Source organism: Lactuca serriola, chromosome 8 (assembly GCF_051521515.1).
Source record: "Lactuca serriola cultivar US96UC23 chromosome 8, Lser_US96UC23_V15, whole genome shotgun sequence".
Taxonomy (NCBI): Eukaryota; Viridiplantae; Streptophyta; class Magnoliopsida; order Asterales; family Asteraceae; genus Lactuca; species Lactuca serriola.
The window spans coordinates 221,427,191-221,571,369 of NC_136415.1; the positions used below are offsets into that span (position 1 = coordinate 221,427,191).

At 38.2% G+C, this 144,179-nt stretch overlaps 1 long non-coding RNA gene across 1 annotated transcript; it reads right to left on the reverse strand.

Moving 5' to 3' along the window:
- Positions 1-57,909: 57,909 nt before the first annotated feature.
- LOC145070335 (uncharacterized) lies at positions 57,910-60,833 on the reverse strand. The gene is made up of 2 exons (XR_013689901.1): positions 60,010-60,833; positions 57,910-58,789 (listed from the first exon to the last, which is right to left on the reverse strand). It is a non-coding gene; the product is annotated as an uncharacterized LOC145070335 (long non-coding RNA).
- Between the last annotated feature and the right edge of the window lie 83,346 nt (positions 60,834-144,179).

Sequence of the window (144,179 nt, forward strand, 5' to 3'; positions counted from 1 at the left end):
CATCGTCTGATCTCTGATGTCCATGATTTGCTGAATCAAGACTGGGAGGGCTCTTTCAGCCGGTCCCCTATGGCGAAGGTTTTAAAAACCTTGATCCATGCGGAAAGGAGGGCGCTGGTGTTGGTGCCGGCTCCATCTCTCCAGATACTCCGCCCAGCAGGTAGGTCCGTTGTAGCCTAAACGATATGCAGGGACTCTTGCGACATAAGGAGGGTTTATGAATTCGGACTCCGTATCAGATTCCTCCTCTTCTTCTTCCTTTTCCTCTTCCTCTTGCTCTTCCTTAAATTCCTCTTCTTCGGGATCCTCTTCCATCATCTCCTCGGGATCTTCTTTAGGATCCTTTTCTATCCAACCTCCATTTTCATGGTTAGGGAAATAGGGGTCTCCTGGTGCATGGAATCTTTCCATGATGTCTGTACAAGATGGTGAGAAATGCATGAAAAGTCTAAGTGTATGTATTCTAAAATACTCCTATAGTATTTTAATTGTTTATGTTTGATCCTATAGCTTCTTGGTATATATATATATATATATATATATATATATATATACATATATATATATATATATATATATATATATATATATATGGATGTATGTATAGGGTTGGTAAGTTTTAGATTTGTTGTCCACCACAACTACCCCTAAACACATGTTGGTCATATCTTGAATAAATATAGTTGATCAGACTATATTTATCCCATATATGATGGGAAATCTGCGAAAAAGTCCCAAAATTTTGCCCAAGTTTATGATTTAGTACTAAATTAAATTTTACTTATGAAAAAGGACAGATTACCGGCTAATACACTCAGTTTGGCCCTAACAACCGGTAATCCTTATACGAGCCGGTTACACCAGCTCATTGACCTTATCGCCCTCCATTAAACACCCCGTCATCAACTCCTCTGTAAAAAAACCCCTTCTTACCCTCCATCAAAGCAAGACGTTACCTGAGAAGAATCAAAGGAAAGAAAATCCACGTGGTCCTCCAATATCGTGTTTCCCTTAAAATATTTGATTAATTTTAGTTTTGTAGTGATAATGGAGACAGTAGATGACTTCGATACCATTGACGTGAAATTGGATGAGTTTTTCAAACACAAACAAAGAAGTCGATGCAAAGATGAGTTCCTAAATACTCTCACAGACGAAGCGCTTGACGAATGCACCATACCTGAGATAAACCTAAATGATTTTGAAGGAATGTCGGAAGATGAAGCACCGCAGGAAAAGCAGAGTGATAGTGAGGGTGACGATGAAGACAAATTTCAGTTTCAATACTCAACCCATGATCCAAAGGTGAAATGGAATAATATGAAGCCAGTTCTTGGAGAGAGGTATGAATCACCACACCAACTAAAGCTTTGTTTGACAAATTACTCTATAAGTAGGGGTTATCCAATTAGGTTCAAGAAATGTGATAGTGTAAGGCTCGTGGCTGTATGTGCAAGTGACCCTGAGAAATTACAATGTCCCTTTGTTGTAAGGGCCTCATGGATGAGCACTGAAAGAACATTCCAAATCAAAAAATGGTTGAGCAACATACATGTGTTAGGAATTTCCGTAATGCTAATCTTATGGATCCCACATGGATAGCTAGCCAGTTTCTGAAGGAGATGATTAGGAAACCAAATCTGAAATGTAAGGAAATGCAAGCTATTATTCAAAGCAGGTTCCATTACAAGGTTTCATGGTCAAAATGTTATAGAGCAAAGTGTAGGGCAATTTCTTTAGTAGATGGAAAGTTGAGTGATCACTATGTAAAGGTTTGGGATTATGGACATGAATTGATGACGTCCAATCCAGGGAGCACAATTCCAATATCTGTCACTATAAACCCTGATAACACTACTACATTCCATAGAATGTATACATGTTTTAAGGCTATCAAAGAAGGATGGAAAGTTGGTTGTCGAAGAGTTATAGGGCTTGATGGGAGTTTTTTGAAAGGACAATGTAAAGGTGAGCTGCTAACTACCATAGGGAGGGATGCAAATAACCATGTGTATCCCATTGCTTGGGCAGTAGTTGAAATTGAGAACAAGCCCAACTGGCAATGGTTCTTGGAACTATTACATGATGACCTGGAATTACAAGGAGGCTTGGATTTGTGTGTTATTTCTGATCAACACATGGTAATGTTTTCAATTATCTCCTTTTTTTCATTTCATTTATACATGGATTAAGCAGTTAGTAATGATATTTTTTAATGTAATTGATAGGGTCTTTTGGAAGCTGTAAAGGTTGTATTGCCACGTGTGGAGCACAGACAATGTGCAAGACATGTGTATGCAAATTTCAGAAAGGTCTTAAGTGGTATAGAGTTCAAGAATATGTTTTGGACAGTTGCCAAGTCAACAGTTGAAGGAGACTTCAAATTGAATATGAAGAAGATCAAAGAAGTCAATCATGTTGCTTATGATCATTTGATGGCAAGGGAGCCTAAATCTTGGTGTCGGGCATTTTTTAAAGGTGGAATGGCATGTGAGGCTGTTGAAAATGGAATGGCAGAGTGTTTTAATGCCATCATACTTGATGCCAGAAAGAAGCCTTTATTGGCCATGCTTGAGGAGATTAGACTGTATATGATGGAAAGGTTATTTAACTTGAAGCAAGAAGCACATAAATGGGTGAATAATGTGTGTCCAGGAGCTATTAAGAAAATGGATGAGTTTGCTTTTGATATCAAGTAAGTATTATGTTCATCCTAGTGGTTTGAAACTGTTAATGTGTACACTAATTAAAACTGTTAATGTGTTTGCAGGACTTGGTATGTTCATCCTAGTGGTTTGAATGCTTTTGAAGTGAGAAATGGCTTCCACTCATATGGAGTGAACTTAGAGGGGATGTACTGTACATGCAGACTTTGGGAGTTATCTGGGATCCCCTGTGTCCATGCACAAGCAACCATAATTTACACACAACAGGATCCAGCTATATTCATCAGCACATGGTTTGGTAAGGACAAGTTCTTAAGTGCTTATGAGTCTAACATCCTTCCTATTAATGGCAGTAATATGTGGGAACCAACACCTTACACCAAACCACTACCACCTATTGAAAGAAGGAAGCCAGGAAGGCCTTGTATGAAAAGGAAAAGGCATGTCTTTGAGCATCAAGACAGGTTTTCCCAAGTCTCCTCTAAGGGTAGAACTGTCCAATGTCAGAATTGTATGCAAATAGGGCACAATAAAGTGTCTTGCAAGAATCCCTCAATCCAACCAACACCAAAGCCTAAGAAGAAAATACGAAGGCCAAGGTTGAATCCAGAATTGACCAATTGCACTAGACTTGGGAGAGGTGGTGGAAGAGGTGGAAGAGGTGGTAGAAGAGGGGGTGGAAGTGGTGGAAGAGGGTCTACCAGTGTTTATGAAGAAGGTGAAAGTTCTGGGAAAAAAGAACCTGGGATTGAGACTCAAATTTTCACCCAAACAACACCTAATGTTGAGAGTCAATTTGTCACCCAAACAGCACCTACTGTTGACAGTGAACATGTATCAGAAACACAGGAAGCTGATGTTAACATTGATGATGAAGGCGATGGTATTGATATGGCTGACCTGGATCAAATACTGAGTGATTTGAGTTACCTTAGAGAGTCAAAATACAGTGAAGCAGAGATCCTTATGTGTCTTAATATCACCTAATCACAACTGAAAGGATTTGATGCTTTGATTCACCAATCCAAACAAGCTGCAAAGGTATGTATTATAACATTGACAGTGAATTTTATTTTTCAATAACATAACTAACTTGTATTCTTTTTAATGCAAGGAAACACATGAGGACAACGGTGAAGATGTACCAGAAACACAGGAGGACAATGGTGAAGATGGAGCTGAAGAATCACAGGAGGACAATGATGAAGATGGAGCTGAAGAATCACAGGAGGAGGGTGTTGATGATACTCAAGTTAGGGTTAGAACTCAAGTCAGGGTTAGAACAAGAAAAACTTCTGAAAGGATCACTAAAAACATGTTGAAGAAAATTGTGATTGACAAGAAAGGAAAGGGAATGGCTCCAGAAAAAACCACTTAATTTGGATTAGATTGGTTAGGATTTAAGCAGTTATATGGGCTACTTGGGCAACTTTGTTAGGAAGCCATTTTTGGTAAATTTGTTAATATGCCCTTTCTTTTGTAAATAACATACAATATGGCTGCATTGTTAACACTTTGGGACTTTAGATTGGGCAAATTTGTTAGGAAGCCCTTTTTGGTAAATTTGTTAATAGGGATATGCCCTTTCTTTTGTAAACACTTTGGCTGATTTTGATATGTTTTGTTGATGTATAACTTACATCCATTTTGTTCATTTGTTCATTATGTTATATTGAAAAACATCCTTCATTTTGTTCATTTTGTTGATGTATAAATTATGTTATATTGAAAAAGATCCTTCATTGTACATTGCTCAAACAGTAGGTATCCAATAAACCATTTTTCATTCAACAAAATACAACTTACATCCAACTGTCATTTAACAGTTTTACAACAACTTAAAACTACTTCAACATAATCCACACAATCACCAACAAACACAAAAAACCCAATCTTCCATTTTTCACCTTTACCTTGTACAGGAACCTCTTGAATGCCATTGTTGTGAAAATCCACAGCTTCTTCCACAAATTCTTCCACAAACTCATTGTGTACGTGAATGTCATTATTGTCAAACTCCATCAACAAGTTTCTGTACCAGTTGTTTGGTAATAGGGGATCGACCCATGCAAAATACTTGCAATCTTTTTCCTCATCCTGTTATATAGGAAATAAAACCTAATTGGAAGACATTTGAGATGTAATTAAAGAGGTTTAAGGGATACTTACCCGGAAATTAGGGCAGCCAATGAACCTCCTACCAGGGTTTGTTGGCCTCCATGATGCCCACTTACCAACGGGGTCTTCACAAAAGCATGTTGCCCTTAATGCTTGCCTTCGTGATCGTATATTGCTCCTACTTCCCACTGAGCTTGAAGATGCCATTTTGCTTTGATGGAGGGTAAGAAGGGGTTTTTTACAGAGGAGTTGATGACGGGGTGTTTAATGGAGGGTGATAAGGTCAATGAGCTGGGGTAACTGGCTCTTATAAGGATTACCGGTTGTTAGGGCCAAACTGAGTGTATTAGCCGGTAATCTGTCCTTTTTCATAAGTAAAATTTAATTTAGGACTAAATCATAAACTTGGGCAAAATTTTGGGACTTTTTCACAGATTTCCCGCATATATGATTACATAACTGTCTAAGTTTAATCACGATATCCAACTCTTCTAAATACTTCTTATTATATCACTATTTCTAATATGCATGTATGTATGTACACTTTTATAAAATACTTTTATTTTTGAAGTATACTTTTAGTTCGAGTGTTTTAGCCCTATTGTATTTACAGTTGTATATCTTGTATGGTTTGATATACTAGTTTACTATAAACAATGCTCTGATACCAATATGTCACACCCCCTTACCCGAACGGTGGAAACGTCTGGGGCCGATGGAGTGACTTCATGTGCAATATCTTAACAATTGAATATACATGAATCATAGCAACACAAACATCCATACATTAAGAATACGAGGTTACATTGTTTATAAACTTTGTTTGTTCCAAAAGTTAAGTACAAATATTTGAAAATGTAGAAATCATGATGTAGAGACTCTAATCCTCAAAACATTTTCATAATACCTGTTCACTAGTTTCCTGAAAATACAAGTAGTTTTGAAAAGTCTCAACATTAAAGTTGGTGAGTTCATAAGCGATTTTGTATGAATAAGATTTGTAATGTATCCTAGTAAATGATAGCGTAAAACTTTCCAGAAAATCCAATATTTTCATAAATGTAAACTATAGTCTTAAAACCCTAAAACCAAAAATGTAAGTAGTGCTGTATCGTAAAGTAGTATTATATATATATATATATATATATATATATATATATATATATATATATATATATATATATATATAATCGATTTAGCCCTATATTTTTTTATTCAATTAAGTCCCAAATGCCGGTAATCATGTTTATTTTAACCCTTTGACCCGGTCAACAGGTCATCCAACTTTCAAAAATTACATTTTCGGCCCAGATTTCAAAATTTATTACAAATTTGGTCCAAAACTTACATTTTTGGCCCATATTTTAAATTTTTTTACAAATTTGGTCCAAAAGTTAACCTTTTTGCTCAAATTTTAGAATTTTATTATGAGTTCATCCTAACTTTAGTTTTTTTTACAACTTTTTTTTCAAAAGTTTGTTTCTAATATGTTTTTTCTTTAAAACTCATATTTATACAAAAAAACATATTTTCACATAAAAATCTTATTTTTTCTATATAAAAACTTTTCTTAAAAACTTTTTTGAATATGAAATATCTAATTATAAAAATAGGTTTGGATTATTTGTTTGATTTCTCTTAAAAAATCAATTAAGAAATAAAAAGTAACCCTAAATTATACTATTAAAGTATACTTTGTCAAAAACTAGTTACACTAGTTACCCTAAATTAAAATGTGACAACCCGACACTTTTACACTATGCAATCGATCCATGTATCTATAATTCACTTGAAATTAGCATCTTTTAATAGAATGTTGGGTCCGCATGAGTGCTTTTGGCTTAATATATCATAGATATGGACCTTAGGAAGGGTTAGGAAGGGTGTTGCATCATAAAATCCAGCCAAACACATCAAGAGAGGTGTGTGCGGCCAGCCAGCCGCACACCCAGCAACAAACCCCTCCAGGCTCACACTCAACCCTATATAAAGTGGAGGACCCCCCTCCATTCACTTTTGGCTGCATCCTTTCTCTCTCTATACTTTCTCTCTTTAGAAAACCACCCAAGAACACTTATAAGGCCTCCAAAACATGAAGAACATCATCATTCAGCTTGTCATAGAGGTAAAACACTTGAATCCAAGCCTCAAACTCATAATGTTCTTCATGTTTTTCAACCCATGAAGGAGTGCGGCCGCACACCTTCATCAGGTGGCCGCACACACTCAAAACACCGTTCAGAGTGAGAGTAAAGCCACACAATCGACACATAGGAATCAAACAAGGAGTGTACGGCCGCACACCCGTGTGTACGGCCGCACACACACCCTGTACGGCCACACACTCTAGTGTGCAGCCTCACACACCAGTCTAGCCGCATTCCCCAGCCGCACACTTACCTTTATGGCCATACACACACCCTAGTACCCATATTTGGCCTTAAACTTGCATAGATCATTGGGTATAGAACATGGGACACTTAGTCTTAGTTATTCCAAGTCCTTATGAGGGATTTCCCATCATGTTTAGGCATGAAACACTTTAGCTCTAACTTATATATGTGTCACCATATGATTAATAGGGGCTACTTGCATTCCGAGCATCCGTTAACACTCGACACTCATACAAATCGCACACTCGAACCCTACGTTAAACTGTGAGTTCATACCCCTTAATTAACCTTTCAAAAGTTTTAAATGCTTTTATGGTGGCGGGGGGGGGATACAAGTTGAATTCAATACATTACAGTATCAATCACACGTGATTTAAAACTTGCTAACAAAAGGATTTTCTACATTTTCAAAGTACCTGGGCAGTAAAGTTATTTCAAATGTTTATCAACCTCATTTTCGCAAATCAAATCGTCTTAAAACTATTTTTCAATATTTTCAAACCTTAAATTATTTTCAAATCATTTCTACACCAATACATTTATATAAGTAAGTATTGAAGGATTTAGAATTGATAACTAACCTTATTTCCTGTTCTTGTTTGATTGTGGACTTAGGGTGTTAGGTTATCTGTCCGACTGTCGTTGAATACCTAGTTATACATCTTGTATATTTGTGTTAGACATAAAAGTTTTCACTCTAGTTCGATAATTCTACATATCAAAGACACTCCATCAAGTACTTAATTTAACTATAATAGGTATAGTTAAGGATTCCCACTCATTTCTGATATTACTATGATACACACTATGGTCAGTACAATTACAAGACTATATGTACAATACACGATGCGAAGAGAACACTATACACTATACTAAGGAAACACTACCCACTATAAGAAGAAATACTATAAACTACATCAAGAGAACAGTACATAGTATACTAAGAGAACACTATATACCATACGAAAGAAAATACTACAACAGAATGTGATGCACTATCTCTCTATACGACCTATTACTATGCGATCGTCGGATAGCCATCGTCTCCTGGAGGGAGAGCGACCACTACGTGTATAGATCTATACGGGATGGATATTTCCCCTATCCCGACTGCTAGCTACAGTCCGAGCCTCTTAGGCCCAGGGATGACAAAACACTACTACACTATTGGTGATCTGGAGGGTTAGGCACTACACTACTATCACTCAGTATAGTTATATACGAGCTCACATTCAAACCTTAATTAAACACACATTCCGAGGTGTGCACACAAAATTAATACTATCCAGAGCTTGCATTCACTAATACACTTAACCGGCAGTGATGATGCTGTGGTGAAACTCTGTTATTTCTCTATAATGAACTAGTTTAAAACTATATTTTTCATTTCTGATACTTTCATAAGAAAACTATTACATTTCAAAGAAACAAATTTACAAATAACTAAGTGTTGGTAAAAGACTACTTTTTTTGGAAAATATGGGATTTTTCTAGGAATCAAACCATCTTCAAACTTTGTTAATAAATTTCATACCATGCGATTTGCAAACACTTTTATACAAACAATGACACTAAATACTTATGAACTCACCAGCTTTATGTTGATACTCGTTTTCAAAATAACTTGTATTCTCAGGTCAACAATAAACAGGTACTGATGCAGCTTTTGGAAGATGGAGCACATATAAGACTCATCATTTATTTTGTTTATACTTTTGGTGTCTACATAAATGTACAAAACACGATTGTATTACAATTATTATATTAATGCAATGGATGTGGTTGCTTGTTTTTACTATTATGCATTGTTATGATATTGAACATGACGTTCTCCACCCCAGAACGTATTCCACCGTTCTCGGTTTTGGGGTGTGACAGATTGGTATCATAGCATTGTTTATAGTGAATCAAGTATATCAACCCATAAAAGATATACGAACTATAAACACTTCGGGACTAAAACACTCTGACCAAGAATATATACTTTTAAATACTAAAATATTTAACTAAGTATATATATATACACATCCATTAATACAAAGGATCAGTATCATACTAGAATAGAATAAAAGTATTAAGATTGTTGAACAACACAGTTGGGCTTAGAGACATATAGTCACATTCGGGGTGGATGTAGCCTGATCAACTACATTTCCTTAGGAGTGACTAGCATATGCCTAAAAGTGATTGTGATGTTGAAACAAGTCTAAAAACTTACCAACACTACCACAAGAACGTTAGGGAAAAGAATACTATAGGAGTATTCTGCATTCTATTAACTACATATGTAACAACTAAAAGGGTCGTTATTAGTAGGACATTAGTTGCTAAGTGGATACACCACAGTTACATGTGACTAAGGCGCTATAGAATTAGAATCTGTGACCTTTGCTTCATTTCCTATTCTTGTTTGATTGTGGATTTAGAGTTAGGGTCACTTATTCGAAGGTCTATCCTGCTTCGTTTACATGTAATTGGTATGCACTATGCAAGTATTCAGTCGGCTAATAATGATCATCTTATAAGTATCCTAGATTAGTGTGTCTATTAACCTTCCTTTCCCCATTCTCGCATAGATAGCATGGCTGGCTCGAGGAACAGTTAGAAGATGATCACCCGATCCCTTTGGATGATCACAGTGCAGAAGTCTTTCCGGATAGCTCCGATTCTGAACCAGAAGTCAACAACCTGCTCCCAGTAGCTCCGAACCCTAACGCCCGCCCAACATTTCGAGGTCCCACTCCCATGTGGGCAATAACCTTGAACCGATGGAGCGATGAGCAGGATCAGCCTTTACCTTTCAACGGAGACCGAAGCTTCTAGAGCATAAGAGAAGGAGGTTTGGCGGACCGAGTCTTGCCCATCATTGTCCGTAGGATTGCCAGGAACGTTGAGCAAGGTTAAGCAACCATTGGCAGAGTTGTAGAAGTTGATGCCAACTCCAACCTTAACACTGTTCGTATCCGCCAACTGGAAGATGCTATGGATAGGACAAGGAGAACCAATGAGGCTCTGCAGCAACAACTAGCGGCATCCCGAGCCGAAGTTAGGGAACTCCGAGCGCGTCAGAGGGCTCATGAACGACATCTTCAGGAAGTTGTGCGCCAACTAGCTGACCTGAGGGTTCGCCCAATGGGTACCCATCGCCAATAGAAGATGTCAAATCATCTCACTCTTTTGTTCAAGGACTAGCTTTTCCTTTTCTATGCTCGATAGAGCACTTGTTGGTAAACATTCCTAACTTTGAAAGTACTTTACCTAGGCTCCTAAACTGCCAACATTTTCCTTTATGGTTTGATGTAAGACCTACTGTTAGGTCACTTTTCCCGAACTCATAATACATAATTAATACCAATAATATTGGCAGTGACCTACTCTGTTGCTATGACTCTCTCTGATTTTTGGGTTATGTTGATTTGGTTCATGAAATGCTCTTATCATACTTGCAATAGGCTCTTACTATTGTCGTCATCTCTATGAACTTTCAGTAAAAGATGCCTCCTCGCAAGCGCCTGAATAGAGGCAGACTCGCGATTCAAACCCCACCTCCACCACCTCCTCCTCCGCAGTTCGATCCGGTGCTGTTTCAGACAGCTGTGACCGTAGCTGTGACGGCAACCATGACCCAAATGAATTCTGGCGGTGCTAGTGGAGCCGGAATGGGCACCAACTCCAGACATGGAGAAATCCATTCACGTACACAGGGGTATACTTATAAGGATTTCATGAACTGCAAACCAACATTTTTCAATGGGACCGAAGGAATTCTTACTCTGTCCCAATGGATCGAAAGAACTGAAGCCGTCTTCGAAATGTGCTCATTCCCCGAAGAAAGCAACATCAAGTTCGCTGCTGCCACTTTCACTGAAAGGCCCTGACGTGGTGGAATGGCCATGTCAATTCACTCTCTTTAGTAACAGCCAACGCCATGGGCAGGGACACGCTAAAGGACCTACTGAGAAGGGAGTATTGCCCTAGAGATGAGGTTCAGAAGCTCGAGGAGGAACTCTGGAACCTCAAGATGAGGGGGACAGACATAGTGGCTTGTACAGCTAGGTTCTGCGACCTGGTAGCTATGTGCCCTAACACGATCCCTTCTGAAAGCAAGAAAATCGAACGATACATCTGGGATTTAGTTCCCCCATACCGAGGAAACGTTCTATCTTCACATCCTGCAACCTTTGACAGCGCCAAGGAATTAGACCACAGGTTGATTGATCATGAAACTCCTTTAACTCCATCAACAGCAACAACAACTGCCACTGCACCGCCCAAGACATCCGACAACAAGAGGAAGCAGTAGGACAAAAAGAAGGACAAGAAAGCTCCATCCTCTTCCAAAAACCAACAGATGGTGGCTATCGATGCTGCCACCACTCCTGCTACCCTTGTACTAGCAAAAACCTACGTTGGAAACCTGCCCAAGTGCCCAAAGTGCCCTTTTCATCATAACGGCCCCTGCTGTGAAATGCACTGCACTAATTGCGACCGGAAGGGCCATACCGCCCGGTTTTTGCAGATCTCAATCCAAACTCATTTCTCAAGTCTCCGGTTCGGGAGTCAGCCAAGCCTGTTATGGCTGTGGCGAAGTGGGGCATTTCAAGAAAAACTGCCCAAAAGCTGGAAATGCGGGAGGAACGGGGAAACTACTTGCTATTGGCCACAATGAAGTAGTAGCAGACCCCACAATAGTCACGGGTACGTTCCTTCTCAACAACTCTTATGCTTGTATCTTATTCGATAGTGGAGCAGAAAGAAGCTTCATAAAACAAAACTTTAAACACTTACTTGAGCAATCCCCACAACAACTAAAAGAAACATTCGTCGTAGAAATGGCTAACGGAAAGACAGAGAGTTCTAACGAGATCTACATAGGCTGTACCCTCACGCTAGATGATCATTCGTTCCCAATCGACCTCATACCAGTATCGATCAAGAGCTTCGATGTCATTGTGGGCATGGACTGGTTGAGTCTCCATCGTGCTGATATCCTGTGCTTCGACAAAGCAATCCGTCTAAACCTACCGAGTAACAAAACCGTGTTAATCTACAGGGACAAACCCAGTACGAGCCTTCGCATCATCTCGAGTATTCAAGCCCATAAGTACTTGCGCAAGGAATATCGCGCATTCCTTGCACACGTTATCGACACGAGCTAGAAAACGAAAGATCTAAAAGACTTCCCCGACATCTTTCCAGAGCAGCTACTAGGTTTACCTCCCAAACGTCAGGTTGAGTTCAAAATCGATCTAATTCCAGGAGCTACCCCCGTAGCCAATTCGCCCTATCGTCTAGTGCTTGCTGAGATGCAAGAACTGTCTAGTCAACTTAACGAGCTGCTCAGCAAGGGCTTTATAAGATCGAGCTTCTCACCCTGGGGAGCACCGGTCTTGTTCGTAAAGAAGAAGGACGGATCGTTCCGTATGTGCATCGATTATAAGGAACACAACAAACTCACAGTCAAGAATCATTACCCTCTTCCCCGTATAGACGATTTATTTGACCAACTGCAAGGGGCGAGTTACTTCTCCAAGATTGATCTAAGGTCCAGGTATCATCAATTGCGAGTTGTTGAGGAGGATGTCCCGAAAACAACTTTCCTAACTCGTTACGGATACTACGAGTTCGTAGTGATACCCTTCGGACTGACTAATGCACCCACAGTATTCATGGACTTAATGAATAGGGTGTGTCGTCCTTACTTAGATCAGTTCGTCATCGTCTTCATTGATGACATACTTGTCTACTCTCGGAGTAAGGAGGAGCATAGCGATCATCTACGACGACTTCTAGAAACCCTACGATCGGAGAAGTTATATGTGAAGTTCTCTAAGTGCGAATTCTGGATCCGAAGAGTCGAATTCTTAGGACACGTTGTTAGCGAGGAAGGAATCCACGTGGACCCATCTAAGATTAAAGCTATCGAGAACTGGTCAGCACCGAAGACGCCTTCAGAAATTCATCAATTTCTAGGCCTCGCTGGCTACTACCGCAGATTCATTCATAACTTCTCTTGGATCGCAAAACCTCTTACAACATTAACCCAGAAGGGCATGGTCTTTGACTGGAGAGAGAAACAGGAGAAGGCATTCTAAACCATGAAACGAGCCCTATGCACCGCGCCGATACTATCCCTTCCCGAGGGGACAGATAATTTCGTGGTCTACTGTGATGCGTCCAATCAGGGGCTCGGTTGTGTTCTGATGCAACAAGGTAAGGTCATCGCCTACGCTTCGAGACAGCTGAAGACACACGAGGTCAACTACACCACACATGACCTCGAGTTAGGAGCGGTTGTGTTCGCCTTAAAGATCTGCAGGCACTACCTGTACGGTACGAAGAGCACGATATACACCGATCAAAAAAGTCTCCAACACATACTCAACCAGAAGGAGCTTAATATGAGACAACGACGATGGGTCGAGCTACTCAATGATTACAAATGCGAAATTCGTTATCACCCAGGTAAAGCCAATGTAGTAGCAGACGCCTTAAGTCGGAAAGAATATTCTGGTTGATGGGTCAAATCACTGACAATGACCATCCATTCCCACTTATCTGCCCGAATCCGAGAAGCCCAGATGGAAGCCCTAAAACCAGAAAACGTGTTGAATGAAGCTTTAAGGGGAACAGATAAAAACTTTCAGATAAGAGGAGACGGAGTTTATTGTTTCATGGACCAGATCTAGACCCCAAAGTTCGGTGGTTACCGAGAGGTGGTCATGAACAAAGCTCACAAGACCAAGTACTCCGTTCACCCAGCTTCGGACAAGATGTACCTTGATCTCAAAAAGTTATATTGGTGGCCAAACATGAAAGCCGAGATCACTACCTTCGTGGGCAAGTGTTTGACTTGTGCCAAGGTGAAGGTCGAATACCAGAAACCCTCAGGTCTACTACAACAACCCGAGATACCTGAGTGGAAATGGGAGATGATTTCTATGGATTTCATTACCAAATTACCTAAATCTTCGAGTGGGTACGATAACATTTGGTTAATTGTCAATCGATTGACGAAATCCGCCCGTTTCCTGCCGATCAAAGAAAATTTCAAGATGGAAAGACTCACATGAATCTACATCCAAGAAATTGTTCGATTACATGGTGTTCCTGTATCTATTATCTCCGATAGGGATAGTAGGTTCACTTCGAGATTCTGGCAATCACTGTAGAGTGCCTTAGGAACGAGGTTGGACATGAGTACAACCTACCATCTGCAGACCGACGGACAAAGTGAGAGGACTATCCAAACTCTGGAAGATATGGTACGATCCTGTGTGATCGACTTTGGTAAGGCGTGGGATACCCAGTTACCCCTTGTCGAGTTTTCCAATAACAACAGTTACCACACGAGCATCAAGGCAGCTCCATTCGAAGCCCACTATGGCCAAAAGTGCAGATTCCCTCTGTGTTGGGCTGAGGTGGGTGACACTCAGTTAGCTAAAGGACAAATTCCTGACAGCACTCTCACAAGTCCCGAGATCATTCGAGAAACGACCGAGAAGATCGTTCTGATTCGTGAAAGGTTGAAAGCCCCTAGACACCGACAGAAAAGTTACGCAGATAAACGAAGAAAACCCTTGGAATTCCAGGTAGGAGACCGTGTCCTTCTAAAAGTCTCACCCTGGAAAGGCATGATACGCTTTGGAAATCCTGGAAAGCTGAGTCCAAGATACATAGGGCCTTTCGAGATTCTTGCTAGAATCGGCCCTGTGGCTTACAAACTCAATCTACCTTGCGAGCTTAGTAACATACATCCTACATTCCACTTCTCAAACCTGAAAAAGTGTCTATCCGATGAGACTCTTGTAATCCCACTCGACGAGATCGAAATCAACGAGAGCCTCAACTTCATGGAAGAACTAGTGGAAATCATGGATCGAGAGGTAAAACGAACGAAGCAAAGTCGCATCCCTATAGTGAAGGTTCGCTGGAACGCCAAACGAGGACCGGAATTCACTTAGGAGCGAGAGGATCAAATGAAACTTAAATATCCCCATCTTTTTACTTAGTTATTTGTAATAACTTACTTGCTTGAACTATAATTTCGGGACGAAATTCCCCTATCGGAGGGAGGATGTGATAACCTGACACTTTTACACTACGCAATCGATCCATGTATCTATAATTCACTTGAAATTAGCATCTTCTAATAGAATGTTGGGTCTGCATGAGTGCTTTAGGCTTAATATATCATAGATATGGACCTTAGGAAGAGTTAGGAAGGGTGTTGCATCACAAAATCCAGCCAAACACACCAAGAGAGGTATGTGCGGCTACACACTAGTGTGTGCAGCCAGCCAGCCGCACACCTAGCAGCAAACCCCTCCAGCCTCACACTAAACCCTATATAAAGTGGAGGACCCCCCTCCATTCACTTTTTTCTGCATCCTTTCTCTCTCTCTTTATACTTTATCTCTCTAGAAAACCACCCAAGAACACTTATAAGGCCTCCAAAATGTGAAGAACATCATCATTCAGCTTGTCATAGAGGTAAAACACTTGAATCCAAGCCTCAAACTCATAATGTTCTTCGTGTTTTTCAACCCATGAAGGAGTGCGGCCGCACACCTTCATCAGATGCCTACACACACTCAAAACACCCTCCAAAGTGAGAGTAAAGCCACACAATCGACACACAGGACTCAAACAAGGAGTGTACGGCCGCACACACACCCTGTACGGCCGCACACTCTAGTGTGCAGCCTCATATACCAGTCTGGTTGCATTCCCCAACCGCACACTCACCTTTATGGCCATACACACACCCTAATACCGATATTTGGCCTTAAACTTGCATAGATAATTGGGTAGAGAACATGGGACACTTAGTCTTAGTGATTCCAAGTCCTTAGGAGGGATTTCCCATCATGTTTAGTCATGAAAAACTTTAGCTCTAACTTATATATGTGTCACCATATGATTAATAGGGGCTACTTGCGTTAAGATCATCCGTTGACACTGGACACTCATACAAATCGCACACTCGAACCCTACGTTAAACAGTGAGTTCATACCCCTTAATTAACCTTTCAAATGTTTTAAATGCTTTTATGGGGGGGGGGGAATACAAGTTGAATTCAGTATATTACAATATCAATCACACGTGATTTAAAACTTGCTAACAAAAGGATTTTCTACATTTTCAAAGTACCTCGGCAGTAAAGTTATTTCAAATGTTTATCAACCTCATTTTCACAAATCAAATTGTCTTAAAACAATTTTTCAATATTTTCACACCTTAAATTATTTTCAAATCATGTCTACACCAATACATTTATATAAGTAAGTATTGAAGGATTTAGAATTGATAACTGACCTTATTTCCTGTTCTTGTTTGATTGTGGACTTAGGGTGTTAGGTTATCTATCCGACTATCGTTGAATACTTAGTTATATATCTTGTATATTTGTGTTAGACATAAAAGTTTTCACTCTAGTTCGATACTTCTACATATCAAAGACACTCAATCAAGTACTCAATTTAACTATAATAGGTATAGTTAAGGATTACCACTCATTTATGATATTACTATGATACACACAATGGTCAGTACAATTACTAGACTATATGTACAATACACGCTGCGAAGAGAACACTATACACTATACTAAGGAAACACTACCCACTATAAGAAGAAATACTATAAAATACATCAAGAGAACAATACATAGTATACTAAGAGAACGCTATATACCATACGAATGAGAATACTACAACAGAATGTGATGCACTATCTCTCTATACGACCTATCGCTATGCGATCGTCAGATAGCCATCGTCTCCTGGAGGGAGAGCGAACACTACATGTATAGATCTATACGGGACAAATATTTTCCCTATCCCGACTGGTAGCTACAGTCCGAGCCTCTTAGGCCCAGGGATGACAAAACACTACTACACTATTGGTGACCTGGAGGGTCAGCCACTACACTACTATCACTTAGTATACTAAGGAAACACTACCCACTATAAGAAGAAATACTAGAAACTACATCAAGAGAACAGTACATAGTATACTAAGAGAACACCATATACCATACGAAAGAGAATATTACAACAGAATGTGATGCACTATCTCTCTATACGTCCTATAGCTATGCGATCGTCGGATAGCCATCGTCTCCTGGAGGGAGAGCGAACACTACGTGTATAGATCTATACAGGACGGATATTTCCCTATCTCCACTGCTAGCTATAGTTCGAGCCTCTTAGGCCCAGGGATGACACAACACTACTACACTATTGGTGACCTGGAGGGTCAGCCACTACACTACTATCACTTAGTATGGTTATATACGAGCTCACATTCAAACCTTAATTAAACACACATTCCGAGATGTGCACACAAAATTCATACTATCCAGAGTTTGCATTCACTAATAAACTTAACCGACAGTGATGCTGCTGGGGTGAAACTCTGTTATTTCTCTATAATGAACAAGTTTAAAACTATATTTTTCATTTCTGATACTTTCATAAGAAAACTATTACATTTTCAAAGAAACAAATTTACAAATAACTAAGTCTTGGTAAAAGACTACTTTTGCTGGAAAATATGGGGTTTTCTAGGGATTAAACCATCTTCAAACTTTGTTAATAAATGTCATACCATGCGGTTTGCAAACACTTTTATACAAACAATGACACTAAATACTTATGAACTCACCAACTTTATGCTGATACTCGTTTTCAAAATAACTTGTATTTTCAGGTCAACAATAAACAGGTACTGGTGCAGCTTTTGGAAGATGGAGCACATATAAGACTCATCTTTTATTTTGTTTATACTTTTGGTGTCTACATAAATGTTTATACTTTTACATTTGTTAAATGCCCTTTTCTGCCAAAAACCTCCTTATCGACAAATGACAATTGCTCCATTCTATATAGTTATTTTTTGTTATTACAACAAACAAAATTGACACATGAATCCGATTTTACATAGTTGTTTAAATAAAGAAATCCAAAGTGATGATGAACTATATGTATGAAAATATATTCAACGAGAAACAAAATTATTTAAACTTTTCCTATAAATGTGATTAAAGAACAAATAAATAATATCAAAATGAGTGTAACTAGTTTTTGACAAACTATAATTTAATAGTATAATTTAGGGTTACTTTTAATTTATTAATTGAATTTTTAAGAGAAATCACACAAATAATCCAAGCCTATTTTTATAATTAGATATTTCATATACAAAAAAGTTTTTATATAGAAAAAATAAGATTTTTATGTGACAATATGTTTTTTTTTTTTGTATAAATATGAGTTTTAAAGAAAAAACATATTAGAAACAAACTATTGAGAAAACAAAGTTGTAAAGAAAACTAAAGTTAGGATGAATTCATAACAAAATTCTAAAATTTGGGCAAAAAGGGTAAATTTTGGACCAAATTTGTAAAAAATTTAAAATTTGGGCTAAAAGTGTAAATTTTGGACCAAATTTGTAATAAATTTTGAAATCTGGGCCGAAAATGTAATCTTTGAAAGTCAGATGACCTGTTGATCGGGTCAAAGGGTTAAATTGAATAGGATTACCTGTATTTGGGACTTAATTGAATAATATATATATATATATATATATATATATATATATATATATAGATATATATATATATATATATATATATATATATATATATATATATATATATATATATATAAGGGCTAAATCGGTTATGAGGCCAATATATAGGGACTTTATTGCAGTTTTCTTTATATATATATAATATATATATATATATATATATATATATATATATATATATATAATAAAACCAAATGAAGAACCATTAGCCCTGTAAACCATCAATTTGTTAATACCCTATGTGAGTTTATATAACCATACTTAATATGACTAGTGGCCTGTACGACGTTCTTCAGGCATTGAAGCCGGTAGACATTTGTCACCCCAGACTTCCGGGCTAACTGTAGTGAACAACTTAGGTGCAGGGTTGTCAATCTCGTATAGATCTATACACAACGGTCTCACTCTCCCTCCAGGAGACTTTGGTTATAATGCAGGACTTAAGGTGCACTTTAGGTAAAGTACGTGAAGTTAGTGTGTTTTACAAACTGTACCAACGGTTTACGTGTAATGTAGTGATAATCCTTTTTGTATGTAAATGTATTTTCCTTCGATAGAGTTTTTATAGAGTGACATAATTACAGATTGAAATAATCATCTATGATAGGCCCGAGAACTAATAACTAGTTGAAATGAACCACAAACTATACCCGTTATAGTTTAACCGAAAAAGTTGTAGAGTTAGTGAAAAGTAAACCCATTTATACATTTTATCATACAAAATCCTAGGTTTAGGATATTCATAATTTGGTTAAAACCCAAGAGAATATTGTCTTAGAATAGTTATGAAAACTCATTCTTGATAGAAAATTTCCTTTTATCACAAAAGTCATAACTTTCACATTTGTTCATGTAATATATTTAAACTTGTTTTTGTATAGTTATATATATATATATATATATATATATATATATATATATATATCAAAACTGAACCATATTGTGCATGAAAGCTAGAAATAATTAGTAAAATTCCATAGCATGCACATAAAACCTTATACACAACATATTGATGGACACATATAACAACATTTTGCCAAAATATGGTTTTGCTTGTACCCCCCTCAAAAACTTGAAATTTTTTGAAAAAGGTGGGGTATGAACTCACCTTAAGTGGGTTATTGTGGGTGATTTAAAGGATTGAGTTGAGGATTTCGAGCTTGGCACTTGAGTGGAGTGGATGAACTTCTAGGAAAGCTTATTCTCCTAAGAATGTCAACACACAAAAATGTGTGTAAAAATGGTGGAACTAACATAAAATCGTATATAAACACTAGGGTATTATGAAAATACTTACCAAAGAAATGTAAGGATGAACTTTGGGCTTAATTCTTTTGAAACATGGAAATGGACTCTTGAGAGGAGGAAGAATTTAACAGGAAATGTGATGAAGAAATGGTGAGATTTTGTGAAGATAATCTCATTTAAATAAAAGGAGTAGTTGTAACATCCATAAATTTTACACCAGATTTAAACTTTTTCGATCATAATAAAAATTAAATAGTATTGTTTACAAAATGTTTTCAAATCAGTATCCATCAGAGTGTCCCAAAAATCATAGCGTAAGGATGAGGAGTGGTACGGTCACGCCTTCGCGTTGCCATGATATCTTGAAGTACCTGAAACAATAAACTGAAACTGTATGCCCGAGGGCTTAGTGAGCTACCCCCAAAATACCAATACCACACTGACAAAGCCATATCAGCAACAATCTATCAATCAATCAACATGCATACTAGCCATCGACCTGACTGGACCGCCCTACTGGGCCTACAGTCTATCTGAATCTATCCTTAGCCTTCAGAATGACTGGTCCGCTTTGTGGGCCTGCAGTTTCCCCGGACCGCTCATAGGGTATGTTGGCCTTCAGCACAAAACAGGACCGCCTCAACCCAACCAACAAGAAAATAACCATGTGCTCATAAATATCATATACTGGCATATAAAAACATCAAACATATCTATCACACTGATCATCAATCATAGAATTCTCTCGTAACTAGAGTACCGACCTAGCAGGTCACTAACATACTAATCCTTGCGGATCATAGAACATAACATACTGTCTACCCTGATTCCGATCTAACAGATCGTAACCACATGTAGCATATCATAATATCAACAATTAAAGGGCTAGCCTTGGTGCCGTAGACCCTATCGATATAGTGAGGATAACTCACCATGCAAATGTCGACTCGGAAGATACACTCCAACTCTCGGATCACTTGACATAGGCTCCACCACCTATGACCATAACACAATATACTCATCAGTCCTTAGCCTTATAAGGTACTCCATAACCCACCAGTCAACCCCTGGTCAAAGTCAAAATCCTCGGTCAAGGTCAATAGTGCATGTTGACCACTACTCGCTGAGTACCCTTGGCTACTCGCCGAGTTCCTTGAAGCACAATCCAACTCGCCGAGTCATCGGGTTGACTCGTCGAGTTCCTTCGATTCTCATTAACTTTAAGGCCACCCTTCGAGTTCCATCCTTGCAACTCAACGCATACACACGCATACATATTCTAGAGAAAACTCATCCGACTTGCCGAGTTGTTCTTCAACTCATCGAGTCTTATGGTAATCTTTATCGGACTCGCCAAGTGGTTCATCCAACTCGTCGAGTTCACGGCCATCTTCATGTGACTCGCCGAGTCAACTTTGCGACTCACCGAGTCCATTCAGTCCTCTTTCCATATAGACTTGTTTTGAGCCATGCAGCGGCTCCAAATCACAAATCCAAGCTTCTAAGGCATGCTTATCACATAAAGTTGCAAACTTTACGTGCATGCATGGCTTTAAAGGATCTAAATGCCAAATATAAGCTCTTAATGGGGCTTCATGCCCAAGAGGGACCTCAATCACGACCAAAATCTATAACTTTATGCTTCTAGGATCCAAGGAGGGTCCAGATCTGAAGTTACAACTTCAGATCTAGCCCATAGCTCATCATACCAACTTGAAAATCCATAAAAAGCCCTAGAAACTCAACAAAGGGGAAAAAAGGAAGTAGGGATGGCACTTTGATACCTCCAAAGGATACTAGCTGAGGTAAATCCTGCTTCCCACGCCTTCCTTGCTTCAATTCCTTTGCACTCCTAGCTTTCTTCCTCCAAGATTCTCTTTCTAAGCTTCAAACACCACACAAAGGCACTCACACACGTATAAGGACTCTCAGGACTCTCTAGATCTGTAAAGATACCCAATGGAGGCTGAGGTCCCTTTAAATACGGGTGCAAACCCCGGGATTTAGGGTTTCCTCTGCCAGCTCCTACTCACCGAGTCCCAATATGGACTCGTCGAGTAGGTCACTTAACACGCGATCCACTCCCGCTGCTAGTCGACGAGTAGGTTAACCAACTCCTCGAGTAGAGCTTAACCCAATAAATCTTATTTAAGCAATACCTGTGAATCGGGGCGTTACAGTAGTATTGATGTGAAGTTTACTTGGATAACTGGAGGTTACAGTATGGATATTTGGTAGGTAATACGTGGGATACTGTGACAACTAGGACATCTTGGGTTAGACCAATCCTAAGGGGTCTTGTGTCTAAGTATATCCACACTATATACCTATGTAACTTGATGCAATAATGTTATATGAAAGCCAAGAGGGCATCCATTTATATGATTAACGATAATATGCACTTGGAAATCTATGTTGAAATAAACACTGAAAGATCAATTCAAATCAAACAAGAATCAAATAGTTTTAACATCCCAACATGTATTTAAGTAAGGATATTGAGTTCTCGAGTTGTAAGGCCATCATCCTTGTGATCTATATCATTCAAAACTGAAATCACAAGGCCTAGGAAACATTAAAACTGAAAACACACCTTAAGGACCCACTAATGCCGAAAACACACCCTAAGGATCCACTAAGGCCGAAATCACCATGGGAAAAGGCCTAGGACCGAAATCTCAAAGTAAAGTTAAGCCTAGGACCGAAATTACATGTGATTTCGTTCATACTTGGGTGAATTAAAGAGGTTTGCAATCTTGTATGAGGATAAGACAATAAAAGTTTACTTTAGGAATTGATTTCACATCCATTTCCTATAAAAATCACAGTAACCCACGTATTACCCACCAAAAATCCATACATTACCCTCTAGTTATCCAAGTAAACTTCACACCAAAACCACTCCTTTTATTTAAACGAGATTAACATCACAAAACCTTCCCATTACTTCATTCAATTTCCTATTAAATTCCTCATTCTCTCAAGAACCCTTTTCCAAGTTTCAAAGGATTTAAGCCCCAAGTTCATCCTTAGATTTCTTTGGTAAGTATTTTCATAATACCGTAGTGTTTATATACCATTGAATGTTAAGTTTCATCATTTTTACACACATTTTTGTGTGTTGACATTCTTAGGATAATAACCTTTCCTTGAAGTTCATCCACTCCCTTTCAAGTGTCAAGTTTGAAATCCTCATCTCAATCCTTTAAGTCATCCACAAAAACCTACTCAAGGCAAGTTCATACCCCCCACATTTTGAAGCTTTTTCATATTGGGGGGGGGGGATACAAGCTAAAATCTATTTACTACATGAATACTTGTTGTTACTTCTTGATGTTGAAGTATAACCCATTATTTTCTCAAGATAGGATTGTCACTACTTTTATACTACATTTGTGATAAAATAGTTTTGTTATGCAAAGTTAACCAAAAACATAACCTCTATTATGTTACAAATATCATCAAGAAAATATGATTGTAAAACTACAAGGTATTGGAAACTTTTCACTAAAAGATTGTTTTTCTAGCAAAAATAGTTACATTGTAGTCATTTACTATTTTGGTGGGTTTCAACCCAAAGATATCACTTTTTACCCTCATATTTTGATAATAGACAAGATAACATCTTTATATTTATATGAAAGATTTATATAAATAGTCTCAACAAGCATACAAGATAAACTATGATTGGTATAGTTTGGAGAGTCACAAAACTACACTTTCATTTCAAAGGAACCATTTAATCTTCAAAGGTATAATTATTTTGAAAGAAAAAGGTGTCATACTTCATGTAAATCTCTTCATGCTCTTGTGAGACGTTCCTTCACCATACCTACCTAGTGTATGCTTTAAGTCCTACATTACAACCAGAGTCTCCTTGAGGGGGAGTGAGATAATTGTGTATAGATCTATATGGGATTGAAAACCCCACACCTCAGCTGTTCTCTATAGTTAGACCGACATCGTTCAGGCATATCAGTCATATTAAGTATGGTTATAATAACTAACATAGCAATTAACAAAACGACTTGGTTTACGAAGTAACTTACACTTCATTTGTTTTATATAAAGATAAAACTACATACTATTTCCCAGTACAGTATAACATACATTTTTGGTGTTAGGGTTCAAGACTACATCTTACACTTAAGAAAATATCGGATTTTCTGGAAAAATTTATGCTATCAATTACCAGGAAAACTTATAGATTTTATTCATACAAAAACGCTTATGAACTCACCAACTTTAATGTTGACGCGTTTCAAAACTACTTGTATTCTCAGGAAACCAGTGAACAGGTATAACGAAAACATTTTCGAGGACAAGCATTACTACATCATGATTTCTACTTTTCAATTATTGGTACTTAAGTTTTGGAAAAACAAAGTTTGTAAACAATGTAACCCTTTATTCTCAATATAAGAATTTTTGTGACGCTATCATTTATTTGTATTCAATTGTTGTGATACTATACATGAAGTCACTCCATCTACGCCAGACGTTTCCGCCGTTCTGGTTTGGGGGTGTGATAGATACTGTGAGTTTATTAGAAATGGGTGAGATTTTGAAATCCTAAAGTCAGATTTCCTTACTTTTTCCTTATCCTAGACCGCAAACCCCTTTAAAATACCCTAGTATGACCAAAATCACATGTGATTTCAGTCCTAGGTTTGTCTTTAATTAGTTGAGTTCGGTCCTAAGCCCTTCCCATGGTGTTTTCGGCCTTAGTGGATCTTCAATGTGTGTTTTTGGCCGTAGTGGAGTTGTATGGTATTGATTTCAGTCTTAATGTTTTCTAGGCATGGTGTTTCGGTTTTAAGTAATTGAGATTACAAAGATGATGGTCTTAAAACTCGAGAATTCAAGGTCCTTGCATAAATAGATGTTGTTGTGTTAAAACTATTTGATTCTTGTTTGATTTGCATTGATCTTTCAACGTTTATTTCAACATGAATTTCCAAGTGTATATTATCTTTAATCATACAAATGGTGCCCTCTTAGCTTTCAAATAATATTATTGCATCACGTTACATAGATATATATTGTGGATACACTTATAGACAAGACCCCTTAGGCTTGGTCTGACCCAAAATTTCCTAGTTGTCACAACGTTATATACCCAATCCATTCAAACTTTGGTCCATAATGACACTCTTAGCCCCTCCTTCTCCCTTTTCTTTCAAATTAAATCCAAAAGTTACCAAATGGCCCCTCCTCTACAAAACCTTCTCAACTTGGTCCAAAATTTACTTTTTAACCCCTGATTCCATGAATCCTTTCACATTAAGTCCAAATGATACCAAATACCCCCTGACTTCTAAAAATCTTTACAAAATAAGTCCCAAAATTACACTTTAACCCCCCCGAAGATTCGAATCTTATAATTTGGCTCCCCGAAACCAATACCCCGCTAATTATTATATTATTTTGACTATATTAATATAAAATAATAATTAAAAATTACATCTCGGGGTTCTATATTTATTATTTTATTAATCTATTTTTAACAAAATGTTACAACTCTCCTCCACTTAAATTGGATTTGTCCTCGAAATCATTCCTTACCATTCCTTACACGTTAGACAACTTGAACGACATGGCCACAATCCCGAGCATAACCCCAACCTTCCCAAGGCAATCAAAACCAACCCTCATAGGGTTCTAAAACCCGAAGATGGAAAAATTCCCCACATTATGATCACATTACTCAATCTGAAATCTGTATTCTCAAGATGGTCTGACTGCCTGACAGACCGTCCCTACTGAATCATTATTGTTGAATCTATTTCGCTTATCTCTTAACTAACTATTCATCTTCGGATAACTGGGGGTTCCAACATCCAGGTACTTCTCATACACATGAAAAACCAATTTTTAATACTACCCTAAACACAGATACTGTCCCAAAGAGTAGGCTGCCTTCTGGTTGCTTCTGAAATCTATTAAGACCTCCCTGGTCCCAACTTACCTGGAATATTGAAGTCCTATTCGGGTGCTGATCCAAGAGCATTCTCACAGTCACCTCACGTGACTCCTGAAGGAAACTTCGACTAGCAATAACTGCCCTAGCTATATCGCCACTCATGGCTCGATCAATCCTTCTGGTCCATCCAATCATAATAACATGACAACCTTTCGCGATCGCATCACATAAGGAAAATGAACGCTACCAAAATACTGTAGTCTTACATCATGCCTGGTCCCCAACGACCTACCGTTTCCTGATTCCCATCATGTTGTTGTCTATCCACAATCTTACGATGTCACACCCCAAAACCAAGAACGGCGGAAACATTCTGGGGCGGAGGACGTCATGTACAGTATCATAACAATGCAAAGTAGTAAATAAGAAACAACATCGTCCATTGCATTAATAGTATAATTTCGTACAAGTGTGTTCTTTAATAGTAATAAGACACCAAAAATGAATAATCAAAATAAAAGACGAGTCTTGAAGATGCTCCGTCTTCTTAAAACCTGATCATCTGTACCTGTCTACTGGTGACCTGAGAATACAAGTTATTTTGAAAGTGTAGATCAACTTTTAAGTTGGTGAGTTCATAAGTATTTAGTGTCAATGTTTGTATAAGTTTGACGAAAATGTTTGTAATTGATCAATGTAAATGTTTGTATATGTTTGAAAACTCCTAGAAAATCCTATATTTTCTACTAGTATTAAAAGTAGTCTTCTACCAAGACCGACTATATTGTATGTTTGTTCCTTTGTAAAAGTGAATGCTTTTCCCAAGTATGACTATCATTACCAAAATATAGTTTTATATTACCCTTTATGTGAGAAGATCACAATTTGAATATAATGGGAAAATGTATATGTGTACTGTAGTATTATTTGTATTAATCACTGAAGTAATAACTACCTTAAAACCAATGGTTTACTTAAGGAAAAATGTGATATGATTGTTACCATACTAATCTGACTATAACACGACGATGAAAGACGTCGGAAGAAATGACATTTGACACCCGTAGACTTGCAAGTCCCACTGTACCGAACAACAAAGGTGTAGGATAGTCAATCCAGTATAGATCTATACACAAACTCACGCTCTCCCTGCAGGAGATTCTGGTTACAAACCGCTACATAATGAAATGGTCGATGTGTCATGAAGTGGTATCTCACATTATGATATCTGAATATTGTTATAGTATACTTCTTATAGTAATAATATTCTATGTATAGTATTCTCTGTTATACTATTCTCTGTCTAGTATTCTCTGTTATAGTATTCTCTGCTATAGTATTTGTATATGATAGTATTCTCCTAAACTATACCTATTATAGTTTACTAGTAAGTTATGTATATGAATAGATGAATGTATACCTTTGCTACCCAAAGGTACTGAACTGATTGAATAAAACTTTTATGTCTACATATGTATACATAATATATATCTACTATTTAGACGACCTTTGGACAACCGGCCGATACCCTAAGTCCACATCCAAACAAGGAAAAGGAAATAAAGGAGCTAGCAGTCCTAAGTCCTTTAAACATTAAGTATATAACTATACATATATAGACATGTTTTTGACAATATATATATATATATATATATATATATATATATAAGTTAAAAAGAGGTTTTGTAATACATTTAAAGAGTTTTGAACAATAAATAAATAACGACTTGATGTCAGATTATAAAATGATTTAAAAGTAGTTTGTTTTGAAACACAGTTTGAAGTATATGAAATCCTTGTTTGAAACACAGTTATAAATCACATGTGATTGATTATATAACTAGCATGTTTTCTACTTGTATTCCCCCACATGAAAGCATTTAAAATCATTTAAAAGATAAGTTAAGGGGTATGAACTCACCTAAAGTGAGTGATGCGAATGTAAGATCGGTAAAGGATGCTAAGTGTCAAGTGAGGACTTGAGCACCCACAAATCCTATTTAACATATAATGGCACATATATGCTTACAATTAGTGTTTATAACAACTAATAATGTAATGGAACAACCTTAGGGCTAGGAAACACTTGTACTGAAGTGTTAAACCACATAGGGTTGCATATAAGGGGTGTAGGGCCTCTTATTAGGGTTTATGGACCATATGGTAATAACCACATGAGTTTACGGCCAAGGGGTAATTTCCCCATGAATTTACGGCTGTAAACTCATGGTATTAGGTACCAAGTTGTGTTATAAGGTCTTATATGTCAATATGAAGTGTTCTATGATCAAGTCTAAGCCTTAGGAAGGAATGGTCGCACCATTGCACCACTAACTAGAGTTTACGGCCTAAGGACCATTTCTCCATGAGTTTACGACCGTAAACTCATGGTATGTTGCACCAATTCAAAGTTTAAGGTCCTTAGCTCATGATGGAAGTGTTCTGGACTTGGTCCCAAGGCTTTGGAAGGGATTAGGGCTCATTTGCACCCTTAATTAGGGTTTACTGACCAAGGAGGTTCCTTGGCCGTAAACACCCTTTTGATCTTGATTTCATGATGTTTTCTAGGTGTAAATTAGTTGATTTAAGTATAGAACAGGCTAAGACAAGAGTAATTACAATATAGAAGCTTGTAAGGGTGCTTACGGCTCAAGAACACTAGTGTGTGTTCTTGGTGCTCTTGGTGAAATGAAGAACACCTGAAGATCTATCAAATGAAGAGATTTAATGGATGAAATCATGTACAAACATTAGATATTGAAGTATATCAACTAATCAAGGAAGGAAACACTTACCAAGTTGAAGATCTAGTGAAGAACTCGGATGATACTTGAGAGAGAATGAGTTCCAGGCTTGAAAATGGTAAAAATGACATAAAATGACTAAGTGTCATATTTATACCTTAGATTTTATGGCCGTAAACTACATGTTATGGCCGTAAACTACAAACTCTTGGTGTTTCAAGACTTAAGTGTTGTACAATTAACTCTAGAGTATACTTCCTATAATTACCTCTGATGTATTTAAAATCAAAACACCCAAACTGACTCCAAAAATGCTAATAATTAGCAGCAGTAGGTTTGTATTTGATTGAATGCAGGGTTTGTTATAAGATAGAAATTTTGAGTTGTCACATACGAACTGGCCCACCCTGACCTAATCATCTAAAAGCATTCGTGAATGCTACGGGTCCTCCCGCATTCTCACAACACTTCCCTCAATATCTGACTGCTAGATCTAACGGATTACATACATAGTCTTCAGCATGACTGGAACCCCAAACTGATTCCCCAATACGAACTGGCCCACCTTGACCTAATCATCTAAAAGCATTCGTGAATGCTACGGGTCCTCCCGCATTCTCACAACACTTCCCTCAATATCTGACTGCTAGATCTAACGGATTACATACATAGTCTTCAGCATGACTGGAACCCCAAACTGATTCCCCAATTTCTTCTATCAAGCACCAAGAAAATACGATTCACACTCTGTGGAGTTTTTGATGGGTTTCAAGCAATACATCAATCCTATGGTGTATATGCAACCTAATAGCTTTGGATCTAGTTTGTCTAATGAACATGCAACTGATAATCCATAGCCATAAACCCTAGATCTAATAAACTATAACCGAAATTAGGGTTTTGATTTTAGATTTGATTGTTATATAGCAATAACGATAAATCTTTGGCTTCAGAAAGCTTAGTGCTTTAAGTGTTGCACCTCTAATGGAGTGACAAACACCACTAAGCAATTTGATGAAGAGGGGGGAGAGAGGAGGCACCAAAAATGGCTGGAAAACCTAATTCAAGTGTTAGCCACGTTTTTGGGTCTCAAGGGTTTATTAAATAGGTAGGCAATTAGGGTTATCTAAGAAGGAAACCCAAATTTGACTGCTTAAGCCCTATGCAGCCCATGGACTCCCGTTTTAGAAGCCATGGACGAATTCTTATGGCCTTCCCCATAGAATTCATCCACTCCACCTTCTATGGAGTCCATTAGCCCATCTTTATAACTATCTTATAATTACAGAATCAGTCCCCTAAGTTGAATTAATCTCTTTTAGCCAAAAAATTAATTCTTAATTAATTCTTGACTAATATTAATAAAACATTATAATTTTTCCTTTAATATATTATTCTTATAATATATTAATAAATCATAATTAATCCTTTCTCTCCTTAATTCATCCTACAAGTTGCTATGGTGAAGCCAATCCAAAGGACCATGCTCATAATCGGGTCAACTACATACCAAAATAGTTATCGACTTAGATACTAATCCAACAGTCTCCCACTTGGATAAGTCTAATAACTATTTTGCATCACTTCAGAACCTGATCAGCAGTCGTAGCTTTCAAAAGCCGCTGTCTACTCTGATCTTATCAGATACGCGTGTCCTTTAGATAAGGGATCATATATTCCTCCATTCTCAAGATATCGCATAGACACAAGACATGAATTTCGATCATTCTCTCTATACTGTTTCCCAACTTCCGATTTATGACGACTGACACCTGACTATAATTGAACACATCTACTTAGTCCCAGCTTGGCCAAGCACTTAGGGTGTCATTACTAAATCATCGAGGGGCCCACCGATATCGCTTTTATCCCACTTTCGGTAAAAGGAATGGATAAACTTTGACCCAAATGCTCGCTTGCACATGCTAATCGAATCACACACAACAATAAGTTTTATAACACTAAGTTACTGGTGCGTTTACTTATCATCAATGCGCAACTGCCCAGCAAATAACAACTCACACGTCTCGGTTTCAAGAATATACTATATTATCGTCTCACAATCACTCGTGATAAAATCCATGAAGTGATTCAGGTGAGCGTGGGTTTAATCGAATACTCTAATCTTATCAAAGTACTCATGAACTCTGCAGCAAACTTGTACCATGTCTACACACTTTAGACAATCTATAGACATATTCATGACAATATTCCTTCATACCTACTTCCAACGTATGACCGACTGTAGAGGTTTGAATAACCCAGTTATTCTGGAAGTCAAAACATGCAAAATTGAAACACAATAATAATACTTAATCCTATATGGCCCCAAAACTTTTGAGTGTAAATAAAACACTTTTATTTAAACACCATATTGATTACTCATTATTAATTGTTTAATGTTTCAGCTAATCAACTTATTACTTGAACTACAACAATAGTTGTCCCATGCTCCGAGCATGCACACTATGTTTACCTATGGTCCATACTTTGTGAAATAGATCAATTGAAAACTTTTCCAATGATGCTCATTTCACAATTCCTTATCCTTATCATTAGTGTAATAATAAAAATTTCTTACCACTATTAGAATATGTTAGATTCTAACATTTTACACAACGATCCTTTCGTAAAGTCATAGCACAAAAGTCACCAAGACTTGGCCAATGAAATTACTAAGTACTCTATCAGAAATTGTTACAAAAAAATTCTATAGATGTGATTCATTAAATTTTCTAATCTAGACATAAAATTCTTAATATCCAACTTCTAATATGGATACATTTCCATATTTTCCATATAATAACTCATTCTAAATAGAATCTTATCTATTCATAATAATGTCGATATGGTCCATCTAATACTATACTTCCAACTACTCACAAGCGACCAATCCTCAACGAACTTTGGATCATCCTTTGATAGTTGTTTATTTATTTTAGTCAAAACCGAGTCTAATCCCTTTTCCCTCTTAATGCACTGGGCATTTGGAAAAATTTAGAATGGTCAAATATTATAGCATATGCAATCAATCATGTACCTGAAGCGTGTGGGACACGATGCATAATGTTTTACATAAAGGCATGATAGTTTATTATCCGTCTGACATAATATTTTATGTGCCATGTTCTCACAATTCGAACTATGAAGAGGGATACCATAATCGTAATCGAATTTTGAGAATGCACTGTGTATCCTTGACTAAGTTTATTAAAATTTCTCAATCTAAGCTTTAGATATTGAAACGAAGTATAATATTCTCTCCCTTAATTATAGCAAAACAAATTTTCAACCCTTGCGACTTTGAAAATTGAATCTTTGTTTTTCTATAATTAATATTGCTAACTTGGAATACTTATCATAATAATCATGCTCCCACTAACATGATGATTATTTCCTTACATGCATAACACTTATGCTCCCACTAACTTTGACATGTATTTAGAAAACAACTGTACTTCTAGGAAACAATGCTAACTGAATTCTCTAAGTTCATATTTCTAATACTTGATGCTTTGATAAGCCTTTATGTAAGCTTCTTAACCTCGTACACCTTTGCCTTAGAAAGCTCACATGTATGTCTAAAGAAATTCAGAACTTATGTTACTAAGTCCCAAATGTTCAGACTAATTTCCAAATCTCACGACTCAAACTATGAAGAGGGATGCCGTAATAATAATCGAATTTGAGAATACAATTTTCACAATTGCAATCTTCTTAAAATCTCTCTTAGTGAAAGGATTTCCTTACAATCATTTTCATGAAGGAGGGAAACCTTACGACACTTAGATTTTAAAGTGTATGTGTTCCCATCCATGTGAATTTGTCATAACAACAATCATAAGACAACGTTTGTGACAAATCCAACTCATACGAATTGAACTTGTTCAATCTTAATTTCCCGCCTTTTGGCAGCATGAATGCCCGCCATTGCTTCCAGGTTGTTAACAAGCTCACCCTTACCTTATCAATGTACTTTCCATTTATCAAGGTGCCTTGCCTTTATGCAATCCAATTAAGAACTCATAGAACTCATATTACATAGTTGACTTAATCTGGAATGGCACAGAAACAAAATTATGTCAACATGATAGGTCGCCAACCTCAAGTCGTGTGCTAGTGTTGATGACCAAGGTTTTATTCTTGATTTGTTCTTGAAACTTTTTAAAGACCATTAAGACTCCCACTGACTCCTTGACATATAAGGTTCTCTTGTCAAGAAACATTTCTTGACAAACAAATATTCAAGAGTTAGTGTAGTTATTTTCAAGACAAAACACTTCACAAAATTGGCCCTAGTTCGTCTTTGTCTTATCCAAGACATCACAACTTACCAATTTCAAATGTGCAAGAATAAGAAAACTTTTCCAAATTCAAAATTTGATGAAATTTGATTAGTGTTATAAACCTACTAAAGACGTGTCACTCAATTCGCAATCTTGGAGTATGACTCTAAGACTCGATATTGGAACGAAGTATAATTGACTTCTTGATTTAACCATTTCCACAATTCCCGATTCCTCTTCTTAGACATACAAATGTACTAAGACTCACTTAGAGGATCAATTGAGATATGGTTCTTAATCATTAAGACTTATCATAAAACACAATAAACGGTACTCTCCCTTCTTCTTAGAATAGAGAAACTTTTATCTTTCTGCCTGCTTGATTCTTCTTATTCATTCTGCTATTTATTGAAACCTTTTCAATCAACTCATAATTACACTTAATCTTATATGTTTAATCATATTTACTAAACTTTAGCAAATCATGAAGAATACTCTCTCTCTTTGTGGTGGACTTGATCAGCGCACAACCAAGTGTACTCGATCTCCTTGTCCTTCACTTGACACTTTGTCAAGGAATTAGTCTAATTCTCCAAATATAAAGTTTCTCATTCATCACGCAACCATGTTGTATGATTCCAAGTTTATGTCCACTTGAAACTTGAGCGATGAGAATCTTTTCTTATTTGGAAAATTCTCGACATTTCCCCAAATAACATAATTAAGAATCAAATCCAATTTAACTTTTCTAAATTTAGAAATACAAAAATATCCATTTTCACACATGTCATTGTAAGGATAAATAAATAAATAAAAATCAAAATTTATTTCATTGTGGAAAAACTTGTCCTTACAATGAAATTCAACTGAAAACTATGCTATTACATATTTCTTAGCAATCTATCTTAACTCCAAAGCAGCAGCTCAAAAATCTGATCTTTACGCAATGTGATCGAAATCCATTTCTTCACGATCATATTCAGCTCACTTCTTCCCTTAAGCTTCCTCCCTTTTCTTCGATCCTTCAAAACATCAAAATGTAATCTTATCACATCATGTATTAAGAATCTAGAATAGGAAGTTAAAAGTGTTAGATGATGGATTTCACCTGAAGTAGAGCCATACATCTTGACTCTCCATCTCTTAGATCTCTTAGGTAGTTGGACAGCTTCGTCTCCAATTCTCCTTCTCTTGGCAATAAAAGCAAATGGACTCCTTTAGCACAACACATGGGACAATCTCATACTTAGTCCTTTCTGGACTTCCAATGTTGCCAGTGTCGATTGAAGTTTGGGAGTTTGATTCACCAGACAAATTTGCTTGATCAACACGCCAAATCATTGATGATTCAACAGTTATAAGCAAATAGGTCAAATCAATTAGGGTCACGTCGTGGTCAATCATATATTACTCTATAATGAGCTCACTATATGATTCAGGAAGTGACTGAAGAACCCGGTCAATAGCCAACGTCTCTGAGATATCGACACCCATCATCCGTAACCTATCAATGTGTGACTTCATCTCTAAGATGTGTGCACACACATGTTTTCCATCTTCGTGTTTACTTGCCAAAAGGGCTTGAGTGAACTTCAACTTTTCATGCCTTTGAACTTGTGGGTCAGGGAGAATAATTGGAGGAGGTGGAGGAAGTGAAGCATGATCTCTGGTTCCTCGATCATATCGTGGAATATCATCTACATTTGGAAAACTTGTTCCATGGGATTTGCGAAGACCATTGTTAGATTCAGACATCTACAAAACGGGAGAAATTCAAATCAAGTTGATTAGAATCCTTGATGTAACACCCAAATGAAACATCAAGGCTAGGATCCAACACAATATTGTACAACCTAGAAGAGGGATGCCGTAATCTAGTTGCAAAATATTTGAAGGTAGGTAAATGACGATTTACCAATTTCCACCATGAAAAACGAAAAAGAAATTTAAGTTTTAAATGAATTGAAGCTCCTAGATCTTTTGAGATTCATTGAACTTTTGAATGTCATGTTTAATCTTGATTATGCCCTTCAAGTTTGTGACTGGGATGCCGAGGATCATAAACTAGGTATGAATAACCATGCGAATCACGTGGTGCACTCAATGCTACTATCACCTAATCAATGTGCCGGTTAGCCACACACGCTCCATTGATCTATGATAAACATCGAGTCACACTTCGCTACCAATGCGAAACCCAAATTAGTGTGCCGATTAACCACAAACACTCCTCTAACATCTCGGCAAGGGTACAAAGTGTCATTCCATGGATTAGCATACAATTTCACATTTTGCCTAAAGTAACTATGATTTGGGAATTTGTAAAAGCATGTAGTTACTTTGTACTTCATTATACTTATAATGGAAGGTTTCTGTCCTATCCTACCCGTTCAGCTAACGACCCTCCACTAGTCAAGAGTATGGTGGGTAAGAGTGGATACCCATTCAATCGCCATTTCATAGGTAATTTCCTTAAAAACCCCTTATAGACCAGCTTCGTGAATGAGGCCTACTAACGGTAAGAATGACTGTTTACTTATACATATATAATATTAGACTTTTAATGTCATATATATATATATATATATATATATATATATATATATATATATATATATATATATATATATACACATATATATAGTATAATATAGGTGGTCTAATTTAATTAATTATACTTTTAATTTAATTAAATGTAACCCAAAAATTTAAGGATTTATTAACTCTCTTTTAATTATACACTTTAATTAATTAACAAAACCACAAGGGTGTAATTTGAACCTTTCAAAATACTAGGGTTTTAGAGTTTAACATTTCAAAATTACACTTTTAATCAACTTTTAAATTACAAAACTTGAGGGCAAGTTTTGAAACTTTTTAAAATATATTTTAGATTAAGTTAAAAAAAAAATAATTAATTATCATTTAAATAATATTTATCCCAAAATTCAACCTAATTTATTTTCTTAGAAGATAAATCAAATCAATTCACAAATAATTAATATTTATCTAATAAATCAAATAATTATCTTAAATTGACAATTATCCATTTATTTGATTGGGATAACAATTACCATAACAGAGAAATCTGATTTTAATTTGAAAAAACAATTTATTGCAATTAACCTAAACAAAATAAAGCAGAAAATTCGAAGTCCAGCAAACAGCTGTGCTCACGTCGTGAGCCTGGTCAGAGTCCAAAAAACGAATTTTTTCCAGCTTCGAAAAGTTAACCTTTGCATCAAATACATTCGAAAAACACCCTAGGCTCTGATACCACTGATGGGTTTCGAGCAGTACATCAATCCTATGGTGTACATGCAAACCCTAATAGCTTTGGATCTAGTTTGTCTAATGAACATGCAATTGATAATCCAAAGCCATAAACCCTAGATCTAATAAACTATAACTGAAATTAGGGTTTAGATCTTACCTTTGATTGTTATATAGAAATAACGATCAATCCTTGGCTTCAGAAAGCTTAGTACCTCAAGTGTTGCACCTCTAATGGAGTCACAAACACCACTAAGTAACTTGGATGAAGAGGGGGGAGAGAGGAGGCACCAAAAACGGCTGGAAAACCTTATCCAAGTGTTTGCCACGTTTTTGGGTCTGAAGGGTTCTTTAAATAGGTAGGAAATTAGGGTTATCTAACAAGGAAACCCTAATTTGACTGCTTAAGCCCTAAGCAGCCCATGGACTCCCTTTTTAGAAGCCTTGGACGAATTCTTATAGGCTTCCCCATAAAATTCGTCCACTCCACCTTCTATGGAGTCCATTAGCCCATCTATGTAACTATCTTATAATTACACAGTCAGTCCCCTAAGTTTAATTAATCTCTTTTAGCCACAAAATTAATTCTGAATTAATTCTTGACTAATATTTATTAAACATTATGATTTCTCCTTTAATATATTATTCTTATAATATATTAATAAATCATAATTAATCCTTTCTCTCCTTAATTCATCCTACAAGTTGCTATGGTGAAGGCAACCCAAAAGAATCATGCTCATAATCGGGTCAAGTACATACCCAAATAGTTATCGACTTAGACACTAATCCAACAGTTTTACCGAACTTCCAACTTACACGACCATCAAACCAAATACCCACTTGGGCCGCCTTCCTCCCTGACAATGTGAAACTTATCCAAGTTTCAAAACCGCTCCTGATTTTGAATCTGGGGATGATTCTCACCCACTTTGATTTGAATAAATCTTCATAATCCTTTAAATTTGGAGAATTCCCAATCCTTCTCACTTTCCAACGATCGATTCGATTTTAACCAAATCTTTCCAACTAGTGCTCCATTACTAGCCAATCCCAAATGATCACACACTTCTATGAACTAGATGACCACTTCCTGAATCTCAGTGAAACCGACAGCCCCTAATGCTTGAATGATCCCACACTCAAATCTTGAAGGCCAAAAGATAGATGCTCCAACTAATACCTCAGCAACGAGCTACTTCCCTTGGCGCTTTCATCCGCCAATCAATAACGGTTACTAAAACCACCAAATCCTTCCAATGTTGAATAACCATCCTATGAGACCCTATCCCCAGACCTCCCATATAATACCTCTCTTCCTAATATACTCCAAACAAGTCTCCCGCTCTCAGGATCTAGAAGTCTTATCATTCAGAGTCTCGCACACTGACTCACTCACTAACTCAGTCGTCCACAACTGAACTGCAGTAACTGAAGCAACCTTTTCCCTAAACTGCGCTACAAACTACTCCCAAGATATAGTCTCCAAACCCAAAATTGCAATAAATCGCACAATCAATCCTTTCCGACCGATACAAGAGATCCAAGGAGAACCGGACCTTAGCTCCTATAGGTAGGGACGACAATTGCGTACGTATCACAAGATACTCATGCCACATCTACCCACCCACGGTCACCATCGCTGAAATACTATCGCCAACCCCTGCGACCAACTGACCCTGAGCTGGGAATATAACCTGACCTAGGGGTCACAAGCCTGCTCTCTCCTTTAAACTCGGAAAACTAAAAGGGCACAACCCTTTCCCTTAAAAACAACATTCCAATATATCAATCAACCCTTCTACTTTCATCTACACAACTCGATCTGATCATAAACATCACTCCCATTCTGATCCCTGCGACATGCACCCCGGCCTCGAGTAAAATCCCCGAAGCCTCAAATCCAGAAACTCCTGTGCTAGCCTCTACCGCTTAACCCATATAATGTAACAAGTACGAAACATCTCCCTGATGCCAAGTAACTACAGCCGTCTACTCATCAGAATATGTCCCAGTAACAAGTCTCGGTATTGGAATGCTCGACCAGCTTTGCCTCCAGCTGTCATTACAGCTGTTGTAGCTGCCGCGACAGCCGTTTCAGCAAGCGCTGCATAGCGCTCGTCGAAATACTCAACCATGGCGGTCTTGATAGACCCAAACATCTTCGAAAACTATGTCCGAAAAAGAGCGGCAACCTCATCATGCATAATCTCTCGAATCCTAGGCTCCAAATCCTCTGGTCTCATCTAACCAGTAGTCCTTGTCACTGCTGCTAGCCCGCCTGGGCTGCCAGCTCCTGATCCTAATATGGATCCAGTCTGAAAGCGTCTCATAACCACCATTCTGATAATACAACAGAGTGGTCTCTAATTATCCGTATAATAATAGGGAACCTATTTCCGAACTATACCCTAGGGGTTGTGACTTCCTTACTACGTGTATCGGTTATATGCTCTTAGTAGTACGGGCCCATTCTACCTTCCACACCTACCCATATTTTTCTCAATTATCATCATAGTTCCCTAATAATGTACATAAGAATGGCGAGCGCTCAATCCCTACTCCTACAGGAATGCTAAATATCTCATACTGGCCTACCAACCTCACACAACCCACCCATGAAACTTCCACCAACCCTACAACACTCATGTATGCTAGCCATACATAACGCTAGACCCTATAGAATTTCGAATACTTGATCCTACCCTAAGCCCTTCATTAAACAAGAGCAGGAAATAAGGCCAAACCAAACATTCTTAGGCTAAAAGATCTTAATTATGTGTGACTGTGATGCATACACTAAACAACTATAGTAATGATGTCAATTTCCTATAAGGAAAAACCCTAAGCTACCAGGCATCATATAATCTGGAAATTCTATCATGCAATTCCTGAAGATCCCTAGCCTAGTACTAGCATGTTGTTCTAACATATCACACATTCAAGTAATCCGTAAGGTATTTTGGGGTCTACTTACTGGCTCCGGCTAATCATGCACTTGCATTCTCCTTTATTATTTTGAAAACCATTTGAAAAATCATTTTAAAATCTTGTCCTTAGTTTGAGACTAGAGACACACGAGTTTTTCCTCCAATTCACTTAAACCAAGGCTCTGATACCAACTTGTAACATCCATAAAATTCAAAAAAAATTTAAACTTTTTAAACAATCCAAAACCATTATTTCTTATAAAATGTTTTCAAATGAATCCATATCAGAGTTTTCCCAAAAATCAAAATCACAAAACATGAGGAAGTGTATGGTCATGCCTTCTACTTCCCGCAATCATCAGAAGTACCTAAAACAATAATCTATAAATGTAAGCTCGAAGGCTTAGTTAGTTACCCCCAAAATACCAACGCCATACAGATATAACCATAACATAACAAACAAACAACATACATAATGATCCATTAGCCTAAATGGACCGCCTCGTAGGCCTTCAGTCTATCTGGACCGCCTCTCAGGGCCTTTAGCCTATCCAAACTACTCGCTAGGACTTCAACTTGATTAATATGCCCTCCCGGGTCAGCAATATATCCGGTCCTCCCAGGGTATGTTGGGCTTCAGCACATAGTAGGTCCGCCTCAACCAAAACATACACATACATATGTTGACATACTGATAACACCTAATCAATCAAAAAACAAGCACCTATCATACAGATCATAACAACATAACAACATTCTATAACCAAGATAACAATCGAAAGGGTCGGCCTTGGTGCCTTAGACCCTGTCGATATAGTGAGGAGAACTCCTACAGACCTAGCTGTTGGATGATAGGTTCCTGAACTGTCAACATTAAATAAGACCCAATTAATAATTGGGTTGCCAGCCCAAGGTCCAACTCACACTCCAAAGCCTCAATAGCTAATCAATGGACGAAAGCCCAACATATGGCCCAATATTCCAAATTGGGCCCAACCCTTCACATGGGCCTTACCTTAAGGCCAAACCACCTTTTCTGGTCTAAAGACTTAGCATTCTAATGGTCCAATATCTCATAATCATAAAGGCCCAATTATGTCCCATCTATGGCCTAATTTTCCAAATTAGGCCCAAGTCCATCACATGGGCCTTACCCTAAAGCCCATCCAAATATTTTAGTACATTTACTTGTTCTTGGATAGCCCCTCAATAGCCTAATCTAAAAAATCTTAATAGAAAGGCCCAACTCAAGGCCCAATAAAATTAGGGTTTTCACATAAAATGGCGATTAGGGTTATGTGTTTCTTACTTAACCCATTAAGGACTTAATCTATTAACTCCATCAATCTACTAGATAAATCATACGGATTGATCAGGTGTAATTCATAATTCAATTCCATTGGCCCAAAACGTAGGTCCCAATAAGTCCAAACCAACAAATCTAAAATTAGGATTTTCTAAACCCTGATTGGGGCTTCCAACCCAATCACATTCCAATTAGTCCATTTGTTAATTTTTTAAGCTAACTAATTATTAGTTAAGTCGGGCACCACCCACTACCATCTCGGGTAGTGGTGGTCAATGGCAGCTCATGCCGGCGGCCACCACGTCACGGTGGTGGTGAGAGATTCCCTTAATCAATCTGATCACAATACAATAAAAAAATGAACACACACATACACAAATAACACATACACACACACACCTAACCACCCCTGTGGCGGCAGGCAGTGTTCGGAGGTGGTAGCCACCACCTCACGGTGGTGGTGGTGGTGGCTCTCTTGTGATTTCCGGTCAAGTAACCACACACACACACACGCCGTTCCATTCGTAAATGAGTCCACCCACCCACCTAGTGTCACACCCTGAACCGTAAGACAAACGGTAGAATTGTCCGGGGGTGGATGACGTCATGCGTAGTATCACAACAATTGCATCATAGTAATCAAAGTAAACACAACCATTACATTACATATGAATATTTACATTTTTTTGAAGAACATAGTTTGTACACATTAGTATATGACAAAAGTAAAAGACATGACTCCAAAATGCTCCGTCTTCTCCAAAAGCTGACAAGGGTACCTGTCTATTGTTGTCCTGAGAACACAAGTGATTTTGAAAACATATCAGCATAAAGTTGGTGAGTTCATAAGTATATTTTTGTAATGATAACTAATCACTGAATTTGTATAAATGATTTATTTTCGTTATATGTAAAACATGGTTTCTATCAAAACCCTGGTTAGCACCAGTAGGTAAAATATTATGTTTAAAAACCCTGGCTACCACCAGTATGTAACGTATGTTTTTTTTTGACTGGGAAAATCCCTTATTTTCCTTGGTATGTGTGTGTTTGTTGCTTTAATGGTTCCAAATTCGTAAGGCATATGTATCACAATTATGTTAGTAAAGCAATTATTTATGAGAGGTATATTATTACGTAAAAGAGTCATACGATTGGCAAGTTTTATGACCATACTTAAACTTGATACGACATGAAACGGACACTGGTATCCTTTATGACATTTGTCACCCGTAGACCTGCCTGTCCGACTGTAGCTAGCATCCAGGTGCGGGATAATCAGTCCCGTATAGATCTATACACAAAAGCCACACTTTCCCTCCAGGAAATTCTGGTTCATAAGGGTAGTCCATCACTTAGTTAAAGTTGTAAGCGCCCAAGGACTTGTCTCCCAATTAAGTTAATGACTTTGCATGTAATAATATGAAAGTGTGTTGTGCTTTCGCATGTAAAACTGATGTATGTTTTGTAGAGTAAAAATAATTATACCAAAATAATTATTTACTATTGTACTTCTATAGTAAAGAGTGTGTTATAAACTAAATCTGTCATGGTTTACATATTCAACCATGTAAGTAGTTTGCATTTGTAACACTGGTAATGAAATCCCCAAACTATACCCTTTATAGCTTGATTGTAATGATAAGTTTGTGAAATGTTTGGAAAACTATGCAATTAAATTTAGAAAAACATCCCTTATGCTCCGCATACTACAAAAGGGATTAAGTATCAAAATGTTTGATGAAAATCGAAGATTTGTATGAATTGCATAAGTTTGAATTGTTGAAAAGCTTTTATGTTTGGCTTGTATTCCCCGTGAAAACATTTAAAAATCATAAAAGTGTAGGGGTATGAACTTACAGTTTTGACGTGGGATTCAAGTGTAAGTCAATAGGAGTTGTTGAGTGTCAATTGGAGCCTTGGATATAAACGGATCCTATTTAATATATAGAAGCACATATATGTATTAGGTGAGGGCATAAAATTATTTTTAATGAAGGAAACCACCTTAGGAACTAGGAAACACTTGAAACTAAGCGTTAGAATCACAAGTGATTGAAGAGGGGGAGTTTGCGGTCACAACAAAGGGTGGACGGTCATGGGTTTGCGGCCCAATGAGGTTTTCGGCCCAAGAGTTTGCGGCCTAAGTGTTTGCTGTCCATGGGTTTACGACCCATGGTTTACGGGCCAATGGGTAGACGGCGGCGGTGCTGGCATGAAATGGCGGACAACAGCGGCAATCAGTGGCAGCTAATGGTGTCAGATGGGGTCAGGACGCAGAAATAGGAGAGACGGGAGAGAGGGACTCAACCACAACGGTCGCCGATGTCGTCAGCCTTCGATCTCTAAGGATGAAATGATGACGGGTGGCGGACCAAGACGACATCAACTATGAGTAGGAAAGGAAATAAGGGTAGTCGGACCGGCACCACAACGAAAAATATCAAGCTAACCGCCGACGTTAGCGGCGTCTTCATCTTCATCGTCTGGGACACATCGTCGACAGTAACAACCGTAACCTCGCTTTCCGGCGGTAGGATGATCGTGAGGTGGTCGCTTCGGTGGTTTGGTATGTCCACAATGATGGTTTGCAACATGACAGCAGGGGGTAGCGGTGTTCGTCGGTTGTCTTGCCGGTAGGAGAACGAGAGTGAAGGGGTGGTGGCGGAAACTGGAGGGAGGTGAGGTGAGGGTGGTGGCTAAACAGTGTCCAGGGTTAGGGTTATGGAGGGTTGATGTTATTTACCCGATCCATTCAAACTTTTGTCCATAATGACACTCTTAGTCCCTCTTTCTCCCTTTTCTTTCAAATTAAATCAAAAAGTAACCAAATGGCCCCTCCTCTTCAAAACCTTCTCAAATTAGGTCCATAATTTACATTTTAACCCTTGCTTCCATAAATCCTTTCACATTAAGTCTAAATGATAAATACACCTGTAACACCCGTAGATCCGGGCTAGTCAATTTAGAGGCAATAAGTGTCGAAAACGACTTTTTGGCAAAAGATTATTTATAATAAATAGTCTTAACCAAGTTGTAGGATATGTCACAAGGTTTCCATACATGTAAAGAACGCCGAAATCCGAGTTATAACGAAGAAGTTATGACCCGTCGAAGTTTCGCGATGGAATCGGCACGGCACCGGGAAACGTAAATAGTGAATTTACAATAGAGCGAGATTTAGCCTTAGCAATCTAACCGAAAGTTGTAGAATAGGCTAAACTAAGAACATCGATAAAAAGAACGCCCAAATCTGACTTCGTATGAAGAAGTTATGATTTTTCGAAGTTTCGGATTAGCAGTGCACAACCCGAAATTCGAATATTACATCAAGTGATTTTTAGCCGACACGACCTAAATGAGAATCGAAGATCTTGTTAAGAGTAGCGTAACGAGAAAAAGATGGGCGAAAATGGATGTCGGATGAAGGAGTTATGAGGATTTAACGGACCAATCCTGTCCCGACCTTTTAATAATATAAAATTTAAAATCGAGACAAAATTAGCTGACGGAGTCTAAACGAAAGTTGCGGAGTACGTTCCCGCCTTCGCGTGGATATAAAGAACGTCGAAAACGGAGCTCGTACGCGAAAGTTACGAAATTTTAAAGATTGTACTCGATTTTACGAGATCTGATACGAAGTCGCTGACGTGGCGCTTTCCCAGCCGTCTGATGATGGTCTCAAAAGTCGCTTCGGATTGCGACACGCCACCCTCGCATTACGCCCAGTGTCCAAGCTCAGGTACACGCCGCATACGCCTTGCACTCCTCGGTCCAGCTTGAGCCACGTCTCCCCACCGAAGCTTCGACATCTGGCAGTCTTATCCGATGAACGCGCATCGTACAACCTTAGGTACGCCCAACGTAGACCGAAGTCTCACACTATAAAAGGCAACGAAGGCTGCCTACTTTCTTGCACATTTTCCTTTCTCTCTCTAGATTTCTTTCTCTCTCTAGGGTTTCTAACCCCCCCCTAAGCCCTAGTTAAACCCCTTAGCACCCGAGGGAAGCCCCGAGGCTCCCGGAGTCCCGAGAAAAAGAGCCTTTCGGTTTCGAAACGCTGCTCCAATTAAGTTCTGGTTTTCGATAAAATTCGCTGTAAGTGTGCTACGCTTACACAATTTTTAATATAGCTTTCAAATAATTATAGGAATGTTATTAGGTCCTTAAAATAATTATTTGGGCTATTATTATGAGTTATATTGAGTGTTATTAACGCTTAATAATAGTCAGACTAATTAATTTGTCGCGGTTATCGTTAGACTAAACCCTAGTGGTATTGGTAATAGGTTTTATCGAAGGAAAATCGTTTTGAGAGTATCGAAGCTTTGTCCGAGTGCTGAGTCATCACCATTCAGGTGAGTGCATAGTCCTTTTCATCTTACACATAGATATGAAGTATTTTATATAAACTACGTGCTATGTGTGCATATTATCTGAATACTTGCTGTCTATGCTGGATGAACGTTTTATACATGTTTTAAATGATTTAAACTGTATACGTATTTTATACGAATATGTTGGGTATGACATGGGTAGATGAATGATGAGAGATATAAGATGATGAGAGTATATGTTGGCATCTATAGACTTAGTGACTATTGGACAAACACCGGTAGCTAAGGACTTAGTACCTGTTAGACGCTGGTAGCCATGGATTTAGTACTTGTTAGGAATTGGTAGCTATGGACTTAGTACCTATTAGTTGGATGTTGGTAGCTATGGATTTAGTACCTGTTAGGAATTGGTAGCTATGGACTTACTACCTATTAGTTGGATGCTAGTAGCTATGGATTTAGTACCTGTTAGGAATTGGTAGCTATGGACTTAGTACCTATTAGATGAACACTAGTAGCTATGGATTTAGTACCCGATGAGTAAACTATAGCAGCTATGGAATTAGTGCTTTACGAATGAACATTGGCAGCTATGGATTTAGTGCCAGTCCTATAACCCTGGAAGTAAGGGACTTCGGAATAAACGAATGCAGGATAGATGACTCTTAAGAGTAAAGAAGATAATGGGGATGGGTAATTGGGTTGATTGTTTGAATGTTTAACATAATAATTGTATTATTGTGGGTTGAAAACCCTATGTACTCACCAGGTTTCCCAACCTGACCCACTCAGTTTATTTATATCACAGGTGTTGATATGAAGTCACATTACACTGAGAGATTTAAAGAGATGTAGATCACTAGTGTAAACAAATGTAAGTTCTGTTTATGCTTATGTTTCTGTATTAATGATGACATCCCAAACATTTTAAGATGAATAAAATACGTTTCATCGAAAATGTTTTAATAACGTATTTATCGTGTTTTTCTGGGAACAAATTCCGCAACATTTTTATTAAAAGAAGAACTCTGATTTTTATAAAGCATAAACAAAATCGGTCTTTTCTGGCCGTGAAAATGGGGATGTCACAACACCCCCCCCCCCCCCAAGATTCGAATCTTATCATTTGGCTCCCCAAATCTAATACCCTGCTAATTATTATTTGATTTTGACTATAATAATATAAACTAATAATTAAAAATTACATCTCGGGGTTCCAAATTTATTATTTAATTATTCTAGTTTAAATGGAATGTTACACATATGTACTGCAAATATGTTGAAAAATCAGGTTTTGATGCAATTCTTAATGGAGAAAAAAAAAGATGGAATTATTACATTCAAGTACATGAAATGCTGCAAGCAATGTTCAACTGAAAAGTGTCAAGTTAACACTCATGATGGGAAAAAGAAAAGATCTTCAACTTCAAATAAAAACTGATTGCAAATTTTTTGTTTGCTTAAAACATATAAATGATTCAAAAGAGTATGAGATATTCAAATATGAAGAAGTTCATAATCATCGATTATTTACAAGACAAAGCATGCAACTGTAAAAAAATAAGCAATAGTTAGATTACTTTCAACAAAGTTTCATACGCAATATGAGTGGTTGCAATATAGAGGCAACAAATGCTCATGCATTGTATAACAGGTTAACAGGAGGATATCAGAAATTCTATCCAATAGTTTTAGATTTCAATAATTTTCTAAGAGATATGAATGTTATTATTAGTGAAAGCGATGCTTTTCTTGTGGCGAATAAATTGAAATTGAGGAAGGAAAATGTTGATAATTTCTCATTTGATTACATGTGCAGAAAGCTAAACTAACAGGGCTATTTTGGGCAGACAATACATCAAGAGTCAATTATAAATAATTTGGCGATGTTGTATCTTTTGATGCAATTTTCAATAGCAACAAGAAATTGAAATTATTACCTTTATAGTAGTAAACATGCATATCAAAATATATTTATATTCATATATATTTCTGTCACACCTCCAAACCAGAATGGCGGAATAGTTCGAGGGCGGATGACTTCATGTAGTATCGTAATAGTTGAATACATAGTAAAGAAAGTAAAATAACCATCATATATATAATTTAAAAGTTACATTGCTGAATGATACTTGTTTCAAAACAAATTACAATATGAAGACAAAAAGAGTTTTAAACTGATACCTTAGCGTCACTTATCCAAAAGTTGAAGTTTACATGTATTAATGAATCCCTGAGAAATACAAGTAGATTTGAAAGAGTAGATCAACATTTAAGCTGGTGAGTTCATAAGTATTTAATGTCAATGTTTGTATAAAGTTGAATGAAATTGTTTGTAGATGTTCGAAAACTCCTAGAAAATCTCATCTTTCCTACTAGTATAAAAGTAGTCTTCTACCAAGACCCGACTATTTTTGAATGTTTGCTTCTAAAAATCTAATATTTTTCCATAAGTGTGTAGTAGTTTAAAAGTTCCAAAACTATAATGCAAAAGTGTTTGTCATGCCTATGATATTAGATATATGTATGTATAAAATCACTAAGGCATTTGATAACCCCGTAAATCAACGTGTTTTTAATACTCCATGTGAGTTTTATAACCATGCTATTGACCCAGAATGCCTGTAACAACGTTCTTCAGGTGTTAGAATGTTATGACGTTTATCACCCTAGACTTGCCGGTCTAACTGTAGCTAACAGTTTAAGTGCGGGATTGTCAATCCCGTGTAGATCTATACACAAGTATCACGCTCTCCCTGCAAGAGATTATTGTATATAATACAGGACTTTAACTGCATACTTGAAAGTACGTGAAGTTAAATGTCTCACAAAACTTAGTATCAAATAGATTTACGTATGAAATGTCCATTTATGCTTGTATATGAAAGTATTTCCTTGATATAGTACTTATAGTAAGTAAAATCTCATGATTTCCTTGTAAACTATACCTATTATAGTTTTTCCAAAAGTATGATTCGTTTGCATGGTAAACCCTAGCGTAGTGTCGACTTTGTATGTACAATATAACATTATTGAACATTTATACTCAAATATAATTATAGTGTTTGATAATCATATAACAACATGTTTTTATTCTGAAAAGACAAGGTGTTATTGGAATATGTGTTGCATGCAAACGTTTTCATATGATAGTTAAAATAACAGTATAAAATGCATAGCAAAGGATAGATATTTTAACACGATAATAATCGGGTGTTTACTTGTATTCCCCCCCCCCCCTTAAAAGTATTTAAAAAGCATTTAAAATGTATTTAAAGTGTATTTGTAGGGGTATGAACTCACTTGATAGAGTGAAGATGGTGAAATGAAAACCGAGCACAACTTTGACAGGAGAAAGCGGATTTCTCGGCATTCTCTGGAGCGTAAAACTTCCTTCGGGACTTGGGTATGAAGACTGGGGCTTCGGGATATTACTTTCATGCAAAACGGAGTAAAAACGCAATAGAAGGAGAGAAAATGAGCAATTAGCACCCAAGTACGCTGGGCGTAAATCGTCTCGGTTTGTGCACCTCGAGGTTGTAAATTCTGTAACTTTCGTATACGAGCTGCAATTTTGACGTTCTTTATATGTACGCGTAGGTGAAAATATACTCTACAACTCTCATTTAGAATTCGTCGGTGAATTTTGACTTTATTTTTAATTATATATTTTTAATAGGCCAGGACACGAAAAGTCCGTTAAAAATCCATAACTTTTTCATCCGATGCCCGTTTTCGTCAGACTTTTTACCGTTGCACTACTATTGTTGAGATATCGATTCTCATTTAGGTTGCTTTGACCAAAAGTCTCTCGATCTCTATTTCGAGTTTTTAGTTGTCTACTGCTATATCCGAAACTTGGAAAAATCATAACTTCCTCATACGAAGTCAGACTTGGAAGTTCTTTTCACGTACGTTTACGGTTTTATGATATCTACAATTTTCATTTAGATACATAAAGCTAAAAATTATTGTATTGAAAATTCGCGTTTTACGTTTAACCGTATCGACGGTTTTGCTGTGAATATTAGGTTGGTCATAACTTCCTCGTTATAACTCGGATTTTAGTGTTCTTTATATTTCTGAAACCCTTGACACGATATCTATCATTTATGAAATCCAGTAGATGACTTTTGAACATTTATTTTTGACAATAATTTCATTATATCAAAAGAGGTTAAAGTTGTTGACTTTTTAGGTAATTACATTGATTCGAAATATCGGGTTGTTACATCATCCCCACGTTAGAGGGAATTTCATTCCAAAATTAAATGTAAGGTAAATATTTGTGGATTAGGGAAAGAGATGCGGGTACTTTTGTTTCATCTGATCTTCGCGCTCCCAAGTATATTCAGGTCCCCGCTTTGCATTCCAGCTGACCTTCACAATGGGTATGCGACTTCGTTTTGTTCTTTTAATTTCCCTATCCATAACCTCAATTGGTTCCTCTATAAAGTGGAGACTCTCGTTAATTTCGATTTTGTCTAGAGGGACGATGAGGGTCTCATCGGATAAGCATTTCTTCAAGTTTGACACATGAAAGGTAGGATGTACGTTATTGAGTTCCTGCGGTTGTCGAAGTTTGTATCCTATCGGACCAATCCTTGCAAGGATCTCGAATGGTCCGATATACCTTGGGTTTAGTTTCCCATGTTTTCTGAAACGTATTAACCCCTTCCAGGGAGAGACCTTCAATAGCACTCGGTCGCCAACCTGAAATTCTAAGGGTTTCCGTCTTTTGTCCGCCTAACTCTTTTGTCTGTCTCTTCAAGCCTTTAGTCGTTCCCAAATTTGTACCATCTTCTCAGTTGTTTCTCTTATAATTTTCGGGCCTGTGAGAGCGTTGTCGGGTACTTGTCCCTCGGCTAGTTGCGTGACACCCACTTCAGCCTAGCATAGTGGTGATCTGCACTTGCGGCCAAAGAGGGCTTCGAATTTAGCACTTTAATGTTGGAGTGATAGCTATTGTTGTATGAGAATTCGACTAGTGGTAAATGGGTATCCCATGCTTTACCAAAATCGATTACACAAGCTCTTAGCATATCTTCCAAGGTTTGTATGGTCCTCTTACTTTGACTGTCGGTTTGTGGATGGTAAGCGGTACTCATGTCTAGCCTTGTCCTTAGAGAATTTTGTAGCAACTGCCATAATCACGAGGTGAACCTACTATCTCTGTCGGAGATAATGGATGTTGGTCCACCATGTAGTCATATAATCTCTCAGATGTATGTTCGAGCTAGCTTCTCCATCTTGTCGGTTTCCTTTATTGGTAGGAAGTGTGTGGATTTTGTTAATCTATCGCCGATTACCCAGATGGTGTCTAGCCCACGTGCTGTGTTGGGTAATTTTGTTATGAAATCCATGGTTATCCGCTCCCACTTCCACTCGGGTATTTCGGGTTGTTGTAGTAATCCTGATGGCTTTTGGTACTCTACCTTGACTTTGGCGCAAGTCAGACACTTGCCCACATAAGTAGCGATCTCTGCTTTCATGTTCGGCCACCAATACAGTTTCTTGAGTTCCAGATACATCTTGTCCAAACCTGGATGCACGGAGTATCGAGTCTTATGAGCCTCATTCATGACCACGTATCTGAATCCACCAAACTTCGGTGTCCAAATCCGATCGATGAAGTAATGAACTCCGTCACCCTTGACTTCAAGATTCTTATTCATTCCCCTTAAGGCTTCCCCCGTCACATTCTCTGTTTTCAAGGCTTCCCCCTGAGCTTCCTTGATTTGTGTGTACAGGTCTGAATGGATCGTCATGGTTAAGGATTTCACTCGGTGGCCCGAGTATTCCTTTCGACTAAGAGCATCAGCCACCACATTCGCTTTTCCTGGATGATAACGAATTTCACATTCGTAGTCATTCAACAGTTCAACCCATCGTCTTTGCCTCATGTTGAGTTCCATTTGATTGAAGATGTGTTGAAGGCTCTTATGATAGGTAAAGATTGTGCATTTCGTGCCATATAGATAGTGTCTCCAGATCTTTAGCGCGAATACAACTGCTCCCAGTTCGAGGTCATGTGTAGTGTAGTTGACCTCGTGCGTCTTGAATTGTCTCGAGGCGTAGGCGATGACCTTTCCTCGTCGCATTAGAACACATCCAAGACCTTGATTAGATTCATCACAGTACACCACGAAGTCTTCTGTTCCTTCTGGCAAGGATAATATAGGTGCGCTGCATAGTGCTTACTTCAGTGTTTGGAATGCAGCGTCTTGTCTTTCTTCCCAATTGAAAGTTACACCCTTCTGCGTCAAGGTGGTAAGTGGTTTAGCAATCTTCGAGAAGTTTTGTATAAACCTTTGGTAATAGCCAACAAGGACCAATAATTGTCAGATTTCCATTGGGGTTCTGGGAGGTGTCCAGTTCTCGATTGCCTTGATTTCGGAAGGGTCCACGTGTATCCCATCTTTGCTAACCACGTGATCTAGGAAATCTACTTTCCGAAGCCAAAATTCGCACTTTGATAATTTTGCGTATAGCTTCTCTTTTCTTAGAGTTTCCAAGATTTGTCGGAGGTGTTGACCATGTTCTTCTTTACTCTTTGACTAAATGAGTATATCGTCTATGAACACGATCACAAATTTGTCTAGGAATGAACGACACACTCGGTTCATTAAGTCCATGAACACCGTAGGTGCATTTGTTAATCCAAAGGGCATCACTACAAACTCGTGGTGACCATAACAAGTTCGAAAGGCTGTTTTGGGAACATCTCCTTCCAAGACTCGCAGCTGATGATACCCGGATCTCAAATCGATCTTTGGGAAATAACTCACTCCTTGGAGTTGGTCGAACAAGTTGTCAATGCGTGGTAGGGGATATATGTTCTTGATAGTGAGCTTGTTGAGTTCCCGGTAATCGATGCACATGCGGAAAGATCCATCCTTCTTCCTTACGAACAAGACTGTTTCTCCCCAAGGTGATAAGCTCGGTCTGATGAATCCTTTGTTGAGTAGTTCGTTTAATTGGCTGGATAATTCTTGCATCTCAGCTGGTGCTAGAAAATACGGCGACTTAACTATTGGGGTAGCTTCGGGAATTAAATCGATCCTGAAGTCGACTTGTTGTTCGGGTGGGACTCCTGGAAGATCTTCAGGTAAGACATCAGGAAAATCGCAAACTTCTGGAATGTCTTTGAGGTCTGTCCCTTCTTTTTCCTTATCTACTACATGGGCGAAGAAGGCATGGTACTCCTTACGCAGGTATTTCTGGGCTTTGACGTAAGAGATGATTTGTAAATTGGTACCGGGTTTGTCACCATAAATCACAAGAGTTTTTCCGTTTGGCAGATTTAGCCGAATGGCCCTTTCGTGACAAAGTATATTGGCATGGTGCAGGATTAAACAATCCATACCGATGATGACATCAAAGCTCTTTATAGTGATCGACATTAGATCGATTGGAAATGAATGTTCATTTAGAGTTAGTGTGCAGTCTATGTACATATCGTTTGTGCTTTCTGTTCTACCGTTTTCCATTTCTACTGTAAATATCTTATTGAGTGATTAAGGGTTCTGTTTTAGTATGTGTTTGAATTTATGACTCACGAAACTCCTCTCCGCACCATAATCAAAGAGTATGCATGCATAAGAGCTATTGAGGAGAAACGTACCCGTAACCACCGTGGGATCAGCTATTGCTTCGTTTTGCCCTATTGCCAACACCCTTCCTATGCCGGCATCATTCCTTGACTTAGGGTAGTCTTTCTTGTAGTGTCCAGTCTCACTATACCCATAACATGCCTGGCCCACACCGACTCCAGGGACTTGGGTGATTGGTCGTGCTGGTGCCTTATAGAAACAGGTAGTCTGCCCTTTCTTGTTGCAATTGTTGCAGTGCATCTCCCGACAATTTCCGTTGTGATGGAAATTTCATTTTCTGCACTTCGGTAGGTTCCCAGCATATTGCTTCGCTGGTGCAGAGGTAATAGGAGCAGCAATGGGGTTAGCAGCGGCATGGACTGCCACTATTTGTTGCTTCATGGAAGGTTCCTGTGAAAACTGACTCTTCCTCTTGTTCCAAAACTTCTTCTTGCTGTTGTTGTTGGTACTGATGTTGTTGTTGTTGTTATTGTTGTTGTTTCCTATGGTTTGCTCTGGGATAGCAGTTGTGAAGACTTGACAGATTCCATGGTCAACGAGAGCTTCTGCTAACTGTTTGGTGCTATCGAAAGTGACTGGTTTGGAAGCTAGTACACTTCCTTGAATCCGGGGTGACAGTCCCCAGATGTATCTTTCGATCTTCTTGCTCTCTAGAGCAACCATCCCTTGGCAAAGGATTGCCAAAATCACTAAACCTATTGGTATAGGTTGTGATGTCCAAGCCTACCATAGTAAGGCCTCAAAGTTCCTGCTCTAGCTTTTGTACTTCGCCCCATGGATAGTACTCTTGCATTAACATCTGCTTTAGACTCTCCCAGCCCATAGAATTTGCCACTACCAGAATTAGTGACCTGACATGGCCATTCCACCACGTCAGAGCTCTCTCGGAGAATGTACAAGCAGAAAATTTTACCTTCCTCACTTCCAGACATGCACAGATCTCGAAAACCGCTTCTATTTTCTCTATCAATTGTGATAGAGCCATTATCCCTCCGGATCCGTTAAAAGTTATGGGCTTGCTATTGGTGAAGTCCTTGAAGGTGCAATCCCCTGAACGACCCTAACGTTGGCCATTCGTAGAGCTATTTAATCCCCCTCCCGACCCATTATTACTCATATGTGCCACTGCAGCTGTTACAAAAACTATCAAGGCGGCATTATCCGTTTATGGAGGTGGTGGTGGTGGAGGTGTTGTGTTATTGACACGGTGTGTAGATCTACGGGGCTACATCGTGCTGCTAAAGAAAAAGAATGAAGACCATAAGTCTTTAATGATTGAAAGTTGTGTGTTAATAATTTGTTATATTCCGCAATTTATGAATTTGACTGACATAACCAAGGTTTTAGAGCTTCATTCATAATAAAAGTTTGTATAGTGATAGATAACTCATGAATCTGAATGGTAAAAATTAACACACAAAGGAAATTTCTTCATATATATTAAACATACGTTGAGTTACATTTTGGAGTTTGGAAAATTTCGACCCTTCTAAGGATCTCCGATACATAAGTTAAAGAAAAGTAAGACTTTTAGCCAACTTCCTATTCTATAACAAAAATTTTGGAATTCGGGCAAGTACTACTTGCGACGTAGGTTGCACTTGGAGCTTGACTCCGTGTCTGATTTCTTGGCTTCCATAAGACGCCTATCGAAGGCGACTTGTTGTTCCCTCATCTCCCTTATGTCAGAGAGGGCTGCAATCAGTTGCGCTTGAAATGTGTTAACGCGGAGTTGGGCATCGTCGTGCAACCTGTCCCGTCGACGGATGTCGAAAGTGTGAACTTGTACTTCCACTTTGACTTCACGAATCAGGTTTGCTTGAACCCTATATTGATAGGACTGGTTGGCTAGTTTGCCCACCATGACTGGGAGTGCTCGGTCGGCTGAACCCCCACCCCTAACGTCGTAAAAGTCCTTACACATACCGTAGGGAGGACGTAATCCTTGCTGTCGGCTCCAATGGTGAATGTGACTTCACCAAATGGGTGTTGGTCCCTGAAAGTTTCCTCTAAATGTGGGAGGTTGAGCGACTGGTGGGTTGACTACTTCTGGCTCTGAGTCTGTCCGAGAGTCTTCCCCTTCCTCCAACTCTATAGGTTCCTCTCTTCTTCGAGGTCTTCCTCTACCCATCCTCCATTTCCCTGATTCGGGTAGTAGGGATCCCCGGGTGGATAGAATCCAGCCATTGTGTCTGTACGAGAATAGAGGTATGATAATTGTCTAGAAATTTTAAAAATGTGTAAATCTAAACACGTAAGTTAAACTATTGTATTTACCAAATACTCCTATAGTATTTAAGTTTGTATGTTTGATACTAGTGTCATTTTGGTAAGTTTTGACTTGTTGGTCGCTACGACCATTCCTCGACATACATTAGTCCGATCTCGGATAAATATAGTTGATCAGGCTATATTCATCCCAAATCCGATTACATATTCTGGGGCCTAGTCTTAGTGTCCAACTTATCTTAATACTTCATGTATAGTTCTAACTATGAAATGACTCGTTGTATGCATATATTTGTGCTTTTACGACCCAAATAATTTAAGCTAAGTGAAATGTGGTTCAAGTGTAAAAACGTTTTTTCAGAGAATTTTAATCCCTATGCATTTATAGTTTGTATATCCTATGTGGTTCGATATACTTAGTTCACTATAAAAAATGCTCTGATACCAATCTGTCACACCCCCAAACCAGAAAGGCGGAATCGTTCGAGGGCGGATGACTTCATGTAGTATTGTAATAGTTGAATACATACTAAAGAAAGTAAAACAACCATCATATATATAATTTAAAAGTTACATTGTTGAATGATACTTGTTTCAAAACAAATTACAATATGATGACAAAATGAGTTTTAAACTGACGACTTAGTGTCACTTCTCCAAAAGCTGAAGTTTACCTGTATTACTGAATCCCTGAGAAATACAAGTCGATTTGAAAGAGTAGATCAACATTTAAGCTGGTGAGTTCATAAGTATTTAATGTCAATGTTTGTATAAATTTGAATGAAATTGTTTGTAGATGTTCTAAAAATCCTAGAAAATCTCATATTTCCTACTAGTATAAAAGTAGTCTTCTACCAAGACCCGACTGTTTTTGAATGCTTGCTTCTAGAAATCTAATATTTTTCCATAAGTGTGTAGTAGTTTAAAAGTTCCAAAACTGTAATGCAAAAGTGTTTTTCATGCCTATGATATTAGATATATGTATGTATAAAATAACTAAGGCATTTGATAACCCCGTAAATCAACGTGTTTTTAATACTCCATGTGAGTTTTATAACCATGCTATTGACCCAGACTGCCTGTAACAACGTTCTTCAGGCGTTGGAATGTTATGACGTTTGTCACCGTAGACTTGTCGGTCTAACTGTAGCTAACAGTTTAAGTGCGGGATTGTCAATCCCGTGTAGATCTATACACAAGTATCACGCTCTCCCTGCAAGAGATTATAGTATATAATACAGGACTTTAATTGCATACTTGAAAGTACGTGAAGTCGAATGTCTCAAAAAACTTAGAATCAAATTGATTTATGTTTGAAATGTCCATTTGTTCTAGTATATGAAAGTATGTCCTTGATATAGTACTTATAGTATGTAAAATATCATGATTTCCTTGTAAACTATACGTATTATAGTTTTTCCAAAAGTATGATTTGCTTGCATGGTAAACCCTAGCGTAATGTCGACTTTGTATGCACAATATAACATCATTGAACATTTATACTTAAAATATAATTAAAGTGTTTCATAATTATATAACAACATGTTTTTAGTCTGGAAAGACAAGGTGTTATTGAAATATGTGTTGCATGCGAACGTTTTCATATGATAGTTAAAATAACAGTATAAAATGCATAGCAAAGGATAGATATTTTCACACGATAATAACCGGGTGTTTACTTGTATTCCCGCCCCCCCCCCCCCCCCCCCCCTTAAAAGTATTTAAAAAGCATTTAAAATGTATTTAAAGTGTATTTGTAGGGGTATGAACTCACTTGATAGAGTGAAGATGGTGAGATGAAAAACGAGCAGAACTTTGAGAGGAGAAAGCCGATTTCTCGGGATTCTCGGGAATCTCGGGAGCGTAAAACTTCCTTCGGGACTTGGGTATGAAAACCGGGGATTCGGGATATTTCCTGCATGCAAAACGGAGTAAAAACGCAAGTGAATGAGAGAAAATGAGCAATTATGCCTGGAATGCTCGCATCCTCGTTTGCCGGACTTTGGATCGGACAGAAGCGTAGAGGCATAGAGGAGCGACGTGGACGATCCGAAGCCTAGCACCCGAGTATGTTGGGCGTATGAGGGTACGTTGGGCGTAAATCGTCTCGGTTTGTGCACCTCGAGCTTGTAAAATCCCTAACTTTCGCATACGAGCTCCAATTTTGACGTTCTTTATATGTACACATAGGTGAAAATATACTCTACAACTCTTGTTTAGAATTCGTCGGCTAATTTTGACTTTATTTTTAATTGGCCAAGACATGAAAAGTCCGTTAAAAATCCATAACATCTTCATCCGACGTTCGTTTTCGTTAGACTTTTTACCGTTGCACTACTATTGTTGAGATCTTCAATTCCCATTTAGGTTGCTTCGGCCAAAAGTCTCTCGATCTTTATTTCGAGTTTTTAGTTGTCTATTGCTATATCCGAAACTTGGAAAAATCTTAACTTCCTCATACGAAGTCAGAATTAGACGTTCTTTTAACGTACGTTAACGGTTTGATGATATCTACCATTTTCATTTAGATACCTAAAATTAAAAATTATTGTATTGAAAAGTCGTGTTTTACGTTTAACTGTATTGACGGTTTTGCTGTGAATCTTAGGTTGGTCATAACTTCCTCGTTATAACTTGGATTTTAGTGTTCTTTATATTTCTAAAACCCTTGACACGATATCTATCATTTATGAAATCCAGTAGATGACTTTTGAACATTTTATTTTTTACAATAATTTCATTATATCAAAAGAGTTTACAATTTTTGACATTTTAGGTCGTTACATTGATTCGAAATGTTGGGTTGACACAATTTCTAATATATTTGTTTATATACACATATATAAGATGTTCTTTATTAGATTAAAACAACTGATAACCACAGGAGGAGTGTTACAGTTGGTGTTGGTCTATTATCAAATGAGATTGTTGAATCATGCACATGGCTTTTAAACTCATTTAATCCAACATTTGGAAAACAACCTCAAATTGTTGTAACAGATAAAGACCCAATAATCAAAACAAATTTGCTACAATTTTTACCAAGTCAAGGCATAAACTTTGTACGTGGCACATAGGAAATAAATTGTCAAATAATGTAATATTTTATTAATTTAAAATGATATTCAATTTTTTCAAATTGAAAATATATATGTTATATTCAAATGTTCTCATTATATATATATATATATATATATATATATATATATATATATATATATATATATATATATATAAATAAGGTAAGTTTATTAAGAATACAATTTCATATAAAATAAGAACTAGTGTAGGTGCCCATGCTTTGCATGGGTTGGATGTGAATTACATATGATACAGTTTATGGAGTGACAAAAAATCTTAAAACAAACTAATATATATAGCATATACAATACATGAGATGGTGTCAAAATATACATACGAACACCAAAAGCACATGCTGCTTACTCTTTCATTACCCAAGGGCATATATTGTGCCATCATAGCCTTGATCTCCAAATGTATGTGTAGTATGTACCTCATCATCAAGATTATGGATATTAATTTCATGGAAGTGCAAAAATGTTTAAAAAAAAACAATTACAAAATAAATAAAGGGAAAAGGTAATATTTGTAGAATCTGTATCCATAGTTGCAACACCAAGAACAACAGTCCATGCAAAACTCCACCCAGCACTCGCGCGTAGCAACATCTTCACCTATTTCCTATTTATCAATCGTCAATATCACATATACATATGTTAAATTTTAAAAATATATATATGTTGAAATTTAAATGTATTTCTTTATACAACAAACTCACTTTTCTACCAATCGATGTAACGATGTTTCATCTTTTACCAATAAATTCAACAACATTTTGTTTTTTTACCAATTTATATGAACTATGTTTTACACGAAAAATGTAAATATTTTGAAATACACACTAAGACATGTGTTATGTTCTTTAAAGTGGAGGAAATTGCCATTACACCTACACTCGTAACTTCCCATGTTTTCTTCCATTTGTAGTTGGGATATTGAGATGTTCTCTTCTGATCAATATCTGAAAAAGTGACAAAGATACGAATCACCTTCTATTACCGGATAGCCTGGTTCGTCCATAGAGATCCATCCATCAAATACTCCAGCTGATTACAAGAAAATATCATAATTACAGTAACTAAAAAGGTATAAAATGCTAAAAATTTGGAGATCTGGAATCCTAAAAAGTTTAATATCTATGGATAAAGTTCTAATATGATATGATATTATATTTAATCTTGGGTGGAATATATTTATGCATTAATATTTAACATCAGAAGTTGTCATCTATGACACCCAGAACACTAGGAAGTTAAGAACAGAATTACAGTCGATGTTTGGTTTTTTTAAAACCAATGTGATTAGACCCAAAACATAAAAATATGCCACTAACCGAAAATGGAGACATTTAAAATAAATATTAGATCAAATATATGGGTGAAAGTCTACAATTATCATATAGGCTTTGATCCCCATTGATTAGACCACCTTGATGTATTGATGTCCATATTGAGAACTATAATACATTGTTTTAAACCTTCAAACCTTCAGGCAAGTGGCAAAGAAGAGACCGCATTTTAAGTTAATATACACAATAACTTACATTACAAAGCTTCATTAATTTGAAGGCTGACTTATCAAATTTGTCAAAAACTGAGTAATATTGTATCTTCATAATCTTCTTCACACACATAATCACTATTGTAAAAGAAGATGAACTGAAATTATTATGTAAATTCTTCATTCCCAAGAAAATAGAGTGAGAAAACAAAACAGTACAGGAAAAAGAACATAGAATAAGGAAAAGGCAAATAAGAAAGAAGAAAATCACTCTCAGTAAATCTTTGTACTTGTTTGGCTGCATAAAAGATAAATGAATTATGATACATGTTAACAATTAAATTTGTAATTGAACCAAAAATCAACTTGACAAAGGAAGTATTTTTCTTTTTAAAACATAAAGGGTATCGTAAGTTAATGATCTATATAACTTGTAAGTTTTGTAATGGACTTAAAATATATATTATATTAATATTAATGCAATTATGGTATTATTGAGAAGGTAGGCACCTGTTTTTCAGGAAATTGTCAAGTGATATGTAATCTGTTTTCTATTAAATATCAGTCTATGATATCGATGTCTATCAAACCCACCTTCATCATAAAAGTTGAAAGAAAAACACTAAATTTTCATTATAATTGGCATCTCAATTCTCAAGCTTGGTTATCTTTGATAATTGGCTAGTATTAATTTGAAAACAAACCTATGGGTGTGCAAGTAGTAAGATTGAAAGTGTCAGATTGATAAAGCATAATAACAACTCACCTGATGAAACAGTCATCAACAATAACATAAGCACCATTTCGGGTAGTTTCACATGAAGTTAATATAGAAACCCCCACATCGAAGCAAGATAGACATTGAGCTATTGAGAGGTAGCGCCTGCATTGGGATGTATCATAGACTGTATCTGCATTCCCTAAGTTATGGCTTGTGGCAAAATAGACACCTTTCCTGGATAACTCTTTTCTAAGTGAACCAAATGTGGAGTTAAGATTGATGAAAAATACAGTTCGAGACATTACATCAACAGGACAACAAAATGACCTAATCGGCATGTTAACGATGCTACTGCTATCGTTTGACTAAATTGCCAGATGTTATCACAGATGAAGAATTAGGGAAGAATAGAGAATAGAGTATGACGAATTAGGGTAGGAAAATCATAAATGACCACTTACCAGGGCATCGTCGTTCGATTTTAGAGAAGGGATGTGACCGTAAGTCGATTTTAGACAGTCGAGTATACATGAAGTCGAACACCGGTCGATTGTCGAGTCGATTTTCAGCAAAACGAAGGTCGTAAAGACCGACGGAAGGGCGTCAGCAGGCGGAAGGCAACCGACGGGCGCCGGACAAAGACTATGTGTCGACGAAAACATGGAGAAATTGATGGCTTCTTCAACCTCTGTTTCATCACTGTCAGTCACACTTTAAAGGTCGAATACACAAATTATAGCGGGGTGCAACGACCCGGAAGTGTGTAGGGTTATGGGAAACGCATCGGATAAGATGAGCGGTGGAGAAGGTGGAGTAGATATCGAGAAGTGTTATTGTGAGGTTTAGAAGCCGATGATGGAGGCGGTGGATCGGCGGACATGTTAAAGAAACTATGATTGAGTCAAAGCAACCCGTTGAACAGTACCTCGAGTTAGGTACTGTTCATAAGAATGCCGTGATTTAATTATATATATAATAATTATATGCATATGAATATTCATATACAAATGAATATATGTATGCATACTATGAATATATATATATATATATATATATATATATATATATATATATATATATATACAGATGCACTTTATAAAACATACAATTATATGCATGTGGATAAGGTAAATTTATTAAGAATATATATGCAGATTCTGGAATTACTATATGCATATGTGTATGCATATGAATATACATATATATATACATATGCATATACACAAGATTTCCAGTTGACCTTGTAAAAATGACACTTTTTTAGGGTAATTTAGTAAGTTTTAGATTTTAGAATTAATATATATATATATATATATATATATATATATATATACTAATCAAATATATAAGAATAATACTATATGTATTTAAATATATCTTTTTTTTCAGGTTTCTAAGAAGATTTTGAATTCTATTGATTTTCGAAAAAAATAATTGTGGAGATCATTTAAAACAAAGAGATAGATGCAAACTTGTTTGAGCAAAGATGAAATTCGTTATTAGATCATTTTAATTTAGAAGAAAACAAGTGGTTGAAAGAAATGTATGCGAAAAGGAAATTGTTGATTACAACATACTTCAATTATGTGCTAGTCAGGACCAATGAGAACAACATCAAGATCAAAAAGTCAAAATTCGTTTTTCTCTAGTTTCCAATATCCAAAGAACCCTATGATTGTTTTCATCTCAAATTTTGATAGTTAAATGGAAAAACAAAGATTTATTTAAATGCAAAATGATTTGGAATCAGTAAACAACTTAAAAATTGAAGACTAGCTTACCAATTGAAGAACATGCATCAAATGTTTATACAAAAGCAATTTTTTTTTTTGGTGCAAAAAGAGATTGATGAATCTGTCTATGGATGTTTTCATAGAAGATTACATATTGTGAATGGGTTAGAATTTTTTACCGTGGTTGATATAAAGAAAAGAAAACAAGTTGGTTTTATTGTTGAAACTATTAACAATGAGAATGAATATAAGGTGCATTTACATTCTTATACTTATTAATATGTATATGTATATTATTATATATTTAGGTGTACTTAAATTTATTTATTTTATTTTTGAGCATGTTTACATAGATGAAAAGCAACAAGTATTTACATGTACTTGTTTGCTCTTTGAAAAACGAGGATTTTTACGCATACATAAATTCTATGCATTTAGGATGAAACGCGTTGCTAAGATTCCATCAAAATACATTTCAAGGAGATGGAAGCAAGAAATTATACCTAATGATCAGTTGAAAAAGAAACATTATGATGGTGAAAGCAATGGAAGTGAAAAAATGTTTGAAGATTCTTACTCTCTTTATGCAGATTGTTTAAGAATAGTTGAAGATAATTCAAAAGTGTTGGGTTGAAGATTCGTTAGAGGGTTGCGTCATTGGGCTCGGCTTTTAGTCCAATTATTTTGTACTCCGGTTTGGGTCTGTCCAACCAAGATGTCTTTTAGATTTATTATATAAGTATATGCTTGCATGCATATTAGGTTAACGATCGAGAGCATAACGATAGAATTATAGATTTCTTTGATCGTTTTTGTAAACCTACTAATCCTCTACAATTGATGTTCTTAATCGAGCTCTTCTGAGGATTTTGTTTTAATCTTTCGACTCGTTTGATTCATTCTTGACTTGTTCTTTATTTTCGTGTTCTTGCTGTTTAGTATTTATTTACCTGTTTAAGATCTAATCGATCTTCAAGATTAAGTTTTTAATCTCATCAATTGGTATCAGAGTAGGAGGCTGTGTAATCGATACACATTTTTTCTGTGAAAAGGTTTCAATTAGGGTTTTTCCGCAATTAATGATATTTATTAAGTCGTCATCTCATTATTGACGTATCTTGATATTTATTGTTTTGCCCTAATCTGATTTATTACAGGTCTGATCTTTAAACAGGTTATTCGATCATTATGGATGAGTCGCAATCGAATCCCATCAATATTTCCAATAGCATCGGTTCAACCACGAAGATTCCAATCCTATATACCCATGATTATGAAGTCTGGGCGCATCACTTCGAAGACTACGTTATAGGATCTGAGGATAATGGATACCTCATATGGGAAGCAATCATTAATGGACCGTTTTCTCACTCTGCAACGTCGAGGATTGTCAAAACTCAAAAGGAGTACAATGATCTGCTGAAGGATGTTAAAGACATTGCGCAAGACGAAAAGGATAAATTCCAGTGCAATATCAACGCATTAAGATTGATCAGATTCGCCCTTCAGTCCGACACTTTTAGGTTGGTAAGCTCATGCACGACGGCAAAGGAAGTTTGGGATAGACTTCGTGAACTGTACTCTACAGACGAGGATCTTGAACATTCTATCCAAACTTTGCTTTTATCTGAGTTTGGAGAATTCAAGCAAGGAGCCGAAGAAACTGTGACCCAGACGTTCGATCGCTTCAATCATCTTCTCAGCAGGATGATCAAACATGACATCGAAAGGAAGCTTATCGAGCAGAAAGTTACGTTGTTAAATGGTCTAAGGTCAGAATGGAGAGCAGTGGTGTCTACAGTTAAAGCCCATGAGCAGTTTAAATCATATTCTTTGGCGAAACTGGTGGGTATTCTCAAGTCCCAGGAAAAGATTGTGCTGCAGGAAAAGAACGTTGTTTCAAGCCTAGGTTCGCTGGCCCTCCTGTCAAAAAGTAAAGTTGTGATGGAGGATGAAGACCTCATCTTGGAGGAGTATGACCTCACGTCTGAAGATTATGCTATGATGGTGTCTAACCCCAAGAGGTTCATTAGGAAGAGATTCCCCAGCAACAAAAACCGAAACTGGCAGGGGAGTTATAGTTCAGAAAAGGTTAACAATGAAGCGAAGGTTGAAGAGCCCAAGAAGGAACCAAAGGCAGATGGTGATTCTGGAGTAAGCTGTTACTACTGTGGTGGGAAAAACCACTATGCTAAGGATTGTGTCCTCAAAAAGATGGCTGAAAAGGACGAGGAAAAGGATGAGGAAGCCTTGTTGCAGAAAAAGCTTGATGATATGAGAAAGAAGAAATCTACCGCTAACCCTTCCATGAATGCTCTAATTGTGCAGGGTTCGGTTGCTGATGACGAGTTCGGTAGCGTGGAAGTTTGGTCAACCGACTCTGAAGACGATGAAGTGAGGAAGCCTACTCATGGAAAGGCTTATGTGGCAAAGGAGGAGAGTAGTGGAGGAAGGTGCTTCATGGTGTCCGATGTATCTCAGATGAGGGGATACAACACTGATGGTGGAAGAGAAGAACCGAAGGAGCAGCAGGACATGTGCTTTACGGCCAAACCACTCAGCCAGCAGTTCAATGAGCTCGATGAACTGATCAAGAAGGTACAATCGGTTTTTGTTTCATTTAAAGTACCAGAATCCTCATATGAGAAAGAAGTAAAAAATGTTAATACAAGACTTTCACATCTAGATAGTAGCTTAACTCAAACTCGTGTCACCAATTCTAACCTAACTGATCAATTAAGCAGGGTGTCTTCGAAGAGTGAGGAGCGGCGCATGTGGATCGAGTTGAAGGAGTCTGAATTAGTTAAAATAAAAGACGAAAACATTTATTTACAAAGAGACAATTTAAAGTTGTTAAAACAGCGGAATGTTTTTTGTTTAATTGCAAAACGTCTTTATTCTAATATTACTCAGCTTCACTTGGACTGTGAAATAGGCCAAAAGATCCATCGCATGATTTTGCCCTTCCTTGAGTTTAAGGAGGATGAAATCGATGCCGAAACTTATAATTGTGAGAGTGTGATATCATCTGATGACGTCAATCCAACCTACATGTATGGACTGGACAAAATTGAATCTTTCATTAAATCCAAGGACCACAAGGACATGCTCAAAAATCTTTTGGATGAAAATGATAGACTCAAACTGAGAACCGAAACCATACAAAAATTTGACTCTTTAAACGCCAACTTGAGCTCAGAAAACAAAATAGATGTTGAAAATGCATCTGAGCTTAATGAGAACGACAATATGAGTGAAATTTCTGTAGAGGATACGGTTGACTGCTCAGAATTTGTAAAAAGCGAACCTGAAAACCATAAGAATCTAATTTCTGAAAATTCAGTAGAGTTCGCTCGATTGTCCCAACAACAGTCCCCGATCTTAGCAGAAAAAGCGGTTGTATATCAAAAGGTCCGGACCACTCCAAATCAAGTGTACAAGGTCACTGGAGTAACCGAACATCAAACTGCTGAACTCACGGCTATTGTAAACGAAGACAATGCTGATGGCTGTGATGAGTTCTTCTGGACAGCTCCAATCGGTAATGCTGATGAAACAGTAGGGTTATCTGAAAGGACCTCATGGAAAAGTAAAGGACGATACGTACCAGAACCCTTGAACAAGCCAAATAATTTCGATGTGCCAAGCACTAGTGGTACGAAAGATATTCCTCAAGAGAATGGAGGTTCGGTAAAAGAAGACATTCCCTCTAGTTCCTCAGTTCAAAGTGAAACTCCCACAGTCCAAAGCGAACCAACCAAGGAGAAACCGAAAATGAAAGCCAATATTCATCATCAACCGAAGCAGATGAGAAATAAGAAACGTGAAAGGAACCAGAGATACAGGAAGAATCTCTCTGAAAGGAAACAATTCTGGCAATCCTAGAATGCATATTTCTCACATCAAGACAAGAATCTGAAGTTTGGGAACAATCCTGTCAAAAAGCATGAAAGCCACAACAACCGAAAGCCAAGGTTCGGTTCAGAAGAGAATACCAACCGAAAGCAAAGGTTCGGTTCACAGAACGACTCCAACCGAAAGCAAAGGTTCGGTTCATAGAACGACTCCAACCGAAAGCATAGGTTTGTTTCTGAATTCAAAGGAAATCACAACTCTAAGGTCAGTCCCACCAATGATCAAAAGCAAAAGGATCACCTAGAGTCTCCAGCCAAGAAGTCATCACAATCTAAACCCGCTCCTTCTCATTCATCTAATTCTTCTAATTCTTCCAAATCATCTCCATCTTACTCTAAAGCTCATTCTGTTCGATCTCAAGAATCTCATTCGTCAGCTGAACAAAAAGGCAAACAGAAGGTTAATGCATCCAATCCAGAGTCTAAACCGAACGCATTTAATCCTAATAAAATAAAAGTCTTTACCATCAAAAAGAAAGATGAAACAACACTTATAAAACGAACATATCTTGTTGACATCTCTCTTACTATTCTTGTTCCTATGAGAAGCTCACGTGGACCCAAGAAAATTTGGGTTCCTAAATCTACTTAATTTTTGCAGGTTATAAGTGACGAGCAGTTCGACGAAGAATGGTACATCGATAGTGGTTGCTCGCGTCACATGACAGGAAGGAAAGAAGAGCTCAGGGAATACAGATCTCTTTCAAATGGTGGCAACGTCAAGTTCAGAAACAACTCTTTCGGCACCATAAAGGGATACGGAATGATAACTAATGGCGATTTTACTATAAGGAAGGTGGCCTATGTGGAAGGACTACAACACAACCTCATCAGTGTATCTCAGCTTGTTGGAGGTACAGGTCTCAAAGTCTCATTCGATAATGAAGGTTCTGAAATTATTGAGAAGAAGACGAAGAAAGTAATTCTCAAATCGGAGCGTAAGGGTGAAATGTTTCCTCTAAACCTTAAACCCATCAAAGGAAACCCAACTATTTGCTTGTTATCAAAAGCTCAATCAGACGAAAGCTGGTTGTGGCACCGAAGACTCTCTCATCTCAACTTTAAAGACATCAACAAACTTGTCACTGGAGGTCATGTTCGAGGCCTTCCATTGCTCAAGTTTGACAAAGATCATTTGTGTGCTGCATGCGAAATAGGGAAGCAGAGTCGTCAAAGTCATCCGTCTACAATTAACACAAAAGTTGTTGAGCCACTCGAATTACTTCATATTGACTTGTGTGGTCCATCATCTATCGAAAGCATCGGTGGTAGCAAGTATATTCTTGTTATTGTTGATGACTTTTCACGATTTACATGGGTGTTCTTTCTAAAGCTCAAATCTGAAGCGACTCATAAGCTGAAAGTGTTCATCAAGCAGATTGAAGTACAGCTCAAGAAGGTCGTTCGCAACATCAGGAGCGACAATGGTCTGGAATTCAAAAACCGGGAGTTTGAAGAATTTCTAGCAGAAAAGGGAATAAGTCACAACTTCTCAGCTCCGTACACACCTCAACAGAACGGAATTGTCGAAAGACGAAACCGATCTTTGTGTGAAGCTGCCCGAACTATGCTAAGTTTTGCTTCCTTACCTCTTTATTTTTGGGCTGATGCTATTTCTGCTGCTTGTTTTACACAGAACAGGTCCTATCTCAACAAGCGATTCACGCTCACACCATACGAGTTTCTAAAGAGCAGAAAACCCAATGTGAAATTTTTTCATGTTTTCGGCTCACGGTGTTTCATCTTTAACTCTAAAGAACACCGCAACAAGTTCGATGTCAAAGCCGACGAAGGAATCTTTCTGGGTTATTCTCTCACTTCCAAAGCATACAGAGTCCTAAACAAGCATTCGAGAAAAATCGAAGAGACCTATTACGTGACTTTTGACGATAGCTATGTCAAAAAGCTACAGGCCAAAGAAGACACAACTGGGGACATCTTTCCTCAAACTGGCCAAGTCACAGTCTCGATCGCTAATCTATACGAGAAATTTCTGGAGCTCTTTGACGAACCAGAGAAAGCTACTCTCTCAGAAGCTGGTGCAGCAGACAACAAGGTAGACCACATGAAACAAATTGTCGAAGAAGCTGCCAGGAGAATGAACGAAGGAGGATCGAATTCTGATAAACCTCCATCCAACGATACTTCAGTCGAGGGGGAGACAAGCTCACATGTCGAGGAGGAACCAAGCTCAGATGTTGAGGGGGAGCCACGTTCTACAACTACTACCGAAAGTCCAACTGCAACCGAAAGTACTTCTCCAACCGAAGGTGCATCAATGCCTGAAAGTCCAGCACCACAAGAAACCTCTGAACCTCAAGTTTCTTATAGCTCATCAACCGAGAGGGAGCATGGTGATATGACGCTCGACTACGAAAGCCAATCTGAGCCAGAAGAAATGATCAACGCTGAACTAGACCCCACCTTTGATCCAAACTACCCTCCTCTCACCAAATGGACCAGAGATCATCCTATCTCTCAAGTGGTTGGTGATGTCTCCGAAAAGGTTCTGACCCGATCACAACTGAAGGCAAAACAGACATCCTTATTTTCAAAGGTTGAGTTTTGTATGTTTAACTCATTTGTATCAAAAGTTGAACCAAAGACAGTTAACACTGCACTCGATCACTCTGATTGGGTTCAAGCAATGCAAGACGAACTGAACGAATTTGAAAGGAACAAAGTTTGGCGCCTCATTCCAACTCCTCCAGATGCCTCGGTTGTTGGTCTCAAATGGGTCTTTAGGAATAAAATGGACAAGGAAGGGAATGTTATAAGGAACAAAGCTCGTCTGGTCGTAAAGGGATATTGTCAGGAGGAAGGAATTGATTATGAAGAGACTTTCGCTCCCGTAGCTAGGCTGGAATCAGTTAGAATATTTCTTGCTTATGCTGCCCACAAAAACTTTGAAGTTTTCCAAATGGACGTCAAGTGTGCATTTCTAAATGGAGAACTCGAAGAAACCGTGTATGTGGAGCAACCTCCTGGGTTCGTAAACGAAAAATATCCAAATCATTGCTACATTCTGGATAAAGCTGTGTATGGCCTCAAACAAGCTCCGAGAGCCTGGTATGAAACGCTAACTAAATTCTTAAAGATGTCCAAATTCAAACAAGGTTCGGTTGACCCAACCTTCTTTCGCAAAAAGGAAGGTAACCACCTTATGATAGTTCAAATTTATGTCGATGACATCATCTTTGGCTCTACGAATTCCAGCCTCACAGCTGAATTCAGAAAGCTGATGGAGACTAAATTTGAAATGAGCTCAATGGGTCCTATTAACTTTTTCCTTGGTTTAAATATTAGACAGGGACCCGAAGGCATCTTTATCAATCAGGAAGCTTACACGAAGACTCTCCTAGCAAAGTTTGGTATGATGGGAGACTCCAAAGTCAAAGTCCCAATGGCATTCGGCACCAAGCTAACTCCATCTCTAGACAAACCGGCTGTTGATATCACGCTCTATCGTCAAATGATAGGCTCACTAATGTATCTTACTGCTAGCAGACCTGACATCATGTTTTCTGTATGTTATTGTGCTCGATTTCAGGCAAACCCACACGAACCTCACATGCTTGCAGTGAAGAACATCTTATGCTATCTCAAGCGAACCACCTCCTTAGGTCTATGGTATCCTTCCAACTCAGGCTTCTTCGTTCAAGCCTATTCAGATGCTGACCTTGGAGGATGTGGACTCGACAGAAAAAGCACCACTGGTGGCTGTCAATTCCTTGACGGGAAGTTGGTCAGCTGGCAATCCAAGAAACAAACGTGCATGTCGTTGTCTACTACCGAAGCGGAATATATAGTCGCTGCATCCTGCACCTCCCAAGTGATTTGGATCCAGAGTCAACTTCGAGACTATGGACTCAATATGAAGAAGATCCCACTATATTGTGACTTTGAAAGTGCAATTAGGATCTGTCATAACCCAGTGCAACACTTTAAAACCAAACACATAGCACTGAGGTATCACTTCATCAAAGATCATGTGGAAGATGGAAACGTCGAAGTACACTTTGTCAGAACCACTGATCAACTGGCTGACGTCTTTACCAAAGCTCTTCCTGAAGCATCATTCAACAAAATTTTACAAGGGCTAGGTATGATGGAATCAGAATCAGTACCTCAAACTACCTCTCAACCTCAAACGTAAGAAGCAAACTTCACCGAACGTTCAGGTTCGGTTACATAATCTGCCTCGCTCATCACTACAAAGGTAGTTTTCTTGGTTCTATATTTCTTGTACAAAGTTGTTTATTTTATTGTCAAAAGTATATTCTGATTGCATGTCTCAATTCATTGGTTTTCAAAAATTTTCCAAAACCGAAACCTACCGAAGGTTCGGGTTCGGTTTTTCAAAATTTTCTTAAACCAAAACCTACCGAAGGTTCGGGTTCGGTTTTTCAAAATTTTCTTAAACTGAAACCAACCGAACGCTCGGGTTCGGTTTTTCAAAATTTTCTTCAACCGAAACCAACCGAACGCTCGGGTTCGGTTTTTCACATTTTTCCCAACCGAACGTTCGGGTTCGGTTTTTCAAAGTTTTCCAAAGTTTTTTTTTCGAGTCTTATTTTCTTTGCTTACTTTTTACCTTTTATTTTTTCTTTTAATTTTTCTTATTTTATTTTTTGTACTATCTACTTCAAAAACTCCAAAAATATTTTTCTCTTTTAATTTCACTTGTGCTCATTCGTTTATGGGGATATAATTGTTGGATTACTTAAGTGTCCCTAGAAGCATGCTGCTGTATGTGTCCCAAGCCTCATAAGATTCTGAATAATCGCCTTAATGACTTGGTATAAACAAACCGTGTCTTCCCAATTAGGCTACCACATTTATTCTAATCGTGAGCTACCTCACTCTCTTCTCACATGAGATAAGAGTTTTCTGCTTGGTCCTTCTTTTTGCAGCTGAGGTACTTTATTTTCTTACACCATCTCCATTACATTTCTCCATTACATTCATTTCATCAACGTAACCCTTGAGACTCTCAGAAATTACCACTGAGGTTTATGGTTACACAACAACTGTGTTTATGATCTTAGTTTCGTGCCACTACGAGCTGAGTGAAACCCAAAATTCAACACCAAATCTGAATTGACGGTGAACAATTAATTTGCTCAAGTTTTCACCAAAGAATTAACGGATGTACCTTCATGAAATCTCAACTTTTATTTTGTGTGATTCCTATGAAATTGTTAAACACCATAACATTTCTTCCCTTGGGATCCAGGTTTTATTTTTTTTTGAGATTTTATATTTTCCAAGCCAATTTCAAATTAATTCCTACCTACTTGTTCAACAGACTACACCGGTCTCACAAGTACTTTGATCACTTTCTTTCTTATTTCAAGATTAGAATTGTTGCATCAAAGCGAAAGCCACCCTGAATTAGCCTAATTAAAAGAAGCCTTTCAACATTTATTAATAAGTGTTTGATCGTAATTCAACGGGAATCCACATTAACACTTTACGGTCTCTCTTGACCTTGAAGGAAGAGATTCGTGCCCGTGATCATTTGTTTCGTGTCATTATTGACATCACATTTATTCCCACAAAGAGTTGCTTTATTTCTTTTATTTTTTACACTCTTAGCACGAAAATCTTTGATTTTCCAAAATTCCGTTACTAATTATTACAGGTTGTATGATTGCTTTGGTGGTTAATTATCAAGATGTGGTCAAAAATCATCCACGTGGGCAATTTATTCAAAAGATGCGATTTACAAAATAAGACGAAAGGGTGCTGACTCAGGCGGGAAATAAAAGGATTGAATTTCAACCGGTGGTAAAAGTAAAAAGGGGCGCGTGTGAAATTGAAACGCCTATCCTTTTACTGACATAGTGGACGCGTGTGAGAATTTCAAGCGACTTCTCTCTGGCACTTAAAGGCGCGTGAGGATTTGAAATGGCTTATTCTGAAACGGCGCTTGTTGGGCGGCGTGATCCTAGGAATCTGACACTTTCTCTCCTACTTGATCATCGCATGCCTTAACTGTCACGCATCTGTCATTCCGGGAAACCTTTTCGTATTTCCATAGAAGATTTGAAACGATTTTTCTCTCTCCTTTCACCCACTATAAAAGGCAGTCAATACTTCCATTTACCTCTTTACTGCTTCAAATTTACAAGAGAGCAAAAACTCGAAAAAGCTTTACTGTTCCTCTTCTTCTACCTTCAACAATGGCAGAATCATCATCCGTCCATGCCACCTCACACATTCTTCCCATTCGTCCTCAACAATGCTTGGTGATTGACCTCACACCGCAGGCGTATGATTCTTACATGGTTCCGATCATCGAGTGCTTGAAGTACTCGCAAATCGCTCCTGCACTATCACGGGTTGAGTCTGTGCCCATGGCGATGCTCTCGCAGGTGTATGCGACTGCTTATTACGACAAAGCAGTCGAGCGGGTGTTCTTTGAGGTTGCTGATCACAAGACCTCAATTTCAAGGCAACGATTCTGCACTCTGCTAGGATTTGCCGCTGATTCTTCGAGAATCAATCCGGAGACGATTCCGGTGGGCCACCTTTACAGCATGTTCTACAATATGGGGTACACGGAGGTGCTCATCTCCGTCGCCAAGTTCAAGAAATCCTGCTTGCCGCCGCAGTGGAACGGCATGTTCACAGTCCTCTTCAAGGGCTTGTCGGAACGGAGCTCAGGATCCGACGGTGCTAGTCGACTTTTCTTGTCGATTATGTATGCAGTTTACAACGGAGTCAACTTAGATTTTGGGTTGGTCCTCTGGCAACAGCTCATCCAGAGCCTTTCTTCTTCATCACGACATTCTGAGGTGTCGTATGCCCGGTTCTGGACTCTTATTACAAAGTGGGCAATGGATAAGTTCGACGTCCCCACTCCTGCAGGTGCATAGATGTCTTCGATCAGTACGTTTCATACCACGAAGATCATCGTCTCTGATGCATCCAAGTTTTCCTTCATTGGCTCTATTCCGGAGACAATGTATGGTGATGTTCCTTCTGACAGTAGGATCATCAGGACGATCAAGGAGTTCAAACAGTCGGGGCCAAGGGAATTCACACCGGAAATGCTAAAGTCCATCCACGATGCTGACAAACCGGTGAACAGGGGCAAAAAGGCGGAAAAAGGGAAGCAAGTGACCAAAGCTCCTAAAGGTCCTTCTCCCAAGAAGAGGAAACAAACGAAACCTGCTCAGTCCTCGCAGCCGAAGAGGAGGAAGACTCAACCGAAGCGAAAGCTTGTAATCCCTTCCTCTTCGAGTGACTCAGAAGATGAGCGTTCGGATTCGGACGGCTCTCAAGGAGGCGAAACCCCTCAACGAGGAAACACCCCACCCCGATCTCTACTCCAGACATGGAAATACACAACTCACCAGTTCCTTCACCTACTCAAACAATCCTTACTTCCATTCCCACCATAACCCCCACTACCACTATTCCTCCAACCTCTTTCCCTATACCACCACCCATTTTCACTGATACAACTACAACAACTATTGCAAAGGTTACAACCAACGTATCTGATACGGGGGTTCATACCGATGCAACCGAAACCCCACCCGTAACTGAACCACCACAAACTGAAACCCAACATCCAACCGAACCTACCCACACTCAACCACCAACCGAACCTACCCATAATCAACCACCACCCAAAACTACCCCACCCCACACTCACCCTGAACCTAACCAACCCACCACACCCCCAGCTTCATCACCTCCATCATCTCCAAATCATGCCTCTGATGGAGATAACCCGTTTCTTGGCGGAGACAACATGACCTTCGATTCGGTCTACTTTAGTCCGTTTCAGGTTCAGAGTGACGAAGAGGATGATGCTCCAGTGACAAAGAAGCATCTTAAGGAGATCAACAAGAAGGTTGACTTACTTCTCGCTTCATCTTCCAACCACCAGTCATCTCTCTCTGAAGCCGCTCTTCAGAAGATTGTTGATGCCTTCTCCAGGGCTTAGCATGATTCTGTAGCTTCAGCCTCAGCCGCCATAGACGCCTCCACAAAAGCCTGTGAGGCTGCGACCGCAAAAGTCGATAAACTATTCTCAGACACTTCTACCCTATTGAAGTCCTTACAGGAAAGCGCTGACGCCACCAAGACAACTTTGGAACCGATTGTTCAGCAATTGGCAAAGTTCATCTCAACGGAGTTGACATCATTCGCTACTCTTCGCCAAACCATAAGCGACGACAACTCGGCCCTTCGTGCCTCCATTGATGAGCGCCTCGCAAAGCTTCAGGAGGATCTCGCAGCTGAAAACTCATTGATGGACGTTCTGGCAAGCAAAACCACCGCCCTAAAGGTCAAGAGCACTCAACTTTCAACCTCACCGCAACAGTTTGAAGCTCTTCGATCCGAACGGGAGGTTATCAAGACATGTGTTTCGGATGTACACGCTGCCCTATCTAACATCCTAGAAGCACACGATCCGATTCTAAACCATTCGGTGAGGCGAACCCTTGCTGAAAAACTTGCTCCTGCCTTGGACCTTCTCAGCAAAATCGAAGGTTTACCTAGTTTTGTGTCCACTCCGAAACAAGAGGGAGAAGAGAAGACGTTCGGATCGAAACCACCTCCTTCCTCCAAAGCTACTCACACAACCGAACCACCTCCGACTGGTCAAGCTTCGGGTTCGGGTGTGAAGGATAAAGGGAAACACATAGCTGAGGAAGAAGATGAAGATGAAGATGATGAAACCATTGCTGACATGTTGAAACGCAAAAACAGTCGCAATGTTGATGATGATGTTAATCGTGTGGCGCAAGAGGCTGAAGAAGCCGAACGCAAGCAGAAGGAAGCCCACGATCTCCTCGAGAGCAGGAAGACTCTCTTCCCTGCATGGACTCGGGAGCGAATGATTAAGGAGGCCATAGATACTCCCAGCATCCTATGGCTCGAGCCGGTGATCTCGTTCGACTGCTATAATTCTGTCGATTCGCAGTTTGACATGCCGTTGACTCGAAAGGCGTTTATCTTCCACGCCTTCTCAAATATTTTTGAAGTCCCTCATCCGAACCCTGAGGTGGATAGGGAGTTGATCGAATTCTATCTGAAGGCTGCTCGTCCTCAGTATTTAACATGGAGCGCCCAGAAGATAGTGAACGTTCGGGTATTGAAGCCTTACACCGAAGGAATATTCATTAATGTTCGGTTCAAGGTGATTCGAGGGTCTGCAAGAACTGAACATTATATATCCCTAGCAGATCTACCGAACTTAAATCCTCATGATTGGATTGTCTTGCATAATATCCTTTTGACGAATGAAGCCGAATATGGTCCAATTATAGACCATCTCAAAAGGATGTTAGTCTGTTACATCATGGAGGTAGCCCTTATGGATCAGGAGGTAGCCACCGTCTTCAAGAAGAAACCGAAGATAGCTCCTATGGGATCGGCCAGTGATCTCAATCAAATGAAGATGGGCAAGATCGACCCGAGACGCAATTCGGTTATGTTCACTAGAGCAGAAGGACAGAAATGTCTCTTTGCTTTAGCTGACAAACATCTTTACACCACTGCTTGTCTAGAGCATGTGTTATCGATCATCCGAAGGTGTAAAGAGAATGCAGCGGATGATGTTAAGTACTTCAACGACATGATCCAATGGTACATCAGGTTCAGGCAGACGATACTGGCTCTTATCTCTCGTCTGTTTAACACCGTGAAGAAGAAGGTACCCGCCTCCGCTGTTGGCCCAAGTAACAAGTGAAGATCTCGCTCCAATTGACGCAAAGGGGGAGATTGTTGGGTTGAAGATTCGTTAGAGGGTTGCGTCATTGGGCTCGGCTTTTAGTCCAATTATTTTGTACTCCGGTTTGGGCCTGTCCAACCGAGATGTCTTTTAGATTTATTATATAAGTATATGCTTGCAAGCATATTAGGTTAACGATCGAGAGCATAACGATAGAATTACAGATTTCTTTGATCGTTTTTGTAAACCTACTAATCCTCTACAGTTGATGTTCTTAATCGAGCTCTTCTGAGGGTTTTGTTTTAATCATTCGACTCGTTTGACTCATTCTTGACTTGTTCTTTATTTTCGTGTTCTTGTTGTTTAGTATTTATTTACCTGTTTAAGATCTAATCGATCTTCAAGATTAAGTTTTTAATCTCATCAAAAAGCATTCACAAATTTCATGAATAAGCTAGAGTAGTTGAAAAATATCATCAATCTTCATCCCTAATCACATATGGAAGAACAAAAAAATCAATTGCAAAGAAGCTATATATATATATATATATATATATATATATATATATATATATTTGTGTGTGTGTATACATATACATATGCATATTGAAGGTTTGTATCAATCGGATACACTTCAAGTATGAATAACAAATAATAAACTAGCTAAGAAAAGATTAAATAGAAAAACAAAGAACACGAGTAATCACAAAGACGCTTTCACCAGGAAAGAAAATTATCACCAAGAGAAGATGGTCACAAAGACGATATCCAAGACGTACATTAGGGTTTCATCCTAATTTTGAATATATACGATTACAATAACTGAAATCCCACTAATTAATGGATGTATATCTATCTAATTAAATGTCTTATCCTAATCACAAAGATTATGAATCATATATATATATATATATATATATATATACATACACATGTATAACTTCATAATATACAAAAGATCACAAAGATCATTGGTTGACGCTGACGCTGATATGATTAGGTTTTGGCACTAACGTTTATTCTAATGTTGGCGTTGACGTTGGTGGTCAGTGTGTAGACTGTTTGACTCATCAGATCGTAAGGCGTGACCTTACAATCTCCCCTATCTGATGATGCCAAAACTAACCTTCAACGAAGTTCTTTAGCTTTAACGAGTTCCTCCTTGATAAAGTGTATAACTCTTCCCATTTTTGGTTATTAGTAGTAGAAACGGTAAGGGAATAGAACATTAATATGCTCCTCCTTAGATTTATAACATAAATGATAATTCCTCCCCCTGAAGATGAAACTTCCTTTCTTGAATCTAATAGCATAGTTTATTCATAGATGATGGTATACTGAAAATAGGTAATGGAAGACCATGTGCCATGTGTCGAAATGTCTCGACTGAACAATATTGGTATCTTATTTGTATCTCCTTCAAAGTATGAATATATCCCTCCCCCTTTTTGACATCACCAGTACTATGGTTCTGGTGGAATCAATCAGCGTATCTAAATTACTCCATTAGTGGATCAACAATACAATTGACAATGAAGTAAGATTATAATGTATCATTATAGTATAGGTTTAAACTATCATTCATTGACATAGTGTTGTGATGTCTCATCAGCGTATGGTTCTATATGCTGAATCATTTTATTAGAGAAATAAATGAAAGGGAAAATGTCACAATGCCCTACGAACTTTCTGGGGTTGGTTCATTTAGTCCTTAAACTATTTTTGTGGCTTTATGAAGGAACAACGTCATATTTTTCGGGTCGATTACGTCCTTTTGCAGAAAATGAAGGGGTAACCTGGTTACCCCTTTGCCACGTACACATTTGTTTGACTAGTTTTCTCTTGAACCACATAAACCCATTACTATTCATCTTCTTCCCCAACTTTTTATCCTGTCTTTTCTCCATTCACATCCATCCGGGTCTCCTTATGCTGCACATCTCCTTTTTTCTCCTTTTCTGAATCTGATGCACATCTACTTTTTGTTGGAGTCAATAAAAAGTCTTAAAAATCATATAATCAAATCGACAAAAGTAATTTAGCCATATGATAAATGAATTGCAAGAGCAAAAGAATCTTTATTGATAATATTGAGTCAAAACCACATGTGAAACAAACCCATGCGATGAAACCAGAAAGAAAGCAAATCCCTATATGAAACCTCTTAAACTGCCACTAATGAGACAAACTTGAAAAAGGCATAGACTTTTACACCCCACAAAAGGAAAAAGCAGTAAAAAAAGTTCTAAATTGACAATCCTCCTTTCAAGATTCGCATTTTAAAAACCCAATTTTGGTCGAAGACGAACTATTAGAACTATTGGTGTTGAACTCGGAAAGCATGCTCTGACCCTAACCAAATAGATAAGAAGGGTTGTAATCAACAGTATTAAACAATTGCAAAATCTCATCTTCACCCATCACCATTTCAAGCTGCTCTAGCTTCTTGGCTACATCTTCCATATCTATTGACCTCACCTTGTAACCCAACACCTCTAGAAGCTCATCCATTCCACTGGAATCCGGAAAACGACTGATGCAAATGTTTAGCCTTTCCAATTCCAACCGTCATTGAAGATGATGATGATGGCTTTGCGTGTTACGCTCACGGTCCATTTTCATGTTTGATTAAATTTGTAGATTAATCAGAAGTCCCTCCGTGATTGTTAAGGTTAAATTTAAAGTGTACTCAAATTAAATGTAAATTAATTTTCAGAAAGTCAAAATATGATTTTGACTTTTACATGGAAAATAGCTTATGTGTCCACTGAAACCGGCTAAAACGAGTTAGAGGGACTAAAAAAATAGGTCGCCTCCAACCTTATGCCCCTATAAAGAAACAAAATAACTTTAGTGACTGAATCGGTCAATCCTAGAAACATTATAGGGCATTTATGTCATTTTCCCTAAAGGAAAATAATGGAATGTGCTTGTAATACATTCTGGTATGAAATGGACCCATCGGCAAAGAGTGTCGAAGTTTTATTAGTGTATAGCTAGTATAGTGAATCATTAACTTCTTTAATAGAAGAATTGTTGGGAAAGAATGGGTGGGTTTTTGTAATGCATCACAGACAATGATATACCCATCGACACAAATTTTCATCAGCGTCTAGCTTCAAACGTTGAATCATAAAATTATAAAGAAGAATATATGTTGATAATGGATTGGTACGTTTGATAAGTTATGATACATAGTTTAACCATCAGCATAGATTTTTCAAGCCCACGTCAATATATGGTATGTTATGCTGAATCATAAAGCTTTAATGAAGAATTCATGGGCAAGAGCGGGTTGGTGCATGTGATAGTCTACGATACATAGACTAACCATTGGCACAAAGTTTCAAACTTTTATCAGTATGTGGTTTATCATAGTAAATCATTAAGTTTTATTGAGAGGAAAATAAGGAAAGAATGGAATGTTTCAATCATGCTGAAGTGAAATCAGCATAAATCATAAACAATGTCAGCTCATCAACATGGAGTAGTTTATCTTCCGTATCATAGATTTAAGTTTCAGAGTAGAATTCTAGAATTCACCATCAATTCAGTTAATGATGTACAAGAAAAAATAAGTAAATAAATTGAAGTGTAAGAAATGGTCAACAAAAGAATAGTTAAAAAGGAATATACAACTTTTTCAGATCCCGTTTTCATATCCTTCTTAAGGAGAATCATAAAACTAATGCTAGAAGATATTTTGATTTAAAAGCTCGTAAATTAGTTTCCTTGCTTCGAGATACCTCCTCTCCTAAATAGTCTATAAAATAGTACACAATCAAGAAAAAACACATCAATATAGCTTACTACAAACCAAAAATGACAAGCCTTTAATTGCTGACATGCTAAGAATAGATTTGAAGCTTCATGTTCACCAAGAGCAAGAAAGGAATATAAACAAGTCTTTGTAACCGAGTTAACAAGCTCTAATCCATGAAACCATCGAGTTGACAAGATCAACATGAGGGCACTCGAGGTTTTATCAGATTATGAGTTAGTAGATGAAATTAAGACTCATTGTATTGTTGGAGGCTTCTTGAATCCATAATAGTGAGTTGAGAGAAAGAGGATTGTCAACAAGAAGAAGAATTGATGCCACTATTCTTCTTAACAACTAGAGCTTTTAGAGCATTCTGAATAGCCAAGTAAATCTTGAAAAATCATCTACAATAATGAGAGTAAACTTTTCCCACCTCTTGCTGTAATTCGGACCGATCCAAAAAGGTCCATATAAAGAAGGTGAAAGGGATTACTGATGGAGGAACAAGCCTTTAGGTTGAAGGACTTGGTTTTCTTTCCTTTTTCACATGCTGAACATAATTTATCTTTGACAAACTGCATTTTAGACATTCCTATTACAAGTTGATTCCTATAAATCTATGATATATTCTTGAAGTTCAAATGAGATAGTCTCTTGTGCCACAACCAATTTAGAAGACTGAGTACTAGAGAAAAAGCAACGATGAAGAAAGTTGTCAACAGAAAACATATTCAAAACATAAATGTCTTTCTGTCGATTTGCAGTTAGTATAATCAAATTCTTTTGATCAATAACCTTTCCTTCTTTCTTGTTAAAGTGAACTTCATAGTCAGTGTCACAAAGTTGGCTGATTGAGATGAAATTGTGTTAAATACCTTTTACGTATGGAACATTCTTGAATACAACAGTTTTGCACTTGATGGTTCCATATCCTTTTGTAGTTCCCTTGCTATTGTCTCTCTATATGTAACATTTGAAGTATTATTCATTAGAAAGTCATCTAGAAGTAAGTTGAAACCTGTCATATGTGTTGAACAACCACTATCTGAATACAAATATGTTCTTTACCCTGAGAAAAAAACGAAAATGTACAATTAGTCTACTCTGACCAATCTTGAAAAGAGTCACTTAAGAGAAAATGTGATAACAAGCATTTGGGAGAACATTATAGGGGTTTCCCTTGTTGATCCATTTATCATTTCAAGTTATGATGTTGTTAGTGCGGGTGGAACTCATTTCAAATGTACACTTGTTCACTTTGTAAGAGGAATCACCACACCGATAACAAAGTCTGCTTCCTTGATTCTTTCTTTAACCATTTGAACTTTGTTTTATTTTATCAATGTAACCTAAATAATATTGATCATTTGATTTAAAAACTCTTGCTTTAGTTCTAGACCATGGAATGTCATGATGGTAAGCTCTGATGATTCTTCATCATGAGTTACAGAGGAGATTAAAGAATCATCTGAAATGGAAGTCTTTGATTGATCTCTAGATTCAATATTACTAACAGATTACTGAGGAAACATGCTAATAATTTTTTTTATAGAATGAACTTCACCATTGGAGATGCGAATTTTTAGCAGGATCTTAGTGGAGGGCAAGACGTACAAACGATGAGGAGGTTCACATGAAGGATCAAGAGCAGATAAATAAGATACACATTTTGTATTACCATTAGAGTCAGTAGTACAGTGTGTACCAATTAGAGTTTAATTTATGAAATAGGTACTTACAAATCTGTTTTTTAAATATTTCTCAAGAATGTCACCATTATAAAAGGTTTGTTTACTCTCGATTGTTTTTATTAAAGAAACAACACCTTCAACATCACCTCAAATGATTTTCTCACACTGATTAGGAATTTGATCATTAATTATTCTCATGACATTACGGTCTGAAGAAGCCTAGTTATTTAAAATAATTTGAATGCTTCTTTCATGATCCACAACTTTTTGTTTTTCATTGTGAAGAAAACTGTTGGTCAGTGACATATAGGAGTTTTCCTTTTTTTTTTAAACGAGAAAGTGAGTCTTCATAAGAGCATAGTTTTTCTTTAAGATTTTTTATCTCAATTTTGAGAGAAGATTTTTCTTTGATTGAAATAGATAAATTTAAATGTAAATGGTCAAACATATAAGATTTTTCAATGGAAGAATATGGGACAACCCGAAATTTTCTATACTGTACAGTCAAACACTTCATAGAGAGTCAAACTCATTTTTGCTACCTTTTAGCACGTTTGGTGTCCGTTTGAGCAATTCTGAGCTTTAGTCCTTCAAGTGGTAATCATAGGATGTATAATCCAGGTCATATTGTACATCATAGTTGTATCAAAACTCCAAGAAATTGGAGTTTACGACCGAAACATAGAGTTTGCGGTCGTAAACTCCATGGAGTATATATATGGCCCTTAGCCATTTTTATTCATTTGTTCCATTTTCAACTAGAAAAAAACCCGATTCTCTCCTAAGGATCTTCAATCTTTCATCCGAAATTGTAAGTACTTCTACCCTAGAGTGTTTTAAAGCTTAATACATGTTTAGATATCATTGAAATCACTTAATAATCAAGAAAAAGGAGTTTACGGCCCAAGATCTTCTTGGACCGTAAACCCTAATTTGGGTGACAAAGTGCTCCCAACTCTTTCCTTATGCTTAGAAACAGGTGTGGAGCCTTTCCTTGATGGTTTTGGCACATGAAAAGCACCATAAAACCCCCTTGAATATGGGTTTATGGTTTACATCAGATCACAGAAGTTGTCACCAATGCGAGAATGCATACCCTTCACACCAATCTCCTTGAGCATGCTCGTGAGACATCTGAGAGAGACCATGAAACCTTGCTGCAAGCATCAGCTGAAACTCAAGCCGAAGTCATAGAGCTCCGGGTACGCCAGAGAGTGTACGAGAGACACCTGCTTGATGTGGAACGTCAACTGGCTGAACTAAGGGTTCACCAGAGGGATGACCGTCACCAGTAGAAGATGCCCTACTTTCTTTCCCTATTGAAAGGAATTGTTTTTCCTATCTATGTCCTATGTCGCATTTTTCTATGAAACTGCCTTGTACTGTAGGTACTTTTAGTTAGGCCTTTATGCGGCCAAAACCTTTCTACTCTGGATATGATGTAAGACCTTCTACAAGGTCAATTTTTCCCAAACTTGTTACATCTTAAACATCAATGATGTTGCCAGTCGGCTAACTCCTGTGTTATTCTTTATTCAAATACTTTCATCGTGCTATCATGGGAGTCTATTTGAAGCCCACCCTAGTCGAGTTATTGAACTAGGGAAATTTAGCTCAGGGATCATTCCCAATTCTTTTTCAAGGGTTTGATCATGTTATTTACCAACCGATGGTACCCTTTTTTAAACGTCAAGCGTCTCAAGACCATTCTACGAACATACTTCCAATCCATACTAGGACTGCATCATAGGGATGTAGGTCAAGATTTTGAGAACATACTCTTACTCTTTACTTGAGCGATCGAAGTACATCTAGGGTCAACCCAAAATCTCTCACAAAATCCTTATATTTCGTGTTACAAAATCATGTCGTCACCCAGAAATAGTCAGCCGAGCAATGAAACCCCTATCCTCCATATCGATGTCGCGACATTACACGTCGTGGTAATAGCTGCCGTGACAGCTTTCCTTGCACACATCAACGCTGTCAACACGAACAAGAATGACAAGGGAGTCGAAAATTTTGATTGTAGTACCAATCCGGGAAACCAACAAATGACAACGGTCATGGACTTACAAAGGTATAAAACAGAGAATAGGAAACGAAAGCGCCAAGCCCAGAAGGAACGAAAGCGATCCCAAAGACTTGCCATGAAACAGAAACAAGTGAAAGCCCCTACATTCCCAGTACCGATCAGACCATACGAGGGAAAGCTACCGAAGTGTGATAAATGTAGCTCTCATCATAATGGAGCTTGCCATGAAATGCAATGTTGCAATTGCCTAAAAATAGGGCACCATGCTTGTAGCTGTGGAGCACCGGCACGACCCATTTCTCAAGTCCCTGGCATCGGGACCAACCCTGCACCCAAAGGTGGTGGTAAAACCAGACCCTATAAGAGGAAAGTTTCAAAGTGGATGAATGAGGAGGGCACCCGTGTGCACATAACTCTGACTCGACACCTCACTCCCACCACCAATGGTAGTACTAGCTAGTCATGTCACCAATATGGTGATATAGGGCACTTCAAGAAGGATTGTCCCATAACAAAGTACTCCGGCGCAGACGGCAAAATTCTAAGGATCACTGCCGCAGGAGAGACCACACCGGACCCACGTTAAAGTAATCAAGGCAATTCGTTGTAACAGACTTATAAACTGTTTAAAACTAGCGCAACGAGAGTCTTATCTTTTGTGAGATCCCGTCAGTAAAGGGACCCTCGTGCTCCGTATACTTGTCTTTTGTAGTATACCTTGTTCGCAGTAATAGTCTTGTAGTAAATCTAAAGTACATTAACTCTGTTAAAGGTTGCACTGTTGTGTTTTGTCTGTAATGCCTTATGTTCAAATCTAATGTCTTTAGTTTCCATATGATTCCGACATTATCGTACAACTTGATTCAATTCGATCCTCGCAATACCAGTTTCGTGCGCACATCTCTTTCTCCAAAATCGTCTTTCTAGCGAAGCTGTCATTCTAGAACTCCGAAGTACTCATTCATGGACTACCTCATGTTTCTAATCCTTTCCGAAGAAATCTCAGCACACCTTCCCAAAGTACCACTCGTATAGTACGTCAAGTTCAATCCAAAGACTCATATGGTTGATCTATTGCTGAAGAATGTATACATAGGGGTGATATATAATCAAGGTTCTACAGGTTTAGAATTGATGATTCCACTTTAACTTCTTTTCCTCGTTGGGATGTTGGCTTAAGGAAGAATCATTTATTTCGACTACATTTTCAATCTTAATTATATACGAATCGTATACACGAGACGGTGATTGATGAACCCTATATGATCTTTAAATATCCAGTTCAGGAAGGAGACTGCCCAAGACTACGAGTAATCGCATCTTCATGCGAACAAACTTAGAACCCAATACGGCTCCTGTAACCAGATCGCCCTACAGACTTAAACCCACGAAGATACAAGAACCATCAAAATAACTTAAAGAACTCCTCAGCAAAAGTAATGGAATGACCAAGCTTCTCATCCTAGAGAGCTCCGGTCTTATTCTTCAAGAAGATAGACAGATTGCTTCGTAAGTCAATCGACTTTAGAGACCTCGACAAGATTTCCATTAGAAATCATTACCCTCTGCCTCGCATAGATGAGTTGGTTGACTAACCGCAAGGAACTATTTACCTTTCATAAATGGATCTGAGGTCCGAATATCATTAGTTATGAGTTTTAAAGGAGGATGTCCCGAGGACAATCTTCCAAACTCGATACGGACACTACGAGTCTGTAGTGATACCCCTCAGATAGGACCAATACGCCCGTAGTATTCATAAACGTAATAAATAGGATATGCCATTCTTACTTGGATCGGTTCGTCATTGTCCTTGTAAATGACTTACCTATCTACTCTCGTAGTAAGAGAGGGCAAGGAAACATCCACAACTTAACCTACCCTGCGAAATTAGTAATGTACTTTGTACCTTCACGTATCGAACTTGAAGGCATACCTTTCCGTCAGGAATCTCGTAATCCCACTCGACGAGATCGAGATCAACGAGATCCTCGCCTTCATGGAAGAACCGTGGTGACCATCGATCGAGAGGTCAAGCGGACGAAGCAACGCCGCCTCCCATTAGTGAAGGTTTGTTGGGATACCAACCGAGTACCCAAATTCACTTATGAGCGCGAGAATCAATCGACTAAGAAGTATCCCCACCTCATGACTCGATCATTTGTACCTACTTCCTTACCTAAATTATAATTTCGGGACGAAATTCCCTCTAATAGGGGGATGATATGACAACCCGAAATTTTCGATATTGTACAGTCAAACACTTCATAGAGAGTCAAACTCATTTCTGCTACCTTTTAGCACGTTTGGTGTCCGTTTGAGCAATTCTGAGCTTTAATCCTTCAAGTGGTAATCATAGGACGTATAATCCAGGGCATATGGTACATCATAGTTGTATCATAACTCCATGAAAATGGATTTTACAACCCAAACATGGAGTTTGCGGTCGTAAACTCCATGGAGTATATATATGGCCCTTAGCCATTTTTATTCATTTGTTCCATTTTCAACTAAAGAAAAACCCGATTCTCTCCCTAGGATCTTCAATCTTTCGTCCCAAATTGTAAGTACTTCTACCCTAGAGTGTTTTAAAGCTTAATACATGTTTAGATATCATTGAAATCACTTAATAATCAAGAAAAAGGAGTTTACGGCCCAAGATCTTCTTGGACCGTAAACCCTAATTTGGGTGCCAAAGTGCTCCCAACTCTTTCCTTATGCTTAGAAACAGGTATGGAGCCCTTCCTTGATGGTTTTAGCACATGAAAAGCACCATAAAACCCCCTTGAATATGGGTTTATGGTTTAGGAATCTCCCAAAACCGTAAACACCCTTTTAAGCCTTGGATGGTAACCTAGAACCTTACACCATTGATCTAAGGACCTCAAAATTCGAAATTGTCACACCCCAAAACCGAGAACGGCGGAAACGTTCTGGGGCGGAGGACGTCACGTAAAGTATCACAACACAGTAAAAGTAAACAAGCAAACAACATCATCCATTGCATTAAATATATAATTTTAATACAAGCGTGTTATGTACAGTTATAGACACCAAAAATAATGTAAATCAAAATAATAAGATGAGTCTTGGATGCGCTCCATCTTCTCAAAAGCTGGCCTCGGTACCTATCTACTGTCGACCTGAGAATACAAGTTATTTTGAAAGAGTTTATCAACATTAAGCTGGTGAGTTCATAAGTATTTAGTGTTGGTGTTTGTTATCAAAACGTTCTAACATGTCTTAAGTGTAAGTTTGTAAAATGTATGTGAATGGTTATAAGTGTTTGTAAAAGTTTGAATCTCATAGAAAAACCTATATTTTCTATTAAAGTAGCCTTCTACCAAGGCTTAACTGTTCCGTGTGTTCGTTTGTTGTAAAAGTGTGTAATTTCCCAAGTGTAATTATCATTGACAAAATATAGTTTGTACGTTAATGTTTAAGTGAAATAATCACTAAATATATGTAAATGGTAAATTATTGTAGCACTGTAGTGTTGTATTATAGGAACTACTGCTGTACTAACTATCTTAAACCGAATTTATATTAAGGTATCATGTGATTAATTGTACCATACTATCGACTGGATAAACAACGACAAATGTAGGTCATAAAAAGAAATGATGTTTGGCACCCGCGGACCTGCAAGTCCGGCTGTAGCTAGCAGCAAGGTGTAAGATAGTCAACCCAGTATAGATTTATACGCAAACTCACGCTCTCCCTCCAAGAGAATTTTGGCTACAACTCGGGCCATGACATTTAAGGCATGCTCTGATACAGCGGATCACAATTGTTAACGTATTCATGTATATGTAATGTAATATTACTTGTTCTAGTATCGTTGTATATGTTCTCTTCCTACTATAGTTGTATATGTTCTTCTCTAGTATATTTGTATATGTTCTTCTCTAGTATAGTTGTATATGTTCTTCCATAGTATAGTTGTATATGTTCTTCTCTAGTATAGTTGTATATGTTCTCATAGTAGTAAGTATTGACTCATGAATGAACTGACTCATTGATATAGCAAAAGTATAAGTATGATCATGTGCTACCCCGATGGTAGCTTATTAATGATGTAACTAGTACGCATGAATATGGAAGCACTTTTATGTCTATACATGTACACATGATATATAATTAATATTTAAACGACCTTTGGACGAGTACCCAATATCCTATCAGACCACATCCAAATCGAGGAAAAGGAATCAAGGTGGATAGCCTTCCTAAGTCTTTTAAACATTACTTATATAACTATACATATACAGGCATGCAATTTATAATAAGTGTAACAAAGTTTAAGGAAAAGTATTTGATAAGTAAAAGAGTTTGTAAAACAGTCTGAACAGTAATAAAATCATTGGTTTTGTAGTTATTAATCACATGTGATTGATGTAATAACCATAAATATTCAACTTGTATTCCCCCCCCCCCCCATAAAAGCATTTAAAACATTTAGAAGTATTTCAAAGGTTAATTAAAGGGGTATGAACTCACTTGTGGTGAGTGGATTGGATTGAAGTGTCGGATACTGTGCTACGTGGCCAACGGAGACTTGTTCACACGCACGAGCCTAGTTATCATATAATGAGCATATATATAACTAATTAGCCAAATAATAACTAATAAATTAAGTTGGTACACTCTAGAATATGTAAACACCTTGTGTAGGTGTTATAAGTCTTAAGGATTGCATCTAAGTTGTTGTGGGACGAGGCTAAAGAGGGTTTAAAGTTCCCAAGGACCTTATACTTGAGTTTACTCTCCAAATAACCTCACACATGGAGTTTACGGTTGTAAACTCTTGAGTTTACGGCCGTAAACTCCAAGACTTAATGTCTTTGGTTGTTTTGAGGTGTTAAATGATCCTTAGAAGTATTCCAACTTGGTGGTTTAATTCTTGGAAGGGTTTAGGGCATAGAAACACTCCTTTGAGGAGTTTATGGCCCCAAGGCCAATTCCTTTGGAATTTACGGCCGTAAACTCCCTTGGAATGATGTTTTTGATGCTTTCGAATCCCATACTCACATAGGATATGTTCTAAGCAATTGTTTAAGGCAAATGAAGACCCTAGGCACACTTTGGTGCCCTTTATTGATGTTTACGGCCCAAGACATTTATAGGGTCGTAAACTCACTTTGGGAGGTGCCTTTGATGTTTTAAATTCCATAAATTAGTTAGAATAAATTAGAGGTTAAAGTCCAAGGCTTTAGGAGTGATTTAAACACTCTTTGGCCCTTGATTTTGGAGTTCACGATCCAAGAACTTCTTGGGCCGTGAACACCTAGATCTTTGTGTTTTTGATTGTACTCTAGTCCTAAATACATTTATAAATAAGCCTAAGTTCGCTACTTATCATGGGGAAAAGACTATGTAGCATTTAAGCCACAAATTGGAGTTTACTCTCAAAGAACGTTCTTGGGCGGTAAACTCCCGAATCTCACAGATTTGATATGTAATTTATGTTATTAAGCACATAATAAGCATTATAAGACAACTAGAGAAGTGTATTCACGATTTGGGATGAAAACCCGAAGCTCCGTGTGAGAGAAAATGGCTTTTCTCTAGATGGAAATGCGAATAATAAATGAATTTGGTTCAGAATTCTATTTATAGTCCTGAGATATTTTTGGCAGAAAATATTTTTATTCACGAAATGATTTCTAATATAACAGAGTGTTGGAATAACAGTGTTGCATGAAACTCTAGTGAATCCACTCTCCTAATATTTCCTGAAGTGTAAACCCTAAAGTACTCAAACTTATACCGAAAAGTCTGAAAATTAACTGTGACTGTTATAACTTCTATTGAAGTGATATTGTTTGTACATAATGGAAATTTCTGGTTGTCACATCATCCCCCCGTTAGAAGGAATTTCGTCCCAAAATTAGAATTTAAGCAAATAAGAAGTTACAAATAACTAAGCGAAAAGATGAGGGTATTTCAGTTTCATCTGATCCTTGCATTCCCAAGTGAATTCTGGTCCTCGCTTGGCGTTCCAGCGAACCTTCACGATCGGGATACGACTTTGCTTCGTCTGCTTGACCTCACGATCCATGATCTCTACCGGTTCTTCCACGAAGTTGAGGCTCTCGTTGATCTCGATCTCGTTGAGTGGGATTACAAGAGTCTCGTTGGACAGACACTTTTTCAAGTTAGATACATGGAATGTAGAATGTACGTTATGGAGTTCGTTGGGTAGGTTGAGTTTGTAAGCTACGGGGCCGATTCTTGCGAGAATCTCGAAGGGTCCTACATACCTTGGATTAAGCTTCCCACGCTTACCGAAGCGTATCAATCCCTTCCAGGGTAAGACTTTAAGAAGGACTCGGTCTCCCACCTGGAATTCCAAAGTTTTCCTTCGCTTATCAGCATAGATCTTCTGTCGGTCTCTAGAGGCTTTCAATCGTTCACGGATCTGAACGATTTTCTCCGTCGTTTCCCGAATGATCTCCGGACCGGTGAGAGTATTGTCAGAAGCTTGCCCCCTAGCTAATTGGGTATCACCCACCTCAGCCCAACATAGAGGGGATCTGCACTTTCGGTCGTAGAGGGCTTCAAATGGAGCAACCTTGATGCCCGTGTGATAACTGTTATTATAGGAAAACTCGACAAGGGGTAAGTGAGTATCCCATGCCTTTCCAAAGTCGATCACACAGGCTCTCATCATATCTTCCAGTGTTTGGATGGTCCTCTCACTTTGTCCGTCGGTCTGTGGATGGTAGGCTGTGCTCATGTCCAGCCTTGTTCCCAGGGAGTGTTGTAGCGATTGCCAGAATCTTGAGGTGAACCTACTATCTCTATCGGAGATAATGGATATAGGTACACCATGTAGTCGTACAATCTCCCTAATGTATGTTCTCGTAAGCTTTTCCATCTTGTTAGTTTCTTTGATAGGCAGGAAGTGTGCAGACTTGGTCAATCTATTGACGATGACCCATATGGTATCAAGTCCACCCGTTGTCTTGGGTAGCTTGGTTATGAAATCCATAGTGATCCGCTCCCACTTCCATTCTGGAATCTCTGGTTATTGTAGTAAGTCGGAGGGCTTCTGGTATTCGACCTTGACCTTTGCGCAAGTAAGGCATTTACTTACGAAGGTAGCAATCTCTGCTTTCATATTAGGCCACCAGTATAGCTTTTTAAGATCCAGATACATCTTATCTAAACCTGGGTGGACGGAATACCGAGTGTTGTGCGCCTCGGTCATGACCAAGTCTCGGAAACCACTGCGTTTCGGTGTCCGGATCTGGTTCATGAAATATAAGGCCCCGCCAGCCTTGGCTTCTAGGTTTTTATCCAGTCCTCTAAGGGATTCACTTGTCACGTTTTCAGGTTGCATAGCTTCAAGATGGGCCGTCTGAATTTACTTAGACAAGTGCGAATGGATAGTCATTGTCAATGACTTGACTCTTCGACCAGAATATTCTTTCCGACTTAGGGCGTCTGCCACTACGTTGGCTTTACCCGGATGATAACGAATTTTGCATTCGTAGTCACTGAGTAGCTTGACCCATCGTCGTTGTCTCATGTTGAGCTCTTTCTAATCGGATATGTGTTGTAAACTTTTGTGGTCAGTAAAGATAGTGTTTTTCGTTCCGTACAAGTAATGTCTCCAGATCTTCAGAGCAAACACAACTGCCCCTAGTTCAAGATCATGGGTCGTGTAGTTAACTTCGTGTGTCTTCAACTGTCTCGAGGTGTAGGCGATGACCTTACCTCGCTGCATCAGAACACACCCGAGCCCTTGATTCGATGCATCACAATAAACTACAAAGTCTTCTATTCCTTCAGGGAGGGATAGTATTGGTGCGGTGCATCAGGCTCGCTTGAGCGTTTGGAACGCTCTCTCCTGTTTCTCTTCCCAGTCGAAGGCCACGCCTTTCTGGGTCAGTGTTCTAAGAGGTTTCGCAATTCGGGAAAAGTTCTGTATGAACCTGCGGTAGTAGCCAGCGAGACCTAGAAACTGCCGAATTTCTGTAGGCATCTTCGGTGCTGACCAGTTCTCAATGGCCTTAATTTTGGATGGGTCATCGTGGATTCCCTCTTCACTTACCACGTGTCCTAAGAATTCGACTCTTCGGATCCAAAATTCACATTGAGAGAACTTCGCATAGAGCTTCTCCGCTCGTAAAGTTCGTAGAACTTGTCGCAGATGATCACCAAGCTCTTCCCTACTTCGGGAGTAGATCAGGATGTCATCAATGAATACAATGATGAACTGATCCAAGTAAGGTTGGCATACTTTATTCATCAGATCCATGAATACTGCAGGCGCATTGGTCAATCCGAATGGCATCACTACGAACTCGTAGTGTCCGTAACGAGTTCGGAAGGCTGTCTTCGGAACATCCTCCTCTAGCACTCGTAACTGGTGATATCCGGATCTCAGATCAATTTTGGAAAAGAAGTTCTCCCCTTGGAGTTGGTCAAATAGATCATCTATGCGAGGCAGAGGGTAACGATTCTTGACCGTTAGTTTGTTGAGTTCTCTGTAGTCGATACACATACAAAATGATCCGTCTTTCTTCTTAACGAACAATACCAATGCTCCCTAAGGTGAGAAACTTGGTCTTATAAAGCCCTTGCTGAGCAGTTCGTTAAGTTGACCAAATAGTTCCTGCATCTCTGCTGGTGCTAATCGGTAGGGCGACTTGGCTACTGGGGTAGCTCCTGGGACTAAGTTGATTCTGAACTCGACCTGTCGTTGTGGAGGTAATCCTGGTAGCTCTTCTAGGAAGATGTCAGGAAAGTCGCTCACTACTGGAATGCTCTTTAGTTCCTTCGTTTCGAGGCTCGTATCGACGACATGAGCAAGGAATGCATGGTATTCTTTACGCATATACTTATGTGCTTGAATACTTGATATAATATGAAGACTCGCACCGGGTTTGTCGCCGTAGATGATAAGAGTTTCGTTAGACGGGAGGTTTAGACGGACTGCTTTCTCATAGCACATGATGTCAGCGCGATGAAGACTTAACCAATCCATGCCGATGATAATGTTGAAGCTTTTTATTGAGACCAGCATAAGGTCGATTGGGAATGAATGGTTATCTAGAGTTAGGGTACAGCCTAAGTATATGCTATTTGTGTTTTCTATTTTTCCATTAGCCATTTCTACTGTGAATTGTTCTTTAAGTGTGTGTGGTTGTTGCTTAAGCATGCGAGCAAATTTATGGTTCACGAAGCTTCGCTCCGCTCCACTATCGAATATAATGCATGCCTAGGAGTTATCGAGGAGGAACATACCAGTCACCACTGTCGGGTCAGCAACTGCTTCCCCATGGCCTATTGCTAGTACCCTCCCTGCTCCACCCACATTCTTTGCTTTGGGCAGTCCCTCTTGTAGTGGCCTGCTTCACCACATTCATAGCAGGTCGGGCTCGCGCCAGAGCAGAGGACTTGGCCGATCGGCTGTGCCGGAGATTTATAGAAACGAAATGTGTGTCCTTTCCTGTTGTAGTTAGAGCACTGCATTTCACTGCAGGGGCCGTTGTGGTGGAAGTTGCATTTGTTGCACTTAGGCAAACTTCTAGCATACTGCCTCACCAGAGCAATAGCAGCAGCAGGGGTTATTGCAGCATGCACAGCCACAACTTGATGCTTTTTGGCAGCTCGCTGTTTCTTCTTGTCTTCCCAGAACTTCCGCTTAGTGTCAGCAGGTTTGGAGGGTTCCGGGATGGCTAGGGTGGTTGTTGTTGTAGGGGTTTTGACTCCATGGTCAATGAGTCGCTGTGCCAGTCGCTTGGCACTGTCGAAGGTAGCGGGGTTTGATGATAGGACATTCCCCTGATACGGAGGCACCAACCCCCATATGTACCTCTCGACCTTTTTTCCCCTCGGTGGGAACCATATTGGGGCAGAGGGCCACCAGTTCGCTGAACCTGGCGGTATAGAAGACTACGTCGGAGCCCTTCATGGTTAGGCTCCATAGCTCCTGCTCCAATTTCTGGATTTCGCCCCTCGGGCAGTATTCCTCAATCATGAGGTCCTTCATGGTTTCCGAGCCCATATCATTCGCCACTACGAGAGTCAGCGCTTTAACGTGGCTGTTCCACTACGTCAGGGTCTTTCCCTCAAAGGTGCATGCGGCATATTTGACTTTGCTCGCAACAGGGCATGAACAGATTTCGAAGACTGATTCAGTCTTCTCGAACCATTACGAGGGGGCAATGACTTCGCCGGTGCCATGGAAGGACATCGACTTACAGTTGGTGAAATCCTTATAGGAGCACTCTCTCGAGCGCATAGGGGTTTCGACCGGAATGGAGTTAACAGGGGTTCCACCTCTGCTGGCATCAGTAGAGTGATACTGTGCCATGGCAGTTGCCACTGCTACAACTACGACATCATTCAGGGCTGCGGTATCGATGACCGGAGGCGGAGGAGGTGGAGGTGCAGGGTTATTCCTGGGAGATTTGCGAGGCATCTTTCAGCTATAAGTTTATAAAGATAAGCAAAGTGGTAAGAATCAATTGTAGGTAGGGTGAGAGTAACACATGGACTAATCAACTAAGTTATTCCAGCTACGATATCTATGCGAGAAAATAGGTATAAGAATGTAGTATATAAGTAGCTTGTTAGTAGCACAAAAATAAACCTATAGTATTTCAAGTTTAGGTTCTACTGATCTCTTCGTGGTATTGTTGGTAAGTTTTAGGCTCGTTAACATATCACAACAATCGTAATACTTTTGTTCTTGTCATTGTGACACTGATTTTAGTATGAATGCAGACTAGTATACTTAATTAAATATTTTAATATTTAAAGTATAGACTCTTGGTCAGAGTGTTTTAATCCCAAAGGGGTTTATAGTTAGTATATCTTTTATGGGTTGATATACTTAATTCACTATAAACAATGCTCTGATACCAATCTGTCACACCCCAAAACCGAGAATGGCAGAAATGTTCTGGGGCGGAGGACGTCACGTAAAGTATCACAACACAGTAAAAGTAAACAAGCAAACAACATCATCCATTGCATTAAATATATAATTTTAATACAAGCGTGTTATGTACAGTTATAGACACCAAAAATAATGTAAATCAAAATAATAAGATGAGTCTTGGATGCGCTCCATCTTCTCAAAAGCTGGCCTCGGTACCTGTCTACAGTCGACCTAAGAATACAAGTTATTTTGAAAGAGTTTATCAGCATTAAGCTGGTGAGTTCATAAGTATTTAGTGTCAGTGTTCGTTATCAAAACGTTTGAACATGTCTTAAGTGTAAGTTTGTAAAATGTATGTGAATGGTTATAAGTGTTTGTAAAAGTTTGAATCTCCTAGAAAAACCTATATTTTCTATTAAAGTAGCCTTCTACCAAGGCTTTACTGTTCCGTGTGTTCGTTTGTTGTAAAAGTGTGTAATTTCCCAAGTGTAATTATCATTAACAAAATATAGTTTGTACGTTAATGTTTAAGTGAAATAATCACTAAATATATGTAAAGGGTAAATTACTGTAGTACTGTAGTGTTGTATTATAGGAACTACTGCTGTACTAACTACCTTAAATCGGATTTATATTAAGGTATCATGTGATTAATTGTACCATACTATCGACTCGATAAACAACAACAAATGTAGGTCGTAAAAAGAAATGACGTTTGGCACCCGCAGACCTGCAGGTCCGGCTGTAGCTAGCAGCAATGTGTAGGATAGTCAATCCAATATAGATTTATACGCAAACTCACGCTCTCCCTCCAAGAGAATTATGGCTACAACTCGGGCCATGACATTTAAGGCATGCTTCGATACAGTGGATCACAATTGTTAACGTATTCATGTATATGTAATGTAATGTTACTTGTTCTAGTATCGTTGTATATGTTCTCTTCCTACTATAGTTGTATATGTTCTTCTCTAGTATAGTTGTATATGTTCTTCTCTAGTATAGTTGTATATGTTCTCATAGTAGTAAGTATTGACTCATGAATGAACTGACTCATTGATATAGCAATAGTATAAGTATGATCTTATGCTACCCCGATGGTAGCTTGTTAATGATGTAACTAGTACGCAGGAATATGGAAGCACTTTTATGTCTATATATGTACACATGATATATAATTAATATTTAAACGACCTTCGGACGAGTACCCGATATCCTATTAGACCACATCCAAATCGAGGAAAAGGAAACAAGGTGGATAGCCTTCCTAAGTCTTTTAAACATTACTTATATTACTATACATATACGGGCATGCAATTTATAATAAGTGTAACAAAGTTTAAGGAAAAGTATTTGATAAGTAAAAAAGTTTGTACAACAGTTTGAAGTAAAACAGTTTGAACAGTAATAAAATCATTGGTTTTGTAGTTATTAATCACATGTGATTGATGTAATAACCATAAATATTCAACTTGTATTCCCCCCCCCCCCCATAAAATCATTTAAAACATTTAGAAGTATTTCAAAGGTTAATTAAAGGGGTATGAACTCACTTGTGGTGAGTGGATTGGATTGAAGTGTCGGATACTGTGCTACCTGGAAAACAAGACTTGTTCACACGCACGAGCCTAGTTATCATATAATGAGCATATATATAACTAATTAGCTAAATAATAACTAATAAATTAAGTTGGGACACTCTAGAATATGTAAACACCTTGTGTAGGTGTTATAAGTCTTAAGGGTTGCATCTAAGTTGTTGTGGGACAAGGCTAAAGGGGGTTTAAAGTTCCCAAGGACCTTATACTTGAGTTCACTCTCCAAATAACCTCACACATGGAGTTTACGGTTGTAAACTCTTGAGTTTACATCCGTAAACTCCAAGACTTAATGTCTTTGGTTGTTTTGAGGTGTTAAATGATCCCTAGAAGTATTCCAACTTGGTGGTTTAATTCTTGGATGGGTTTAGGGCATAGAAACACTCCTTTGAGGAGTTTACGGCCCCAAGGCCAATTCCTTTGGAGTTTACGGCCGTAAACTCCCTTTGAATGATGTTTTTGATGCTTTCAAGTCCCATACTCACATAGGATATGTTCTTAGCAATTGTTTAAGGCAAATGAAGACCCTAGGCACACTTTGGTGCCCTTTATTGATGTTCACGGCCCAAGACATTTATTGGGCTGTAATCTCACTTTGGGAGGTGCCTTTCATGTTTTAAATCCACAAATTAGTTAGGATAAAATAGAGGTTAAAGTCCAAGGCTTTAGGAGTGATTTAAACACTCTTTGGCCCTTGATTTTGGAGTTCACGGTCCAAGAAATTCTTCGGCCGTGAACACCTAGATATTGGTGTTTTTGATTGTATTCTAGTCCTAAATACATTTATAAATAAGCCTAAGTTCGCTACTTATCATGGGGAAAAGACTAGGTAGCATTTAAGCAACAAATTGGAGTTTACTCTCCAAGAACGTTCTTGGGCGGTTAACTCCTGAATCTCACAGATTTGATATGTCATCTATGTTATTAAGCACATAATAAGCATTATAAGACAACTATAGAAGTGTACTCACGATTTGGGATGAAAAACCGAAGATCCGTGACAGAGAAAATGGCTTTTCTCTAGTTGGAAATGCGAATAATGAATGAATTTGGTTTTGAATTCTATTTACAGTCCTGAGATATTTTTGGCAGAAAATATTTTTATTCCCGAAATGATTTCTAATATAACAGAGTGTTGGAATAACAGTGTTGCACGAAACCCTATTGCATCCACTCTCCTGATATTTCCTGAAGTGTAAACCCTAAAGTACTCAAACTTATACGGAAAAGTCTGAAAATTAACGGTGACTGTTATAACTTCTATTGAAGTGATATTGTTTGTACAGAATGGAAATTTTGGGTTGTAACAGAAATGGTACTTCTTACCATGAGTTTATGGCCATTCTTGGACCTTAAACCCACACAAGGCCATTCTTGGACGTTAAACCCACCCAAACACTTGTTTAAGCCTTGGAGCACTTAACCAATTAAGCCCTTACAGTTTTAAGCCCCTTTTGGTGACCAATTGAGAGTTTACGATCAAGAGTAAACTCCCCTGGGCCGTAAACTCCAACAAACATGATCATTTGACCATAAACTCACGTATGAGGCCTTGCATTCCTTTGTTGCAACCCGATAGCCTCCTAACACTTTTACCAAAGTGTTTTTCTCACATTAGGATGTTTATACATGTTTAATTAGTGTTATAATCACTAATTGTTTATATACATATGTCTTCATATGTTATTAGGCTCATTGTGTGTGTTTAAGTCTTCACTTGACACCACACACTTATCCGACACTTCCTTCTGATCCACTCACTGCAGGTGAGTTCATACCCCTTGAATTAACCTTTTAAATGTTTCTAAATGTTTTTAAATGCTTTACAGGGGGGGGGGGATACAAGTTGAATCATGCTAGTTATTATATCAATCACATGTGATTAATAACTAACATGCAAATGGACTTACTATACGTTAACTGTTTTACCAAACAGATTTCTTCAAATGACTTTCTTAAATCTTTTTACATGTTTAAAACTCTTTATCAAACTGTCTTACATAATGTAAGTTTCCTTTCAAAATCTGTTACAAATGTGTTTTTAAACAAAGGTTTTCCTTATACTTAAACTGTCTTATCAAACAAAATACTTTCAAATCGTTTTATAAACTGATATCAAGTCATCGTTTCTTAGTATTAAACTTTTCAAAGGTTTTACAAAACTTCTTTTATGCTTTTATATTATCAAATGCATGACCATATATGTATAGTTATATAAATAATGTTTCAAGGACTTAGGAAGGCTAGTTCACTTTATTTCCTTTTCCTCGTTGAGATGTGGCTTTAGGTTATCGGTTAGTCGTCTAAATATTAGTCATATACAATGTATACATATATAGACATAAAAGTTTCCTCAGTCAGTTCAGTACCTTTGGGTAGCAAAGGCATACTTTCGGTTATACACATACATTATTAGTAACTACTATAGGTATAGTTAGGAGATACTACTTACCATTCCAAGTACAAGGAAACACACAAGAGTCATTTCATTCATGAGTCTATACTAATACATAGATACTCTTACATGATTACGCTTACCTATATACGCTTACATAGATACGCTTACATGAACACGCTTACATGAATACGCTTACATGAGTGCGTTTACATAGATACGCTTAGATGAGTACGTTTACATAGATATGCTTACATGAGTACGTTTACATAAATACGCTTACATGAACACGCCTACATGAATACGCTTACATGAGTACGTTTACATAGATACGCTTACATAAGTACGTTTACATAGACGATAATAGAACAAACATAACTAGGTGCTATAGCATGGAATGATTTCAGGATCTAACTATACCAATGAATCACTAATGCATTGTGATAGTTATATTGGGTATACATGATCATAGTAATGTGGATGTTCGCAGCTTGCAATCATGCAGGGGTCGCATGTGGGTCCCAAAATCTATTTCACAGGGGAGCGTCTAGCCTGGGATCTAGTCATCACATTATGCCTTAACCCTCAATTAAGGCAAAATAGTACAAAAGTAGTCACTTATCACAAATACTATAGTACTTACGACAATTACAAAAGGATATAAAACTCCAGTCAATATATTATTAATACCTTTACTATGTATCATATTCACATAATCTATGAGGTAGGTTAGATAATAATAATAATAGTCGTACAATTGGGTCTTGGTAGAAGGCTACTTTCAAAACAGCCGGGTCTTGGTAGAAGGCTACTTTCAAAACAGTCGGGTCTTGGTAGAAGACTACTTTCAAAACAGTTAGGTCTTGGTAGAAGATTTCTTTTATACTAACAGGAATCATAGGGATTTCTAGGGTTTTTTCAAACGCTTTCAACTACTTACAAACATTTTCATACTTATACGAACTTTCTTTCAAAACAATTTCAAGTATTTCATTACAAGTTTTACAAATCAAAGACACATTAATACTTATGAATTCACCAGCTTTTTGGCTGATACTCGCTTTCAAAATAACTTGTATTCTTAGGTCACAAATAGACAAGTACGATGACCAGGTTTTGTGAAGACGGAGCAGTCCAGACTCGTCTTATATTCTGATTATTCATTTTATTGTTGTATATTATGAAAGAACACACTTGTAATTAAAATTATACTATTAATGAAATGGATGATGTTGTTTCTTGTTTACTACTTTGCATTGTTGTGATACTTTACTTGACATCCTCCGCCCCAGAATGTTTCCGTCGTTCTTCGTTTTGGGGTGTGACAGAATAGTTAACAAAGTTCTTTACCTGATACGTTGAGGATCAGTCTCAGTCTTGAGACTTAGAGTTGTAGCAGCTTGAGAAAGGTCAATGCAAACATACTAACATTGTACGTTGGTGCATGAGCGTGAGACTTAACGATTTGAGCCATTAGACACTTAACTTTTGAAACTTCGTTGTCTAGAAGATCTTCAATGTCAAAGGAAAATGATAGAGTGATCATCATCTCTTGTGCAGTTGAGCAATTTTGAAACAAACGATAGACATCAAATGGAATAGAATTTCCAATAGTAATCCTTGCCTTTGCATCAAGATTTAGGACCCTTTTTTCTTCCTTGTTGTATCCCGACACTGATGTTTGTTTTATTTTTCTACCAGATGCGTTGTCATTGGATGACTGATGCATAGAGGTGATGGGACCCTTGTTGATGATATCAAGCATACCATAGTCCATGATCTCGAGATCATCCATGGATTTTGATTTCTCAACAGTAAAGATGTATACATCAAAAGGAGGGATCTTGTTAGGAAATAAAGACTTGGGATTATAGGTGGTTGACATGACATCTTGTGCATATCGAAAACCTACTCTGACACCAATTCAAGGTTTGTATCGATCAGATACACTTCCAGTATGAATAACAAATAACAAACTAACTAAGAAAAGATTAAACAGAAAAAGAAAGAACATGACTAATCACAAATATGATTTCACCAAGAAAGACTGTTCTCACCAAGAGAAAGAAGATCCTAAACACGGTCACCAAGACGTACATTAGGCTTTCACCCAAATGTTGAATATATATGATTACAGAAAACTAAAATCTCAGTAATTAAAGATTGTGTACCTATCAAAGTGAGTGTGGAAAGCAAACAAAAGGAAGTCATTTGTTTATCCTTGATTCATCCATCGCTGAACCTTCGTTGTTACTTCATATTCATCTCTATAGTCCATCAACTGTGGGAAGATTACATCATAAGAAGTACATTCCGGTCATAGTTGGTTATAACAGTCGCTTCATATGGGTGTTTTGTGAACAACTTCCTAGTGTTGAAGGGAATCAATCATAACTTTTTGGCACCGTACACACCACAAAAAATGGAATGGTAGAAAAAAGGAATAGAATTCTTGTAGAAGCTGGCAGATCAAAGCTCAACTTCGCAAACTTGCCTCTCTACTTTTGGATTGAAGCAGTTGCAACATCGTACTACATAAAAAACCATAACATCATCACCAAATGCCTCAACAAGACTTCGTACGAAGCTTTGAATAAACAAAATGTTCGTTTCTTTCATATTTTCGGTTGTGGGTGTTTTGTGGTCAACAACAATAGAACTTGAACAAATTTGCACCCAAATTAGATAATAGAATCTTGATCTTACTCATTACTATTACAAATTTGAGAAAGGTGTCTATGGCTTGAAGCAGGCACTAAGAGCTTGGTATAAAACTCTTTCTACTTTTCTTGTTGAGTCTGGATACAAGCGTGTGGTCATTGGTCGTACCCTATTTCGATGTTTAAGTGAAACATATCTAATTCTTGAACAAATCTACGTGGATGACATCATTTTCGGTTCAACAAACAAAGTTAAGGTAGATGACTTCACCAACATCATGACCAATAAGTTTCAAGTGAGCATGAATGGAGAGATTATTTTTTTCTTGGTCTTCAAATCAAGCAAATCCCATAAGGAATCTTCATTCATCAAGAAAAGTATACCACAAAATTGTTAAAGAAATACTCTTGGGATACCTGTTCTTCGGCAAAGGTTCCTATGGCCTTTGGATATAAGATCACTGCATATCCCACCGGAGAGTCAGTTGATCAAAAGGTATACTAATGAATGATTGGTTCTCTACTATACCTTACCACAAGTAGGTTGTATATTGTCTTTGCAATGGGTTTGTGTTCCCGATACCAAGTTGATTCCAAGGCCTCTCATCTGAATGCATTCAAATAGATTTTTAGATACCTCAAAGGAAGTAAAGCTCTAGGTCCTTGGTACCCATAAGGAAATGACTTCAATCTTCAAGCATTTATAGACACAAATCACATGGGATGCAGATTAGACAGCAAGAGCACTTTTGGAGGATTGCAATTCCTCGGTGGGAGATTAGTGAGTTGGTCTTCAAGAAAATAAAATTGTGTCTTACTCTCCACTGCAGAGGCAGAATACATCGCCACAACTAGTTCTTGCTTATATGTTTTATGGATGAAAACTCAACTCATGGACTATGGCTATCGAATGCTTTGTATACCTATTTATGTACTCTTCAGGTCATTTTATTGTTTTTATTGTTAACCTTGTGATCAAGTCTTTGTACAGTGCCAAGGTATACCGCATTCTTAATCCTCATTTGTAAGTCCCAAATTTTGCTTGATGTATCAATCAGATCCAATTGACGGTGTGGAATCCCAATCAATTGGATGATGCAAAATCAAAATGAAGAAGAAGGAGAAGATGAAGAAGATGAACTTGATGAATCTCCAATGTTTATATGATTAGAATGATGTTCCAACACAAGATTCACACACATATACAAGTTCTCTCACTTTCTCTCTCTCTAGAATATGCTCCACTCAACAAAGGCTTCCCTCGTCCACACTCCAACCGAAAACGCCCCTCCCTTAATAATGATATGGCCAACTTCTACTCCTCGCCTTTACATCTATATTTATACTAATGGACTAAAACCTAAGGCCCAAACTGAAAACCCATGAGTTTTCGGTTCAAGTTACAATAAATGCTTAGAAAGGCAAAATATAAACCATATTTTTGACCCAACAATCTCCCCCTTCGCTTATAGCTTTCTTTTCTTTGACCCAAGAAACTCCCCCTAAAAATGTAGCTGGTTTTTCTTTTCAATATTCATTTGGAGCTTGGCTTCAGCTTTAATGCTCAATTTCTTCTCAACTTCAAGATAAACAACTGAATCTTCTAACTGAATGACTTAATCTTGAACGGATGGGCATTTCTTCAGAATCTGACTTTGAACGAACGTTGGGTGAGGAGGCTTCATGTAGAGATTCTTGAAAAATAGCGCTTTCATCTTGAGAATCTTCAGAGAAAATATCAAAGAGAACGAATATTTTGGATCACATCAGCAAGTACATAGTTAGAAGCAAATTGATTGAGGAGGTTTCAATGCAATCTGTCACATAATCTTCAAGTCAGCTTCACCTTGCTTCTGGGGTTGAAAGATTGAATGTTGAAAGAATAATCTTCATTTCTTGTTCCTTCGAATGAGAATTCTTCAATGATCACGGATGAAGCTTTGGCTCAAAATTTTTCGATACGGTCTCGAAGAGTCTCATCTACACCTGAATTCACTTTTCAAGACAAATAAATTTTGAGATAAAAACAAAACTAAAAGAAAACTTAGCACACAATATTTTTGGATTTTTCACATTTTCTTAAAAAAGTAAAACAGAAAAAAAAAATTTGGATTTTTTATATTTTTCTGAAAAGGAAATAAAACAGAAATAACAATATTCTTGGATTTTTAATTATCTGATTTTTTTTTATTTTTAAAATTTTTAATTCTCCCCTTAAATTTGTGCATAGAGGAAAAACTATTAACAAATTTACCAAAAACAAAAATAATAACAAAATTTAAAACTTTTTGGGATGAAAGTTGTCAACTAATTCAATATCGTTTATCAGCACACGCATGCATTTTTAGATCTCGTCAATCACTAATTTGTGGTCCACTTAAACACAAAGGATATTTGACAAATTTGACAGATTATAAGTGACCAGTCATTGTGATATATATTCCTAAATGGACCATGTAGCTGACGACGACCAAAGATATTGTTGTCCACTTAAATTAAGCAGTGAGAATAAGAACAAGCTATAATTAATGAGAATAAGAAGGAGTAGAAGCAGAAATGAACCAAATTGCACACATTTGTATTGAGCCGAAAACGTCAGGTACAATGGAACACACATATACAACCATTTATGTTGTTCAATTTTAGATGCACTAGAACGTGTTTCCCACTTCCCGATGTACCCCGGTAATTAAGAACTTTCAAAGAACTCCTTACTTTAGGTGAGTATTCAATAATTTAGAGAGAAGCCAGATTTAGAAATGCATATGTTGTATCCCAGGTCGGATGTCTTCCAATCACGCAGAGGGAACAACATATGAGTAACACATATAGAGGGTTATAGAGATAGTAAGGTGCATATGATGTGTCCCAGGTCAGATCTTCCGATCACACAGAGGAGGCAACTAATGAATGATAGATAGAAAGCAAGAAAATAATTTCCTACATAACTACTTTATCAGAACCCCCCAGTTTCCCTATCAGTACAGGAATTAATTACATAAGTCCATACATTAAGGAAATGCTGAGCCACAGTTCTAGATAATTCACTTTTAGTGTATCTCGCCGGTTCCCATGTCTATCTCACTGCTCAATCTACCCGAGCATCGTATGGTTAGTCCAAATGAACCTATCTAATTGCATATTGTCTAGTCCTTTCATTGTCAATCAATGTCAGGTCCTTTTGAATCCTTTGTGTCTACTAGCACATTGAAGACAAAGTCTAGACAATTCGGCTTTAGTGCGTTACGCATCATAAATTGCCTTTTAGCACTATACTTCATATCACTTCCCAATTAATAAAACTTTCAAAATTAATAAGTTTAAGATAAACTCAGGAGTAACAATAAGAAAACTCAAACCGTAAGTCACCGATTGAATTTGCAGCCAGAAGGTCTGAGGACAACACGCATAATCTCAGAACATATTCGAAATTCTTCACATCGTTAAGCATAAAACCCCATGTATGATCCTTTCCTTTCTTCCCTTCCCGCAGAGGACACATATTCTCAAACATAGTTTTGAATGTTGTATACTTGAGAGATATCCCTTATCATGTGCCTGGAACAGCCACTATCAACAAACCAAAGTCTGATGGTATGCCTCCATAGCTGCTCCAACACAGAGCGGGATCAGTTTTGTTTTTGGAACCCAGTGTATTTTGAAACTGGGTCGACCTTTTTCATATTTTCAAGGTACTCTATCCCATGACGTATCCTGCTTATCACAAATAGAAGATAAAGAAATGATAGATAATTATACGATTTGGGAGATTGAACCTTTGGTACCCATTTGTAGTTGGGTTTAACCCATTTCTTGTTCGATAGGATGGGTGCCTCGGCACTTGATTTTGAACTTGAAGCCGATCTTCGAGATGAATTTGATCCAACTGATCTTGGTTCCACTGGAGCATCTCTGGAAATTGGCTTCTTGGCCGACATTCCCTTTTTGTTCTTGGGATTTTGATTCTTGGCCTTCTGCACGTTCTAGTCACCATTGATTGAACATGGCCTCGAAGAGTTTCTTTTGGAAAAGCTCTTTCTTTGTGCGTTCTGCCAGCCTTATGCATAGTAGGGAACGTATGCACGATTTGGACAATTTATGGCAATATGTCCAGGTGTTCCACAGTGAAAACATGTTTGTTTCTTCATATAGGAGTTGTTTCTTCCTGCCCCTAGTGGCACGCCCTTGCCTCGTTTCTTATTGTTCCCACAGGCACACTTGCAGCAAGCACTTTGTTTTACTTGTTTTGGTGGCCTGTATTTCCCAACAGTTGGTTTAGAAGTAACTGAGTTAGAAGCAACAGATTCAGAGTTCAAGGAGTCATTGGTTTGTTCAATAGTGTTCTCCTTGTTCTCATCTTCCACTACTTTACCTGCACAAGAGGTAGAACATCAAAAACGTTCACCTTAATAGTCTCAGTTGGCCTAGATTGTTCAATCTTAACTGAAGCCGACTCATGGATTTGGCCATACTTAGCAGGAATTTCTTCCTCATTGGTCTCAAGGGGTGGGTTATAGTTGTCATTAAAGGGAGGTGGAACTCTATTATACCCCAGACCCTTATTTTGATTATCTTTAAATTTTAGTTGTTTTCTATCATAGAAGCAACTACCTCACTTGACACATCAAGTTTCTTAAACGTGAATCCAGTATCATTACATTTAGCTTTCAATGCATCAAGTTCGTTAGTTAATTTGGAAAGTTGTCTCTTAACATAGTCATAGTTCTCATATTTATTGCTATATTCCACTTGAAGTTTTTTAAAATCCCTAGTTTTGGCGTTTAGTTGTGTTTTTAAGGGTTTTTGGGCTTTCCTAAGAGTATATCCCTCATATTTTAGGTCCTCATTTTCCCTTTTTAACAAATCATTTTGCTCACGAATAAACTTAATCATAACTTCACAAGATTGAGAGTGTAACGCCTTGTTTCGAATAAAGTCCTAATTCAAGGTTATGGCCCAAAGAATGGTCATAATAAGGATTCGAGCCTTTATAAAGGTAAGATTTAGGCCCATTTGGATGTGGACAATGTAGGTATGTGACACAATATCTCGGTTTGCACTTTGGGATCAAAGGTAAAACGGGAATGTAGTATTTCATACCTCTTTTATGAATTTTGGATTTTAGTTCGGCTGGGTTTCAGGTTAAATAAGGTTTATAGAAGTGTGGGGCATCTCGTTACCTTTTCGTGGATATAAGGATCGTTGGAATCGGATTTATAACGAAGAAATTATGGCCTTCGGAAGTTTCGTCGATTTCAGGCTTGGCCAAGTACGCGGGGGGTACTAGTGAAGAAGGCGGTAGGCTGGGCGTACCTTGGAGTTCGCTGGGCATACTGATTAGGATGGTCATGAATGGTCTTCGGAGTATGCTCGGCGTACGCCAATCAGATCAGAACCCTATTTTAGCATCTTGGACCCTATTTAAACCCCTTATCTCATAACCAAACCCTAATATCTTCAACCTCCACCCCTCTAAACCCTAGAAATCACCCCTTAGCCCTCATTTGAGTGATTTTGGAGCTTGTAGGGCCATTAGAGAAGTATCTTAGGTGATTTAAAGAAGAAGGTGTCTAGAGAAGAAGCAAGGGATTGAGGAGAGCTTGTAGATCCAGAGGTTTTACATCATTTCCATCCTATTGAAGGTATAAAGTTCTCATCTTGGTGCTTCTACAACATAGATCTAGGTTCTCATGTATATTTTCCCTTTTTGGTTTCAAGAATGGATTTTTATGGTGCAAATCCGTTTTTGGACTTAGGGTTTCCACCCATAAAGCTATTTGAGTCCCTTAGTCAGGAAAGTTTCCATCTTGAAGATCTTAATGGGTTCATGCAAGAGTTATGGTCATTTTCATGGTAGTAGATTGCTATACCTTGAGTTTGGATTCATGTAGGTCATATAAGTCACCAAGTCAGTGACTTTATGGATTAAGACGTTAAGTAGAGCTCAGATCAGTAATTTCGTCCCCTGATTTGAAGCATTAAGCACTTAATGGATTTTGTGCATAAGTCGTTTGTCCGCTACGCGTACATCCGTTTTGCCCAGTACGCTAAGAGTACAGAAGATGTGCGTTGGGCGTATGCTCTTAGGAGGGCTTAGGTCTTTGTGGACTTCGGACCTTTAGGCCCTAATGGTTTTGGGCCTAGATTACTGGTTGATGGGCCTAAATATGTCTTTGGACCAATATTAGAATACTTGGGTCTATTGAGCCTTGTGGCCCAATATAGAAATGGACTTCGCAATTGTGCCCCTCGGTTTGGTCCAATACTTGGACTAGGTTGATGTGGGCCTTCGTGGTCCATTTGGAAACAAGTTTTTGGGCTTAGGAAATTTATTGGTCCTAAGGAAAAGGCCATTAGAAAGGTCCGCGCCCAAATTGGAAAATTGGGCCATATTTGGGCCTTGATGATTATGAGATATTGGGCCATATGTTGGGTTTTGACCCATTACTTGACTTTTTTGGCCTTTGTAGTGTGAGTTGGGCCTTGGGCTTGAAACAAGCTAGGTTGGGGGTAATTAGGTGTCGTTTTGATGTTGACAGTTCGGGAATCTGTCAACCAGCAGCTGGAGTTTATCTACGAGACGTCAGCAGTGCCAGGTGAGTTATCCTCACTATACTAAGGGGTCTAAGATACGAAGTCTGGCCCAATGGATTCATATCCAAGTAGTTGTTATGATAATTATGTATTAGATATGCATGCTAATTGGATATGCTAGTTTGGTAGGCTTGTAGGACTACCTGTGATATTATTGATTATTCGTATGTGCATTGGATATGATACCCGAGAAGTGGTAGTATGTTGAGTATGAGCTAGAGTTGCATGCTAGTTTCTATGCCAGTTAGGTAGATCTGTTGGACTACCGTAGTATTATGTGTTTATCTGTATGTGCATTTGTTGTGTTATATGTCGACATATTATGTGGCATGGGTTGAGGTGATACTGCTCCATGCGGTTACCAACAAACCCGGGAGCATTCCAGATGCGAGTTGAGGGAGACTCGTACTGTGGCCTCGGTGGCAATCCATATGAGAGATGTGGGCCGCCAGGTAATCTATACTCACACTGTGGGCCGAGGGGGTAATCTAGTACGTAAAGTTGTGGACCCAGTATATATATTGTTATTTGTATATGTGTTATGTGTAGTGTATCGGTATTTTGGGGGAACTCTTTAAGCTTTCGGACTTGCAGTTTCAATTTATTGTTTCAGGCACATCAGGGGATCGTGGCAAGGCAAAGGCATGATCGTACAGCTCCTCATATTTGCATTTATGATTTTGGGATACTCTGATATTATACATTTTGAAAACAAGTTTTGTAATAACTGATGGTTTTTGAATGATTTAAAAAGTTTAAATTTGGCATGATTTTATGGGTGTTACAAGGTTGTATCAGAGCCTTGGTTTGAGTGAATTGGAGGAAAACTTGTGTGAATCCAGTCTCAAACCAAGGAAAAGATTTTCAAAATGATTTTTTTTTTCCAAAAGGTTTTCAAAATATCAAACGAGGATGCATGGTGTACGATCAGCCGGAGCCAGTAAGTAGACCCCAAAATACCATACAGTTATTTGATATTGTGGTACGTTAGAACAGTATGCTGGTACTAAGATAGGGATCCTCAGGAATCGTATGATAGAATTGCCTGATCTTTGATGTCTTATCTTATGTAGAATACCTCACTGATTGTTTTGTGACTCTTTCATGTGTGAACTAACTATTGGGTGAATACTCCAAGTCACATGCTACGGGGGTTAAATGGTCTTAGGGTAAGGGATTTGGTCCTTCTGCACGGCTCTCATCTAAGTCCAACCATTGTGGGATTAAATCTTTTAGCCTAAGATTGTTTAACTCGCACGAGATGTGATTGTATTCATGCAATAGTTAACTGGCACCAATGGAGGGTCGTGTGGCAGTTGGTGGATGGGTGGGTGGTGAGAGGCTGGGAGGCCAGTTATGAGATATTCAGCATTCCTCTAGGAGTGAGGATTGAGCACTCGCTATGAATATGTATATTTTTAGGGTGTTGAGGTGATACTTGAGACAAATATGGGTAGGTGTGGAAGGTAGTATGGGCTCGTACTACTGAAAGCACATGATCCATACGTGTAGCAAGGAATTTACAACCCCCGAGGTTTAGTTGGAAGTTGGTTCCCTGTAATGGTATGGATTATTCAAGACGTCTTGAGACCGAATCCGGGCTAGGATCGGAAGCAGGCAGCCAGGATAGGCCAGTATTGTCATAGGATCGTGTCAGTGAGATCATCCGGGAGGAGGTGATCAAGATTGTCCGGGGACAGTTGCCGAAGATGTTCGAGTCTATTAAGACCTCCATGGTTGAGTATTTCTATGAGCGCTATGCAACCCTTGCTGAGACGGCTACCGCAACAGTTTCAACAGTTGTAACGATGGTAAGGGGAGGAGTTGGTCGTGCTTTCTAGTATTGGGACTTGTTGTTGGGACATATTCTGATGAGCAGAGGATTATAGTTACTTGATATCAGGGAGATATTATGTAATCGTTGCATTCTGCGAGTTGAGCGGGAAAGGCTACCATATGAGTTTTTAGATTTTAGGCTCGGGGTTGCTCAAGGCCGGAATATGAGTCGCGGGGACTCCGGAACGGAGTGATGATTATGTCCAGCTGGGGTTTTTGCAGCTGGAAGTGGAATGGTTAATTTATGGATTGGGTTGTTGTTTTATAGGGCAAGGATTGTGCCCTTTCAGTTTTTCGAGCTTGAAGGAGTGAGCAGGCTTGTGACCCAGGATCAGGTTGTATTCCAGCTCGGGGTCAGTTGGTTGCAGGGATTGGCGACAATATTTCAATGTCGGTGACCACAGGTGGGTCGATGTGGCATAGGTATTTTGTGAGGATCAGTTTACCTTGAATCTCTTATAATAGGCGGTAAGGATTAATTGTGCGACCTATTGCACTTTCGGGATTGTAGATTAAGTCTTGGGAAGCAGTTTGTAGCTCCGGTTAGGGTAGAGGTTACTTCAGCTGTCACAGTTCATTTGTGGACGTTTGAGCGGGTGAGTGAGTCAGGGTGTGAACCCTGAATGAAATGATTTCTAGAGCCCGGGAGCAGGAGAATTGTTTGGAGCACCTTGGGAAGCGGGGTACTATGTGGAAGGTCTGCAGACAGGGTCCCACAGAACGGTTATTCAGCATTATCATGATTCAGTGGTTTTAGCAACCGTTAGGGATGGACGGACGAAAGCACCAAGGGAAGTAGCTCATCATTGAGGTATTAGTTGGAACATCTATCTTTTGGTCTTCAGGACTACAAGTGTGGGGTCTTTCAATCATCAGTGACTGTCCGTTTCATTGATATTCAGGAAGTGTTTATCTGGTTCTTAGAAGTGAGTAATCAGTTAGGTTTGGCTAGTAATGGAGTGCTAGTTGGAAATAGTTGGTTTTTATCGGATCGATCGTTGGGAAGTGAGAAGGCCGGATTGGGAATCCTCCAATTTTCATGTGTTGTGAAGGGTTAGTCGAATCTAAGTCGGGGAGAGTTGCCCCGGGAGGCAGAAGCGGGAGCGGTTTTGAAGCAGAGATAAGTTTTGCAACCCAACAGGGAGAATGGAGGCCCCAGTGGTTGTTGGGTTTACAGTTTGTGTTAGTTGGGGGTTCGGTAAAACTCCCCAGCATAAGAAACACGTTTTCATGGTGTTTGATAGAAGCATGTGGGGAACCAGGTTGGGGTTCTAGTCATGAATTGAGGTCAGTTCGAGTGTTCAGTCGAGGGTGTGCTCGACTCTGAGGGTTTTTGGATTGATAGATGGAGGGTTTTGCTAGCTGTCGGGGCTCGACAGTATTTTCAGCACGGGTGTGAGGGGTATTTAGCGTATGTGGTAGAAATATGGGTCAGGGAACATATGACGGATTTCTGAGAGGGTGGACGATCGACATGAGTTCTAGGGTTAGGCCGATGTTAGAGTCCACATAATGCATCAGTAGTTCGGAACCCCAAGTGGGTGAGAACAGTCTGCATGAGAAGGATCACCAGGAGGGGTGGTCCAGGGAGATGCTTAACAGTCTAGAGGGGTCAGACAGACTGAAGGCTCAGAGAGGTGGCCCAGTCATGCTAAAGAATCTATATATGTTTGTAGATCTATGTGCGGGTATTAAGTATGTTGCTATGCTATAGCAATCAGTAGGTCTGTCCCCAAGTATTGAACATGCTGATGGAGTATGCTGAACACTTTGTATGGGGTTGGTTAGTTATGTGTTCATGTTCTGAGTATATATGTGATGGGGTAGCAACTTGTTCTACAAGTGGATAGTGTAGGGTGAGGTTTCAGCACTATGACACTTTTTGGTGTTGTGAGGGACATTGTTTAGGCCGCCTTGGACAACGGATGAGGTGAGTACCTCCAGGATAGAGCAGTGGACATCTGAAGTGTCGACCGCATTGTCGATAGGTTATCGGGAGCATTCCAGTCATGAGCTGACGGCTGGGGAGGGCATACCAGACTCATGATGTAGGCTCAAAGGCAATCCAGACCTATGCTGAGGACCATGTAAGGGTATTCCAGTCACGGGCTGTGGGCATAGAGATTTTTCATGGTTAGGCCTCTTATTGGAGCACGTTCGAAATGGATGTACTGTTGGGGTTCGGGTGAGCTGTACTCGTTTGTGTGGAATCAGAGGATTTTGGAGGAGATGCAAGGATAGATCCTTGGATCACAAGTTTTGGGTTTTGACTCGGGTTATGTATTCAGTGGTATTCCAATCTAGGGTATTCCATCCTGAGGATGACCGAACCTTATGATTGATTGGACCTGATATGTTGGGTATTCCAACCCGAGGGTTGATTGGGCCAAACATGTGTAGGATACGAGGGTATTCCATCCAAGGGATGAATGGACCCATCGTAGGCATGCCTGGTATTCCTGCCCGAGGCTGATTGGGCCAGGCATGAGTGTCCGTGTTTGGGAGCTGAAGGACGCATCATCCTATCAGCACAAAAAGGGGTTCGGTTTATGGAGGCGAAATTTGAGTCCTCGATTCTTCGATTCAACAGGATTATTGCCAGGATTGGCGAAGTGGCAGATAAATTAAGACTTTTGGAGGAACTTACCCGGATTATAGTAATTCCCATAGTTCGCAAGTTGCGAAAGTGTGGGTAGGACAGGAATGTTGTGGTATCATTAGGTGATACTCAAGTTGATACATGTCGAAGGTAAGTAGAGAAGCTGAGGGACGTCTTGGAAGGGAAGGTAAAATTTTGGTGTAGAAAATGGGTACCTAGGTAAAAGTACGGTAGCAGTGTGTGATTTGTGATTCAGTTTTCTCGTGGGAACCTCATGTTATCAGAAGTTGAGTAGCAAGTTGGGAGATAAGTGCAAGGAATTCGTTTATCTTTAGGTTTCAAAACCCTGCAAGGGTTGATTGCGGTCACCTTGTAAAGTATTCTATTTAGGCCAGTTTTCTTATGAAATAAGTTCGATGATGGTTCAGTGTGGGCAGTTGTCGGTTAATTTGAAGTTTTGAGTTCGAAAGAACAGAGAGGTTTTTGTGCAAGAGGGTTTAGGGTTCGTTCCTTTTCAGGTGGGTAAGTCCTCTTAGGGTTGGTATCAGGATACCTCGGGAAGGCTGTATTTAGTCCGTATTGTGGAGGTATGGACCAGATTGTTCGATGTACTGGGAAGCTAAGAAACGATTTGGAGGAAGAAATCAAATTTAAGTGGGGGAGAGTTGTAATGCCATGTTTTGAATAAAGTCCTAATTCGATGTTGTGGCCTGAAGAGCAGTCATTATAAGGATTAGGGCCTTTACAAAGGTAAGATTTAGGCCCACTTGGATCTGGGTAATGTAGGTATGTGACCCAATCTCTCGGTTTCCACTTTGGGATCAAGGGTAAAACGGGAATGTAGTATTTCAGACCTTTTTTTTATGAATTTTGGATTTTAGTTTGGTTGGGTTTCAGGTTAAATAAAGTTTATAGAAGTCCGGGGCTTCTCATTACCTATCCATGGATATAAGGATTGTCGGAATCAGATTTATAACGAAGAAGTTATGGTCTTCGAAAGTGTCATGGTTTTCAGGCTTAGCCGAGTAGGTAAAGCGTACACAGGGCGTACTAGTGAAGAAGATAGTACGTTGGGCGTACCTTGGACTACGATGGGCATACTGACCAGGACAGTTTCGAATGCTCTTCGAAGTACGTTGGGTGTACGAAATGTACGATGGGCATACGCCAATCAGATTAGAACCCTATTTTAGGGTCTTTGACCCTATTTAAACCCCTTATCTCATAACCTAACCCTAATATCTTCAGCCTCCACCCCTCTAAACCCTATAGATCACCGCTTATCCCTCATTTGAGTGATTTTGGAGCTTGGAGGGCCATTAGAGGAGTATTTTGGGTGATTTGATGAAGAAGGTGTCTAGAGAAGAAGCAAGGGATTAAGGAGAGCTTGTAGATCCAGAGGTTTTACATCATTTCCAGCCTATTGAAGGTATAAAGTTTTCAACTTGTTGCTTCTACAACATAGATCTAGGTTCTCATGGATATTGTCCCTTTTTGGTTTCAAGAATGGATTTTTATAGTGCAAATTTGTTTCTGGACTTAGGGTTGCCACCCATAAAGCTAATTGAGTCCCCTAGTTAGGAAAGTTTCCATCTTGGAGGTCTTAATGGGTTCATGCAAGAGTTATGGTCATTTTAATGTTAGTAGATTGTTATACCTTGATTTTGGATTCATGTAGGTCATATAAGTCACCAAGTCAATGACTTTATGGATTAAGACGTTAAGTAGAGCTCAGATCTGTAATTTGGTCCCTTGATTTGAAGCATTAAGAACTTAATGGATTTTGTGCATAAGTCGTTTATACATTGCGTATACAATGTACTACATTACGCGTACATCCCTTTTTCCCGGTAGGCTAAGCGTACATAAGAGATACATTGGGCGTAAGCTCTCAGGAGGGCTTGAGCCTTTGTGGACTTCGGACTGTTAGGCCCTAATGGTTTTGGGCATGGATTACTGGTTGATGTGCCTAAATATATCTTTGGGCCAATATTGGAATATTGTGGTGTAATGGGCCTTGTGGCCAAATATAGAAATGGACTTCGCAATTTTGGGCCTCGGTCTGGGTCAATTCTTGGACTAGGTTGTTGTGGGCCTTCGTGGGCCATTTGGGAACAAGGTTTTGTGCTACGGAAATTTATTGGTCCTGAGGAAAAGTCCATTAGAAAGGTCCGGGCCCAATTTGGAAAATTGGGCCATATTTGGGCCTTGATGATTATGAGATATTAGGCCATATGTTGGGTTTTGACCAAGGTTGTAAAAATCGTTTGACGGTAGCTCGATGGTCGACTTGTGTTAAGGGATTAATCGGTCTTGGCGGGGATTAATCGAGGATTAATCGGGGACCATAGATTATTAATAAAATATTAAAATTTATTAAATATTAATATATCTTAAGAAAAAAAAGTACTTCAAAATTAGAAAATAAGAAAAATTATAATTTGGAAATTTGAAAATACGAAATATATGAACATTTTGGTATAATATTCAAAATTTTGAAAATTTGAAAATTTTGGAGTAAAAAAAGAAAGTTGGGTTTTTGAATTTTGTTTTGATCTTCTTTTAACTTTTCTTGACTTTTGTTGACCGATTAATCCCACCAAACCCAATTAATCTTAAATTTCCGATTAATGCCTTAATCCTCGACAGTTGGAGAACGCCAAACGATTAATCCACGATTAATTGCCGATTAATCCTGATTTTTGCAACCATGGTTTTGACCAATTGCTTGACTTTTTGGGCCTTTGGAGTGAGTTGGCCCTTGCTCTTGAAACAAGCTAGGTTGGGGGTAAAGTAGCCTTTTACCCCAAGTAGGGACTTGTGGTTATGTATTGGAAACGAATTTCTAATTGGGTGTCGTTTTGATGTTGACAGTTCAGAAATTTGTCAACCAGCAGCTGGAGTTTTTCTATGCGGACGTCAGCAGTGCGAGGTGAGTTATCCTCACTATACTAAGGGGTCTAAGGCACCAAGGTCGGCCCAATGGATTGATATCCTAGTAGTTGTTATGATAACTATGTATTAGATATGCATGCTAATTGGATATGCTAGTTTGGTAGGCCTGTAGGACTACCTGTGATATTATTGATTATTGGTATGTGCATTGGATGTCATATCCTAGAAGTGGTAGTATGTTGAGTATGAGCTAGAGTTGCATGCTAGTTACTTTGCCAGTTAGGTAGATATGTTGTACTACCGTAGTATTATGTGTTTATCTGTATATTGACTTGTTGTGTTATATGTCGACATATTATGTGGGATGGGTTGAGGTGATACTGCTCCGTGCGGTAACCAACAAACCCGGGAGCATTCTTGATACGAGTTGAGGGAGACTCGTATTGTGGGCTCGGTGGCAATCCAGATGAGAGCTGTGGGCCGGAAGGCAATCCAGACTCCCACTGTGGGCCTAGGGGGTAATCCAATCTGTAAAGTTGTGGACCCAGTATATGATGTTATTTGTATATGTGTTATGTGCAGTGTATCGGTATTTTGCACAAATCACTAAGCTTTCGGGCTTATAGTTTCAGTTTATTGATTCAGGTACATCATGAGATTGCGGCAAGGCAAAGGCGTGATCGTACAGCTCCTCATATTTACGTTTATGTTTCTGGGATACTCTGATATTATACATTTTGAAAACAAGTTTTGTAATAACCGATGGTTTTTGAATAATTTAAAAATTTTAAATTTGGCATGATTTTATGGGTGTTACAGAGAGAATGAAACTTCATTGACCGGAATGTTTAAAGAACTCATTGTTTTTTTTTAATTTGCCCTTTTACTTAAAACCTTAAAAGTCAAGCTTAAAAAGTCAAACTTAGAAGTCAAACTGAAAAGCTAAAAGTAAAAATTTGAAGGTTAAATGAGAAAGTCAAAGTTTAAATTCAATGGTCAAACTTGAAATGCAAAGTCAAATTTTTAAGGTCAAAAGTCAAAAATGATAGTCAAAAATTAAAAACCTAAATTTTGGGTAGAAAATGGAACTTTAAAATAAAAAAATTGATTTTTTTAGGCTAAAATTGTCAAAATACGAAAATAGCAATGGAATAGCGAAGCAATTTGAATTAATAAGGGAAGATGTATAACATGTGGCTATATAGACGGATTGGTAAGGGCGTGGGTTTAGTATGCGAGAGGTGCGAGTTCGAATCTTGCTACACCAATTTTTTATTGCTCGCTCCTGGTGACTAAAAATTCGAGGTGATGCTGACCGAACACATCTGATGACCGCAAAAGGCGAGGACCAAAAATGTGTTGATCCGAAAATTCAAACAAAAATCGTGACCGAAATCGGAAGCCGAAAACGTTGCTGGGCCGAGAACTTGCGATACCTCGGACCGTAAACCCCCGAACCGAAAACGAATTTCGGTTGTAAACACTTTGGGTCGCAAATGAGATTTCGGCTACAAACTCCTCGCAAACCTTACCGCTGACCGAACACGCCACCACCCCTCGCAGAAGGTTGTTGTTTGTGCGAAAATGGCTGCTAGAAGTCGCATTTTTCAACTTTTAAGCACCAAAACTCGATCAAAAAGTCATTTTTATGAAAAACATGAAGAAAAAACCCTCAATATTTTTCAAAAAACTATCCACAAATGAAAATTCCTTCAAGAAAAAGTGCAAAAACGCTCCAGATCTTGCCAAAATGATTGATACGGTCCAAGCTCTGATACCAACTGTAAGTCCCAAATTTTGCTTGATCTATCAATCAGATCTAATTGATGGTGCGGAATCCCAAGCAAATGGATGATGCAAGATCAAAATGAAGAAGAAGAAGAAGATGAACTTGATGAATCTTCAATTTTTATATGATTACAATGATGTGTTGGAATAGTGTCTAAGCCCGTAACTATATTTGGTATGTACTTGACCCGGTTGTGCATGGTCCTTTTGGGTTGCCTTCTCCATAGCAACTTGACAAGGTAATTTAAGGAGAAAGAGAGAGTATTATGATTTATTAATATATTATAAGAATAATACATTAAAGGAGAAATCATATTTATTTAATTAGTATTGGTCATAAATTAATTAAGAATTAATTTAGTGGTCAAAAGAGATTAATTGAATAAAGGGGTATAAACTGTCAAATGTGTGATAGTTGAGTTTTAGGTTAAGGAAACCTAATGGGCTTAAGGGGAACGAAATTATGATGGGTAACCATCATATTTTCGTCCAAGGGCCTTATTCTAGAAGGTTCCATGGGCTGCTTTGTGGTTAAGCTGTCCATTAGGGTTTAGAGTGAAACCCTAGTAATCTGTAACTATAAATATGACCCCTAGGGCATGAATTCGGCTACCACTTGATTCCAAGAGTACCCTAGGCCGAATTCTAGCCTCCCTCTCCCTTTCTCATATTGCCTTCTTGCTTGTGGGGTTTGTGAACCATTAGAGGAGTTGCATTTGTGACTCTAGGCTCAAAAGAAGAAGATATACAAGATCTAAGCCAACAATTGAAGAGGTAAACATCTAGATCTGATTCTATATGTTAGTTATGTTGTTTATATGCTAGATTAGGGTTTGTAAGTCTTGGAATCAAAGCATGTTCAATAGTGAAACCTAGATCCAAGCATTAGGGTTTGTATGAGCACATAGGAATGTTTCTTATGCATAAAAACCATTAGTGGTATCAGAGCTTTGATTGGTTTCAGTTGTATGTGATGCTTAACTGCTTTATTTGCTGAGAAAACGATTTTTGGTCCCTGCCCGACTCAACTCGGCGAGTCACTACCTAGACTCGGCGAGTTGGCCCCTACTCGGCGAGTCCAGGCCTGACTCGGCGAGTCAGTTTGTCAGAATTAGGGTTTTTCGGGTTTTTGGCTGCTGTTTTGACTTGGACTTGATGCTTAATTGTTTTATGAAGTTAAAATCCGAATTTTATCTATATTAAGTGTTTATCCTTGCCAAAAGAATAGATAATTTCAAATCTTTTTAAATATTAGTTATTCATATGATAAATATGGATTATTTAAAAAATTATTTGGTAATTATCTAATGACTAAAATTAAGATTAGGTCAAATATATATAATTATGAAATTAATTGGTTAATTTGAATTATTTGTTATTTGATCCCTTATGTTTTGAAAAGTTCAAAACTTGCCCTCAAGTTTTGAAATTTGAATTTTGTAATTAAAAGTTTAATTTTGAATAATTTGAATTTCAAACCCTTAGAATTTTACAAGTTTAAAATTCAACCCTATACTATTATATATTACAAGCTTAATTAATATATATATGTATAACTTAAATGCTAGTCTTACCGTTAGTAGGCCTCATTCACGAAGCCGGTCTATAAGGTGGGTATAAGGTTGCTGCCTATAAAATGGCGCTTAATGGGTGTATACTCACACCTACCGCTTGCTTGACTGGTGGAGGGTCGTTAGCCGAACGGGTAGGATAGGGCAACCCTCTACTCATTAAAAGTATAATGTTGAATACAAAGTAACTACATGCTTTTTGCAAATTCCCATTCCTAGTTACTTTAGGGTAAAATGTGAAAATGATGCTAATCCATGGAATTACACTTCATACCCTTGTCAAACGTTGATGGAGCACGTGTGGTTAACCGGCACATCAATTTGGGGATGACATAGGTAGCGAAGGGTGACTCGATGTTTGTCATAGATCAATGGAGCGTGTGTGGTTTACCGGCACATTGATTGGGTGATAGTGACATTGGGTGCACCACGTTAATTCGCATGGTTATTCACAAATTTGTTTGCGATCCTCGGAATCCCAGTCGCAAATTTGAAATGCATATCGAGATTTAAACATGCCATTGAAAAGTTCAATGAATCTCAAAGATCTAGGAGTTTTCAATACATTTAAAACCTAAATTGCTTTTTCGTTTTTCATGGTGAGAATTAGTGAATCGTCATTCACTTACCTTCAAATTATTTACTTTTAGAGTACGGCATCCCTTTCTAAGTTGTAAATAATGTTGTTGGATCCTAGCCCTAATTTCTCATTTGGGTGTTTAATTAGGGATTCAATTCTAATCAAACTTTGTTCCTTTTTTTTTCAGATGTCTGCTAACAACAACAACAACAACGCTTCTGGGTCATTCTCGTTGATGAACTTGTGTCAGAAAGTGACATTTGATGGTTCAAACTTCAACGAGTGGATGAGGTACATTCGCATGATCACACGCTACGAGGACAAAGAATATGTCCTCGATGAGAAGCTTGAGAAAATCATCCCAGATGTTGCTACTCCTGAGGAATTGGCCGCCTTTGAGGCCCACGAGCGTGATGCCACGAAAGTTCACTGCATCATGCTGGCCACCATGAACCTCGAACTCCAAAAGTCCTATGAGGACATGTATCCATATGAAATGCATCAGGATTTGCTGGACAGGTATCACCAGAGCGCGAGGAAAGAGCGCTATGAGATCATTACTAACATGATCACCGCTAAGATGGGGAGTGGAGAATCCCTAACCTCTCATTTGTAGAAAATGCAGAGGTATGTTGATCGTCTTCTCAAACTTAAAGTTAAGTTTGATGAGGATTTGGCTATCGACATAATCCTCCACTCCTTGCCCTCCTGCTACAATCAGTTTAGGATGACCTACCATATGAACAAAGAGGAGGTCTCCTTGAGAAAGCTCCAAGGACTTTTGAGGACTGCTGAGAGCAACCTCAAAGGCAAATCCGTTGCACCGTCCCCTGCTGTGGCCGCTCCTGTGATGGAAATAGGTCAAGGAAAGGGCAAAAAGAGGAAGGCTCCATGTAAGAGCCACCATAAGGGGAAACCCCGTGATGGTTCGTCCTCAAGTGGGACCAAAGCTGGCTCCGTTATACCCTCTTTCGATCCTAAAGAAGCAGAGTGCTTCTATTGCCACCAAAAGGGCCACTGGAAGCAAAGCTGCCCTCAATATCTGCAGGACATAAGAGATGGGAAGATCAAGCCCACATTTGCAGGTATGTATTCTATTAAATCTAATAACTCATCATTTGCTACTTCATGGGTTCTTGATACAGGATGTGGTTACCACATGTGTTCTGATTTGCAAGGCCTAAAAAAAAGTAGGGAGATGGAGCATGGGAAGATGAACCTGATTATGGGAAACAGAAGATCTTCGCCTGTGACCAAAGTCGGTGTTTATTCTTTAGTGTTGAGTAATGGGTTAGGAATAGATTTAGAGAATTGTTGTTATTCGCCAGATATGGCAAGAAACATTATTTCTTTTCACGGGTTGTTTAGACAAGGTTTCAGATATTCGTTTGATAATAATAATGGTTCTATTAATGTTTATTTGAATGGTGTCTTTTATTTCAATGCATTACCTTGTAATGGGATTTATGAATCTGTGATGATTGTTGATAATTTTGGAAATAATGTTTTGAATATTGATTCGTCTACTAGTCTAGACAAAGCATGCTTGTGGCATTGTCGCCTTGGCCATGTCAACAAGAAACGCATAGCCCAACTCCAAAAGGATGGAGTGTTGGAGTCATTCGACCTTAGGGACGATGACACGTGTGAGTCTTGTTTACTTGGGAAGATGACCAAGTCACCCTTTATTGGCACTTGAGAAAGGGGTGAGGGTTTATTGGATCTCATACACACCGATGTGTGTGGACCCTTTAGATCCACCACAAGGGATGCTTGCCGCTTCTACGTGACTTTTACAGATGATTATAGTAGATATGGATATATCTACTTGATCAAGCAAAAGTCGGAAACCTTTGAAAAGTTCAAAGAGTTTAAGAATGAAGTGGAGAATCAGCTGGGCAGGAAAATCAAGATGATTCGGTCAGACCGAGGAGGAGAGTACCTAAGTCTTGAGTTTCACGACTATATAAAGGAATGCGGAATCGTTTCACAATTGACGCCTCCGAGAACGCCACAATTGAATGGTGTGGCTGAGAGACGTAATCGGACCTTGTTGGACATGGTTCGTTCTATGATGAGTCGGACTTCGTTACCAATAGCTTTCTGGGGGTATGCCTTAGAGACTGCTGCCCACATACTTAACTTAGTTCCCACCAAGAAGGTTTCCAAGACTCCTCACGAGATGTGGACAGGGAAGGCTCCCTCGTTGGCACATATCAAGGTTTGGGGTTGCGAGGCTTTCGTAAGACGAGAGACTCACGACAAACTAGAACCTCGTAGTGAGAAGTGTTATTTCATTGGCTATCCGCAGAAGTCTTTTGGCTACCTTTTCTATAGACCGAGTGACAATGTTGTCTTCGTTGCTAGAAGAGGGGTTTTCCGAGAAAGGGAATTAATAAGCCAAGAAGACAGTGGGAGGCATATTGAACTTGAAGAGATTCAAGATCAAAGCGATGAAGGAACCTCGGACACTGGCACTCAACTTGAGGAGGAAACTCCTGTTGAACCTATTGACGAGTCCCTACCTCTTCGACGTTCCACTAGGGCTAGTTTTCCACCCCAGTTTTATGGTTTTCATATTACTACTGAAGGGGATACATTTATTAGTGATAGTACACTAGTAAATTTGGATGAACCTAGCAGCTATAAGGAAGCCATGGCAGGCCCAGAGTCTGCAAAATGGAAAGAGGCTATGGACAGCGAGATTCAGTCCATGTACGACAACCAAGTTTGGAATTTGGTTGATAATGTACCGGGTCGTAAGACAGTCGGGTGCAAGTGGATCTTCAAGAAGAAGACGGACATGGATGGGAAAGTGCATACTTATAAAGCGCGATTGGTTGCGAAGGGCTTTACTCAAACTCCCGGAGTTGACTATGATGAGACCTTCTCGCTAGTTGCGAAGATAAAGTCTATTAGGGTGATGCTTGCCATAGCTGCGTTTCATGATTATGAAATATGGCAGATGGACGTGAAAACCGCTTTCCTTAATGGAAAGTTGGCTGAGGATGTCTACATGAATCAGCCAGAGGGTTTTGTCGATGGGAAGCATCCAAATAGAGTATGCAAGCTTGAGAAATCCATTTATGGATTGAAACAAGCATCTCGCAGGTGGAATCTTTGTTTTGACGAGAAGGTTAAAGAGTGTGGCTTTCTGCGAAGCGAAGATGAATCTTGTGTGTATGTTAAAGCCAGTGGGAGTATAGTAAGCTTCCTCGTATTGTATGTCGACGACATACTACTCATAGGAAACGATATCCCAACCTTGCAGGAGGTCAAGTCCTGGCTTGGGAAATGTTTCGCTATGAAGGACCTCGGAGAGGCTGCTTATATTCTGGGAATAAGAATAGTTAGAAACAGGGAAAAGAGACTGATAGGACTCAGTCAGGATACATACTTGGAAAAAGTACTAAAGCGTTTTAGTATGGAAAATTCCAAGAAAGGGGAGTTGCCAATCCAAAGCAATACCAAGCTGAGTAAGACTCAGAGCCTGAGTACAGAGACAGAGATAGCTAATATGAGTCGAGTACCTTACGCTTCCGCAGTAGGCTCTATCATGTACGCTATGACTTGTACTCGCCCTGATGTGGCCTTCGCCTTGAGCATGGTCAGCAGATATCAAGGGAACCCTGGTAGAGCACATTGGATTGCAGTTAAGAATATTCTTAAGTACCTTCGGAGGACCAAGGAATGGTTTCTAGTCCTCGGTGGGAGTGATGACTTAAGGGTATGAGGGTACAGTGACGCTAGTTTTCAGATGGATCGGGATAACTTCCGATCACAGTCGGGCTGGGTCTTTACCCTAAATGGAGGAGCAGTGACTTGGAAAAGTTCCAAGCAAGAGACCGTAGCTGATTCAATGTGCGAATCAGAGTATATTGCGGCGAGCGAAGCGTCAAAGGAGGCTATATGGTTGAAGAACTTCATTGGAGGCCTTGGAGTTGTGCCATCCATAAAAGAGCCGATGGAAATTTTCTGTGATAATGAAGATGCAGTTGCCTTGACCAAGGAACCGAGAGATCATGGCAGATCTCGACATATTGATAGAAAATACCATTTTATCAAACATCGGGTAGAAGAGGGACTCCTCGTTGTGAAGAGGGTATCATCAGAAGAGAACCCAATAGATCCCCTTACGAAGGGACTGAGTAGGGTCAAACACTTGCAGCACGCTAAGAGCATTGGGCTGAAGGATGATATAAGTTTGGATTAGATAGGAAATGGGTAATAGATAGTTTGTACTTGACATTTGATGAATAAATGAAATTGTATTATTTATGAGTAAAGTTACTATCTTATGTTGGTTATTTATCTATTGTTTCCATTTTGCATGTTTTCACTTCCTGAATGATATGATTGTTCAAAAGGTCCACAGTCGGTCATATTTTTGAAGTAGATATGAATTAAGACTGTCATGAATTGTTTGTAGATTTTCTGAAAGGTTTTGGACATAGCAAAGGTTTGCTGCAAAGTTAATGAGTGCTTGTGAATATGAGTTGAGCATTGGATTAAACCCGAGTTTGTTGTATCACTTAATGGTGTCTTATCTTAAGTGATCGCAAAGTGATAACATCATATAGTCTTAAAACTTAGAGATATGGTTGTTGTTTGCTGGTTGGTTATACATTGATAATGTGTAAACGCATCAGTAACTTGATGTTATAAAACACATTATTGTGTGTGATCCATTAGCAAATGATAGATGCATATGAGTCGAAGTTGATCTGTTCCTTTTATTCTATGAGGATAAAAGTGATATATTGGCCACTTGTTGATTTGGTTTGACTTATGTGCCGGGCCCGGTTAGAATGAAGTTGATGTGTTCAACTAAATTCTATGTCAAACAAATCGGAAATCAAGGAACTACTGCTGGACAATAACCATTGTCAACATAATATCCAGAACAGAGGATTATAGGATCCCTTATCTAAAGGACAAGTTGATCAGAGTTGACAGCGAAGTATAAGAGCTACGATTGCTAATCGGATTCTGAAGTCATATGTGAGATATAGTTACTAGACTTATCCAAGTGGGAGACTGTTGGAATAATGTCTAAGCCCGTAACTATATTTGGTATGTACTTGACCCGGTTGTGCATGGTCCTTTTGGGTTGCCTTCTCCATAGCAACTTGACAAGGTAATTTAAGGAGAAAGAGAGAGTATTATGATTTATTAATATATTATAAGAATAATATATTAAAGGAGAAATCATATTTATTTAATTAGTATTGGTCATAAATTAATTAAGAATTAATTTAGTGGTCAAAAGAGATTAATTGAATAAAGGGGTATAAACTGTCAAATGTGTGATAGTTGAGTTTTAGGTTAAGGAAACCTAATGGGCTTAAGGGGGAACGAAATTATGATGGGTAACCATCATATTTTCGTCCAAGGGCCTTATTCCAGAAAGTTCCATGGGCTGCTTTGTGGTTAAGCTGTCCATTAGGGTTTAAAGTGAAACCCTAGTAATCTGTAACTATAAATATGACCCCTAGGGCATGAATTCGGCTACCACTTGATTCCAAGAGTACCCTAGGCCGAATTCTAGCCTCCCTCTCCCTTTCTCATATTGCCTTCTTGCTTGTGGGGTTTGTGAACCATTAGAGGAGTTGCATTTGTGATTCTAGGCTCAAAAGAAGAAGATATACAAGATCTAAGCCAACAATTGAAGATGTAAACATCTAGATCTGATTCTATATGTTAGTTATGTTGTTTATATGCTAGATTAGGGTTTGTAAGTCTTGGAATCAAAGCATGTTCAATAGTGAAACCTAGATCCAAGCATTAGGGTTTGTATGAGCACATAGGAATGTTTCTTATGCATAAAAACCATCATGATGTTCCAACACAAGATTCACACACACATATACAAGTTCTCTCACTTTCTCTCTCTAGAATATGCTCCACTCAACATAGGCTTCCCTCCTCCACTCTCTCAACCGAAAACGCCCCTCCCTTACTAATGATATGCCAACTTCTACACCTCGACTTTACATCTATATTTATACTAATGGACTAAAACTTAAGGCCCAAATCGAAAACACATGGGTTTTCGATTGAAGCTACAATTACACCAAATAATATTTTTGGCCCAAGTCTAATAATAATAAATGCTTAGAAAATCAAAGTATAAACCATATTTTTGACCCAACAATATGATACCAACTGTAAGTCACAAATTTTGCTTGATGTATCAATCAGATCCACTTGATGGTGCGGAATCTCAATCAAGTGGATGATGCAAGATCAAATGGAGAAGAAGGAGAAGAAGAAGATGATGAATCTATGATGTATTCAACAATATGAATGATGCTCCTCCACTTACTCAGCCTTATATATATATATATATATATATATATATATATATATATATATATATATATATGGACCGGAAACTCAAGGCCCAAACCTAATGCTAGACCGAAAACACACGGGCTTTAGGTCCAAGCTACAAATAAACTTAATATTATTTTCGGCCCAAGACTAAAAATAATAAATTCTTAGGAAAGCAAAGTATAAACCCTATTTTTGACCCAACAATCTCCCCCTTGGTTTATAGCTTTCTTTTCTTTGACCCAACATCATTAATACCACAATTCTTCCTTCAAGAACACGAAGTCATTTTATCTGTTGACAATAAATAAAGTTTCAAGGGTGTGCTATTTCATGAATCAGATTAATCAAAGATTTTTTTCAAAAGGAATGTTTTTAATCCTTTTCATTAAATACTTTTTAACCCTGCAGTATCTTTTCAAAAACTGTTCTTTTTATCTTAAAATAATCAAAGGAGATTTGTCTTTTACTCAAAAGCACCTTTTAAACCCAATCTGATATGACAATGCACATATCAAACCATCAAATATTTTAATGCCATTACCTATAAAGTTGACACCGTCTTTTACCCAGTATATCACGTTTGCCCACAAAATCATCACGATCATTAAATGCGCCCATAATTACATTTAATGGCTGTTTTTTCTAATAAAACATTTTTGTTTAAAGAAAATTAAAACGGAAAATTCAAAACATTTTAACATCTGTAAAATTTATTTTCCCCGTTTGAATTTAACTTTCAAATCCAAAGGTATAAATATCCCCAATTTCTTCCAAGAAAGCTTTTCGATCTCCGAACCCTAATCGACGATCATCTTTTTCTTCTCTCATTTTACTCAAACCTTTTTTAAAAATTCCTCAAAAATTTTTAGTCTCACCAATGGTGAAATCTAGTGCTTCTAAGAAACAATCCAAACCCGTTGGATCATCTAGTTAAAAACATAGAGCCATCAATTGCTACAAGCAATTACAGAGCAATCTTTCAAGATCATGATTACTATGATCATGCAATCAAACTCATGATCCATTTTACGCCTTACCATTGTAGCACCTGGTTCCTGGTATGTATTTTAATCTAAGTATTTTTGCATTTTTAGCTGGAACTCGGCGAGTTGTAGGCCCGACTCGTCGAGTAGAGACGAGATATCGAGCACATTTAAGTTGGCGACTCGATGAGTCCATATCCTAGACTCGGCGAGTCTGCCAGTCTGGATGAAACCCTAATTTCAAAGGTTTGCAACCTATTTAAACATCTTTTTGTGCCTCATAACGGCCCCCATTACGTCCAGATAACTCCTCACGAAGCCATAACCCTTATTTTAGTAATTTGAGTGCTTTTGGTGCAATTCCTTGAATTTTTGGAGAAAAGAAGAAGGTAGATCAAGAGGAGAGGAAGAAGATCCAGAATCTTTGTGCCATTTCAGAGCTTCTAGAGGTATTAGACTCGAAACCCTCTCTGTTCCTTCATTATTATCTCATTAAGACCTTAAGATAGTCATTTTAAGGCCTCTTCTAGTCTTGATCTTTGAGTAATGAGCTTATAGCGTTAAGGGACTTAAGATCTAGGCATGATTGAGCTCTAGGAGCTCGGATCTATTGCCTTTATGATCCTAACTTGTGTATAAGTTCTAGATCTACTCTTCTAGTCCTTGTTAAGCCTCTTATTTCCCTTTTAATGCATGAATACACGTAAAGTTGGAAACTTTACATGTAAAACCTACCATAAGAACCCAGATCTATGAATGGAATCTATTGGATTCAAGCATAATCTAGTATATAGTAATTGCATGCATGCGACTCGGCGAGTCGTTCTTTGAACTCGGCGAATCGAGTCGCGAATTCCCAATTTTCTCCTTTTGAGTTATGCTGAGTGGGGTCAGTGAGCTTTAAGTGGACTCAGTGATTCAGAAGCCAGACTCAGTAATGGAGGGATGCGGCAAGTCAATGCCTTGACTCGGCGAGTCCAAGGAAATCTTCTTGCCTCAAGAACAGACTCAACGAGTTGTTCATACAACTTGGCGAGTCACAGACCAGAGTGTTCATCGGATGAAGATGAACTCGACGAGTTGTTCATACAACTCGGCGAGTCAAATGAAGGACTATTGGATATCTATATAGAAGGAGAACTCGTCGAGTCAATGCCTAACTCGACGAGTAGGGACAGGAGTGAGGACAATCGACTGGATAGGGACTCGACGAGTTAGCGAGCCAACTCGGCGAGTCGGGTGAATTGGAAGTTGAATTTGACTTTGACTTTCGACTTGGTCAGGGGTAAAATGGTCATTTTACCCTAAGGACAGTTAGCAGTGTTTGATTGAGTGTTTCGTGGGAATTACAATCGGAGGATTTCCGTAGCAGCAGCAACAGACAGACAGTTCACGTGCAAATCAGTAGCTACTTCGAGGTGAGTTACCTTCCAGTAGCGGTGGGTGTACAGCCACAATGCCGGCCCACCAGTAGGAGTTGTGTGTTAGATGATTGCCTTTGTGATATCATCTAGTTTTGCTACTACCTGATATGTTATATGCTAGCTTGATGTGTTAAAGTAGTAGAGTTCGGTTGTTAGGACCGAAGGGTAGTCAGACACCCCAGATACGTCTGACAGTATGTGATGTCATGATTATATGCTAGCATGATTTGAGATATGTGTTAGGGGTAGGAGGAGGGGAACAGTCCCCGAGTTCGGTTGTTAGGACCGAAGGGTAGTCAGACACCCCAGATATGTTTGATAGTATGTTATGTTATGATATGTGATAGTAGTAGTGGTAGAGGTGAAACAGTCCCCGAGGTTCGTTGTTAGGACCTAAGGGTGGTCGGCACCCCAGAATGGCCGCACGGGTAGGTCCGCACCCCATAATAGCCTTACCGGGTAGGTCGGGCACCCCAGAAATGCCTAACAAGTATGGTATGTTATATGATTGTACTGTATGTTATATGATTTTATGGTATGTGGTACGTTGGGGGAACTCACTAAGCTTTGTGCTTATAGTTTTCAGTTTTGGTTTCAGGTGCCTTTACATTTAAGGGAAGGATCTGCGCGGTAGCGATACATCATACACATACACTATTTTCCGCCTTACGAGATTGTTCTGGGATTTGTACTCTGATATTCTGTTGATTTGCATTTTGGTTTTTCAAAAATGATATATGATTGTGTAATGATTTGATTAGACAATGTTTTATTTACAAATGCTTTCCAAAGTATTGATTTAAAAATGAAATTTTTGGACGTGAAAATTGGGTTGTTACAAGTTGGTATCAGAGCCCTTGTTTGAGGGATTCAGACGCACCTTTGGGGGTGTTTGGACTCAAACCTAGGGATTAAAAGATCTTTACAAAAAAATGACTTTCTAAAATATAAGATAAAAGAGTTTTGAGAAAGAACAAGTGTGTGATGTGTGCAACCGGCCGAGCTCAAGTAAGTATTCCCCATAGTACCCATACAACTTTATGTTACGTTTAACGGTTTCAGTAGAACAGCATGCTAGTATAGGACTAAGGATCTAGGAGTGATGCCTTATGTGCCTGCTTTATGTGCTTCAGCTTATGAGGATTTCATGCTAGAATTGAGTAGACAGCAGTAGGATAGCTTGTTTAGGTTATGCCTGATAGTATGAGCTTAGCATTGTATGCTAGTGCAGTTCCTGTTATGAGAATATAGTCGCTAGAGAGTTGTTCCCTTTTGCTCGAATGCTGCTTGCTTTGTGCTTGGTGGGACTTTGAACAATGAGAGTTAGCCATTAGGTGAATACGTCACATCACATGTGATCAGGGTTGAATAATCTCAGAGTGCTGGAATTGGCCCTATTGTGCAGCTCTCGTTTGAGTCTAACCATTGTGGGGACGATTCTTTTACTCGAAGGATTATCTGAGCCTCACCCCATGTGATGGTAGTCAGGTAATGGCTAACTGGCATTGCAAGGAGGCCTTCAGCAGCTGAGGACCGGATAGGGTGGAGTCAGAGGTTTTACCTAGGGTATGCCTAGGATGAGGATAGCAGTGATCAGCAATGGTAAAAGGGATCCGGCGGAGTCAAGGCAGTCCTTGAAGAAGGTACGGATAGATGTGAAATGTAGTATGGGCCCGTACTATTGAAAGCAGAGGATCCATACCCGAACTGAGGAAGGCCGAGATAAGACCGGGGAACTTGTAGTAGATGTGATCCCTCAAGAGGTATCAGTATCACTAACGTTTGTTATTATGTGTTGCAGAATGGTGGTAATACATTTGAGGCCAGCAGTTGGCAGCTCAGGAGAGGGATCGGGTTCGAGATCAGGTTCCGAGCCAGTAGATGAGGGGCTACGCGAGTTCATAGCGTCAGAGATCACCAGAGGTATCCTTGAGTCGACCCCCATCATCTTCGGGTCGATCAAGGAAGGGATAGTTGAGCTGATGGAGGACCACCTCAGGGCATTCAAGAGTGACCTGGCATCTGGCCAGTCAGGATCTCGCACACTGTCCTTTAAGGACTTCAGGGGCAGTGGTGCGCCAGATTTCCATGGGCCGAAGGACCCCATTGTTGCCAGATGATGGATCGCAGACATTAAGTCCGCATAGTTGACTAACTTCTGCCCCGAGGGGTCGAAGGTGAGGTTCACAACAGGGTGTTTGAGAGACAACGCTAGAGACTGGTGGGAGTCTTTTGGTGACTCATTGGGAGCCTCGGCTGTTGAGGCTATGACATGGACGGACTTTGTGACCCGTTTCAGAGCGGAGTTCGCACCTGCGGTGGAGCTCTAGCAGTTAGCTAGAGAGTTTTTGGACATGAGAAAGATGACGGAGACTGTGACGGAGATCACCGCCAAGTTCCGAGAGAGGGCGTTGCTGGTGCCCCAGTATGCGGGAGATGAGGACATGAAGAGGACCCGCTACCACAACATGCTGCGAGCGGACATTCGGGAACATGTCAGTTTTTCAGCTTGCCCTACCATGGACTCTATGATTGCCAGGGCGGGGAGAGGGAGATAGATCTGGAGCACATCCGAAAGAGGAAGTCAGAGGAGGGACAGACAGGAGGGGCTTCGGGGAAGAAGCCCAAGGGATCAGATGGTAGGCCGAAAGGCCAGACAAGACCGGGCCACTCCAGGAAATGCGGCAAGCCACATGAGGGAGCATGTAGAGTGAGATCACTAAGATGCTATAAGTGCGGCAAGATAGCGCACTTCAGCAGGGATTGTACCGCCCCTGCACCTGTGATACAGACGTCAGAGTTGCTGTGTTGATTTAAAAATGAAATTGGGTTGTTACAAACATCCTCTGTTTAATGCCTTTGATTCAATTGCAGACATTGTTCCAGTCTCATCTCACTACAAAGTTGTGTTTTCTACATACAGACCAATTGAAGATATAACAAATGTTCATTTAAATCTAATCGTTGATTCAACTACCATTCTCACAAAGACAATGTTTCTTGAAGACATCAACCTTCAAATTCATGCCTTAAATATGTTCAAAAGACGCTCCAATGAATAAGTATTCAAAGCTCTGTATATAAAATGGGATATCAAGCAAAGTTTAAAGGTGTTGTAGATTTCAAGAAGAGCAAGCTCGCAACTATGAGTCAATTTATTTTCCATTACATCATTTGTTGCCTCTCTGGACGAACTAGAGGAACTGATGCCATGGGAAAACAATTTTGGACGTCTTATGGAGTATCTGCACCAGCGAACCAGTTGACTACAACACCATTCTCTACGATGATTTAATCAACTATGTTACAAGAGACACTCCAAGATAAGGTCTGACTGAAGTTACATCTGCCAGGTTCTAGTCTCTCTACATCAAAGATCTTCACTATCAAGTAAGTGTGAGAATGAGCACAGGCAAACAATTATTTCGTCTGCAGAGAACTCAAAAGCTATTCTCTTCCTAAAGATTAATCTATTTTCGGTTCCATTAGAAAACTCCCACTGTGCATCTTCACTAAAATAGGACTTATTGACTCAGTGGTCTCTGACCACATGGAGGCTACAAATGATATATCACCATTTAATTTTACCCCGCGTAGCCCCATACCACAACCCACTATCTTTACTCCAAAACCATAAACATCTAAAGGAAAGATTAATTCGAAATGAAAACCCCTATCAAAACAATGCCTAAGGGTACCAGAGCCTCAAAGAAACCAAAAACTGTTACCATAAAGCACAACCCTGCCGAGGATCCAATTTACACTGAAGAGCCTATACCTACCACAAAACAAACTCTCACTGCAGACCCATCACAAGTCCAATCATTAGTGAAGTACATGTCAATGTTCATACCAAAGAACCTGAGTGATCCAACTATGAAGACTTGTTCAGAAAAAGAATTTTGAAGCTTCCCATCCCTTAGCCAAAAGCAAACCAAGTTTCATACTAGAGTCTCTCAAATGTCTCTAGTAGCCCTTCGATTCAACGTTGAATCACCCGAGAAAACCCCATCCATCCACTCTGTTACAAAAAGTGTAATAGTTTCAGATTATCAGTATGGAGACAACAATGAATCAGGATTGCAAGTGGATTCTAGTGTCGATAAAAATACTAAGGTCTCTAGGAGAAAACATTTGCACTTTTTCACCTGAGAAGCTAAACTCCATTCTTCTTTTAATTACACATACACTGCAAACACAAACTGCACCGCATGGTCCTTTTTTCAGAGACCCTTGCCAGAACAGGACCAAGGTCAAAATTGGTTTTAGACCAGGGAGACCGAGGAAGTGTTTGAAAACCTTCATCTTCAACATTACAACCAGGAAGCATAGGCACGGGGAGCACCATTATACGAGGATCTGTGAACCCCGGGGGACACCTTGGTTGTAACTAGTTTTGATGCAATTGTATCAGATGATAGTTGGGCCCATTATCATCCCAACACATAGTCTAAGAAGAACTTTAAGGCCTTCAAGAGAGATCTTTATGCAAGAAAAGCACATCAAACTTAGAAACAACAACAAAAAGAGTTAGCCAATCTACTCATTGTTGTTTATTGGGAGAATTTCATCCACAGTGAAAAGAAGGCAGATGATCTGAAGAAATCCCATCAATGGGTGGAGGAGATGGAAGAAACAATGAAAAGGGAAAGAGAAACAACTGAAAACCAAGTAGGTGATTCAAGGCTAACTCCTACGCTAAATGAATTAGGAGACTCTAACAACAATGGCACCAAAGTGCAGCTAAATGCAAAACCAATGTTTGGGTTTCATGCTCATTTTGAAGAAGATGAAGTACAATAGAAGAAGAACGAGGAAGATTTTTTAATGTTTTTCGAAGATGATAAATCGAGTTGACCTCACTACTCCACCTCCAAGACAAAGACTAAAAAGAAAAAGAAACCATCTATATCAAGAAAGGAATTTCTAGAACTCAAAGACACCATTAATCAAATCTTGGCCACAGTAGCAACTACTCCTGCACCGCAGACTCCTACTCTGGCCACACTACAAATCGTAGTGGAAAGAATTATGGCCACAGAAGCAAGGGAGAAGTTTACAGCTAAAAGGGTTCTATTACGCTTTTAAATGGGGATCCGGAAACTTGATGTTCTTAGTGGAAAGTATTCGAGGACTTACTGAAAGATGTCATTGAACTGAAGGATGAAGACCAAGTTTCTGTTAGATGAGACCCATAATGTTTATGAAGTTGGCTACTGTAAATTCCAATCTACTTTTAGAGGTCTACATAGTGTAGTTACGATAAGGGAAACACTTGATGAAATCAATCAACTCACCAAAGATATCAAATCTCACATCATCAACAAAAGCCAGATGGCCACCTATGACTTGAGCTTACTAATACTAAGCAGGTTCTACCGAAACTACCAGCTACATGAGGAAGTGAAAGCTCTATTTGAGGAGAAGGGATTGCCTTCTTCCTCAAAAGGGAGAAAGACTCCCACAATCGAAGTTCGCTCAGAGTCTCCTTCTCCATAAGGCCATCATAAGAGCAAACTCCATCCCAATCAACTCCAATGTCTCCTCCAAAACAAAGAACTCCAACTCCAATCCAATCTCCACCAAAGTCCTCTCCTATCAAACAAGCAGAGTCGGAGCCGTCCATGTTATCGGACAAAACAAATGATTCTCCTACCACTAAATCGAGGAAATTCGACTGGAGATCATCCAAAATGGTTGAATATATCTGCCAAGCTTCAGTTTTTGATATTCGAATGGATGAAACGTTAGTCATTTCATGGGTGAATCCTATTCGAAGAGTTTTAGATACAGATTATGTCCCTCATCTAACATACATTGAACCTCCCTGTGATAGATTTCGCGACATTCCTTTGTCTCCAAATGCAAATTACTTTCTAGTATTTGATCCATCTGATCTTTGTATCCCTTGATGAAAAAAGACCTCACATGGAGTTTGATAGACTGAATGCTTTTCATCACAAGCATGGAAAGACAATCAAGGAAATATGATAGAATGATGCTCCTGTAGCAATCAAAACATTCATGTCCGGATCATTCAAGAATTCAACCTTTTATCAATAAACTCTCTCTCGCTTCAACAAAGAATATTACCGCACTCAAACAGACTTCGTATTCATGAATCCCAAATAAATTCTTGCAACTACAAGGGAATTCAAAAACAAAAATGAAAAGCATGACAACATAAAACTAGCAAATGCTAGAGCCTGTGACTTTCTCAAAGCTTTAGTATTTGACTTTGCGAAAATTGATCCTGAAACCTACCCCCTCCTTGCTGACGAGATGAACTTTCCTCTATCTGAACATGCTTCATTCGTTACCAAAAGAATTGAAAATCTGAGCCTCGATGCCACAAATTATCCTGAACTTGGCATCATTTTTAGTCTTTCTAAAGATAGAAATAAGCACTTCCTTCCAGCCTTTGCATTTCATCGTTTCTCCAAGAGTTAACTTGAGGTCACTTTAGCTTATGTTGAAAAATCAAAATTCACCACCAAGGAAGTGAAATTCGATATCACAAGGAGAATCAAGTGGATCTTTGAAGTTAGGAAGTTCTGGTGGATCATCATTAATTTTCTTAAACTTAAAAGATGAAGGTGATACCTGCAAGGTCACTCAGTGGGAAATTATTGTTACATGAAAGTGACCTTTATCAGCTATGAAGAATAAACGGAAACGAAGATGTAACAACCCGAAATTTATTCCGTCACTATAACCCACTTCTGTTAATAAAATTTATTTTTATTAAAAGTTTTTCCATTAACTTCTTAAGTTAAGTAAATCATTTAGGGTTATTTTCGTAATTTCATACATGTCGGAAAACGATAAATCACATGAAAAATCCCGTTTGCGGTTGGTGTTGGGTGGACCCCCACCCAAACCGTAAACTCAATCCTATATAAGGGTTGAGTGGTCTTTATTCCAACCTTTTTCACACCTTAGGAACCTCCTCTCTCTACTCTCTCTCTCTACAAATCGGGTTTTGATCAAGAATCGCCCCTTTCAAGCTTCACAACAGCAAGTAAACCTTCCTAGCTTGTTGTTTAGCTTAGCATACATGTAAATCTATGGTTTAAACTCTCAAAAACCCCAAGAACATGAGTTTACGGTTTGGGAACATCCCAAAACCGTAAACACCCTAAAAGGGGTTTTGATGCCCCAAAACACTTCCAATGCTTAGCTAATGACCTAGAAACTTGCATGAATGATCTTAGAACCCCAAAACATGAAATAAAGGGGGTAAACATGAGTTTACGGTTGGGGAATATCCCAAAACCGTAAAAACCTTCTAAGGGTTTTAAAATGCCCTTAACACCTTCTATGACTTGAATGAGTGGCTAGAACCTTGTATGCTTACCTAGAAGCACCAAACCATGAAAGAGTGTGACAAACATGAGTATACGACCGTAAACTCATGTGTTTACGACCGTAAACTCCCTAAGGAATGGTTCAAAAACCGTAAACTCCAAGGAAGGTCCATTTCAAACCCCAATCACTTCCTTGAGTAGTTTAAGACCTTTGAGCACCCAATGACACCATTGCCATGAGTTTACGGCCGTACCCTCATGGGGAAAATTGTCCCAGAACCGTAAACACCCCTAAGGCCACCACTTGAAGAGTAAACTCCATAATAAGTCCATACACTCCTTAGATGCAACCCGTATCATTCCTAACACTTGAGATAAAGTGTTTTCGCGCATTAGGGGGGATACAAGCAAATCATAAAGGATCGTGTAACAAAGTATACACTTGAGATAAACACCCCTACATTTTTCTGAGTTTTTCATGTTTTCAGGGGGGGGGATACCAGCAAATCATAAAGGATTTCGTAATTTAAAAACTGATGTAATTATAACGATTTTCAATCAAACTTTTAGATACCTTTATCCCTTTTGTAATATGCGGAGCATAAAGGACGCTTACTAAATATAATTACATAGTTTTCAAAATAGCGTGGGAAGTTATCAAGACATTCAAATTATTATGGGAATAATTTGGAATCTTCATTACTTGTTTTCGGATTCGAATTTCATGCAAAGTCAATATATAAACTATGTATGGTTTAGTTTATCCATTACTAATCTAGAGTATCATGCTAAATAATTACCTTATGTTTAATTATTTATACTCTACTTTGTTCCAAACGACTTCGAAACTTGATAACAGCTAAATATTCGGTGAATTAGTTAAGACTAGCTTATGAGACTTATCTTCGCTATGCCCTTCGGGGTACCAATAAATCCTCTCCGGTAGTATAACCAGAGTCTCCTGGAGGGAGAGCATGAAATTTGTGGATAGATCTATTCGGGACTGACAATCCCACACCTAAACTGCTAGCTACAGTTAGGCGGGCACGCCTGGGGTGACAAATTTTGTAAATCGAACGACGCCTAAAGAACATCAAGGAGGTCACGGGTCAAATCAGTATGGTTATATGACTCACAATACGTATAAACTAACTTTGTTCATGGATTACTTTCTTTCTTCTATAATTTTATTTATGTAATAAAACTACCTACCTACTTATTGGAGGGTATTCCAGGGACGCAATTTATGGTTTTATCTTAAGTAGTAAAACTACTATACTTACTGGTGGTAACCAGGGTTTTCTTATCATATGGAAATCAACAAACATGTTAGAAAATATGAGATTTTCTTGGAAAACATGCATATGTATTTCATAACTCAGTAACAATAGTTTTCGATATTTACTGCTTTCTTTATCAATGGAACTAAAGTATTTTCACAAGATTTAGTAGCCAATTTTTCCTTACAAAACATGCTTATGAACTCACCAGCTTTATGCTGATATTTCTAAAACCGCTTGTATTCTCAGGTCAACGTTAGACAGGTACTTCGATCATTTTTGGAGAAGACGGAGCATATAAAAGTCTCGTCTTTACTTTTGTTTATACTGATGTATATAACTATGTTTTCAATGCTTTTTAACAAATGTAAATATTCTTACTGTAATGTAATGGTTGTGTTTACTATGCTTACTATGTACAATGGTTTTGATACTACGCATGACGTCCTCCGCCCCGGAACGTTTCCGCCGTCGGTTTCCGGGTGTGACAGAAGACATGTCTTGAAGTACCGAAAACTTCATTGAGAGATGTTTTCATGAAGAGTTAAGTTTCTAAAGGCTGGACTGCAAAGTTGGATACCCGAATTAATGAAAGAATTAATGAAAGAAGCGAGGAGTTAAAGCATTTGTTGTTTTGCAGATACCGTAGTGTCAGAAAAGTAATGATCACCTTTCATACATTGTGGGCTAAGTTGGTGTTGACAGTTCAAGCATGGGAGACATGGATGTCTTAATCATATATTACTTTACTATTATCTTATTTAAAGGAATGTACCACTTCTTTTTATAAATAGACATGTATTGTAATAATTTTAAAGTGTCTTGTCTACATCTTCCTTGTAATTCATTCAAGTGAAATTGAAATCTCCTTATCATTATCTTTATGTTCTTCACTGTTCTTACTTCGTTGTTCACTTTATAATGTCTTGTGTTTGAATGCAAACCTAGATATCATTCAACAAGTATAGTTTATTTTTCTATATATTTAGTTAAATATATTGTGATCATGTTTCCTTTTTAACTTCCGTTACTTATTATTAATATTGTTGAGCTTCATAATATCCTAGAGATTAACTTACACTCGGCATCATAATCTAGTTTTCACTTAAAGTTCTTCTCCCAACACATATACATATTCAAATAGTTAAAATTAAAATAATAAAACATGCATCTGATTATACATCAAATAGATAAGCTTACCTTGATCAAATCCAAACTTTTTACATTAAAAACATAATCAAAATATTTTCTCAAAGAAGTCAATTCATTGTTTCGAGGTTCTCTCTGAAGCTCATATACAATAATTTTGTAAATATCTTTCTTCGATTGATTCATTTTCAAAAGAGTATTACGAACACTACTTAATTTTTCCTATAAAAACAAAAATAATAATTTAAATTAGTTATTAATAGTAACTCTTAATAATTTTTTTTATTATAATTAATTACACAAACATAATATACCTCAAAAATCATGTGTAGATGTTCATCCATAACATCTTCATATTCCACTTTGAAATAATTATCACTATCAATTAAGAAATTTTCAGCTTTACGCAATATTTTGTGAGTCCAATATCCAATTGTTGGTATTTCCTTTGGAACTTTAACGTTAACTTCTTTAAAGAAATTTGCATATGCAAGCTACGATATAGAATTATAAATATTATCAAAATTTTATAAAAAGTATTCAATAATTCATAGTAATTTTATTTGAATGCTTACAATAAGCATTCACAAGTATAAAACTGCATTATTGTGTCGATTTTTGAAAACTGGGTGGTCTTGGTTTTTATTTTTCTTATCACAGAAGGTCATAAACTAATTCACATGATTGTTTCCATGACAGTATACTGAAAACGAGTCACCATTGCATATCAGACTTCACACATTCACATCGGTTTTACGTAAAAAGTGACGACTAGTGTGATGGCCTAAAACGGTGGGAATATGCCCCCTTTACTAACGGATTTTGTTATTTTATACGTGCTTTTACCTTGTATGCGTTATTAAGCGAGACATATGGTGTTGAAGTTTCATTTCAAGTGATTAAATCTTATATTGAAGTTTCTAACATGAAAACCCCGCGAAAACGGCCAAAAATGATGGCCAAATATCATCTATTATAACCGATTTTTTATTTGATATGTTCCTTAATGGTCTAAGTAAAATCTATCTATCCAAGTCCTGCAAACCGGTCCAATCTATCGAAGTCAAATAAACCAATTTAAAGATTCTTTTAATGTATTTGTCACGCCATTTCAGCCTAATTTTTTAAGAAATTGTCTGTTTCGATCTAGTATAAAAATTAACATAAAACCGGTTGTTAGTTGAACCGCTCTCGTCCTTGGTTCCCAATTCGAACCGTTTTTAAAAACATTGGGCATAATATCATAATTTGTCACTACAAGTTGTAAAATATCAGTCTTTCTATAAATATTTTTTAGTCATTCAAATTATTCATCACATTATATTTATATTGTTCTCTCCATGCACCTAATTTTATAAATAAATATGATCAACTCTACATGCATAGGAAGGAAAAGAACGGATCGTACTAGCTAGGAAGAATTTGTCAAGCTAAAATTTTAACACAAGTAAATCTTAACAAAAACCAATAAATACCAAACCAATTATTAATAAAAAAATATTGGGTATACAACAATAGACCCGGGTATACTTGTTATATATACTGAAAATTAACAAAAAAAAAAACAACTAACCTAAAATATTACAATACTTATAAAACATAAAAGAATAGTATTAGGTTTTTTCTTGTAGCTAGTGTATCTTCATAACTTCTTTTTGCCCTTACTTATTTTTGTACCCTTACATCCGACCAAAAGTAATCATTGTGGGATTCAACAGCCATATCAACTTTAGCTACAGGTGGCATTATATATTTATCTCTGTGTGGTAAAACTATTATATTGTATTCCTCATCATCTCTTTCATATGTATCTCTATAACTTTTTGGAGGTTTCATGATCGCAATTGACTTTTTTATTATCCCCCGGGTCTCTCATATTGAATACTAGTCGTGCTTGTGAGGAAAGGATGAACGGGTCGTCCTTATGCCCTAACGTATCTAGTTCTACCAAGGTGTAACCAAGAGGATCTTTTTTACCCCTTTTTATTATGAACCCACTCACACTTGAAAATATGAAATTTTCTTATATGATAATCTAGAACCTATGCCTCTTGTAGAACACCATCATAAAAGGTGTTGTCATAGGTTGCTTCTTCTTTTCTAGATGTATGCGTGTCAGTCGATTCTACACAAACCCCACTATTTTGGTTAACTATACCTTCAAGAGATTGTGTACGAAATAGGTAGCCAATGATGTAATATAGAGCAGTGCATTACGACGTGTTGTGGGCAGTAAGAAACCCACCTTATGTCCTCTAAAATGATATATATTTCGATCACCATCTCTCGCTCTACCTAAATATCATTTAAAGGATATGCATCAAGGGGTATATTAATGAGTTAATGTTTTTATCAAGCAATTGATGAATGACAGGGAAAAAATATGCAAATTTCTCAAAACAAAAATTAACTTGGATCAATATTTTACCTCTTCTTTTAACCAATGACCAAAAGCTTCACTGTGCTCTTTCTCCGGCAATTTGTCTTTTCATGGGATGTTTATTTTTCAGATGTATCTTGTGTCGCTTATGGGTACAATGATGAACAGTAAAGTTAGAATATGTTACATTATACATTATTGTGTTAACGTATTATACTACCTCCATCCCAAATTAATTGTCCACATTTGACTTTTGAAGTCTTTATTCTTCAACTTTGACCTTAAACATTTATGTTTTTTGATAGATAATATTTGATGCAAAATATACGAATACATTATATTTTCAATGTGTTTTCATTGTTATAAGTTTTTTCAAGTAATATATAACACAAATATTTATGGTCAAGGTTAAAGAATAAAGACTTCAAAAGTCAAAAGTGGACAATTAAGTTGGGGTGGAGGGAGTATATAGATATCCATATATTTTATATGTGGGCGTAATTTATTATACAATTATCTAGTCTAAGTATTTAACTAATTAAGTAACTTTTACATGTATATATATTAAGTGATGAATTTAATAATGTATTAATGAATTAAGCTCTTAAGCTGGATTGTATAAATAAATGCACAACTAATCAAACAAATAATGAATATACAATTAGTAATATGCTTACTCGATATATGGATGCACTTCAGGCGTATTTTGCAATACAAAAGAAATGAGCTTTGATGAAGAGTTATGAACAAAATTCAGATCGATATGCAGCTGATGGTGCATATGCATTATTATCAATTGTGTTATACTTATCTTGTGGAATACCAACAATCTATATGTTCTTGTGGTATTCACTTAAGAACTTAATTGTCTCTTCTACAACATTCTCTTCGACAATGCATCCTTCCAGTTTGTTTTTGTTCCAAACATGTCTTTTTATTACCTTCATGTATCTTTAAAATGGATACATCCATCGGAAACATACTGGGCCACCTATTCTTACATCCCTAGTAAGGTGAACGACAAAGTGAACTATCATATCAAAAAAAGATGGAGGAAAGTGTTTCTCTATCAAACATAATGTGACAAGCATATCTACTTCCAAGTTATCGAGCTCTGCCACTATTATTTCTTTGCGAGATATAAAATTGAAAAAAAAAAAGTAATCTGATAATAGCATCTCTTGTGGATTTCTGAATTATTGATCATATTGCAATTGGCAAAAACTGTTGCATTAGCATGTGATAGTCACATGATGTAAGTATAATAAGCTTATGCTCCTTTTCATTCACCAAAGTGGAAAATATTGAACAATAGCCTTGTGGAACCCTTAAACTTTTAAGCGTTAACAAAAACAATCCCTTTCTTTTGGGGTTAATGTGCAAGTTGATGTAGGCATGAGTAATTGGTCACCTTCAATTGTTTTTGGGACTAACTCTTGTTTAGAACCCAAGATTTTGAGATCTTTGCGAGATCTTAATCCATCTTTGGTCGTATTAGGTACATCTAGCATAATACCGGTAAGACTTTCACCCATGTTCTTTTCAACATGCATGAAATCTATACAATTTGGGATGGAGTGAAACCGCCAATAATTAAGGCATTTATACCGAATGTCGCATTTCTTACAGTGCTATTTCTTGTTCCCCCTGAGGTCTAGCAAAAATTCTCTTGAAGTTTTCTTCTTCTTCTTACACTTCCCACCTTTTACGTTAGAAGTTGAAGTGGTCTTCCCACATTTATTCTATATAGATTTCACTTTGTTGTATATTTGTTCCCCACTCATAGGCTCTGGGGCATATTCCATCTCCCTCTTTACATTAAAACTAATCTTTTGACTTCTAAATGGATAGTCATATAAAAGATAGCGCCTATGGCTGACATAACTCTATTTTTTTGTTACAGAAAGTATAATACAATTAGTATTTTTTTGACACGCTACACAACCTTTGTATCCGCTGTAGGGGCATCCATATAGTACACCTAGAGCAGGATAATCACTTATGGTCCGTAAAAGAACTACACGTAGACTAGAATTCTCTTCTGCATATGCATCATATGTTTCCACCCCCTTTTCAAATAATACTTGAAGATCATGAATCAAAGGTTCTAAATAAACATCAATATCATTACATGGTGAACCGGATATTAGTAATGACAACATCATGAACTTCCTTTTCATACATAGCTATAATGGAAGGTTATACATGATGGTTAAAATGGGCCAAATGATGTGATGTTTATTTCCTCTGTTTCCGTCAACCCCATCAGCTGAAATGCAAGTCGTAGATTTCTTGCATCATTAGCAATTCTGGGGAACTTGTCATCTATGTTACGTCAATATGGTGTGTCCGTCGGGTGATGTAGTACATTATCATCTTTCCTACCACAACCAGACTTGTGCCATATTAAATCATTTGCAATGCTCTTTAGTTTAAAGAGTCATTGAAAGCATGGAATGATAGGGAAGTACCATAAAACTTTAGTTGGAATATAATAGTAATCTTTTTTCAGTGCTTGTCCACTTTACATCTTGATTCCTCATAAACGAGACATTTATTCAAATCCAAATAGTTATTCGTGTATATAATGCAATCGTTGATACAAGCATGTATCTTCTTATATCGTAAACCCGTTGACTTTTATATCGTGAATCCATTGACTTTAGTGTTTTTTGCCTCATAAGTACTTTTAAACATTTCATTATCTTTAGGTAGCATACTCTTTATCAAAGGTAGTAATTCATTAAAGCACTTATCTGATGCCCCGTGCTTACTCTTCAAGTTCAGAAGTTGAACCAATACAAACAACTTTGTATACTTATGACATCCTATGTAAAAGTGCTTCTCGGCATCCTCCAATAGTAATTTGAACTTCTCTAAGTTGTATGAGAAATTCTCTTCAGTTCCTTCAACCATTTCTATTGTATCGGGAGCATCTGTTGGGATTCTCGATTCAAAATTTTTAAAAAAAATCATTATTATTGTTTTCATTAGTAGACCTACTATGTCCCGACTCATCTTTTTCACCATGAAGAATCCACATGCTGTAGTTTGGATCAATTCCCTTAGGGTATAAATGATAATCTACCTCGTCATCTTTATGAGATGTGGTTTAAACAGGAGACACATGGACATGGAATTGAATTTTTTTTTCGTCCTTTTTTACTCATTCCCTCTTGTTTACGTAGTCAATGTCACACCCCAAAACCGATAACGGCGGAAACGTTCTGGGGCGGAGGACGTCATGTAATGTATCACAACACAGTAATAGTAAACAAGCAAACAACATCATCCATTGCATTAAATATATTATTTTAATACAAGTGTGTTCTGTACAGTTATAGACACCAAAAATAATGTAAATCAAAATAAAGAGATGAGTCCTGAATGCGCTCCATCTTCTCAAAAGCTGGTCTCGGTACCTGTCTACTGATGACCTGAGAATACAAGTTATTTTGAAAGAGTTTATCAACATTAAGCTGGTGAGTTCATAAGTATTTTAGTGTCGGTATCTGTATCAAAACGTTTGAACATAGTTATAAACAATAGTTTGTAAACATTTGTGGTAAAAGTATGTGAATGTTTGTACGTGTTTGTAAAAATTTGAATTTCTCAGAAAAACCTATATTTTCTATTTAAAAGTAGCCTTCTACCAAGGCGTAACTATTTTGTATGTTTGTTTATCGTAAAAGTGTGTAATTTTCCAATTATAACTATCATTATCAAAATATAGTTTATACATTATTGTTTAAGTGAAATAGTCATTAAATGTATATAAAGGATAAATTACTGTAGTACTGTAGTATTGTATTATAAGAACTACTGTTGTACTAACTACCTTAAACTGGATTTATAATAAGGTATCATGTGATTAATTTAACCATACTATCGACTGAGTAATAACGAAAATTATAGCTCGTAAAAAGGTATGACGTTTGGCACCCGCAAACCTGTAGGTCCGGTTGTAGCTAGCAGCAGGGTGTAGGATAGTCAATCGAGTATAGATCTATACGCAAACTCACGCTCTCCCTCCAAGAGAATTCTGGTTACAACTCGGGCCATGACATTTAAGGCATGCTCCGATACAGTGGATCACAATTGTAAACGTATTCATGTATATGTAATGTAATGTTACTTGTTCTAGTATCGTTGTATATGTTCTCTTCCTAGTATAGTTGTATATGTTCTTCTCTAGTATAGTTGTATATGTTCTGCTCTAGTATAGCTATATATGTTCTTCTTTAGTATAGTGGTATATGTTCTCATAGTAATGTAATGTATATGTTCTCATAGTAATGTAATGTATATGACTCATGAATGAACTGACTCATTGATCTAGCAACAGCGTAAATGTAATCCTGTGTTACCCCAATGGTAACTTACTAATGATGTAACTGATACGCATGAATAATGGAAGTACTTTTATGTCTATATATGCACACATGGTATATAGTTAATATTGAAACGACCCTCGGACGGCTACCCGACATCCCACCAGACCACATCCAAATCGAGGAAAAGGAAATAGGGCGGATGGCCTTCCTAAGCCTTTTAAACATTTCTTATATATCTATGCATATATGGATATGCAATTTATAAGAAGTATAATAAAGTTTAAATAAAAGTATTTGATAAGTAAAAGAGTTTGTAAAACATTTTTGTCACAACTGAAAATTTTGAGCCATGTAATCTATACATTCAAGTTAATGGGAATCAAAAACTTCAATCAAATACAACATGCTAGAACTACAAATAGTCATCAAACAATGGGAGACCCTAAAAGTCCTTGTTAAGTCCATTTTGGATTAGGACTCCCTTATTGGATCCAAATGGACCAATAAGCTTCCAATTAGAATATCATGGGCTTAGAACCCTAATTGGGCTCTAATTGGACCCACACTAAATTATTTCAACATTTTTGGGCCATATTGGGCCTAGAATGAAATAAATTAATGACTATGAACCATAATTAACCTAATTTGACCCTAACTAGTCATAAAAATCACCTTTAAATTTATTTGGACCAAAAATCACTCAACTTAACCATGAAAATTGGGCTTAAGTATTTAAAGCCCAAACATTCTCTTTTTCCTCCAACATTTTCGGCCCAAAT